Raw genomic sequence first — 140,724 nt, forward strand, 5'->3', positions numbered from 1 at the left:
GTCTCCCAGCGCCATGCCACCGCCGGGCCCCTCCGACAGGCCCGGGATGGGGACCGTCTTGTTTTGTGTCTCAGAGCAGGGGGAGGAGGAAGGCCCTGAGCTGGCTCCCCCCCACTCACAGGACGGCAGGGGCACCGCGGGGTTTTTTTTACTAAAATGGCAAAAAGTAAACAAAAAATACATAACCAAGGACAAAGCGGCGTCCTCCTCTGTGTGCTCTGTACAGCGAGGTCGCCTCGCTTTGTCCCCGTCCGCAGCTTCTGCTTGTGTTTCTTTCCGTGGGTGCGGCCCAGTGCGGCCCCGCCCAGGCTGGCACAGGCCCCGCCCACAGTGTCCGGGGCACCCGGCACCTGCAGCCTGCAGGCTGGGGGCGGGGCCACTGATTGCATGCCTTTGCTGTAACGAGTCCACTTTGCTTTTGGTGTCTCTCCCGCCTCCCGCCCACCCGCCCGCCCCTCCCGTCGCGAATAGATTTTAACGCTTCTGTTACATTGACCCCACCCCACAGGCTGGGATTTCCATACATAAGAAAAAAAATTAAACACCTATAACAGCAAAAGCCACGCGGTACAAGCGGGAGGGGCTTCTCCAGAGGCAGAGGACACCGAAAGCAATACCTCTTTTGTACTTGGGACACACGCAGACGTCACGGACACGGACAAGCCCCACCCAGTGTACCCCCTGTCAAATAACTGTGAGCAACTAGTTCCGGAACAATAAATTCCTTCCGTAAAGACACCGACGCCAGTCTCCATGCAGGCGGGCGGGCAGGGCAGGGATGTGGGGTACGCTGGGACCCGCTCTTACCCCAGTGTGTGACGTGCGCTGCTTTGGGCTCCGCCACGTGTGGATGGCGCCACCTCCTGCCCCCGCGGAAGAGGACAGACCCATGTGCGGATGGTGGGGGGGGACCCCACAGGCTGCCCCCAGCATGAGCCAGGATCACCTGTGGGACTGGGCTGGGTGGGGGAGGAGAGGCCCAGGGAGGGGCACAGGGAAGCACCCCCCGAGTTGGAAAAGAAGCACTGCCCCTGCACTCTGCTGCCACCCGAGACCTCATGGGGTCACCCCCGCACCTGGGCTCTTTCCTGGAAGATGAACCTTTTTTCCAATCCTTTTCTGGGAAGAGGTGGATGGGTCACTGTGGCCCTGGAAGCGATCGGCCAAGGCTGGCAGGGAGCCCCCCAGAGACCACAGGCTGGCCTTTCACGAGGGGGGAAGAATCCCGGCCATGCCCACCACTCCTGCCAGCCAGGGGTGTGAGCACCTCGACCACACACCAGCCAGCTGCCTCTTCTGCTACAACGCCAAGGACAGGCCCAGTCCCAAGAGCCACCAGGCCACCCAAACCCATGTCGTGAGGGCAGCACCTGGGAGCCCACCGCACAGCCTGAGGACAGGAAACAGCAATCATCGACCAGGGGTCCGAGCAGAGACCACAGTGCCCACGGAGTGGTCCTGCTACTCAGCATGCAGTCCCCATACAGGAAGATGGGTGCAGCGTGGCCACCAGGTCTCCAGAGTGCCACCATGCTGGGTGGCTGGCTGTGGTGAGGCGTCCTGTGCATTGTCCCTGGTCCCACCCGCTAGATGCCAGGAGCCATCGCCCACGCCTGCGTGACAATCACATCTGCTCCCAGACAGGGCCACACGTCCTCTGGGGGCAGAATCTGCCCTCGATTCTGCGCCACCTCTGCTGGAGGGCCAGGCGTGCCCTGTGCTTGCCGCTCTGGCTCGGTAGGGGGTTCGGGGGCTCTGCTCGAGGCCCAGGACGTGAAAAGGAGTCTGCGGACACGGACACAGCCGGGCCCTCCCCTTCTGCCCAGCCCTGCAACCTCACCCTGCATTTGGGGGACGTGGGTGCCCAGGAGGCCTCTGGAGAAGCTGAGGGGACCAGGCTCTACTGCACCTGTTGGGCGGCAGAGCGTCCTGTCAACTTTGGCTTAAAAATGGGTGGAAGGAATTTGGTTGCTACAGTTCAGCAAAGGCACAGGGCTGAGGGGCCCTTGGGGTCCCAGGTGGCGGGACACGGAGGAGAAGCTTCCCGACCTGTGGCTCTGCCTCCACCTTACTGGCAGTGCAGCTGGCGCACGCAGACCTCGTCTTCCTCTACGTGGGCCTCTGAACATTTGCAGTCCACAGTGCCAGCGCCGGTGGGCACATGGCTGGACACCCAGCAGCCCTGCCAGCTTTCCGCCTGCCCAGCCCCAACCCCCTCCGCAGAAGCTCTGACACCAAGCGACAGAAACCAAGGCAAGCTAAGCCCCAAGCTGTTGGTACTGATATTTACTAGTATAAAATCAGAAACATGTGAAAACCAACGTGTGAGGACTTACTATGTGCCAGAGCCTACTGAGCCCTTGATGCTGAGCTTTAAGCCAAATGGTCCTCACATGCGTTCTATGACGTAGAAATTAAAACGGGTACGTAACAAAACAAAAGCATACGGTGCGAGGATGAGCTCTCAGGCCGAGGTCCGTTCTCAGTGCCCGCCATCGCCTGGACCAGTGAAGATGGACCGCACGCAGTACGCCCACAAAGGACTCGGGGGAGGTGGTGGAAGAGACAACCTGACACGCGTCCCCCCCTGGGGCGCTGAGTGCTGCTCCCCGCTGGGGCACCGAGTGCCGACAGGTGGCACCTGCAGGAGGCAGCACACAGGGAGGTGTGTAAATGTCTGCCCAGCCTGGACTCCGCTCTGCCAAGGGCCGCCCCTGGATTTTGCCCACGTCCCCAATGGACAGTGGAGGCAGAGGGCCTCGCAGGCTCCTGAGCAGGGAGGTGGAGCGGTTCCCGGTATGGTGAGGCCTCCGGACGTGGAGGGGGCGGCCCCCTCCTACAGGCCAGCTTCAGGGTGGGGCGCCCCAGCAGCCACGCTCCACAGGTCCCACAGGCGTCCCTTGCCATCAGCCCAGGCCACCAGGACCCCTCCTTCCCTGACTCCTCCCCCCTCACACTTGCCCTCTCCTGGACCACCCCACTCCCTACCACCAACCCCTCTCTCAGTGCGGGTCAGCCAGGGGTGCAGTTTCGCCAGGAACAGAGGGTGTCCAGCGACAGGGCAGAGACCCAGTGGTGGACTGCAGGGCAGTGATGTCTGCTGCAGGCAAGGTAGCTGGGGCTGCTGGGTGGGGCTTAGGCAGGGTGCAGGGTCCCCGAGGTTGGGTGTGAGGCCAGGCCAGCAGTGCTGGGCGTGGAAGTCACCGCGGAGACCCTGCTCATGTCCTCACATGGCTCCGCGAGACCATGGCCAATGTTACAGATTCGTGTCCTGTCGCTGCTCTAACAAGTCACCATAAACCTAGTGGTTTCAAACAACACAAATTTATCTTCTGTCCTGGAGGGCAAACACTGGGTCTCAGTGACGCGGCTGCATCCCTCTGGGGAGAACCCACTTCCTGGCTTACCCAGCTTCCAGGGGCGCCTGCAGGCCTTGGCGTCTGGACCCTCCTCTGCTTTCAAAGCCAAGGACGTCCTGGTCACGCTGCCACCTCTCTAGTCCCCTCTTTGGCTTCTCTCTTCCAGTTTGAAGGAATCCAGATCACCTGCCCATGTCAAGCTGAGCTGCCTGGCGATGGTGATTCCATCTGCAACTGCAGCCCGCTTTGCTAGGTGACAGTCACAGGTCCCAGGATGAGGATGTGGACACTGGCGGTAGGGCACCCTTCTGCTACCACAGGCTGCCCCCGAGCAAGTGCCACTCCATCCCACAATGAAACACCTCATCCCGAGGTCCCGAAGTCAATCCCTGGCAGCAGGAAGCCTTGTCCCAGATCGCTTCTGAGCGTGAGTCAGGTGGGGACGAGGCTTTCAGCACAACCCATCCCAGCACAAAACCCCTCTGCACACGTGGACCTCTGAAGGCACAAACACCACCTGCTTCCGAAATACAATGGCAGACGAGGCACGGGACGAACAGGGAGAGAATGGAGGGGGGTGGGCACTGCCTACTTGCTAATCCAGCCGGGCAAACTCCACAGGTGCCCAAGGCCTGGGCCGCATCCCGTGGCTCAGGCCCTGTCCTCTGGGGTCACAGCCCTGCCCCCGAGTCCTCCCTGCTTTTTAGAGACAAGGTAGCAGCTGTCTGCTGCTAAGCTTTCACCAGTCTGCTTGCCGCCTACAAACTTTGGGGGGGGGGGTGTCCAAGCCTTTCAGTTCACCCACCCTGTGCCCTCCAGGCCAGGCCGGAGGGTTGCTGAGGGTCTGACACTCCAGGACCGTGTGGGTGCCCTGCGGGTGGCGTGGGGACTCGCTCCTTAAGGCCAGAGGCCCCTCCTGATCCTGCCACGACAAGCTGGTCTTCGGTGGTGGAGACGACCGAGGTGTCTGTTAGTCCCATGCAGAGAGACTCTGTGTGACGAACCCTCAGCTTGCTCGTCTCCTGAGGCATTAGCCAGGCTGCGCAGACACCCCGACTTTTCTAGGACGCACCTCCTAAGTGTCCTGCACTGCACATGGTCGAGAATTTCCCACATCAACTGTTAGTTCCCTTCTTTGGCCATTCTTCCCTCCAGGTGCCTTTCACCTGGAGTCCACTAAGCAGCCGGAAGAACGTAGGCTGCGCCTTCAACCCTTCCTTGCAAATCTCCTTGGCCAGACACCCAGGCTGCTGCTTTCCACAACTGCAGGACACAACGCCGCCCGCTTCAAGGGCCTTGCATCCGGGGTCCGGTGACGGGTCTTCCTTCCCAACATTCCCTGCACCACCCACACCGCTGCTAACAGACTTGGGGGTGACTGGAATTCAGGAGATAGCCTGTTTCCCGGCTGTGCCGTTTACGGCTGAGCCTGCAGCATCCGTCTAAGGAAATCACGCTTCTCCTCTCCCACCCTTCTTGGAAACTCCCCCAGCCTCTGCCACTAACCCCAAAGCCGCATCTGCACATACAGGTGTTACAGCAGCACCCACGCCTGGAGCCAAAGTGCATTCAGCTCCTGTAACAAGTGACCACAAACGTGGTGGCTTACGACAAAACAGCAAAACACAGGTGTCATCTCACTGTGGAGGTCTCGTGGGCCTAAAGCCAAGGTAGCAGGGCCGGTGCCTTTGGGCCTCTGAGGGAGAAAACGTGTCCTCCCTTTGCCGGCTTCCAGGGGCGCCCACAGTCCTCAACTCATGGCCCCTCCTTCCATCGACCCTGGGCCAGTCCTCACAGCTCCCTCTGCTGGGACACCCTCTGCCGCCTCCCTGGCCCATGGACAAGGACCCTCGTGATGACCTGAGGTCCTCCGGGACAGCCCGGCTGATTACAGCCTTAATTCCTTCTGCAGCTTTAGTTCCGCTTTGCTAAGTCAGGTGACATGTTCACAGGTCCCAGGACACGGACACCTTTGGGGAGGCTGATGCTCTGCCTCCAGACAGGGCTAGGGGAGCCGAGACGGGGGTGGTGGTGGTGGAGGTAGTGGGTGGCAGTGTGGGCACAGCGGGACTCCGCCCTGAGTCTGCTGGTCGCACCGAGCCCTCTGCGCTGAGCCCATGGTGTTGCCGTGCAGGCCGGGAGGGACGCAGAGACACGGCTTCCCGAGGCCACAGGGGGCCAGGGCTCTGGGTCTCATAGCAAAGAGCCGGTGGAGAGCACAGGGCACTGCCCCGCCCTTGGGAGGTGTGCAGGCTGGCCTAGTGGGCAGCACCCCCGTACGGCCAGCACTGGTCCTCATGCTGGTCGCCTGCCCATCCTGGGTGCAGGGCCTGATGGCCGGAGCTGTGCCCATGAGCCCTACGAGCCTGGGGATTACACAGCCCTTTCCCTAGTCAGGACAAAATGACCACGTGTGTCCTGGAAACCTCCCTGCCGACGTCCTGTGGCCCCTCGTGGACATGTCCTCCCCCCCACCAACACACTCTATCTCAGGTTGCATCTAGCAGCGTGAACTGGAAATCTGTGTCCTGCTGGCACCTCCAGCCGGCGGCCAGGCCCAGCTCCCTGCACCCCCTCCTGGGACTTTGCCCAGCCAGGCCCAGGAGGTCCTGCCTCCCCCAAGGAGGTCCTGCCAGCTCCACACCCAGCCCCGTGGTCGAGTCCTGAGACCTCTCATTAGGGTGTCCATGCCTAGAGAGGTGGGGAGACACATAGGAGGGGCCCTCCAGGGGGAGGGGGCTCATGCAGCCTGGTGGCCCAAGGGTCCACAGTGAGGCCCAGGCAGCAGAGGAGAGGAGGGAGGGACAGACGGGGACGGGGTGACCTGAAGGTGGCTCTCAGGCCTGGCAGTGCCCTCCCACCTCTGCTGGCCGCAAAGCTCTTGGCTGCAGGATTTGGAAAGCAGTGGGCTACGCACCAGTAGCCAGGAGCGCACCTGCAGGGAATGGGGTGGTGGAAGCTGAGTCAACGTCTCCCGATCTCACTGTGAGGGGCAGGGCTCATGTGACCGGGGCGAGGTGCGCCCAGTGACCTGGGGGACAGAAAGGGGCTTGGCTGCCCGAGCTCCTGACCCAGTGGGGACAGAGGCACAAGGGCCAGGGAGGTGGCAGTGGGCTCCCAGGAACCTTCACGCAGGACGGGTATTTGTCCAGGGGCTCGCAGCATGAGTACGTTCAGTAGGCGACATGACGGAACCTTCTGGAACAATGCATGTCGAAATCATATTAAAACAATCCTGACGTCCACCTTCACACTGAGTCCGTGGGGTTGGGGCTGTTCAAGCACCTGGAGTTTTAAAGCTGCCCCAGTTGGCACCATGTAGCCGGTGAGGGTCAGGGGTGGGGCGGGGCCCTGTGGGGAGGCAGGAGCCAGACTGTGAAGATGAGGTACCCAGGGTGCACTTGGGCTTTCTGGGGAGCCCCAGGGCTGTGAGGGGGCAGGTCTTGGGCAGGAGGAGAAGAGGACACCATCGCCAGGAGCAGTGAGGAGGCTGCTGTAAAGGTCAGGAGTGGAGGTGGGTGGGGGTGGGCTCTGGTCTCCAGCCAGGAAAACACAAGGCTCCGCTGGCCACAGGGCGTTTCTGGAGCAACTGAGCTCTAGGGCCAGGTGGACGTCACCAGGGCAGGAAATGCAGGACCCCAGGGGGTGATGGCCAGGGAGGGGATGGGGAAAGAGACCAGGGCCCAGGGCCCCCACCACTTTAGGGGTGCAGGGGGGTGAGCATCACAGAAAAGAACAACCAGAGAAGGCTGTCCCCACGTCACCAAGGGTGATGTCAGACAGGGTGGGGGACCTGCCAGGGCCCATCGTCTCTGCCCAAGCTCTAGGGTACAGTTTACGCCACCCACTTGTTCCCCAAGCCCTGCCCTGTCCCCGCTGTATGCAGGAGCTCCCCCCCTCTGGAGCTGTCCCCGGCCAAGGGTGGCCCCTGCAGTGCAAGCCCCGTATTAGGCCAGCTGGGAAGCCCCCCAGCCAACTCCTGCCCACACTCTGGGGTCCCTGCCACCTGCATGGGGAGCACACAGCATAGGTAGAGTGGGCCAGGCCCCGGGGACTCGTGACACAAGGTGTGCCCTCCCGCCCTCAGCTTCCAGCGTGCGGCCCTGCTGTGGACACCGGTCAGCGGGGCGGGCTGTCACTGGTCAGCGGCCAGCACAGGTCCGGGACGGCAGTGAGAAGCCCACACCTTCCAGGCCACAGGGAGCATGCAAGGACCACCAGTGTGAGGCACAGGGAGGGTATAGGCTGTGGTGCGTGGCCCTGGCACCCTCAGCATGGGTCACCAAGACGCTGAGGACACACACAGGCGTGACCTGAGAGAATGCTCTTTATTACGACCGGACAGGGGAGCAGAGCGGGAGCTGCTCTGCCTTCTGCTGACAGCTGCGCCTGTGCACAGGCTGCCAGCCCCGGGAAGCTCAGCTGAGCCCCGCTAGGCCAGGGCTCCCCCCGGGCAGGGGGCAGGGGCCACGGGCTCAGTGGCCCTACAGGGCACCATCGCCCCCCCTGCCCAGCCACCAACAGCCAAGATCCCGGCAAGGCCGGGAAAGGAAGAGGAGACAGGAGGAATCTAAGGTAACCCACCCCTGAAACACAAGCAAACACAGTGGAAACGGAGGTCTGCAACCCAGGTCCTCCCAGGAAGGTGCCCGTCTCTCACACGTGACTTCTCTCCAAACGGCAGAGACCCCAGAGCAGGCAGGGGCGGAGGCCGGCGGAAGGCCAAAGAAAGGAAAACCCCACAGAAGGAAACAGAACAGCGGTCCCGTAAATGTTTGCTGAGCGAACGAAGGAGTCCAAGGTGCTTCTTGACACGCGCACTCGTCCATCCAACAGGAAAACGGCGGGAGCCAGGCAGAGCGCTGCAGGCCGCCGCGTCAGGGCCCACACTCGGCGCGGCTGGCCCAGCCCGGCCCGGGGCAGCATCGCCTCAAGACCTCCCGCGCGAGCGTGCCGGCACGTGTGCGCACACAGGCAGACACACGCAGGCACACGCGCCACCGTCTCCGCACACGTGCACGCCTGTCCGGCCGCGCGGCTCACCTCTCCTTCACGTGGTTCTGTGCCCCCGTGCCCCCCCCGCTGGCCCCGCCCCCGCCGGGGCCCCCACCACTGCACAGCACCTCCGTGAGGTCGTCCATGATGGCGGTCTCTTTGGGGTCCAGCAGGTTGAACTCCCTGGCGAACAGGATGAAGTGGACATAGAGCGTGTTCAAGTGTCCGTGCAGCTCGAGTGCCAGGGTCTCTTTGAAATGGGACGAGTAGATGTGCGCCAGCACGTGGAACAGGTACCTGCAGATCTTCTTCACCAGCGACTCGAATGAGCTGGGGAATTCTCGTCCTGCGGACACGAGGCCGGCGTCAGCTTGCTGTCATGGGCACCAGGCCCGCAAGCTGGCACCTTCTGCAGGACCTCCTGCCCACCCCACCCCATCCTGCAGCCCTCCCTGAGCAGCCCACTGGCACACACGCGAGTGACGTGTCCCCGTGGTCCACCCCCGAGAGCTGCACCTCCCCGTCTGCCCGGAGGGTGGCTGCTGGCCGAGCAGTACTGGCCACTTCTATCCAGGGGCCTGAGACCCCGCCACACGCTGCCAAACCCGGAGTAGGCCGTGGCATGGCGTGTGCTGCTCTGCCAGCTGCTCTAGGGCTCCGTGTCCTGGGCCACAGCAGGTGCACAGGTACCTCCTGCCGGCCAGGCTCCACCTCGTCAGCTGCCCAGAGTCCCCGCCAGGCCCTGTCCAGCCTGCTGGACACAGCAGGTGCTGCCCGGCCCACAGGTCCCAGAGCCTGCGGGCATGCGGGGCTTGACCCAGGCGGGGCTGACCCCTGCCAGAGGGCCTCTGCCTTGCTCTGCAGCCCAGTCCCGGGGTTGCCCACCCCTCCTTGCTGGGAGGAGACCCCGCCGGGAGAGACGTACCATATTTAGTGGGGAACACGTCCTCGTCAGTCACCAGCTTCTGTACGGAGCTCATGACGAAGTCGACGTACTGGGGGGCAGTGCACTTGACCTTCTTCCCCCGCTCGTCATACCAGTAGTACTGTCTGTGGGGACAGAGAAGCTGGTCACCATGTCACTCCCACGTACACAACCTCCCTGGCTCGGCGAGTCTGGGGCCTGCAGCAGTCAGGAGGTGGCACCAGGTGGGCAGCCACCAGTGGTGGAGGTGTGGCAGGTGCCCAGGCTTCTGCTCCCAGAGCCCCCAGGGAAAAGACCGTGGGACCCACGGCTGCGTGTGATGAGCGCTCTGCTTGTACCGATTCCGACCAGTGTGAAGGAGACCTGGTGGGTTCCTTCACTTTCTTCAAGGTTTCTTCTTTTAAAGAAACACGTGTTTTACGCTAACTTAAAAGGCGTCAACAGTATGTTCTTACCACCTGCAACGCAGTTTTCCCATCTCTTGCGAGAGGCACTGCTGGACCCTGTCGGCCAGGCCTCCACCCTGGGTAGTACCCCTGCCTCCATCCAGTACTAGAAGCCAGACTCCCTCTGGGGGCCCAGTGGGGGGTGTGGCTTCTGCCGACAGGAACCTGGCCCCTGGGCCCCCAACCCCGGCCTGCCAACCTGCCCTCGGGCACAGGGCAGCCAGTCCTCAGGTGAGAGTGGGCCAGAGCATTTGGGGACGTGGACACCCTGGGTGGCCTTCTCACTGGTAAGTCCAGCCAGGAAACCAAGCAAGGCTCCTTGTTCCTTGTTCACGTGGACGTGAGGTATCCTCCAGCCCCAACGGCCCTCCGCCCCCAGGAGAACAAACACAAATACCTGCCGGCGCCCCCAGCAGCTGCCACTCTCCCTGGGCTCGCCTCCCCACCCTGTGCTCCAGGCTCCTCCGCAGGTGGCCCTGCTCCTGCTGCAACTCACGGGAGGCCCAGACCAGAGGCCCAGACCCAGAGCCACAGGAGGGGGGTGGGGGAGAAGGGGTGGAGGATGGAGGGCGCAGGGTTAAGGGTGGAGGGGTGAGCGCAGGCGGGTGGAGAGAAGAGGGGGGAGGGCAGGCACCTGTCTGCTCAGCAAAGTGACCTTCACAGGGTGGGACTGCATGTGTGAATGAGGGAGCACCCCCTCTGCAGCCCAGACCCCAACCCATTTGCCTCCTGACCCAGCCAGATGCTACGCAGCCGCCTGTGCACCGGGCTTCACACCGACTCCTCCCTCTTCTCAGGGGTCCCCTCCCCTCCTCATCCATTCACTGACTACTTGGTCTGAGAACCGGCTGACACTAGGAAGCCCCACCCCCTGTCCCAGGCTGGGACTCCAGGCTGATTTCCTGAGCTTATCAAGCAGCCCCCGGGGACAGTCACGAGGACTCATCCACTCCCGCCACCCTGTCAAGCCTGTAGTCAGGACAGCGGGGGTCCCCATTTTTCACGGCCAGCCTGACCCTGGACAAGTGACCTGGGGACAACTGTGCCTGTGCCTCCAATGCCCCAGAAGCCCACCACCCAACGGGAGCCAGGCGCTCTTCTGTGCCCCAGGATCGATTAGTTCACCTGGGCCGCGGGCGGAGCGGAGGGGGGCGTGAGGCTGGGAAAGCAGAGCCCCACACTGGGCTGCCCTCTGGTTAGGACAGGGGCACAGCCCTAATGGCCACTCAGGCACCAGGCCCCGTCCACCTGAGGTGGAAGGCTTGGGGCACAGTGGAAGACAACTGCACCTGTATGCCACCTCGGCATGGCCCACCCTGCGGGGGACTGCCAGGCACCTCCTGGCACCCACAGGGAGCCCAGCACCTGTACCCCACAAGGCCCGGGTATGTGAGCAGGCAAAGGGGCTGGTCAGGACAAAGCCTTTGGCAGCTGCCAAAACTCCCTGCTTGCCCGGGAAGTAAGAGTCCAACTAAACAACCCCACACACCGGGCAGCCCTGCCTGATTGTCCTTCCCCCAACCGGGCACTGGGCAGCGGGCAGTGGGCATCGGCACGGGCATATGAGACCGTGTGGGGAAGTGAAGACAAAGCCCCTTTCAGCGTGGCTCTGAGAGAAGATAAATGTGCCACCCTCCAGGACGGCCCAGGGTGGAGCACCGGCCTCCGGGGGCCAGGCTGAGACCCGTGTCCACAGGGGCACCAGCAGGATGGGCCCAGCACCCCACCCGGGAGGGTCAGACACCTGCGCCACTGCTTCCCACGTGCTCATTGTGGGGTGCACCAGCCACAGGTGCCAGAGTCTCAGAAAAACACGTGCGCCCACAAACTGGGACACACATCTCGGCGACGTGAAGCCTGAGGACAGCTCCTAAGGGACACTGGTCACCCCACTGCTGGAAAGACCAGCACTGCTGTCAACGTCCTCTTGGTTTTCAGGTCACTCTTAGCTCACCCTGTAAAGCTGAGCTGTCTGGCGTGCGTCCCAGGCACTCCAGCCCACATGCACGTCCACCACCAGCACCACCACCCCCACCCCCAGGCACAGCTTGGCTGCCCCGCCCCAGGCCAGGCACAGGCACGTGCGTCCCTCTGAGCCGGGCTCCGTTCTCTGGCTGGTGGCAATGCCGTTCCTCCTCCTTACTGCCCACGTTCCTGCCTAGAAGCTCCCCTTTGTCAGGTGAGCACCTGCTGAGGGACACCTGGCTGTTCCCAGTCTGGGGCAACTGTGCTCAGGCTGTCGTCCTCTCTCCCGGACAGGCTTCTGTGCACACAGACCCTTGTTCTATAAGGTGACTGCTCACCCAAGGGGCAGCCACACCGTTCTCAGAGGGGCCGTCTGTTGGCACCCAAGCCCTGCAGGTCCTGCCAGCACTCAGCCGCCAACAGGCGCTCCCACAGCGGGGTCTCCGTTTCCCCGCCCCCGCCACGGTGTGGACCCTCTCAGCTGCCTGCCCTTCTCCTGTCCTTGGGGGACCTGTCCATCCAAGTCCTGTGCCCTACCCATCATGGGCTGTTTTCCTGCTGTCGGGCGGTGAGAGATCTTTGTAACTCTGGGTGCCGCTCCTTTCTTGGCCGTGTCATTCGGCTGTGGTTTCACTCTTCTCCCTATCTGTCTGGGCCAAGTGCTACATGTCCACGACGTCACATCTACTGACTGTGTCAACGGACTGCGCCTTGTGTCCCGACCCAGAACTCACTCCCCACCTTGTGCTGTCCTGACGAGTCCCTCCTCCCACGTTTTCTTCCACATGTCTGAGTTTCACATTTTGATACAGGACCCGTCTGGAGTTCACGCTGGCAAAGGTGTCAGCTCTGGGTCGAGGTCTGCTTCTTTTGGCACGCAGATGGCCCGTTTTCCCAACAGAAAAAGACTAGTTAAGAGGACTACCCTTTCTCCACTGAGTTTTTATGCGTCTGTCAAAACCAACAAGGTCTGTTCCTGGACTCTGCCCTGTCCCACCGACTAGTGCGTCTTCCTCCACCAATGTCACACCGTCTTGTTACGGCATTTTCACAGGAAGTCTTAGTCTGAAAACTGGGCACCTGGTGTCTTCCAGCTGGGCTTTTCCCAGAGTTGCAGCCCGTCCGTGACCTTGCCCTTCCACATAAGTGTTAGAAGCAGCGCGTCTGACGGGGCATGTGCTCCCAACCCACGCGTGCGGTGCGCCCCGGGCTCGGGCGGGCACAGCCCATGCTGCCTCCTCAGGTATGCACCCAAGTACCTCACGGGTTTCGGGGCTGCTGTAACTGGCACGGTGTTCATCATTTGGGGTTCCGTTTGTACATACGCTAGGATACAGAACCACAGGTTTTGTGTGTGCTGGGGGAGCTCACTAAATTCATTCATTTATTCAATTTTTCGCTAGAACCAACTGAGTTCTCTACGTAGACCACCCTGTTAAATGTGAATGGAGACAGTTCTATTTCTTTTTGTCCAATCTAGATGCCTTTTCGTCCTTTCTCTTGCCTTATTAATAGCATTACCTACCTTAGATGAATTTTGGCATTTTGTACTTAACCAAGGAATTGGTCCCTTTATTCTAAGCTGTTGAATTTATGTACGCAACATTTTTTGTAACATTTCCTTATTACCCTTTTAGTATCTGCTGGGTTTATAGTGGACCGCCCCCCGCCCCCTGCTTCATTCTTTATATTGATAATATGCTCCTCTTTTCTTTTTATCTTTGTCAGTCATGCTAATGGTCTATCAATTTCATTGACATTTTCAGGACTCAGTATTTGCTTTCATCGATTTTCCCTGTTTTCAGAAACCACTCTCAGTGACTTGCTCTCTTATCAGGCCTTTTCTTCTGTTCACTGTGGGTTTATGTGACTTTTTTCTCGTTGTTTAACATGGGAGCTAAGATTACTGATGTGAGATCTTTCTTCTTTTAAAACAAGCATTTAATGCCATAAACTTCACTGCTTTAGCTGCATCCCACAAATTCAAATATGCTGCGTTTTCATTTGTGTTCAGCTGAACACATTTTCTGATTTCCCTTGAGAGTTCCTCTCTGCCCCATGGATGATCTAGAAGTGTGTTCATCTCCAAATGTTTGGAGTTTCCCATTATCCTTCTGTTATGGATTTCTGGGTTAATGTCATTATAGTCAGACAACTGACTTCGCAGGACTCTGATCTCCAGTTTGCTCAGGGCGGTTTTGTGAACCAGCACAGGGTGTGTTGGTCACCTAAAAGAATGGGCATTTTGCTGCTGAGGGTGGAGCACACTGCAAGGGTCAGTTCGATTCGAACTGGTGGTGGTGTTACCTCGGTCTCTACCTTGCAGGCTTTCTCTCCACTAGTTCCGACTGCTTCCAACGGACGAGTGCTGGAACCTTCAGCTATAGTGTGAGTTCTGTTTCCCCTGTTGGTTGGTTCTGTCCATTCGCTTTGTGTAAAAGCTGCTGCTTGCTGTCCACACCCCTTAATGAATTGACCCTTTTGTAAACATGCAGTCGTCTTCTTCAGCCCTCAGTACTGGCTTCGCTCTGAAGCCTACTCTGTCCGGTATTACTGACAGCCACTTCAGTTTTGTTCTGGTTAGTGTTTTGTTGGCATATCTTCTTTCACCCCTTTACTTTTAAGCTACTGATGTCACTGCATTGAAAGTCAGTTTCTTGTCGCCGTTGTATACTTGGCTCACTTAACAATTTAAAAACCCATTCTTATCACCTGTTTTGTCATCGGCATGTTTCCACCACTGACATTGACTGTCACTGTTTTAAGTTCACCGTGACCTGTTTACTGTTTGTTCCCTTTGTTTTTCATCCTTATTTCTTCTTTCCTGCCTTCTTACAGGGAAATAAATCTCCTTTTCACGTACCTATTCTGATTTCGACGGTGTCATTTGCATAGGGTTTTCAGAGACTGCTCGGGGCCAGCACTGCCACGCCCACCACAAAGCAGGCCGCCCCACAGGTCCCCGTGTTCCCGTGCTACCACCATGTGTCTTCCACCTGCACGTACTGAAACCATCTTTGCTCGTTCACCAAACATGCTTTAAAGGGCTTAAGAGGACAGGAATGGCTTCTGTAGTTCCCGTCTCTGCTGCTCTCCTCCGTGCTGATGGCCCACATCTCCTCTGGTGTCACGTCCCTCTGTCTGGAGGGCTCCCTGTTGTGGCTCTCCTGGAGAGGTCTGCTGGCTGGCACTCTTGTGGTTCTCCGTCCAGTGAGCAGCTCCCTGGATGTGGGGCTCTCGGTGACCGCTGTCACCTTCTGGCACTGGAGAGACACTGTGGAGCCCCTTCCCGGCCCTGACATTTCTAATGGGAGCGTCCCCACAGGTGCTGCGTGGGCCCTGCCACTGGTATGTTCTCTTGTTTTCAGCAGTTTGGTTGCAACGTGTCTGTGCAGGGATTCATCAGATTTTTCCTCTCTGGAGTTCTCTCGGCTTCTTGAATCTGTAGGTTTGTCTTTGCCAAACTTGGGAAGTTTGTAGCCATTATTCTTTCAAGTATGTTTTCAGCACGGTCCTTTCTCCTCTCCTTTGGGATTCCAACATTAGCCTTTGGCTTCTGTCCTACAGACACTGGAAGGGGGGGATGGGCCTGGCCCTGGGCCCTACTTCAGGCCTCAGGTGGACGTTCTGGTCCTGGGACAGCGAGTGGCTCTGTGGACTTCGGACAAGCCCCCTTTTCCTCTTAAACTACTGTGTGAGTTTCCAGCCCTTGATCTCATGCGACTCCCAGGGAGGCACCACACGCATGTCCATTCGGCTGAATGCACGAGCAGAAAGCGGGCCCAGGCGACAAGAATGAGCAGAGGCTTTACATGGCCCAGATCCCCGTTACACAGGGCAGATCAGTCCACGTGCAGGGCTGCCCAAAGCAGACCCGATGCCCTTTTGAGGAGCGTCTGCTCAAACACACTGACGCTGAAGGGCACCCGCGAATGCAGCAGCAGGCGAAGCCCGGCTCCCCACCTCCTGCCACGGGCCATCACTGCCACTGTGTCCCCTCTGCAGAGGCCAGTTACATCCCATGTCGATGTCCTCCTGCCCAAGCTCACCTCGAGCTTGCGCCCTGCTCTGTCCCATCCTTCCCTTGGCTGTGTTCCTCTGTGGCTAGCTGGGGACAGACATGACGAACAAATAAGCAATAGAGAGCTGCTGTCATCTGCACTTGATCCTGCATGATGCAGCCCTGAGCTGTGACCCACTGGGGACATGAGAGCAGGGTCCAGAGGGCTGAGGGCCGAAGGGGGCACCTCTGCCATCTGCCTGTGCTGAGGCTTTGGGTGGGCTCCAGCGAGAGCAGAGCTCAGCTTCTCTGCTCTGAGCTGGGTCTGTGCCAGGAAGCCTGGCCAGCAGTCTGCAGGCAGAAGACACTCAGGACAGGCTAGCAGGGGCTAGTGGGTCACACGCTCGTGTCAGTCCTCTGACCACGAACAGGAACCATCAGAAAGAAACTCCTGTGTTGCCCCTCAGCCATCCGGCCTCCTGCCTGCATGTGTCCACTGGCCCTCACTTTTGCTACTTAGGCTGGTGGCAACCTGTGCCACACAGTGGCTCTCCTACCCACAATGCACTCAAGAGCAGCTGCCAAGGTGGCGAGGACCCAGGCCCCTCAGGGACGGCTGATCACTGAGGACGTACGTACATGTGCACCAGCTTCCGGACAAGGGTGACCAGCAGCAGGCCTGTTGGGACCTCAGACCCACACACCCTGCCAACGAGAAGGTGCCTCCACCTGCCACCCCTCGCCACCTTGCCTCTCCGCTGCTAAAGCAGGTTCTCTGAGGACGAGACTTTACTCAGTGGACAACAGCTAAGGCACGGAGGCTCCTGCAGCTTCCCAGGGCTTTGCTGGGATCGGAAACTGACTGATGTGTCCTGTGGAAACGTCCCTGCCCCTAGAACACGGCCTGTTAGCCTCTGGCCAGCTCCTAATGCCCTGTGGGAGCAACACGGCCAGTGCCCCTTCCTTCGCTGGGCTCCGTTCTGTTCCTCTGCCAGGCCCTGGCCCCCATGGGGACCGGGGACACTGCTAAGGAGAGTCCCATGCCGTCGGCCACTATGAGTGGGTATGACACCAGGAGTATGGAGCCCAGCATCAGGGCCATGGCCCCACAGCCCACCCGAGTCCCCAGGGCCGGCCACAGCTAGCCACAACTCACGTGTTGCACACGGCCATGGTCTGGCAGGCGTCTCCCGTGCAGAACTCCGAGATGGTGCTGTACTGCAGGTTGACATGGTGGAAAAATGTCGTAGCTGCAAGAGGAGAGAAGCGTGAACACCACAAGCCTGGACGACTCCAATGCCCAGGGACAGTGCTGTCTTTGGACCCTGGAGCAGCTGGCACACCCCACAGACTGGGGACAAAGGCCCTGGCACGGAGCTCGGGCCCTGGGAGCTGGCCACTGGCTCCCACCACAGAGGTGGGCACACACCCTGACAGTGCTGAGCTGGGCAGAGGGCCGGCACCGTCTCGGCTGGGCCCCCCGCCCCATGTGGTGGGGCAAACATCCCACCCCGACGAGGAGCCAGGGCCCCTTGAACTCACACCCCTGCTCTTACAAACACCGGCTGGGTCAGAAATGCCGCTTGGCCACTGATTAAAGCAGAAGCAGCTGCAGCCCACTGCCCTTCAGAGAAGCAGCAGCAGCCTCCCGTGGCAGCCGCCATTTGTGCAGGCATTCCGTGAACCCTGAGCCCCAGGCCCACCCCTGCCACGGGCCATGGCCTCCCAGCCACGCTGCTATCCCTGTCTCCCTCTGGCACTGGCGTCCCAGCCTCCGGTGCAGTCAGGACCCACACCGAGTCCCGAGTCCACTGCAGGGCCGGCCAGCCCCACTTCAGCCTCCAGCGGATGGCGGTGCTCTGCGGGTCCCCGAGGACCTGGGGGCCCTGCCCTGCCCCGCCCAGCCCTGCCCACGCACTATTGCTGGCCAGCCACTCGTTCAGGTCGATCTCGCGGGGCAGCACCACCAGCTCCTTGAATTCGCAGTCGGTGATCCGGGACTTGGCGTACTCCGGCTCCAGGTACACCTTCTTCTCCTCCGCTGCTGGCTTCTTCCCGTTAGGCTTCGCTTTGGACTTCCTGCCGAGACAAGGAGCACGGGTCATCGCGCAGCAAGCGCAGGCGTGGAGGCCACGGCCGGGCCCCTGGAGACAAGCGGGGCTGGGCCTGCCACCACCAGGGGCCTGTGGCCTGACGCGCAGAGCTGCCCTGCCACTGCGAGGGGGAGGGTGGGGTGCAGAGACACCAGCCAGGGGCCCGACGTCACGGAGCCACACCTGGAACTCGGCCCCCAAGGGCTGGGGAGGTGGTCCCACTAGTCAGTTCCCCACAACGTGTGACAACTCGGCCGTTGGCCTGGGCTTCCAAGGCAGGACCACCAAGCAGGACACGGGACCGGGCATCACTGCCCCTGACCTCTGAACAGAGTCCCACAGGGCGGGCAGGTGGGCATGCGTCCTGTGCACGGGATTCGAAGGCCCCCTACTGGCACCTGCCGTGTGCCGGCACCCCCGAAACTCACCACGCAGGCCTCCTGCCATCACCGGGCTCCAGGCTCACCCGTCCTGCATGCCCGCGCGCCCTCCCAAGCGCACGGTGCAGGTGTCCCGGGACAGGCAGGTGGGAGCCAGACGTGACAGAGACCTGCAGAAATCGCCACCTCTCACTACAAGTTTCTCTTGTTTAGGAAAATAGTTGTTTAATGGTTTTGAAACATCTTTGTTCCCATTTGAACACGGCGAACATGAGGAGCTAAACCCCGGGAGCCAAAGCTCTTTGGTGCTGAGGGGGCCTCATCCCCTGGGGGTGGGGTGCATGGCCCCAGAACCAGCCTCCCGCCGGCGGCCCCAGGACAGAGCTGGGGCCAGGGTGCGTGTGGCCGAGGCAGGCCAACAAGATGGCATGTCCCCCAAGAAGGAAACTGCACACAGCGGCCCAGAGCCAGGCTGGGAACACGGGCCCACGCTGGGTGTGACACAGGTCTGTGTGTCTGTCACACACTGGAGCCCACCTGGCAGAGGCCCCCACGCAGGCACGCACACCGCCTTCCCAGAGGTGGCTACCCCGTGCCCAGGCACGTGCCCGCCTGTCGCTCTCGGGGCCAGCACGGGGCAAGGCCGCCAGCCTCCCACACCTGGGGACGGTCCAGTCCTTTCAGGTTTGCACTTGGCTTCTGGGAGACAGCTGGAGAAGTGGAGGGAAAACTCGTCGCAGTGCAGACTGGCGTCTTGGTTCTTATCTGGATGCTTCCGTTAAAGCACAAGGGCTGTAAACAAACAGCAGGCCAGCACTGCCACAACGTCTTACACCTTCCAGGAAAGGCTGCCTGGGTGACACTCTCGGAGGGATCGTCCAGGAGGGGCCCTTTCCCCTGGATGGAGCGTGACCGAGGGGGCAGTGCCCCAGAGGGACCCTCAGCAGAGTAGCAGCCTTGCAGGGAGGTGTCGTGCTGCCCGCCTGCCTCAGGGGAGTGTCAGACGTGCCCACAAGGAGCTGGTGTAGGTGCCCGGGAGCACAGCAGTGGCACCGCCCCGTGGCCCTGTCCAGTGTGCCGAGGGCCGGGCTGGTGGGCTCACACTCCGAGGTCCTCAGACCACAAAAGGAGGCACAAACCTGCTTACCCCGTGGGACAGGGGACAGGGGACAGGGCCGTCCTCAGGGCTCTCTGTGGCCCCTCCCCCAGCCCTGATGAGGCACACATGAGGGAAAGGGGGTGAAAGGTCCCTGCAGCTCCCTGACCTTGTCCTTTTTTTGTTCTGTTTTGAAAAGTTCCTGGTGGTTTATTTAAGAGAAACAGGAAGGGAAATGCTCCCTGAATGCCTGAGCTTCTCACGCAGATCTTTCCCTTAAAAGGCGAGGTGTGCCGGGCTGCAGTGCTGGGAGGGGCCGTGCCAGGCTGGGCGCGGTGTCCCGGGCAGCGTCCTGGGAGTGGGCAGGGCAGACCCTGACCCCAGGCTCCCGACCCATCTGTGAGCTGTCCGTGGGTACGTGTGGGCTGTGCTGGAGCACAGGCGCGGGCGCCACACAGAGGGGCCCTTCAGGAGGTCCCCGTGGGAAAGGCAGGGCTGCTCACTGGGGACAAGTGTGGACACGAGTTTCTCAGGGCCCTGCGGCCCCTCGGCCCGGGACAGGCTCCCAGCTCTCCCCAGGTTGGGCCACACAGAGGGAGAAGCCCCAGGAGGGGCTCTGCGGACGCCCTTGGGGGCGGGCCATGCCACTCCCTGCCCGCAGCCCTTCTCCTGACCCTGGCTCTCTGCTGCTGAGAGATATGCCACCCTGTCAGAAAGCCACAACAGGCCTGGATGGTCCCCATGCCCTTGGCCCCAGGCAGGAGGCACCAGCCGGAAGGAGGCTCCCTGCACCCCACGCCAGCCTCTGCTCTGACCATGCACAGAGTGTTATCCGCTGGGCACATCCTCAGTGTGACGGGGCCAGGCTGACTCTCCCTCCCCGAGGCGAGTACACACAGGCCCACGGCCACTCCAGGCCAGCCACACTGCCTCGGCCTCCGGGGCTGCAGGGTCCCATGTCACACGGGTGGGATGGGGTGAGGTGGAGGCCCGGGCTGCGAAGCCAGCTGCCGACCCATCTCCCTGCTTTGCCATTTAGAAGCCGTGACAGCTGGGGACTCACGGAACATGCATGAACATCAGCCTGTGGCGACCGTCCCACGAGCCACCATGCACAGCCACCTGTACCCTGGAGCAGGGGCCACGTGAGCAGCCACGGGCAGACCAGCAGGAACTGCCACCATCGTGGGGCATCAACAGGCCCTGTCTACGAGACCCTGTCCAATGTCACGGCACCAAGTCCCCCAGGAAGGCCCCAGCAGTGGCTCGGTGTGACCCAGGCACAGACATGTGATGTGACCCATCTGTGCTGAGTGAGATGATTTCAGCAGGCGTGACCCCTGGGGGACACACTCCCTGGAGGTGTCGTGGGGGCTGCCGTGCTTTCCATCAGCTACAGGCGGAGTCCGGCCCTAGGAGCTCAGCCACGCCGCGGGGGATCCCACGCCTGCCGCACCGAGCGCCTGGGGTGGGCTGGAGCTGAGGGAACACCCTGAGAACCGGTCGCCGACCCGGCCCCTCAGCCCACAGGAACGGGCGGTGCCCAGGCATGGAGACCCCTGTGGGCCACCGCCCGACGGCCTGACTGGCGTGGTCCCTCTCCCAGGAGCAACAAGTAACTTCCAGGTTTTGAAAACAGGATGAAGCCTCAAAGCCTCAGCCACACGGGTGAGGGCTGGGCTGGTCGTCTCCCGGCACAGAGCGGGGCCAGCTGTGCCCAGTGAGGTGGCACTGGACCAGGGAACGGGCGGAGGGTGCACCTCTCTGCCTAGGGTCCCACTCAGCCTGCGACCCCCCCCCCGACCCCCACGGATGCTGGGATCGCTCAGGCCATTGCCAGGAGGGGGAGAGAAAGCCTGGGGTAAGGAAGGGAAGCGTGGAGAGCCTGGACGCCGGCAGGGGTGGTGGCTGCGCGTGGGGACAGGCTCGGGGCGGAGGAGGTGGGGGTCGGGGTGGGCACAGGGCCAAGGAACCTGAGGCCCATGAGCAGTGGACCCCCAGAAGCCGCTCTGTGGAATCGGGAGCTGTTGGCATTTGAGAATGGAGCCCACGGGGAGGACGCCCGGGGCTGACAAGATGGTGCCAGCAGGATGCCACGCCTCACTTGGCTACGTCAGGGGAGGGCCGTGGGGCCCAAGGCCCGAGAAGAGCTGTACAGGCGGGCAGTGTGCGGGCACCTGCTCCCGGCTGGCAGCACCGCCCGGCGTCAGGCTCCACAGGATGTCTCGCTGACAGGGACATGCTATGGGGCCAGCCCTGTCACCCGATGGCCGGGGCACAGACACACAGGGCACGGCTGGCACGGGGGCTCTCAACCGGCTGTGTACATCCTGTCCCCCAAGCTTCTGATGCAGAGGCCTGCGGTGGGGGCTGCAAACGGCCCTTGTGACACTCAAGAGGCTCCCGCCTGGGCCCAAGTGGCCCAGAGCCATTGCAACCCCCCGTCACTGAGCCTCGGGAGCACCAAGGGCTGGGAAGACCCCATGGGACCCTCGTCAAGTCCCATCAAATCCCCATGGGCTGCAGCTGGGTGCTGCGGAGAGGGACACCAGGTCGCTTCTCCTGGCCTCACCGCCAGGCGGTCAGCACCCCAAACAGTGGGTTTTCACAGCTCCCGGGCGGCAGAGGGTGGCAGGTGGACCCACTGCCCGTGTGTGCCCCCGTCGGGGGCTATCGACACTGACCTGTGGCCACTGCACGGCTGCGCGCTCTACTCTCACTTCTCTACCTGTGAACAGGCCACTCTGCGTCTAACACCTGGCCGACGGGTCACCTTCGCCACGAAGTCTTCACAGATCCCCGCGGGAATGGCCTCGGCCTGTCTCCCAGAGCCTGCTGGCATCTCTGCAGCCACACACCACGGCTCAGAGGGTCTCGGCCTGTCTCCCAGAGCCTGCTGGCATCTCTGCAGCCACACACCACGGCTCAGAGGGTCAGTCCCGCGTCGGCGTTTGCGCCCCCTGCCCTCCCCACCGTGCACACGGGCACACACGCCCAGAACACACACGCACGTGGTCCCCTGTACTGTCCACGATGGCCACTGCCCCATCAGAACCGATGCCCTGGAGCGCAGTACCACCGGCCTGCCCACGGTTCCAAATGTCACACGTAACACGACGAAGGTAGAACTTTCGTGAGCCGGTGGGCACACCTCGGGTTTCTACTCCTAAGTCACTGTGAGCCCTCTGTACGTGGCATGCAGGTGACCTGCTGTGGGGAAGAACCTTGTGGAGGGACAGGTGGAAACCAGAGGTGCCCGGAGACAGTCGGAGGCACACACACACAGGGGTCACTCCACAAGGACCAGCCCGACCGGACTAGCCTTCACCTCAGACCCTCACAAGGGTCTGCTCAGAACCGGAAAAGCAATAGATAATTTCTTTTGGAAATCACGACCCACTGAAGCCACAGGCAGACGTAAGATTATGACACTGAAGGAGACCTGGCTGAGTCTACACTGTGACACTGAGAGATGCCGGCAGAGCTCCAGAGACCGTGAGGGCCCTTCCCCCCACTGGTGGCCCCCACAACACAGAAGTGCCCACCTGTGAGGGTGCTGCCTGGCCCCCATGCACACACGCTGTCCTGAATGCCTGGCACAGCTGCGTCCACTCTGGGACGAGCAGGCAAGGGACTGGCTCGCGCTAAGCCCGTGTGGGGGACACTGGAGGCTCTCCGGCGGCAGGTCAGAACAAGACGTGGGCACAGTCGCAACGGGCTTCTCTGGCAGCACCCAGGCAACGGCTGGGCAAGGACAGGCTCCAGCCACCCCGCCTGGGGACAGCAGGCCAGGCACCCTGTCGGTGGTGAAGGGCCTGTCCAGTGGGCAGGACTGCTGTGGTCACCTGCCAGGTGCAAAGGTGCCGGCCGCCCTTTCAGGGACAGGACTCCTTCCCAGAGCAGCAGGACACACAAGACTTAGGGGACATGTCATGCAGACCACGTCCCTGACCAAACCCTGGGCTGGCAGAGGGGCTGCACGCCAGGGCTCTACCTGGGAGGGTGGCAGACGCAGCCACTCCTGCTCAGACTGACCCCAGGAGCAGGGGCTAGGGACAGCCAGACGCCAACCCCGCCCCCTCGTTCACCTGAGCACTTTGCCAACGGCCTGAAGCACCATTTTGCAGCTGAGTCCAGTTTTGGGGGCCTGGCTGAGCAGAGCCCGGTCTGCGGAAAGGCCGGCGTGGTCTCCCAGCATCGTGGGGCAGCGCAGAGGTGGAGAGGGAAAGTGGGAGCCCAGCAGGGACGCTGCTCCCTCCTCCCCCATCGCTGGGCAGCGGGACTGAGCCAGCTGACACCAGCCAATGAGGAGGCAGGGGAAAGGCGGGCTCAGCGGGGACACAAACAGCTGCTGCTTTTACAGGCCGAGGCCGAGGCCGGCCAAGTCTGGTTACAGGAGGGCGTGTCCCAGCCGCCTTTTCAAACTGGCGCCTCTCCGGCGCTGCTGTGGGGAGGGCACAGCCCGAGGGAGGGCCCAGCAGCTCTGCCCATGAGCTCCTGGGCCGACGGCACCCCTGCCTGACCCCAGCCCGGCTGAGACAAGAAAGCGGCAGGCTGCGTCCTGCTGGGCAGTGGGTGCGGGCTGCTGTCACCTGCCGTGTGGACAGGGACGCCTCCACGCGGACGGCCTTGGGGAGATGGGCTCCCAGAGCAGGCGCAGAGCGGGCGCTGGGAGGCAGTGGACCCCGAAGGGCGTGTCCACAGCACCTTCCCGTGCAGGTGCAAGAACTGTGGGCCAAGGCCTTCTTTGGAGCCGGCCTACAAACAGGAGACCAGGAAGTCCTGAAAACCCAAACATCTGACCAGTGACAGTGACAGCTCACAGCCACTGAGAGGGCCCACTTACAGGGCCTGGCCACAGGTCTGCCAAGCCGCACCCCGCCTCAGCCGCACCCCACAAAAAGCCCCCTGACCTTTTCACCAGGTTTACACACTCTGCACAGTGGCAACTCCAAAGCCACTGAGAGGACGAGTCAGCGGGCAGTGAGGAAAGGCGGCCTCTGCCCTGGGGACGCGCCCGAGGCTCTGGCTGCCCACGAGGACCTCTGCCCTCGCAGGACACCGTCCCCTGGCCACCCCAGCGTCGGCATGAACCCCACTGCCTGTCCGGGGCACAGACGCCAGCGGGATAGGCGGCCACACAGCCCCAGGCAGCTGGAATAACTGAGCACTGCAAGGGCGTCTCGGCCCCTCTTGTTCTGCTCCGTGCCCTGGTCCTAGAACCAGCCACTTTGCGAGGAACCCTGGTTCCTTCCACCGGAGGAAATTACACAGCAAGACTAGGCGCTGGGGGCACACGTCGCGGCTGGGCTGGCGGTTTCCGGGCCCTGTCAGCTGGCAGCGCCAGCGGACGGCTGTGCACGACCGACACAGTGAAGCCCCCACCCCGGTGGGCGTCTGCGTCGGGATCGGCCTGATGCCTCCCACTCTAGCCCATCACCCGTGGGTCACTGCGGCCTCCTCCCGGTTTGTCTGTACTGCCCTCCAACAGCGAGACAGCTGGTAGCTTCTCACCGCTTCTGGAAACCAGAGGAGCGAGCTCAGGCAGGGAAGCGATTGCATACTTGTTACAGCGCAGGAACTCAGTCCACTTCAAAGCAAACGAAAAAAAGCTTCTCGTTGAATCCAATGAAAATGGAAGAGAAGAAGAAAGGAACCACCCCAAGGACAATGAAAACACTCCAGAAATAACATACACACAACAGGTGTAAACTGTAACACAGCAAACGAGAAAACCTCAGAGGAAGATTTGAAAAGGGAGGCAAAGGAATGCAAAGTAAGAATCAGAAATGAGAGCTTCTGAAATGAAAGGTGAGCTACTGTGTTTCCCCCAAAATAAGACCGGGTCTTATACTAAAGACCCAAAAGACGCTCCAAAAGACGTATTAGGGCTTATGTTCAGCAGATGTCATCCTGAAAAATATCATGGTAGGGCTTATTTTCCAGTTAGGTCTTATTTTCAGGGAAACATGGTAGAAGAAACACAGAGCCAGCACGGGGGACAGGAAGGGAGTTTCATTCCCACGACTGCGGTGATACAAGCTGATACTGGACTTGACCCCCACCACCAACCACAAATAAGCACACGCCGGCAGGGCCTGGAGGGATGGTGAGCACACCTGCCTGCTGCAGACGCGGGGCAGGAAGGCAAGGCCCGCAGTCTCACTCAGCAGGCGTGGGGACAAGGGGCGCAGCTGGGGCTCGCGGGCACCGGACAGGGCTGGGCTGCTGGGAGGGGGCTCTAGGAATACAGCCGGCCGAGCCCCCTAAGCCTTTGGCCAACCACTCGGCTGAGGGCGTGTGTGGCCCTTCTGCAGGGAGCCGTGAGCTCAAGGGGCGTCCGGAGGCTGGAGGGGCAGGAAACAGCATCCGCACAGCCCAAGCAGAGACCCAGGGCCTCTCCGCAAGGCAGGCCGGGCAGCAAGGCTGACGCAGCCCCACAGGAAGGGGTCCTCTGCTCCGGCCCTAAGAAAGCTTCCCCAAGCCGCACAGGCTTCTACTGAACCAACAGCAAACGATCTGCCTGCTGGAACCACTGCGACACACTCGGGGGGACAAACCCCAGGACCGTCAACCGCTCTGCCTCCACGTACCCAAATCGGAAAATACCGGGTGTGAAGAAACAGAAAACTCTAACCCACAACCAGGGGAAACACACACAGACCCAGGTACAACAAAGACGCTGGAGGTAGCACAGACTTTAAAGAAAGCCAATCAATATATTCAATGATTCAAGGATTTAGAGAAAGAATGAACATAATGAGTGAAAAGATGAGGGCTCCCAAAAAAGACACGGAAAGTCCAAAAGATACAAACAAATTTATTGAACGGAAGACTACACAATATCTGGGATGAACTTCTATGGGACAAACTTATCAGCAAATTAAACACTGCAAAGAAAAGATAGTAATAGAAACATGACAGGAAATTTGTAGAATGCAGCTAACACTGGGCCTGGGAGAAATTTATAACTATAAATGCTTATGTTAGAAGAAAAGACTTAAAACCAATATCTACACAAATAAAGGGCGTAACTACGGGAAAGGAAAAAGTTGTCTTGTTTGGGAAATAATACAGTTGTATATACAGAGAATACTTTATAGAGCTATAAAAACTAAACTTAGCAACATCGCAGAATACGAGGTCGATACACAGAAACTAATTTTATTCCTATATGCTAGCAACAAACAGAACACACAATTTATGAAACTCTTGCTTACAATAGAATTTTTAAAGTTTAGCAATGAATTTAACTAAAAATGACCGAAACCTCTCACTGAAACGTACAAAGCATTGCTGAGAGAAAGACCTAAAGGAATGAAGCAATTCACCATGGTCATAGATTAGAAGACGCAATATTGCCTCTTTTCTCAGTTCGCCACAGATTTAACACTATCCTACCCAAGTCCAAGCAGAATTTTTGGCAGAAATTGACAGGATGGTTCTCACATGTACAAGGAAATGCAAAAGGACTCAGGAAAATTCCATCGTTCTTAAAAAGAAAAGCCAAGTTGGAGGAGTCATCAATTTCCAGACTGAGTTTGGAAGGACAGTATTTAGATACTGTTACTGGCGATAAACACAGAGACATAAGTGGAACAGAGAAAGTTCAGGAGGGATTCACACTGACACTGTAACTGGTTCTGGGGGGAAGGAGAGTCTTCAGAAACAGTGCTGGGGAGGGGGCTTCCCTGAGAAAAGCAGCTCACCCCCTACCTCCCCCTGTAAACAAGAGAAACCAGAGGAATCAGACAGCTCGGCAAATCGCTTCTGAAAGGGACCGCAGGAGATGGTCTTTGTCACGCTCTCTGTCCAGCCCCACTGGGACAGTGCATTTGGCCATCGGTGCCCAGACCCAAGGGCAGAACACACACACCACCCGCTGTGCGCGGTTCTGATGGCGGGAGGAGGCGTCTTCACGGGCAGCCCGATGCCTCACGCACTTGCTCGCACAACTGGACTAGGCTCCAGGCCCAGGGCCACCGGGCTGGAGAGCACAGAGCGCGACAAAGCTGTGTCCGGACGCCCCGTTGTCGCAGACACACAGTGGCCCGGAAGTCCAGCCTGTGCAGCACATGCCGTGCCACGAAGGAGCCGAGGCAGCAGGCTGCAGGAGCCGCTCCCAGCCGCGTGCTGAGGGAGTGGTCTGGGAAGAATCCAGAAGGAACTGCTGAGGGCCTGGGCTCCTGAGAAGGAAGTGCCTGCCGGCTGGCCCTTCCTGAAGGCAGCTCCCTCCTTCTGGGGTAGCAGAGCCTGCAGGAAAGGGGGCGCGTCCCAGGCAGAGGGGTGGGCATTTCCAAAACCACACTGCCGTGGACCTCGGAGCCCCGGAAGCAGGCCAACCCCGACGTCGACGGCTAGAGGCTGGGCATGGCACGCTGCCCAGACAGCTGCCGGGAGCAGGGAACACGTGGACACTCTCCCCGCGTCTCCTGGGGGCAGGCAGAGGCCTGAAGGCGGAGGCGACCCCTGGCCCTGTCCACCACGTCCCCTCGGCTCCCAGACCTGGTACTGGCACAGCGGGGTGGGACGCCCGTTCAGTTGGGGCCCTGGCACGGTGGGTGGGCGTGCATTAGGAGGGAAGCTCTAACCCTGAAGAGAAGCTGGAGAGCTGCAGACCCGTGGAGGCCAGCCTCGGGCAGCCAGACAGCTGTGCAGTCCGTGCTGGCACCCAGGGGAGCCCCCAGGGAGGGGCCAAGCACGGCAGAAGGCCCTGGGTCCTGCTGTCCGAGCTCAGCGGCTCCCCTTCACGCCCAGGACAAGTGAGGAGGAAAAGCGCACGACCCCAGGTAGCGACACAGCGGCTGCCATGCACACACGTGCAAACACAAAAATGGGCGTCCACCTGAGCGAGCAAAGCTGCCAGCAGGGGGCCCACCTCATTTACCCCTTGTCTCCACTCAACACAGGCGTAGGGACCATCCACTTGCACAAGCAGTCCTGTGGCCACACACTGCAGTGTGAGTGTGTGTGTCACTGCCGGGCAGGTGTGCTCCTTTCTTCCTAAGCGCCTTGCCGGCCCGTGGCGGCCCCCACCACAGAGCCCCGCCCGGCGAGGCCCTGCCCCTCCCTGCAGACGCCCTGTCCTCCGGGGTCTGCTCTGCCGTCAGCCGTCACCAGCACGGCCAACGCCCACTGCTGTGCTGGCTGTCCTGCTGCCACACACCTGACCTCCCACCAGCACCCACAACCGTCCTGGGGATGGGGTGGGGACCCGAGTCCTTCCTGACTTTTCCAAGGAATCACTGTCACACTGTCGTCTTCCCTGGGAGCTCCTAACGCGACTTTCAGACATATTGGTGACATGCTCTTTCTCGGCACAACTGTGTCTGCCAGGGACCACCTTCAGCTGAGGTGACAAGTCACCACCGACGCCCTGTCACTACTGCACGCACTTCTCCCTACAGTGAAGCCTACCTGTCACACTGGCTACGAGGAAATCAAGTTTCCAAACACCGAGTTCTGATGCCTGGGAGAGACGAGAGGCAGGCACAGGCTCCTGGCGGGAACAGTGTCCAGTGGACGCTAGAGATGGTTCCATCACTATGTGCCTGGGTCCACAGAGGGTGCACAGACGCAGTTTCGGAGTGTGGGTGCACGGAGCCCAGAGGCACCCCGGTGAGACCGCTGGTCACTGAGGGTCAGGACCCCGGGGACGTGGCCGGTGTCAGAGCCCGTCTCTCCTCGTGCTCCTAGCTTCACCTCCTTCACACCTGCCAGTTCCAGTACAGGACAGACAGGCTCGGGTTCATGCCCAATCAGGCACCCTGCCCCGAGGCCCAGGGCGCCAAGCCCAAACACACACAGAGCCGTGCGTCAAACTGGAAATTTTGCTCGGTAACAGCAGGACCAAAAGCCCAGTCTCGTATGTGAAAAGGCAAGCGGCCCAGAGTGGCGTGTGACATGGTGCGCTGTCACGATGGAGGGTGATTTACGGCACACTTTAAAACACAACTTCTCTCAACCGTAGCTCACACCTGACTGCACTGAACAAGTTGAAACTTGTCACCCATTGTCACTAAGGTTTGACGCGCCGCTGCCCGCACCGCACTTCCCTGCCTTCCCGTGGGATGGCACTCGGCAGCAGCAGTCACTGTATTTTGTGACCACATCAGAAAGGCTCCGTGTCACACATCGCTTCTGGTATATGGCAATTTCTGTCAAATGAAAACATGATGGTGTGTCCTCACCCACCTTATTCGCCGGGTCTGGCACCGTGAGACTCCCAGCTCTTCCCCAAAGTCAAGAGGTAATGTTTTGAATAGATTCAGGACATCGAAGCAGCCACGACAGCACAACTGAAGACACTCAGGAAAGAGGACTTCAGAACTGCTTCAGAAAGTGGCAAGAATGGTGGGATAAGTGTGTTCGCAGCAAAGGGGAGTCTTGTGAGGGGGATTAATGGCAACGTGTCTTTTACTGCGATACCTTTTCTCATTTAAGCATTCACCATGTTGTTTGATCACACCTCCTAAACAACACTCCACAAAGCTGAGGGAGGCAGACACATGCAGGTCACGCACGGAGAAAGCAGGGCTCGCGCCTGGGCACCCAGTGACCCGGCCACAGAGTCCCGCCGCGAGCTGCCGTCCACAAAGGCCCACCGGCCGCGCTCCCGGAGTGGAGTCAGGGGCCGCGAGCAGCCAGGGCCTCCGGGCCTGTGCAGTGGCAGCTCTCTGGTTCCATGCTGTGGGTGGAGGCAGGGACGGCCCGTCGGGAACGCACACACAGGGACGCTGGGAACTGCAATGAATTGTTTAACCAAGTGGGCAAGAACAAGAGGACACTGTCTGGTGTTGCTTTTTCACACTGGATGGGGAAGGAGGTGTTAGTTTCCTCAACTCTTTTTTGTATAACTGACCTACTTCACACAAGTCGCTCTGCCTGTTTTCAGAGAAAAGGGACGGAAGGGTTTGGGGAACTGGAAGGCCCACAGCAGCCATCCTCTCGGGTGCACCGTCCTGGGTGCCCAGACAGCACCTGCCCCCTCCCCACTTCTGGCCCCCAGGGCTCAGCCCAGGGCTCCCCACACTGGGCACCGTCCCCCAACGAGACCATCCCACATGGGACCCCAGCAATTCAAACCGCCAGCGGCAGCCGGCAGGCAGGCACGTCCCTGGAATGTGGAAAACGAACCCTTGCCTTGGGGGAGAGTCATTGTCCCCATTAATGGAAGTGGCTGGGAGTGAGCGGGAGAAGTGCTTCCTCATTGCAGACAGCCGGAAGTGCTGACCTCCTGACCACGTGGGGCCCAGCTCACGAGCTCAGAGAGAGGGGACAGCTAGAGCTGCCACACAAATAAAAGAGGCCTGGGACCAAGGAGAGGGTACTCGGAAGCCCTTGCAGAGTGAGCAGCAAGGAGAGACAGACGGGAGGGAGGGTCTGGCTGTGGCGACTCCAGCTCTGGGCAGGTTTTCTGCCGTGAGAGCCCCTGGCAGAGGGCCTGAAACAGCCTCCGGAGGCCGGAGGTCCCCGTTCCACCTGGTGGGACAGAGGACCCCAGCGCCCCTGCAGGCCAGGTCCACTAAGGCAGGGACGTGTGCTGAGGCTCCGTGTGGGCCGGGTACCCTGGGCGTGTCCTGGGTGGGGTACAAAGAGCCTGTGAGCTTTCCTGAGCCTCCCCCCAGGCCAGCAGCCCTGTGTGCTCCAGGGGGAATGACAGACAGGCACTGACCGCCTGGAACCCCCGACTCCTGGGCCTTGGCACCCCCACCCTGTTCCTACTGGCCTCTGCTGCCCCGGGTGACACCGTGTGGGGGTGATGCCACGCCTGATGGTAACACCATGTTCGGGGTGACACCTGCGTGACTCCACAGAACTGCCCTCCGGCACGCTCCGCTGCCTTCCCAGGGGTTCGCTCACTCGAACCTAAACGTCCCCATTTTATGGAGGAACCTGAGGCACAGATGGAGAGGAAATTCAGACCCCACACAGGTGGCCGGCTCCAGAGTCTCTGCTTCTAATCAACCCCCATCCCCACTGCCCCCAAGGAGGGGACAGGAGCATTTCAAAGGGAAGGAAGCTTGTTCCTAGGCTGGGCCAGGGCTCGGCTGTCCCCAGAGAAGAGCAGGCCCTCGGGGGCCCTATCCCAGCAGTCGTGCAGCTGGCTCAGGGGCACATCAGCTCCAGCTCCCGCGGGCAAGCATCGCCTGCTTCCCTCCCACCCCAGCGGCAGAGGGAGATCAGGAAAGGCGAGAGCCTGAGTCCAGCATGGTGCCAGCGGCCAGCAACACACCTCACGGCAAAGAGAAGACAGGCTCCTATGCGCCACCGGCGGTGACGGCTGTGCCCCGTCCAAGCCTCACCTTGGCACTGGCATCTGAGCGGGGCCAGGTCTGCTGGGGTGAGACCTGCCGGGACTCGGAGAAGCAGAGCGGGGCTCGGGCTTCCTGGCCCTGCACACCTCGCCCTGCACGCCTCGCACACTCACCTGACAGCCCTGTGCCGCGAGGCCGAGGCTGTCAGAACCCTCCCGCGGGGCAGGCAGAAGACCTGCAGGTCAGGCTGGAGGTCCAGTGCCCGCCGAGGCCCAGCCAGCAGAGTGCTACGGAAACGCACGGACACTGGAAAGCAGGGCTGGTCAGGCAGAAAGTCAGTGCACAGGGAGGAGGGAGGCGGGCTGCACCCTGCACTGGGGCCAGGGGCCAAGACTTTCGCACAAGTTCAGAAGCACCACCAAACTGTTCTGTTTCAAGTTCAAGTCAAGCCAAACCCCAAACAATCAAAGCGGCTGTTGGAACCTGCCTAGTCATCCGGCCTGGCCCCCGGCCACCGCTGACCCAAGAGGGCAGAGGCGCCCAGGCACATGGCCGCCACCTCTGACACGTCTTCCCTCCTGCCCCCACCCGGTATCTGCCAGGCACGTGCCCGCCGGCTCAGGCACCGGCCAGGTGGCCCAGTGGTGGAAGGCTGGCCGACCCCTGGGGTCAAGAGCACCCCTCTGTTGAATGCAGCAAAACCCGCACGCTGTCCAGAGATGGGGCCCCAGCACCTGGCCCCCCAAGGCCCAGGCGAGGACAGACGTAGTCACAAACGCAGCACAGGGAGGTCCGGTGCTCATAACTCCCCCGTGAGGCACATGGGCTCAGGGGGAGGACGGGTGACGCTCTGTCTCTCCACCCAGGCAGGCCGTCCAGGCTGCCTACGAAAAGGGCAGTGTGTGTCCTGCCAACCTGTCCCGCCCTCCCTGCTGGTATAAAGTCCTCGGCTGCAAGATTTAGCTCAGGCTCAGTCCACAGGAAGGCGGCTGGGAGCCCACATGGGAGGGAGCAGTGCCTGGCGGGACACAGCGCCCACACCGCCCACGGGGCCTGCGGAGACTCGGGGCCGGGAGACCTCGGCCCCCGTGCCCAGTGCCACCTCCCCATACGGACCTGGCCACCCCCAAGTCCTCTAGCAGACACACTGGGAATCTCTTTTCCCCCAAAAAAACACTGAAATCGAAGTAAGAAAACAGCCTTGCACTAAAAAAAAAAAACGCAAGGGAGAAATAAAGGGCAGAGTGCCACTACGCTGTATGAGGGTAGTGGGGACGTTTCAGGGGAGGGGAGGGGGGACCCCGAGAGGCACAGGCTGAGGAATGCACGGGAGCGGGAGGCCTCCCCACCCCTCGGCCCTTCCCGCTCTGCTCTGCGGACCCATGGCAGGAGTGCTCCCTGGGTCACAGGGCCCCAGACTGTCGCCTCACACATGCCACCATCTGGTCTGGGGGTGTCCCCGTGCCCGGTGCACGTGGACAGGTGTGCACGCACACACACACAAAGCCAGCGCCCCTGGGCTATGGCACCACAAGGGCGGGAGGGTCAGAGGCCACCCGAGAGCCCTGCCCCGAGAGCTTTGCCCACAGCCACCCTGCTGGGTCGGCCTGGCCTCTGGCTTCCTGCTGTGGCATCGGGTCTGGTGGGGCCTGTCCCTGGTTGTTGTGTTGGGGGAAGAGGACACAGCAGGTCACCCACGAGAAAACTGAGGCGGTGGCCGCCCGGCAGTGCTGGGAGAAGGGACTCCGACCCCCCTGCTGGCCAGGGTGAGAGGGCACATTCTCCGCTAATTGGAAATGCTGTTTTCTCCTCTGAAGCAAAAGGGAGGCATGAGATGTGGGAACGCCTGAAAGGGAGAGGAATGCCAAGATGCCAGGCTCATCCTTCAGATTCCTGGAGGGGAGGCCCAGCTGGCAGAGGGCTCGGCGCTCAGGCCCAGAGTGGCCTCGCGACAGGACGCTCGCCAGCCAGGGGTGCGTGTGGGGGGACGGGACGCAGAGGCCCAGGCAGGAGCCTGTCTTCTGACCCCCCACCCTGCTGCTCCTGGACACGAGTCCCGCCAGGCCCCCGATGGCTGCGCTGCTGGCACACGCCCTGGTCCTCGAACGGCTCTTCCTCAAATCCAGGCCTGTTTGCTGTCATTTCATGGCTCAAGGTCCCCCAAGGCCCTGTCGTGCTCTGAAGGCTCTCCAGGGCCTTCGGGGGATCCGTGCCCCTGCCCAGCTCTCAGCCTGGCCTTGGGAGGGGGCACAGCCCCCGCAGAACTCCGCCTTGCTGTGTCCCGGGGCCCCAGAAGCCGGCCCTTCCCTCCTTCCTGCAAGTCTCTACCCAAATATCACCTGAGACTCCCCTGGCACCCCCCTTGCCCTGCTGCATGGACATGAGTTCAGTGGGCGCGGGAAACGGGCCTATCGGCCTCAGGGTCCCCGACAGGGCCCAGCGGTGGGATGCGTTTCTGAACGAGCACAGTCCTGACGCAGGAAGGAGTGTGCGTGCAGGTCAGTAAGGAAAAAGATGACCACTCTGCCCCCCGAGGTAAGCAATAAAGGCAAGAAAACACCACGCACGAGAGAAAAAAACCTACGAGTGGTAGAAGGGGAGATGGTCTCCCCGCCCCAAGAGCAACCCCCTGAAGACAAGACGACCGTTGGCTTCCTTGACGGGAGGGCATGGCCACTGCTGGAGGCTCGGCCACCCTGCCCACCCTGCCCACCCACAGGCCGCCAGCGCAGTGTGCTGGGTCGGAGGTTGTACTGCTAGAGACGGTCACAAACACGGAAACTCCGTGGGCGGTGCTCTCAATGGCTGAGAAGACGGCCTGGAGACGCCCGCCGGCGGCACCTGGCGCGCCAGCTGAGCTGCGCACGGTCCAGACGAGGTCCGCGGTGACAGCTCCCTTCACAGTGAAATACAGGACCAAGGGGAGCGTCCCTCCACTGCTCGGGGCTCTTCCCCAAATGGTCTCCAAGCCAGCGCTGCACGTGTCCTGAGGAGAACGAAAGGCACTGGAGCAGCAACGTGATGCGTCTACACCAAGGTCACCTGATCGCGTGCAACGTGGCCGCCTACAAACGGATGCTGGGAAGCAGCAGCAAATCTGGCCGATTGTGCTGAACTCCCCGAAACAGCACGGACTGACGGGGTGGTGGGGCGTCGCACTGGCAGGGGTGGCCCGGTGGGGGCCACGGAGCTCCCCGTGCCCCACCACATTTCCTGGAGACACTTCCGGAAAGGGGGTCACTTCAGTCTGCGCATGAGCAAGGCTCATATGTGTTCCACCCTCACAGGAACTGCTGGGGCTGCTGTGACGTCCCCGGCGGGGTCCTTTTCTGCCGGCAGCGGTGTGAGGACGGCTTTAGTTTCTGGGTTGGAGTTTGTATCGGGGTTGCTGTTGTTTGGATCCTGGCTCTGGAAGGTCCTGGAGTCCTTCCTCTACGCCTGCTGTCCTGTCATGTCCCGTGGTGCCCCGGGAATGCTCAGTGGGTAGGGCACTTGTGAGAGCTTCAATCTGAACACCCGCCTGAGCCCGACACCCCGCTCCTGCTTCCGGCGCGCTCCAGACTCCCCACGCAGCAGCCTCTGCCCCGAGGCTCTGCCCTCACCCACAGCCGAGTCTACACCGACTTCCCGTTCTGCTCCTGGGGAAAGGCGCCCATTTCACCTCCGGCCCCTCCTCAGGTTTCCAATTTGCTTCCATTTCTCATTCCCCCACGTTCTCTAACTCTCTGGATGTCCCTCCTTTGGAGAACCTACTGTTCTTTTTGGGGTGCTACACAGTCTCACGTCGCTGAGGAAACTGACGACAGCTGTTTCGTTCGCTTGTTCAGAGCTGCGCCCTCCTTTCCGACTGCTTTGCTCTGTCTTTCTCACTGCGGCGTCCCTCAAACACCTGGCGAGCCCCAGCTGCCCCCTCATACTTAGGAGTAGGTACTGAAGGGCTCCCTGGCAGCTGACAAGGAGGATGTGCCCCCCGCCCCAACCCGCACTGTGTCTGCGGGTTTTCCTCTTGGGCTGTTCGACTCCCAGTCTTCGCCTGGGTGTGGGCCGCGGCCCTTGGGTCCCGGGGACTGAGAGTGGGGAGGGGAGCGCAGCGCCGAGGTGCTGGGAGTGGGATGCTGCGTTGCCCCCGGGGCAGACGGGACAGGGGTGTCTAGCGGCTCCTTCAACACACCTGCAGACCCCCAGCGAGCTCCTTCCGAGGCCTTGGAGAGACAGGCTCCCCCTGCCGGCCCAGGCGCACCTTTCCTGAGTCTGCGCCCCACTCGACCAAAGGACTTCCGACCTCCAACCTCCGAAACCTGCCTGCTGCTGCCCCGCCCCACTCTCTGCCCCTGGGGGTTCCCCGCCCCCTGCCATAATTCCCTCAGCTCTCATTTCAGTGGGGCTGGGAGGGAGCAGGAATGGCCAGACGTCCAGAACATGGATTCAAGCAGCGGAACCACGGGCAACCCGAGATGTGGGCTCACGGCCCCCCTTCCCTTTCCTAAGGCCTCACCCACGGCTACCAACCGATGCCCCCCGCCCCCGTGTGAGTGGTGACTGACTGGGGAGACAGCGGAGCTGGGCCCCCGGCAGCCTGGCTGCTGGGCCTGTGTAGGAGCCGGGCTGTCTAGCACGTGTAGGAGCCACGGGCGGCGTCGGGAGCTCTGCTCAGGGGGCCCCCACCCAGCTCCAGTGGGCTCCTGGAGGGCAGCTGCACTGCACTGGGGGTCCGGCTGGCGTCCTGAGCCTCCGCCATGTGCCCCAGCCCTTGCACCACTCCCGGGCCAGCTGCCCAGCACAGCCCCTCCCTGCAGCCCTGGCTCCGCCGTCAAACGCCAACAGTCGGAAAGCCACGGCCTTGACCCAACCCTGAGGGTCAGTGTCCAAGGCCATGGGTGACACCTGAGTCCCAGCCTACCTTCTGTGTCCAGGGATGTGCTCAGAGGCCAAGAACAAAGCACTGGACTCTCCACCCGGAGCCCAGCCACGGCTGCTCACAGCCTTCTCTCTGCACAGGAAGGCTGGAGCACGGGCACAGGCCGCCCAGAAAAGGCCCGTGACGCACACGGCAGCTGTGTGTGTGGGACCCACCAGCACCCCCCAAGCCTGCCCTCAGGTGAAACTCCGCAACCACCTGGAGAAGGCTTGTGTGGCTCAGAGAGGTCCTATCCCCTCTGAGGGGCCACAGCCAAGGGCCCCGGTCCCAGCAGTGACCCAGGTCCCAGGGCGCCGGGGCAGGCCAGGCATTTCCATGTGTGGAATGTGAGACACACACAGGCGTGGGCGGGAACCCCAAGGGCACGCTCTGCACTCACACTGCACACGCACACCTGGGCCGGCCTGGCCCTGCAGCCTTGAGGGGCACTGGGTTTGTCCCTCTTTCCTCCTGCGAGGCCTGGTCTGGACCCGCGTGCTGCACCCTCACACTCCTCCTCGGCCCTCCGGGAACTGTGGCAGGTGTGTCTGCCTGCGAGCCCTGTGGGGCGGTCCTAAGGAGAGTGGCGGCATGGGGCACCAGACACCCCAAGGCCGTCGCGGGAGTGCTCAGTGGACTCGGGGCGGAGGGCAGGCACCAGCCTCCCGGCCTCAGGACCCCGGCCAGCTACCTGACCTCTCGGCCTCGCTTGCCCGTCTGAAATGGGGATGCTGAGCTCCAGTCCAGTGTGTCCAAGGGAGCAGAGGACCGCAGCACTCGTGCGGGGACCCAGCACCAGCTCCTGGACCCCTGCGGCACAGGAAGGTCAGTCAGCTGCTCCAGAGGGAGCAGCAGTGCACTCTGCAGGCCTCGGAGCACACGACAAGCAGACGCCTCCAGAAAGCGCGCCTGTGGGCAGCCACGGGCACGTCAAACCTGCCTGCTGGGCAGTGGTAACAACAGTGCAAACAGAAGGTGCAGAGCACTGGCTGCCTTCACAGCCTCGCCGTGTCTGTGACAGTCCCCCTTCTGTCACCCCTACGGAAGTAAGTGCATCTGCGTGCTGAGTGCAGCTGAAGGAACGAGTAAGAAACACCCCTTGGTCAGCATGGACCACGTGAGTCTGAGCACAGCACCCTGAGCCGGTCACGGGCGGCCCACAGCGGGGACGTCCTGGGGGAGAAGGGAACGCACATGTAACAGCGGCTCTGCCCCACTGACAGAGACACGTGGACGGCAGCAGCAGTCACGTTACACGGTCAAAAGGAGGACCATGAAAACGGGCAGCCGCAGCCAGGGCCGGCCCTTGGCCAGCCAGCAGGCACAGGACAAGGGAAAGTAGTGACAAAATGTATCAAGCAGCAGAGGGCCACCGGGATTCCCCTGGTAAGAAACAAAAAGTGGCCAAGACAGAGGGGGATGGCCCTGCAACGCTGTTTCCAAGCAGCACACGATGAAAGCAACCGAGCCACACGTTCCAGGCTCACCGGGCAGCTCCCCACGTGAAGGAGCCCCGTCCCCACCGGCAGGGGAGAGGCCGGCAGGAGGGTCCAGCAGGATCAGAATAGAGAACCACCCACTTTTGTTTCAAAGAAAGAAACAAAAACAAGAGAGAACATGCATGTCTGGGTCTAGAGGCGCATGTGTCCCCCAAAGGGAAGTACGCGGGGGTGGAGAAGGGGGAGGTGACGCAGGCATCGCTTTACTTTTGTCTCTTTATACAATGACAAGAACTCCATACAAACAACGCTCAGAACCACAGCGTGAGGACGCCCTACCCCACGCCTCTGGTGGCTTCCTCTTCAGTGTGGCCCCCAAGTCCAGCAAGAGAAAATGCAAAGGACGCTGGGAAAAAACAAGGCGCCTGAGGGAGCCTGGCAGGGGCGCGAACCCAACAAGCCACTCTCCGCCCTTTAGAGCCAAGCTTCTGGAAAGCGCTGTCCTCACTCACTGGCTGCATGTCCCGGCCTTGGGCACACCCGCCCCTCTAGCCCACCACCCCACACCACAGCTCTTTGCCAAGGTCGCCTGGTGAGCGCAGGGGCATGTCCAGCAGACCACGCGGGCCTCCCTGGTCAGCACGGGGTCCCGGGCCCTCCCTCCGCGGGGCTCGGGGCCGGCCCACTCAGCGCACACCTCGCATCCCGGCTCCACCAGGAGCCTCACAGCAGCCACGCGCAGTGCCCGAAACCCCAGCAGGACCCCAGGCCGGCATCGGGTCACGCCTCCGTCCCTGCTCACTCACGTCCACGCCGGGCAGCATCTCCCCACGTCCTCCCCACTGCGAAGCCCGTTGCCAATTCCCTCACTTGTTTCTCGAATCCGACCTGGAGGGGGGCTGGTGTGGTGGGGCCAGACTGAACTCAGGCAGCTCGCGACCGCTCCCTGCCCCGGTTCTGTCCCCAGGACACGGTCACGCTGAGCACCTTCGGTGGCGCGCAGGCAGGTGGGGCAGTCGGAGCTCAGCGTGCGGCCACATGATGCCAGCGTGCACCTCGGTCACCCCGAGCTGGCGCTGTGTGCTAACTCGCCCCTCACAGGCGTCTTCGGAAAGCACAGCTGGTCCCACTGAGCCCCGAAGCCCTCCACGTGCACTGAAAACACCCGCCCCCCACACCCTGAGCTCATGGGCTACATCTACTCAGGTCGCCCCTTCTGGCTCACCCTGCACCATGGCCTCCACTTGTCCTTCACCGGGAAGGTCTCATCTGGTACTGGCCAGGCTGTGACGAAGCCCAGGTCCCAAGCTCGCCTTGCAGGAGCCACGTCCATGCCCCCACCTGCGGGAGCCCCGACTCAGCGCCGAGGCCCCAGCGCTGGCGTGCAGACCAGTGGGCTCGGTGGGGAAGAGACGAGCGTGACGGTCTGGCCGCACCTGCAGGCGAGGGCACAGCCGAGGGCCGCACAGCCCAGGGCCCTCGGCTCAGCCACCTGCACTGCAATGAGCAGCGCCAACACTGCGCTCGGCGCTGCTCCGGTGCCAGGCACAGGGCGAGCTCACGCCATGCCATGCCACACAGCCTGATACCTGCCTCCAGGACAGGCATCTCTGAGGACAGGGACAGAGAACTCAGTACAGCGGTACCTTGGTTTTCGAACGTAATCCGTTCCAGAAGACCGTTCGAGTTCTGAAATGTTCGAAAACCGAGGCAACGGTTTCCCCATAGAAAGTAACGCAAAATGGATTAATCCGTTCCAGACCTTGAAAATCAATGCCTGAAACTGCAAATTTAGCATGAATTTTACTATCTAATGATACCATAGATCCATAAAATTTACGGCGTTCGTAAACTGAAACGTTTGTTGACGGAGACGTTCGAAAACCGAGGTCCCACTGTATCTCCCTCCAAGTCAGGACATGCGATAGAGGGAAGAGCCCTGGGGGAAGGGGCAGCCTGACCAGGCGGGGAGGGAGTTTACTGGAAGCGGGAGGTCAGGGACGACCTCTCTGGGGACGGAACATCCATTCTGAGACTGAGCCATGTGGAGGGACAAAGATATGGAGGAAATGGCAAGTGCAAAGGCCCTGGGGCACAAAGGAGCCTGCCCCGCAGACCAGCAGGTGGCCAGAAGACTGCAGCCGGGCAGGCGGGGGCCACGGGGCAGAAGAGAGGTGGCAAGGGCCTGAGAGTCCGGGGACACAGCCTGGCGTGGGGGTCTGGTGCAGAGAAACGTCCTGGGGCGCTGTGGCCCATCTGCTGCTACAGAAGCCGGCTCTGCTCTGCTGTGGGGCACCAGTCAGGAAGCCACGGAGGGGCCCGGAAGCAGGTGCCACAGGCTCACGAGGCTCAGTGTGTGGCCAGAACCCGGCGGACGTGGTGTTTGGGAGGTGGTGCTGACCAGCGCTGGGCTTGAAGGCGGTTCGCAGCTGCAGCTGGCCAGGCGAGGGCAGCGCTCCGAGGAGGCCTGCCGGGCACGTGAGCTGAGGAAGCGAGGGGCTCACTGAAGACCTGCCACACGGGACGGGGGTGCGTGGGGGGACGGGAGGGAGCTCCGGACGCGTGGGCAGCTGTACTCAAGGGAGCAGTTCCGGCCGGGGCTCAGGCTCACAGCGGGAAGACGAGGACCAGCAAAGGTACCCAGGGCACTCTCCGGGCCCGAAATGACACGTGTAGAAATGTCCCCTAGCGATTTGCTCCTGAGTGCCTGGGAGACGCACTGAGCAGCTCTAACTCTGTCGTCTGACAACCCCGAGAACAGCTGCAAGGTCTTCCTGTAGCTCACCGCTGAGACCTGCCACCCCAAGGGGCACGAGGACCCCATCCTGCTGCTCAGCCGTCCTCCATCGGGTTCCCCCACAGCACCCCCAGAGGACAGGCCTCGACCGCGCGGGCTGCACAGGCTGCTTCTCAGCCCGACCTGTGCCTCCACAGCGGGGCCGAGAAAGAGGGGCTGCCGCCGCCACTGCAGGACAGGTCGTGGTCCTGGCACCACGGCCACCCACACTGCAGCTGTTGCTGGGACCGCTCTGACCGCGGGTTGGACGTCTGGGCACCCAGGCCCCAGGGCCCCAGGGCAGGGAGGCTCCGAGCACCAGCCCCGAGTCCTCAGCTTCCAGGCAGTCTCCGGGGAAAGGCTCAGACAGGAGGAGGGATACGAGGCAGGACTTCCCTGTTCTGCAAAGGCCTTTCCTTGCTCATTTAAACTTGATGTTTGTGACAGAGATCACACCTGCACAAGCCATCTGAGGACCTCATTTCCTCAGAGGAAGGAGTCTCGGTTCTGACTCACTGCCATCTCAGCCTTCTGGGTCCCCCAGGAGCAGACGAAGTGAATGGCAGGAAGTACTGGGCCTGCCGAGCCCAGGGACGAGGTTTTATGATGAGGTCTGCAGAGGAGATGGGAGCTGCAACCAGACCTAGGAGGGGGGTCCAGAGAGCAGGGGGACATGGGGGAACCCCATCCCCAGGAAGGGGCAGAGAGAAAGAACTGGGAACCTGGGGACCCAACACGTGCACTCAAGTCGGGCCAAAGGCTGCCCTGGCAGAGTGGAAGCCCCAGTTCTGCCCTCTGCTCTCCAGACAGCAGAACCAGGGATGAGGTGAGAAGCCTAAGTATGGGCGCCCTGAGCACCAGGGACCCCAGCCCTGGGCTGAGGTTGTGCTGGGTTCACGCCCCTACTGACAGCACCAGCTCAGGACCAGGTGGGGGCCAACCAGCTGCATGGCACGGAAGTGGTACCCACTCTGCTTGGCAGGTGCACGGCCCACACACCACGCACACATATGTGCACACAACAAGCACACATCACACACATGCACAATCACGTACACACAGCACACACATGGACACAGCATGTACACGCACCACACGCACCACACATACTGCATGCACACTGCAGGCACACGCACACACCATGTACACACACAGTGCACACACCAGGCACACGCACACCCCACAGCACAGCAAGGGCCCTGTGAGGACGCCCCATCCCCAGGGCAGTTCCCCACCCTCTGTCTGTCTCCTCCTTTAAAGCACAACTTCCCCGTTTGTTAGGAAACATTTCTCAGTTGGTAAACCTGGATTTGCCACATTTTAAGCAGGTCTCCTTGCACGTGATTAATTCAAAATGTAATTTCTATTAGTATTAATAGAACAGTGTTTCCCAATCTGCAAGCTGGGCCCACTAGTGTGAGTTGTAAACCTGGTTGAGTGGGTCAGACCAATCTTTTGTTTTTAAACGAACTAGCGTGGGACAGAAACGATCAGTGCACGGCATAGGCCCCACATCGGTCGGCCTGTCAGTCGGCACACCACACACGTGTGCACGCGCACGCATGCCCGCATGCACACACGATGTACACACCACACCACACGTTCACACACACACAGTGTAAGATACATTTCTCACAATGGGTCACGATCACAAAGTTTTGGAGCTTCTGAGAGACTGTTCTGGAACAAACGCTGTCTCTGCCCCTTCATGTGGGACGGTCCAGGTGGGCACAGGGCCTGGGCAAGCCTGCCCACTGAGGGCTCTGCTGGAGGGTCCTAGCGATGCACCGACGGACAGAGATCATGTTTTGGAAACAACTGAAACATTGTCTCTAGTAGAGAGAATGTTCCAGGTGGACGAGAGCTGTGAGCACTTGGGTCGGCAACAGTCGGGAGACAGACTCGCTGATTCACAGAAATAGAAGCGAGGCCTGAAGCAGAGGCAGCGGCAGCGCTTCCCAAGCACCGCGCACGACGGGTGCTGCACGAATGTGCTACAAGGAGCCGTGAGCTGCCAGCGAGGGCCGCCTTGCAATCCGGCTCCGACAGTGAGTTGGTCACAGCTTTGCTGATGAACAGTCCTTCCAAAACACCCCTTACAGAGCTGACACCCCAACACCCCACAGCCCCAGCCTCTCTGCAGCCCAGGTGCCCCTGGGCCGCCTCCTGCTCCCGCTGCAGCCTGCACCGTCCACCATGGCTGCGTTTCCCACTCTGGAAAGCCTGCGGGTCCAGTGGGTTTCGGTGGTGACGAGTGAAGACACTGACGGAACGTGAAGCTCCAGCACCAGCTCGGGAGCCAGCCCCTTCCTCCCACGTCCCAGTTCCCTCTCCACAGCGCCTCAGGAAGCACGACCCTGCGTTCATTCGGGCGGCCCGGGCTCAGCGTCGGGCCTGGACCTGTCAATCTGTGTGCGGGCTCCTGGACGCAGCCTCCTGCTGTCTGAGCCCGGTCGCAGCTCCTGGACCCTCGGACCGGAGTCCCTGCCCAGGGTGATGCTACGGGACGTCCCCAGCCCACAATCAGAAATCCTGATGCCCCCAACGCAGGGCCCTGCCATCAGGTTAGGGAGCTGTGCCACCAACAGCCGCCCTGAGCCCACAAGGGGGAGAAACCAGACCACGGTCTCTGCGGAGAAAGGAGGACGCTGAGAAATGTGACAGCAGAGGGCGAGGGCCACCGACCCCGGCTCGCCAGCACCGGCCTCATCAGCCTGTCCCGAGAGCCCCTGTGACACAGCAGAGGGACATCCCGGGGTGGACCACTGCGTAACTGATGGACAACTGCCCAGGCTGCTGCGGCCAGTGGCCACCCTGCACAGAGCAGTGCCCGGTGGGCACTCGGAGCCCCCCCACTTGCAGGTGCACCACAGGCAAGCCAGGCCTGTGCGCCGTGAGGAGGCCACGAGCCGCGCAGGCTGGAAGGCCGAGCAGCCCGACTGACTGCGCCCAGGAAGCGGGCTGGGCGCTGCCGGCCTCCCGCCTGCGCGGCCTGGGCTCTCAGACGCCTGTGAGCGGCGCCTATTGGGCCCAGCACCAGGCCAGCCTCTGGGAGAGGACCACACGGTGCGGCTGCCACAGCCGTCGATGGACGAGGGACGGCAAACGGGCTTTCTGAACAGCAGGGGGCCCACCTGGGCGGCGAGGCGGCCACCTGGGAAAGGAGCCCAGACCAGATGGAGCGTGCAGGCCCAGGCCGACCCCGACACGCCCGGTCTGATGTCTGAGGGTGCGGGGCAGGCTGGTGGCCACTGGTCACCACAGTTCCTGTCCAGGTCGGAGCCTGGACAGCGGCCAAGGGACACGCTCTCCAACAGATGCATGGAGGACAGCAGAGGGGCTGCTCCAGCCCCATTTCTGTCTCTTCTGAAGACAACAGCAGACGGACCTCTTCTAGAGCGCGGAACTGAAAAAGCTATTTGAGGCCCCTCACCCAAAACAAAAACCCACATGGAAACTCATTTTACTTAAAAAGAGATCGACAAGGGGCCGGCCCGGTTAGAGCTCCATGCTCCTAACTCCGAGGCTGCCGGTTCAATTCCCACATGGGCCAGTGGGCTCTCAACCACAAGGTTGCCAGTTCAGTTCCTCGAGTCCCACAAGGGATGGTGGGCCCCACCCCCTGCAACTAAGATTGAACACGGCACCTTGAGCTGAGCTGCCGCTGAGCTCCCGGATGGCTCAGCTGGTTGGAGCGCGTTCTCTCAACCACAAGGTTGCCGGTTCAATTCCTCAACTCCCGCAAGGGATGGTGGGCTGCGCCCCCGCAACTAGCAACGGCAACTGGACCTGGAGCTGAGCTGCACCCTCCACAACTAAGATTGAAAGGACAACAGCTTGACTTGGAAAAAAGGCCTGGAAGTACACACTGTTCTCCAATAAAGTCCTGTTCCCCTTCCCCAATAAAATCTTAAAAAAAAAAAAAGATCAACAGAAAAGGGTGGTGAGTGAATGTGATTCAAAGTTATTAAAAGACTACAGAGCAAGAATGAAGAAATAAGACTTAGAAGCACTCTGCACAATGAGAGCATGCCAGAAAGACCTATTCCTGAAGATAAAACGTAACCCACGGTTTGCAAACTGTGTGAGCAGTTAGGAAAAGCAGCCACGGGAGCCGTGTTCATACCCAGAATTAGAGAGCTGGCAGCGAGGGACCGCGTCATGCAATCAGTGAGCAGTGGGACCCGCAGGGGGCGTGCTCAGGTGTCTGCAGACACCTCGTGTGACTGAGAGGCTTCGGAGGGCACAGCAAGGGGCACGGGCCCGCCCTGCATCGCACTACAGGCCATGCTGCGCTGGGTCCCTTCTCCAGAGTCCTGCGAGCGGGTACGGGACAAGCCGAGCGGGAAATGGGGGCGGTGTGGCTGAGAAGCTCAAGTCCAGCCTGTGGGAGACGGCTGTGAGGTGGCTAGCTGGAGGCCAAGCTCAGGCCACACTGCCACGGGAGGCAGCGTGCCTGCGAGTGCCATCTGTCCACTGACAAGGCCAGGAAACAAAGGCCAACCCAGAGCAATGGCACCCCGGTACCTGGGACGCGGCCTCTGAAAACCTTTTCCCACGACAGGAAACCAGAGCTCCAGTCTGGACTTCACTGTCACAGCAGAGAGCAGTGACACTAGCTGTCCGAGGTCACTAGGGTCACTGTCACCAGGATGGGAACCAGCCTGAATAAGCTCCCAGGGGACAAAGTGGGACACAGGTGAGCATCGATGAGAATGACAGCTGAAAAAGGCTCTAAGACCAAGCCTGTTGATCCAGAAGTACTAATGAGACACGGCTTTTAAACTGTCTCGGTCCCCGGGGGAAGACGCCAGGGAGTCAGCTCCCGAGTCCTGAGAGCTGGTCAGGAGCGAAGGCGTCAAGCCCTTACCCTGAGCTCCACGTCCCCGGGGAACAGAAGCTGAGAGGAGGAAGTCCCTCCCAGGAGCCTGTGGCCAGAGCCCTGCCCGCCAGGCGTCCGGACACCGCAAGTGGCCTTCATCAGTGCACCTGTCTACACCTCAGACAGGTGAGGGCTCCCACCCACTCCCGCCCTCCCACGCAATGAGAGCGCAGAGGGGAGAGGAAAGTGAAAGCGTGTGCCCAGCTCAGAGGGAGAGGGGAACACAGGAGGGCTGTACTTCTGAGAGCTCTGCGGGCCAGTCCAGAGGGACAGACAACGAGCTCCCCTCCTGCCCATGGCACGGCCAGAGCCTGGCATCACCTCGCAGTCGCCTCTTGTGGACAGAGAGCAGGCCGTGTGCAAGGACGCCGGGGTCACATCCCATCCATCGGCACTCCCTGGAGTGCAGAAGGAGGGGCCAGCTGCCCGTCATCTGTTCTGAGGGGGCCGAGGGTCTGTGTCCCTCTCCCGAGCGTCCTGACCCCAGGGCAGCGCCCTGTCACTGGCAGGTGGGTGAGCTGGAGGTGGCAAGGCCGCCGTGCCCTGAGCTGCTGCCACGCGTGGGCCCCCTTACAAAGCAGCCGCTCCAGTGCCCTCCACGTCCACAGCGGGCTGGGCTCCGTGCCCCCAGGAGGCAGGCTCCTCAGGCCGGCCTCAGGGCTGGGATCCGCTCACGACCACCACGCCAGGAGCCCCGTGCTTGGTGCCCAGCTCCTCGCCTCACGAGGGGCCTGGCAGACCTGGCCTGCCCGACGCTCCAGACCACAGGCACGTGTGGGAAGTGCCTTCTGGCCTCTCTGGGTGTCCAGCCAGAGGCTGCGCAAAGGCCACAGAGGGGGCTGCGGTGGCCCGAGCGCCGGGTTCTCTGCACCCACTGAGCACACGCCCCTAGGCACCTGTCCCTGGCCAGCCCGAGAGACCCTGGGACACAGAACGTAACCATAACTGCCCTGCCTCCAAAAGGACGGCCAGCAAGTGGGGCCGACAGAAGGGACAGCAGGAGCGGGACAGACGGGAGCAGGAGACGGGGTGGGAACGTGGCGCTCTGGGCAGCCTACGGCCACCCCAGTGGGGGGCGGGAACGCAGACTGACACTGACTGAGACGCTGGCCCCAGGACTGGGGGGACGCTACCACTGGGGACTGGCGAGAGTTCTAGAAATCTGAGGAGACCCCACGGGGCTTAGCGTGGGCCACGATAACAGAGCAGGTCTGTACACGGAGGTGCCCACGAGCCAGGTGTTCTCACCAGGTCGAGGTGGAAAAGGAAGCCCCCAGGAGCAGAGACAGTGTCCAGAAACTATCAACCGACTGGGTGCAGCCTGTGCACTGCACGGATGGCAGCATTTGCAACCTCACCATGGTGAGGGCTGACGGGCGTTTAACACAACCGTGCAGACGGGGCGGACACTGGATGTCCTTTCAGACAATCTGAAGCGACGTACTGCTGAAATCAGCAGAGACAAAAAGCAAGGATCTCCCTGCCTTCCTTCCGTTAACGGGCTGCTTTCCCGATCTCTCAGGAGAAGTCCAGCCTAGGACGCTCACTCCACGGGTGGATTTATCACGGACGACCTGCTGTCCACGCATCTTACTCTGCCTCTGACCCCTGAGCCAGCGCCAAACCCCTCCAATAAATGAACCAATCCCGCCCACGCACCGCAGCCCCATAAAGCCCAGAAGGGCGGTTCCGAGGGCTCCGGTGGGCAGACCGGGAGGCGTGGGGAGGGCGGCGCCCGGAGAGGGCAGGGAAGCTCCAGGCCCCTCCGCACACCTGGCCCCACGCACCTCGGCGTCTCGGCCCATGGCCGTCCTCAGTTACAGCCTCTTCCCATAAACCAGCGACCCAGTGAGGTTCCTGAGTTCTGGGAGCCGCCACAGCAAATGAATCGAACCCAAGGAGGCTCCTGCAACCTCCGATCTACAGCAGTCGGTCCGAAGCCCAGGCGCTGACGTGGACTTGGGGCGGGGGGTGTGGGACTGAGCCCTTTCCCTGCGGGATCGGACGCGGTCGCGGGTGGACCGTGTCAGCACTGAGTTCCGCTGCAGGACAACCCAGCTGGAGTCCGGAGAATTGCTTGATGGTGTGAGGGATGCCCTGACACACACACACCCAGGTCGCACCGGGGGCCAGAACCCAGATGAATCTGTCAAGAACGAGGCAGACTGGAGGCTCCCCAACACTCACAGCACAGGCTCCCCAGCAGCGGACCTCCGTGGGACAAAACGACAAGGACGTCCTTTGGGTAAAGTGGCCAGAGGGAGGTCACGGCTCCTGGAGGACCACAGAGCCAAGAAAGCGCTAAATCCACAGAAACTTTATGTACAGAAAACGTGCAAATTGAAGTAAATACCCGTGAATAAAACAATGACACTGGGGGTTCAAACGGAACTAGAAAGCACCTCCCAACTCCACAGCATAGCACAAAGGGCATGGCGAGAGCCGTCGTGGCCTTCAGACCCCGGGAAGGGAAGGCTCGGGTGCAGGCTTACGGTGACCGCCAAAAGTGCGTGCAGCCTCCAGGGCGGTGGAGGTACGAAGAAGGACTGAAAGCAGCAACAATACATTCCAATGGGGGGGCAGCACTGGGGGGTCCAGGCAGCACGAGCAGGAGAAGGACGCAGCTTAAAGTCAGCCACCACAGGACACACGGACCGTACCAGCCTACGAGGGCACACTGTTTCTGTGGGTTACGTGACAGCAGACACGAGGGACCTGTGGGGTGTGGGCCTCGACCTGCAGTGGCCGCTGGCCCCTCAAGCGGCCACATGGTGGGGCGCTCCTTCCTCTGGCGGGGGGCATGTGCGAGTCTGCCCGATTCCTAGGGGACGGGCTACCAGGGTCTGTCACCTGCCGAAACCTGTGGGGGTCTGGCTGTGCGCCTTCTGTCAGCACACACGCGTACATCCCCGAGTGGCTGTCCCCTTCTCTCGCGAGGGTCGCTTCTGATGAACAGAGCTGCTTAATTTTCACGTCACCAAACTGCCTATCTTTTCCTTTACGATCAGGTTTCCCGGCCTAAGAAAACGTTCTCCACCCAACGGTCAGCAGCAGCACCTTCCATGTCTTCCTACAACCGTGCCGGCCAAGAGAGACGCAGGCGAGTGTAAATGCCAGCCTCGGATGGCACATCAGGTTTTAACAACATATTCTGTTCAACCCCAAATGCCATGCCAACGTGTAATCACCATGAAAACATTAGTAATATTTTACGTTATTTCCTTCAAAATCCAGCGTATTTTACGCATCAGCTCACCTCCAGCACTCAGCAGCCACGCAGACAGCAGGACCCGGGCCAGCGCCGCCCTAGAAAGCCTTGACCTTGGGTCTACAGTCTCCCTGCGCCATCATTCTTTGCTTGGTGGGCTGTGTGGGCCAAGGTTTTCAAAAAACGCATGGAGACCTATTGAGCCAGCACGACTGTACCAAAGACTGGCCAACCGCGCCTTCCCTTTTTCCTTTCCTCCTTTCCCTTTCCTCCTAGGTCCTGTCACAGAACTCACCGCAGCCTCGGTGACTCTGGAAGCCTGACTGGGCTCCATCCATCCGCTCGGCTCCCGTCTGCATCTCCCCCTGTTCTTCTGGGGCTGGGCCCCTGGGAGGCAGGCACTCAGACTCTCTGCTCCAACCCCAGCACCAAGGGCTCTGACTCACTCTCGGGTCTGTCTGCACCCCACAACGGCGGTTCTTGTTACCTTTCGGCCAAAAATCCTTCTTTAGGAACCTTCTATGTCTCACTGGTTACTCAGGAGTGTCTCCTAATTTCTAAACAGAGGGGGTTGATTTCTGGTTTCATTCCACTTTGACCAAGAACACACTCAGGAAGGTTTCAGTTTGCGGCCATCTGCTGAGGTTCGGGTCGCTTCCTGTAACTGTCCAACGAGTGCTGAGATGCTCTGTAGTCTGCCGTACCTTAGGCCAAATGTGTGAATTATGGTTTTCCGCCCTCTCTGCTGGCTGCCGTGTGCCTAGGGTACGGCTGGGCTGAGATGCTGTGAGAAGGAACCCCTCCCCACACCTTCCTGGGCCCCAGGCCAGCTCCACAGCCTCCTAAGGGCGGTCCAGGGACCCCAACAGGAGGGGCAGAGCCAGGATGAGCATTTTTCTTTTTTTCTCCCTAAAAGTCTATACCCTTTTACCAACCTTTCCCTATTTTCCCACCTCCCGGCCCTGCCAACCACTTCTCTACTCTGCTACTAGGCGTGTGACTTTTTTTTTTTAAGAGTCCACAGGTAAATGAGACCAGGCGGTATTTGTCTTTCCCTGTCAGATTTAGTTCACTAGCATAATGCCCTCCAGGTCCATCCATGTTGTCCCAAGTGACAGAGTTTCTTTCTCTTAGGGCTGACTAATCTTCCATTGTGCGTACATACATTTTCTTTGTCATCTGTCAACAAACATTTAGACTCTTACCAGGCCTTGGCTACTGTGCATAAGCTGCAGGGCACGGGGGTGCAGGCGTCTCCTCAGCGATTTCCTGTGGGTACAGACCCCGTGGTGGGACTGCTGGGTCGTCTGGTGGCTCTGGTTGTGGCTTCTTGAGGCAGCTCCGCACGGTTCCCCAAGGCGGCTGCACCGTTTACACTCCCGCCACACTGTACACGGTCACCTTTCCTCCACGGCCTCGTCACACTTGTCATCTCGTCGTTTTGATGACTGCTGTCCTGACAGGTGTGGGGTGGGGTCTCACTTGTGGTTTGGGCCTGTTTCCCTGATGACCAGTGATGACAAGCACCGAGCACCGTTCACGCACCTGTAGGCACTTTGTATGTCTTTGTCTAGTCCAGACCTCCGCCCATTTCAGTTCCTTTTTATTTTAGGTATTAGCCCCTTATCAGGTATGTGGTTTGCAAACATTTTCTCCCATTCCACGGGTTGCCTTTCAAGTCGTCGATGGTTTCCTTTGCTTTGACGAAGCTTTTGAGTTTGATGGAGCCCCACTTGTTTTCTTTTTGCTCTTGTTGCCTGTGCTTCTGGTGTCACATTCCCCAAAATGCCAAGAGCCCTGTCCAGGAGCTGCCCGTCTGTTTTCTTCTAGGAGTTTTGGGGTTTCAGGTTGTATGTTCAAGTCTGCACCCACTTCAAGTTCACTCCCGTGAGTGGTGTCAGACAGTGGTCCAGTTCCTTCTTTTGCACGTGACTGTCCAGTCTCTCCAGCACCATTTATTGAAGAGACGCTCCTTTCCCCACTGTGTATTCTTGGCTCCTCTGTCGTAAATGAATTGACCACTTATGCCGGGGTTTACTTCTGGGCTCTCGATTCTGATCCATTGACCTGTGTGTTAGTTCCTGCCAGTACCATGCTGTTTTGATGACTACAGCTTTGTAGCATAGTTTGTATCAGGATGTGTGATGCCCCCAGCTTTGCTCTTCTCTCTCAGGAGTGCTTTGGGGGTCTCTTGTCGTTCCCGACAAATCTGAGGATTGTATGTTCTAGTTCTGTGAAAAGTGCGATTTTGATAGGACTGCACTGAACCTGTAGGATTCCTGGGGCCGCAGGACCTTCGACATTAACTCTTCTCATCCATGAGCACAGAATCTCTTTCCACTCATCTCTGTCTTCGATTTCTTTCATCAGTACCTTCTAGATTTCAGTGAAGAGATCTTTTCTGGCTCAATTTATTCCGAAGTATTCTGTTCTTTTTGATGCTGTTATAAATGGGTTATTTTCTGCATTTCTCTTTCTGACAGACAGACGGAGCACCTGTGAGACGCCTGGGAAGCTCCGCCCTCACGCTGTTTGTGTCTGGGTGCTGAGTCTGGAGCCCAGACGCTCTCGAGTTCATGATCAGCGAAGCCACACAGGCATCAGCTGGGCAGACGGGAGGCAGCGTGAGCACAGGTCAGGTGTCCTGGCCAACAGGGCACATCAAGTGCTGACCAGGCTGCAGAGCAACAGGCGACCAGGGGTGGGCGTGGGAGGGAGAGGGAAGACTTGGGCTTCATCCCACAGGCATGGGGGTCTGCAGGGCCTTTTGTGCAGGACTAGGACACAGTCAGCTCTCTGGTTTTCTGTGGAAGATCTGAGTCAATGATAAGGACAAATGCCTCAGCCCCAGTCCCAGCCCCGGGTGCCCGCGTCTGGAGAGCTTGGGGACCCAGGAGCCCCGCAAAGCTGGGGCCCTGATGCGCTCATGCAGCCTGTGATGAGCTTCTGAGCCAGGTCCTGCAGCCGGAACCATGGGGTGTGTGAGCAGCCAGGACACGGCCTCCCCGCATGTGCTGCAGGCCCAGCCACACAGGCCAAAGAGCGTAGTCTTCACCCCAGACCCCGACAAACGTCATTTCAGAGGATGGTTTATTTTCATTAAAAATCAGACTTCTGGGAGAGAAATGACAGAGGAAACTGCAGAGCTGCCTGTGAACAGCTCCCAGCAGGAACACCCGGGTCTCAGAGAGCAGGAGTGGCTCCAACTCTCTCCCTTCCACTGTGTTACCAGGAAAAAAGCAGACGAAAGCACCAATGGGATGGGTGGGGCCACCTGCTGGTGCCACGTCCCGATCCTACATCTGAGCCATCAAGCTGAAAACAACACACCAGAGCCGCCTCAAAGCCCGCAGGCCAGGCCCGGTGCTGGCCCGACCCCGGCCCTAGTCTGACCATCTGTCCCTATGGCCTCCTCCCCAGGGGGCAGCAGGCCCGACGGCTGCAGGTGCCAGTTCCCGGAGGCCAACAAATGCCGACGCACAAGCCGTGCGCTGCACCCCCCACCTGGTCAGCACAGGGCCGGGGCCGGGACCCTTGGAGGCATCAGTCACCAAGCCCCTCACCGCACTGCCTGCTCCTATGATGTGGCCGCCACTGCCGGCAAAACAGGGCCAACTGCCCCTGGGAGGCAGACACCAGGGTATGATGGCCTGCAGGAGGGACCACGTCCCCACACACAGGTGGAGACTGAGACTTGGGGCCTGTGGTCACACAGCTGCTGCAGACGGGCCTGCGGCCACTGACCCCCACGTGCACTCCCACCAACGCCAGCTCCTAGCCAGCCCGTCCCTCGGTACTTGCTGTGCTGACCGGAGCAAAGAACGCTGCTCACAAAAGGGGGCAGACGCGAGTGGGTAGACTTGGACAGCAGACCCCCAGCCCAGGGGTCGCCCCAACACCACCCTCAGGGCTCACCCAGCCCATCTGCTTGGAACAGGACAATGAGCACACCTAGCTGCACCTTCCAGAAAAAGCCCGGCTCGGTGTCCCCACGGAGCGCAGTACACCGAGGTCTCCACCTGGGAGGCAAATGCCGCTGCCAACGGCCCTGAGCAGGCAGCGCAGGAGGGAGGAGCCTGCTGGGCGGGGGCGGCCCAGGCCCCAGTGCCCGCGAGGCGGCCTCCTGAGTCCACACTGTGCTCTGTGCATGGACGTCCGCTGTGGGGCCCCACAGGTCCCAGTCCTGCCGCCCGGCCCCACGGCGCAGGCTGGCAATCCAGTGTGTGTGACGGATGTGAGCTCCACAAGGGCTCCGCGTCCGGGCGGCAGGGCTGGGCCCTCACACAGCCACCTCAGGAGATTCAGCCCCAGGGGCCAGAAACCACAAATGCTCCTCTACACGGGGCGGTGCGAAGGAGGCAGTGTGTGAGAAGAACCAGCACGCGACAGGAAGCACAGCTGCCCCCACGCCCGGCCTGGCTCTGCAGGACCCCTCCCAGGGGGGTCACAGCAAAACATGAGGTGGGACTCGCCCACCCGTTGGCCTTGGAGGAAGTACACTGAAGCCAGCGAGGTCACCACAAGATGACACATTTATTTTTACTCAAATTACAAATGCCAGGAACTCACGGCAGAAGTCAGCTGAGCCCAGCTGAGCCGAGCATTTCTTCAGCCAAACAGGTAGGAGGCCTTCCCCGCAGGAACCACAGAATGTGCTAAAAACAAGGGTTTTCATCACAATGCTTTTCTAAGCCCCTGCCCACCGTGGCCACGTCCAGAGAACGGCCTGGGCCTCCACTCCACCAGCGTCGGAGTGAGCGTCAGGCTACATAGTGCATGGCAAACAGCACGCCGAGGCCCAAAGCCCCAGCCGGACACCAGTGCCCTCTGGTCACGGCAGTGGGTGCCCTGTTCCCCAGGGGGTGGCGCAGGCCGGGCAGGGAGGCAGCAGGGGCGGCCTGCGTGCTCACAGCCATGACCCACAAGACGCACTCCCGCGCTCCTGGGGGCTTACGCACAGCAGTGTCCCTGGCACTGGTAAACCCGACTGCGATGATGGCACAGCTGCCACACACCAGGTACCTTCCAGAAACCATATCCCAGCCAAAACCACTCTGCAGTGCAGGGGCTGTGAGCCCCCTTCCCAGATCTGGGTGCCGAGCCTCGGAGAGCAGTCACGACCCCGTGACTGCCTGACTTGCAGATGGCACGCCCCGTGGGCACCCAGGCCTCCCTGCCAGTGCCCCTCTGGGGACCAGTGCCTGCAGGGTGGACGCCCCACAGCGAGCACTCACCGTGGCCGGCGACCACAGGCAGGTTCGGGTGCCCTAGGCCTGTCTTCTCCTGCCCTGGCCACACCAGGTACGCAGAGGCTACCAGTGGGTCTGGGGAGAGGAGACGAAGCCCGCCCGAAAAGGATGCACAGGTGACCATTTCGGCTCAGCGAGCAGGGCACAGGAAGGCAGCCGGCAGAAAACACCCTCTCGTGCAAGGAGCGCCATCCCAGGAAACAGCGCTGCCAGCTCTGCTCTCCCGCTGAGGCAGCGGCCCCCGGCTACACCCCATGTTGGTTACTCAGGAAAGGCACAGTGGCCTCAGGCCCTGTGCACCCGAGGTCCCCCGGCCCCTGGCCATGTTGGTCGTCCAGGACAATGGAGCAATGTCACTGAGTGCGCAGATGCCACCATTGGGGGCAAGAAGTAAACGCACTTCTGGAAAGAGGATACCAGGTCCTCGGGGGACGGTTCCTCACTGCACCCCAGCAGCAATGAGGGGAAGGGGGGTGAACAGACGGAAGCACAGCCTGTGGGTGACCCTCGACCTTTCATTTCTTTTCTGTTCATTCATTGCCTCCAACAGCTAAGAGAACAAAGGCAGTCAGAGTGGGAAGAGGGCGAGTAAGGTGAGTGTCCCGTGGGCACAACAGGCGGCAGAGGCCAGGGCGTGTGAGCCGCTGGTCAGGTAGTTACCAGCGTCGGCTTACTCGGATTGCTCAGAGCCCTAAGCTACTGCCGTGCACTCGGCCTCCAGGAGGACCGGACTTCATCCACGGCTGCCCCAGCTCATCCGGGCATCAGAGGACCCGTGGTCCTTGAGAGGCACTTTGGGAAACACTGCTCTGGACTCTCCATTCGCCCGCAACAGGGGTTCCTGAGCAGGTCCCCGTGTCAGCGTGAACTGAATTCCTTCCCGACCAAAAGGACTAAATGGTCACACAGTTCTGATCGGTGTGGGGGGCGGGGAGGGGAAGGTGGTGATGGTGGGAAAGGGTGGAAGAGAAAACACAGATGACGAACCGATCACTCCTCACCCAACAGGAAGGACAAGGGCAGGCACAGAGCCACCAAACTGAGGTCGTGCGGCTCTATGGGCCCAGACACCCCCCGTCCCCCACTGCGGTCACTGTCCCATGGCTCCCCTCGGTGTCCTGGGGCACACCTGGCCCCTGACCCCTCTGGGCTCCCTGGGCGGGTCCCAGGCACGAGCACACACGAGAGCCGGGCAGCAGCGTGAATGCAAACGCCCGCGGGAAATAGCCAGCCGGGCCCACGGAGACGGCCTCCCCTCGGCCGGTTCCCGCACCGCCCCAGTGTCTGTCTCTTTAAGAAAAGGCTCTACAATCTCCCCGCTCCGGGCCAATACCCTAACAATAGACAGAGCCCAGGCACATGGCTCTGCAGAGGAGGCCTGGCCCTGCACACTGGCAGCCGCCCTGCCTGGCCTGTGCACATGGCAGACTCGTCCATAAAGGCCCAACAGGCAGCTGGCAACGAGGTGTGAGATGAGCTGCGCCAGCCGTCGGCACGCGAGTGGCAGAACCTCTCAGGAGGTGCTCTGGCCGCAGGAAGGCCCTGCAGGCCCCCTATGGAACCCCAGGCCCCTCAGCCTCGCTGAGGAAACGCCCTGCGCCCAGGAGACAGCCTCAGGACCAATGACAGGGAAGTCCCTGGGGTGGTTGCCCCCAGCGCCGCCCGCCCCAGGCAGCTCACTGCAGGTGAAGAGTGCCGGTGCCGCTGGGCCTCCTGCGCTTATCCGCCTCCTACAAGGGACAGGTGAGACCGGGTCCCACGGGAGCAGGGGCTCTGTGTGCTCCCTAATGGCACGCCAGCTGCTGACACAAACGACACGCAGTGGGCGAGCGAATGAATGTCACTGCTGCTACACCGCGAAATCCTTCAGCGTTTCACCTGACATTTCGGAGTCCTTCCAAGGAGGCTCTGGGCATCCAGTCTGCCTCGACCTCCCCACGCCTGCCCCGCACGCTGGCCCGGCACCAACGGCTCCTGTGCTCCTGCCCCTCCCAGGGCCTCAGAGATGACACCGCACTGGCTCAAAAGGACTCAGCCATTAGGAACAAACACGTGCATCTGCTCTGGTGGCTCTGGGTCCGGCCCCCAGGTGGCCCCCAAAACACACGGTTCCCCAGTGTATCCCAGCCCAGAACACAAGGGCTCATCCTGCATGCCAGCAGCATCTAAGAGCAGGAAACAGGTGACAGTGACAATGTGAAGTGACATGCAGACGACAGCCAGACAGTGAGCTGTCAGTGAGGACAGAGAGGGAAGGCGGCTGGGGGCGGGAGAGGAGCACAGAGCACCTGACCCACAGGCGGCCTCGCCACCGCCACCTGCCCCTCCTGCCACCGCCACGCTGGCAACCTGGCAAACACTGTGTGTGGGGGAGGGGAGGACAGGGACAACTGCCCCCGGCTGTTTCCAACAGGGAATTACAAACGGAAATGAGTGCCCCCCCTGACCCCCGGCTAGTGCCAAGCCCCATGTCACCCTGGGAGGGACGAGGGCCCCCTCCACAACTGCCGGGCGCTCAGGCTGCCCACAGAACCCACAGTCACCTGCACGAAAACCCAACTCACTCAGCAGAGGAGGAAACCGAGGCCCGGGGAGGTGACACATGTTGTGTAGTGAAGCTGCGGAGTCGGCCTTCAAACCCTAAGCCACGCGGCGCCTTCTGTGCAGAAAGGTCAGCGCACCTGGGCCACCTCACCTGCCACCTGCTGAGAGGCTGCGTTAACATGGACACAGACTCACGGTGACAGCAGACCCAGTGTCCCCGCCCGTGTCCGTCTGTCTGCAACGCTCCCCTCCCCACCAGGTGAGACCCCTGCACGGAGAGGCAGCGCAGCTGTGGGACTCGTCTGATAACGGGCAGCGGCAGGAGGAACGCTCGGCTTCCGGCAGCTTCCTCTGCGGCTCTGCTGCTGGAGCGAGGCCACGTCGGGAGCCTAGAGCCACGTGTCCCAAGTGTGGTCCAGGGGCCCCAGGGCTCCCCAAGAACCTTTTGGGGGCCTCAAAGAACCCCCTCATAATAACAGGAAGACGTCACTGGTCTTTCGCGCCCATGCGCTCCCCAGTGTACACAGGGCTTTCCAGAAGTTACGTGACCCCCAAATCACAGAGGATGGGCACGAGCACACGTAAGGGTCCCGCTCCTGAGAGCTGCAAACATAATGCCGTCCTTCCCCCTTGTTCTTCCTCTGCAAAATACAGTTTTTAATTTTAAAATATTATGTCAACATATGCTGACTTTATTGTCCTTTTTAAGTGAATTAAAGAATTTTCGTCATTTCTAAAATGGTAAATACCGATAGTCACAACCCATCCAGACCGTGTAGTTTTTCAGAAGGTCACGGGGTCCTGAGGCCAACAAGCTGACGGCCCTGCTCTGGACCGGTGTGAGCCCACGCGGAGAGAGGCTGCGTGGGGGAACTGAGGCTCCAATTCCACCACGAGAGGCCCTGGTCCTCGTCTGGAGCCTGTGAGTTCTGGGGTTGATTTTGCAGCAAAGACACGTCCCCAAGCCCCCACCGGGCAAACTGCAAAGCCGGCGGGGTGGGGCCCAGCGCGCGAGCCGCCAGGGCCGATGTGGGCCCCACACCTGCACCCAGGCCACGCGCCCACGCCGCTGCCCACGCCGCTGCCCGCTGGCCGCCTGGCGAGGCTGGGCGCGCTGCGGGCTGACAGGGCCACTCCAGCAGGCTCCGCACACGGGGTCCAAAGCAGAGCCGGGCAACGGCTACGAGCGCAGGGACACTGGCAGCCTGACATTCCAGAGGCTTCCTAACTTCATTCTGTGTCTTTTTAACATCAAACCCTGTTACTCAGGACACTGCTGCATTATGTTTATTTGAACACACGCGACTCCACGAGGCAATGCTCCTCAGAATGCAGCCCTGCCTGGCCTCTGTCCTCAGAATCCATCCCAACATTTGCACACGCATGTGCGCTCCCACACGGACGCCGTCGTAGCGGAGCCCAGGCGTTCTTTTCCTTAGTGGCCGTCAACACAGTATTTGTGAGGTTCATCTGCTCCTGCTCCCTTCTAGGGTTTGCTCCCCCCTTACCCAGTGACCAGGAGACAATTTAAATGAGCTCCCACTGGTTAAATTTGGGACAATCCAGTCACCGAAAGACTATAATCGATGGTAAAATACCGGATGAATAAAAATTCACGAGTCCTTGGGTGATATGGGGGGACAGTCTTCTTTCTAGAATGCAACAACTAACCACCACCCCCACCCCCCAAGTTCCATCACCTTTCCAGGTCTGAGCTCAAATGACATCTCAAAGAGCCTTCTAGAACCCCGAAATAAAAAATGGCCATCCCGCTCCTGCCTGGCATCCCGCCCACTGCCACATGCCCACCCTTACCCCTTGCCCGCCTTCAGCAGATGGCAGCAGCTCGCTGAGGGCTCAGAACGGTGCCCGGGCAAGTGGGCACCCACATGTCAGAAGTCGGCGCCTCGGCTCACACTCTGTACCCCGCAGCACTTTCACGACAAGCTGCCTCAGCGCACGTGCCCCAGGACCCACTGCAGCAGGCCCTCGAGGCGTGCTGGAGGCCCCGGTGCTGGAGGCCCCGGTGCAGCTCCCCGCCAGCAGCGCCCCGAGCAAGGGCTGCACATAATTAGACCTGACACAGACCAGCCGCACCCGAGCTCATCTCACACCCCTGAGCTCACTGCCAGGCCTGCCCAGGGGTTCAGACATCTGGCTCCCGTGGAGCCACCTGGCACCGGCATCCTTCCCACAGTCTGGGGCAGAGTGGGGGCTGGGCATTCAATGGGTGCAATGCAGGCCAAACAGGGGGGAGGGGGGGCTCCAGGGGGCGCCAGACTCTGGGGGAGCAGTCTGCTGGCCCGGGGCCAGCCCAGTGCGAAAGCTGGAGGGGAGGAGTTTCTCTACCCCAGGGGAAAGACTGCGGGGCACCAGGACCCCGCCTGCTCTCCAGCTCGCTCCCCGACCGGGCAGCCGTGTGCCTCTGTGGGAGCAGTCTGCCTTCACACACACCAAACACTGACCAAAAATCGCCTCCCCCGCGACCCAATATAGCAGCAACTTTCCCAACAAGCAAAAAGGTGAGAGTGGTACCTATACCCCACGTAATGCCTGGGATGTATTCGCAAACACTGCAGGTCGGGACGGCCTGGATACCCCACCCCAGCAATTGTACACCTCAGCTGCACTGGCACAAAGACGAGGAAGCAGGGGGTGACAACACGAATGCAGCACAGCCAAAAGCCATGTGGTTCCATCCACTCAAAACAGTACCCCGGCTCACACGTGGCCATGACGCCCTGCCAACCGCCGCCCCCTCTTCTCTTTAAGCATCATACTTTATCCTGGGGTTTCAAGCCCTCCTACGTCCACGTTCCAGGCCCCGTCCTGCAGAGGCCGGGGCACCAGCGGTGTGCCCCCTCCAGGAGAAGTCCTGTGGGAAGGACACACGGACACCACAAGGACAGAGGCTGAGGGAGCCCTGCCAGGCAGACAGGAGCAGCACGCACCACCTCCTCTTCCCGGCTGGGCCCACACAGCAGGAAGAACAGGACCCAGAAGTCACCGTCGGGGACCACGACCACCTCCCCGAGTCACAGGCCGAACACCAGCACAGAGGGCATCTTGCCGAAGCCACCACACCTAGGTTCAGCGTCGCACGTGCCCTGCAAGCGTGTGCACGACACCAAGGGTGTGGGGTGTGGGCGAGTCTCAGTTTCCAGGGGCGCTGCACGGATGACAGGAAATGCTGGGACAACAGGAACACCGCCACTGGGGTCCCCACCGGGGTGGCCTCCAGTACCCACGTCCCCAAACCAGGCGGGCACAGCAGAGGCCATGGCTTCCTCCCAAAGCGTGCTGTGGAGCTGACAGCCGCCTCGTGCACCAAGGGAACCCCTCCCAAGCCACCACTAGCTCTGGACAAGGTCGGTGGCCAGCCCCCATGTGGGGGGGCTTTTCCAGGATCCTGGAGAAGAGGACTGGGAAGCAGGCACCAGGCGGTGACTCTTGGTGGCGAGAACACCAGGACAAAGGCTAGAAGCGAGAGGAGGCTGACGAGGGCCAAGCACAGCGCTCAGGGGCTGTGGCTCATGTCAAAAGCACAGGCCAGGGCAAGGGGGCCCCCCCCACAGCCCCGCCCACCACAGCCGCACCTCCCCCCTTTCCCCACCCCACACACACCGAAGCCCCCTGTGCACTGCCTGGCAGAGCCTCTCACATCCTGCTTGTCTCCCGCCAGCAGCACAGCTTCAAGGACGCTTGGTGCAAGGGCTCCCAGTAGACACTCCAAGCAGGAGGGCAAACGAGAAAACATGCTGCTGGGTGTCCAGGAGCAGGCGCTGGTGACCAAGGGCTCCCGTCGCCTCTGCTCTCTGTAGGGGTCTGAATGCAACACGGCCCCAGGCAGCACCAGGGCAAACCCAGGCCCACAGGACGGCCTGGGTGGAGCCCCTGTGGCAGTGGCTGCTCCTGGAAGTGTTCCCCAAGCCACCGCTTCCCCGGGGCCACAGGCTGGAGGGCAGATTCTGCGCTCATGCCTCTGTGCCCTGCACACGCCCATGCCTGTTCTCGCCGCAGTCTCGGCCTCCATTCCACCTGGAGAATCCCTGTGCATGCTCCCCGACACCACGCTGAGCTCCGTGCTGCGAGCCGCTGGCTCCACCTCGTTCATCGCAGCGTCCAGCCTCTCCCTCAGCCTGAGAACGCAGAAGCTGTGTCTTCTCATCTTGGAGCTCTGATCGCTGGCACAGGGTGGGGACCACGACAGACAGGGACGGAGGTCGGGCCCTGGAGATCTCCGCAACTGAGGACGTGGCCCCACTCTCTGCCAGAAAAGGCCGGGTCACAGCAGCACTGCTCCCGATCGACAAGCAGCAGGGATCACGCAGACGTCCACGGACAAGCCAAGCACGAGTATGCACGGCTCCATAAATGGAGCAGCACTCAGCAATAAAAAGGACAGACAGTTGACACATGCAGTGACACGATGCACTTTTAAAACGTGACACTAAGTGAACCACTCACAAAAGACCACATGTTGTGATTCCACTTACACGAAATGCCCAGAAGAGGCAAACCTCCCCACACAGAAAGTAAATGAGAGGGTGCCCAGGGCTGGGGGCGGGAATGGGAGTGACTGCTGATGGGCACCCGGGTTCTTTTGGGGATGATGACAATGTTCTCAAATTAAACCCTGGCGATGGTTACACAACGCTGTAATTTCACTAAAAATTACTTAATTGTACACTTAAAGCCAGTAAACTTTGTGGTATGTAAATTATACCTCAATGAGACTGATAAAAAAAGCCTAGAGACTCGGGCGAGTTCAGTCTGGGTCTCCCCATAATCAGATCCGGCTGTCAGCCACCAGCGACACCCTCCCGCGAGGCCAAGTGCCAGGAAAAACAGAGCCATCGACAACCAAGATGGCGCGGCAGGTAAATGCTGTGACCTTCTCTCACAACCACATCAAAGTTCCAGCCAATCTACAAAACCACCATTATTGAGAATCGCCTAAAATCAAGCTGAACTGAAGCCTTTCAACTACGGGCTGGTCGGAAGGTCAGAGACACGGCACGGGCCGGTCCCACACCCACGTGGGACCATAAAGACCGGGTGGGATATTTCGGCTGTGGGGGTCCCCCCACCCCTTAGAGGAGTGAGAGGTCCCAGCCGCAGCCCAGGGTTCCAGTGCCGAGGAGAGAGGTCCCCATAATTCTCAGCTGTGAAAACCAGCAGCGACCGCGGCTGAGGCGACAGGGCCTGCACTCCCAGGCGCTCCTCCTACAGGGGCCCCGTGCGGACTCACCACCAACGGAACCACTCGCTCCGGGCGCCAGCGCTGGGGCAGCGGCTGGAGGGCCAGCAGGGGCAAATGGTGGGGAACTGAGTTGTCTGGCTTCGGATGGGGGCTGGAGAGGCGGCTTTCCCATGGACGGGGGAGCTGGCAGAGGCCACTGTTCCTTTGTCGAGCCCTCCCCCTTCCCACTGTGCGAGCACAGACGGCCGCCATTTCTGAATCTCCGCAGTTCGCTCACCTCGTCCTGGCGATTTGAGACCCCACCCCGCCCAACTTTCAGGCACCCAGGCTGCTTCCAGTGGCTTTTCCGTGCACACCGCCTGCCTCGGCTCAAGATACAGACTTTCCTAGGGTCTCTCAAAGGTCCAGAGAACCCAGACAAGCAGCATCTGGCTTGAGCATGTCCTGCACCTCTGGCTGAGCAGCCCTAAGCCCGACACTAGCGGTAGCCGACCTTGGTTCGCGGCCTGGCCTCTCAAGGCACTTCCAAGCACAGCACGGGCGGCAGATACCTGTGGATTTCTTTCTGGCTCCCGCTAGGTGACCCCAGGTGGGACACGGGCTGTGGCTGAAGTGGACCTACAGCGGATCCCCTCCTAGGTGGTCCTGGGGCTGGTGCCCCCAATAGCCAGCTTCAAAACGAGCTGGAGCATCACCCAGTCGCCTCCTAGAACAACACACCCAAGGGGCGGATTGGGCAGGCACCAGAGCCCTGCTGAGGCAGATCCTGCTCTGTGGGGTCAGCCCCTGCACAACAAGTCCTCCACTGTGGTCAAGGCCAGTCCTCACAACCAGTGAGCCCAAGGGTCAGTCCCTCCCATTGATGTGCAGTTATCAACCAAGGGCTCAACTACAAGAGGAGGGCACACGCAACCCACACAAGGGACACCCCTGGAGCATGTGGCTCAGGTGACCAGAAAGACTGTGCCACTGAGCCCCACAGCACACCTACTACATAAGGCCGCTTTACTAAGACCAGAAGACACAGCAGCCCTACTTACTACATAGAAACCAACACAGGGAGGCAGCCAAAACGAGGAGACAAAGAAACATGCCCCAAATAACAGAACAGAACAAAGCTCCAGGAAAAGGACCAAGCGAAATGGAGACAAGCGATCTCCCAGACACAGAGTTCTAACCACCGGTTAGAAGGCTGCTCAGTGACCTCAGGGAGAACTTCAGTAGGGAAATGGGAAGAATAAAAATGGAGATGGAAACCATGAAAAAGAACCAGTCAGAAATAAAAGATACAATAATGGAAATGAAGAATGTATTACAGGGAATCAACAGATGAGATGGAGCAGAGGATCCAACCAGCGATGTAGAAGATAAGGTAGCAGAAAACACCCAACCAGAACAGGAAAAAGAAAAAAAAATCCAAAAAATTGAGGAGACTTTAAGGGGCCTCTGGGACAATATCAAGCACACCAACTTTCACATTATAGGGGTACCAGAAGGAGAGAGAGAGCAAGGAATTGAAAACCTATTTGAAGAAATAATGACAGAAAACTTCCCTAACCTGGTGAAGGAAATGGACATGCAAGCGCAGGAAGCACAGAGAGTCCCCAACAAGAGGCCCACACCAAGACACATCATAATTAAAATGCCAAAGGTTAAAGACATAGAGAGACTCTCAAAAGCAACAAGAGAAAAGCAGTTAGTTACCTACAAGGGAGCCCCCATAAGACTGTCAGCTGACTTCTCAACAGAAACTTTGCAGGTAGGAAGGGAGTGGCAGGAAATATACCAAGTGATGAAAAGCAACAACCAAGATTGCTCTACCCAGCAAGGCTACCATTTAGAATTGAAGGACAGATAAGGAGCTTCCCAGACAAGAAAAAGCTGAAGGAGTTCATCACCGCCAAACCAGTATTACAAGGACTCTTAGAGTGGCTTCTCTAAGATGGGAGTGGGGCTAAGGATGGGTGAAAGCGGAAGGGATTAAGAACAAATTGGTCGTTTCACACACAGTAGTCACAGGGACGTAGGTTATAGCATAAGGAATATAGTCAACAATATTGTAATAACTAGGCATGGTGCCAGCTAGGTACTAGATCTATCAGGGTGATGGATGGGAAAGGAGTCGGGGGCAGGGTGAAAACCTGAAGGCTTTAAATACAAATTGATAACTGCTGCAGTACGGGGAATACAATCACCAATGCGGTCAAGATCACGTAAGGTGCCAGACGGGCACTGGGCTGATCAGGGGGACCACGTCACAGACGGAGGAGATGCCTGACCACTGCGCTATACACCTGAAGAGAAGTAGAATCACACTGAATGTCAACTATAACTACATATATAGGGACACACAGTCACGGGATGTGGAGCACAACGTAGTCCATGGTATTGTAACAGTTATGTAAGATGTCAGGGGTAGCAGCTTCGGGGTGGGTTATCACTTTATGAGGGGTTTAAAGGTCTAACTAGTATGCTGCTTTATACACCTGAAACTAATAAAAATAGATTAAAAAAAAAAGCCAGGTGGACGGGTGGCTCAGTTGGTTAGAGCGTGAGCTCTGGGCAACGGGGCTGCCAGTTCGATTCCCAGGTGGGCCAGCGAGCTGCGCCCTCCGCAACTAGAATGAAGTCCATGAGCTGCCGCTCAGCTCCGGGGTGGCCAGAGGGCTCAGCTGGTTGGAGCGCGGGCTCTCACCACAAGGTTGCCGGTTCGATTCCACAAGGGATGGTGGGCAGGATGGTGGACTGCGCCCCCTGCAACTAGAAAAACAGCAACTGGACCTGGAGCTGAGCTGCGCCCTCCACAACTAAGACTGAAAGGACAACAACTTGACTTGGAAAAAGTCCTGGAAGTACACACTGTTCCCCAATTTAAAAAAAAAAAGCCATCGCCACCCCTCAAACACCCGTGGACGAAGGTACATGGATGCGGGCACCAGGGTTTCTCCTTCACCACACAGGATTCCTGAAGGCAGAGCGGCACAGGCCAGAAAGCCCGCGGACAGTTGGCAAACACTGTCACCAGGCCAAGAGCTCCACTGGCCCAGCTCTGTGCTGACATTCCATCGCCAACACTGTGGGTCCAGGAAGCTCTGCACCCCACCTCATCTGCTGCTCGGAGAAGGGCAGGAGGGTGCTGCTGTCAAGGCACCATGTGGCCCAAGGAAGGGGACCCCAGGCTGCGGGCCCAGAATGGAGAACGGGCACATCCCTGCAAACCTCACCCACAGCCCCACCCAGGGGCCCATGTGCTCCCACCAGTCAGAGGAGGGAGGAAGAGCGTTTCCTCTTCTGCATTCCCAGAGGCTGGGAAGCTTCTGGATTGCACTCTGTTGGGTAAAATTTAAACTGCACTTTCCTTGTCTGCTCACAATGCCCGTTGCCCCGAGGACAAGACACCAGTCTTCCCCCAACTACAAACCCTGCACAGGAGGCCCTCATGTCGTCGCAGACCTCCTGGGACCTGACCTAGCTCCTGCCGCCTCTCCTTCCTCTGGGGCTGGCTTCTTTCCCACTGGCAAGGCTGCTGCCATGTCATCGGCTGTCCAGAATGGAGAGCCAAGGACTAAAGAGGCTCACGACACAAGCAGTGGTGACCCCCTGTGACGAGGAAATTACTATACACCTACTTCAACGGCCAGCTCAATGCAAGCAGAGAAAACAAACGTGCAATGAAACGCACGGACACAAGCTACACATCGCAAAACTCTTGCCCAAATAAGTGCCAGCAGACTCCAGCAGCAAGTCCCGACATGCTGGCGTTATTTCTGGCTTCCGAGCAGGTTTCCTGCAGGACCTCCCTTTCCTGAAAGCAGCAGGGCGAGCTGACGATAAGGCCGCCACATTACTCAGCAAAGCCCTTTCAGTGACAGGGAGATGGTTTCACTGGCACGTCTGTAAAACATTCTGGCTATGACAGTGACACAGGGGAAGAAGGGACCATTATTTGCCACTGCAGTCCAGTCCATGCTCTGTCACTTGAGATGAAGTGATGCAAAGAAACGCTTTCTTAGAAAAGAACAAACAACACTTAAAACATAAGAAAGAAAGTCATATTCCAAACCACCTGGTTGACACTGAATGGTGTGCATAACTAAAACCAGCAAGAAAGAGTAAAAAACACATTTCCCGATGCCTGCCAGGCTGAAACCCAGGTAAAGGACTAATGGCCTAGTCACACCCCAGCACTGAACACACGAAGGGTCCAGCCCTGCAAGCTCCTTCACTCACCGCGGGCTGGCCCTCCGTGCGGGAGGGCGGGCTCCTGGGGAGTGGGCCAGAGTGGGAGACCAGAGAGGGAGAGTCTGGGGTCTGTGCGGCTGTTGGTCCAGGCCTCAGCCTCTTCCGTTTAAGAGCAGACACTCAGTAAGTGTGTGGGAGGGTAAGAGGGGCACGTGGGCCCGCCCAGCTCACTGTCCTATGACATCACCTTGGGAACAAGCTCTTGAGGAAGATGAGTACTCGACAACCGAAACTGTACCACTCTTTGTAAAGGGCAGGGGTCACAGTTAAAGAATTATGAAAGAATGAAAGAACTCATGACTGATTTACGAGGCCCAATACGCAGCCCACTAAACTTAAAAACATACACAGACAACCAAACTGCATCCTGACCCTTCGGAGAGCTCCAGTGTCCTTCTGGAACCGACCATTGTGTCGCCGCCAGACGGCAACAGCTCCAAGCCGCGGCCCTTCAGAGGCGTCCTCCTCCAGCACCTGGACCAGCGCCCCAGAACGTGCCCCGCCGACCTGACCCTGACCACTGCTTGGTTGCCAAAGAGAACCAGTCCCTTCTAAGCCTAAGTGCGGTGAGTTTCTGGATATTCACAGTGGTGACAGTAGAGGCCATCCAGCACAGACCTCCCTCAGTCTACAACACGGAGTGCTGGTCACTTTCCAGGCACAGAGTACCTGCTCCTGACGGACAGACCAGTACAAGCGGCTGCTCCCTCAGCCACGCAGCCCACAGGTGGGTCCTTCCCACACCAGCCCTGTGAGTTCAAGCCTCCAATCAACAGCTTTCTTCCCTGAAACAGGCTCCCTGCGAAGCCACCTGCCTCCAACACAGGTCCTCCCAATACAGGCAGAAAGCAAGCACCTACCATTGGAAACAAAGCAAACACAGCTGTCTGCCCTCCACTACCGGTGCCGGGCCGTGGGCTACAAAGGCCTCCTACAAACATTTCTCCCTGCTAACAGCAGCCAACACACACACACACACACACACACACACACACACGTGCCAAGCGCTGTGCAAACATTTTTCTCCATCACCTCAGTTTCTCCTCCCACAACCCCTCACTGCAGGTAGCGCAATTTCCATTCTGCAGACGGCTTCTAAACAGCAAGTAGGTCTGGAGAGGTGACGTGATCACCTGAAGTGACACACACAGCTGACAAGCAGCAGGGCTGGGGGGCAGTGCTGCCTCTGCAAGAAGCCAGCCGGGCTGGCCTGACCTGGGACTGGTCCCCGCGTCACCCACACGCCGCGCTGAGCCCTGCACTCTGGCTCCACGCACACACCCACCACAGTGGGCACTTCTCTCTGGCCCCTCAGTGCATCCCTCAAGCTGCTTGTCCCTCGTGGTGTCCCCCTTCCCTGGACTCCCCCCCAACCTGCAGGCAAAGGAGGATCCCATCCACATCCTTGGTTGTCCGACAGCACCCTCCACTGTGCCCTACCTCCTGCAAGGGCCTGACAGACCCTGAAACCAAAGGTACCCAGACCTGTCGCCTCCCTTCCAGGACTTCAGCGTCCAGGCGAGCCCTTCCCGGAGCCCGGGGCCAACAGCGACACAGCCCCACTCCCACCCAAGCCCCTGACGAGCCTGACCGGGGAGGGGGGGCTGCTAAAATCAGAGCTAGGAATAGACGGGGGACCCCGCTACTGGGTGAAAAGGGCCTGCCCTTCTTGTCCCTCAAAAAGGAAAGTTTTGAACAGTCGCTTTGGCCCGAACAACTTTCTGAAGACGCCCTGACGTTTCACCTGGTTTCTCTCGTTCCCGGCGAGCTGAACACAAAGCCCACGGGAGGAAGAGCCCAGCCCGCCGCTCCCGGTGCGGCGCTTCCTTCCTACCCCGCCCTGCGGCCCGCGCCGCGGGGGACGCACCGCGGCGAGCTCGGCGCCTCGCCCCCGCCGCCTCCCGACCCCACCGAGCCCGTCCCGCTCTCCCCCCGACCCAGCGCACGGCGGAGCGAAGCGGGGCCGCTTTGCTTCTCTTCCCTCTGTTTTTAAGACACTGTTCTCTCCCGGGGTTCACGTTACTCCTTCCAGACGCAAGTTCCCCGCAGCGACCCACGAGAGCAGCTCCCCGTGCGACGAGCCCCGACGCCCGACCCTCGGCCGCGCGGTGTGGCCGCGGTGACCTGCGCCGGCTCCCGGGCGCGGCGGCTCCCCGCTCCCGGCCCCCGACCCCCCGCGCCGGGTCCCCGCGCCCCGACCGGCTCCTGGCCCGGCGCCGCGCTCCGGTCCCCGCGGAGACGCCCCTCGCCGGCCCAGCCCGCTCCGCCCGCACCGGATGCCCTTGACCGGTGCTGCCCGCCGCACGCCCCGCGGCGCGTCCCGCGACCCCGGCCCTCCCGCCCGGCCGCCCGACTCACCCCATGAGCCAGTCCATGGCTGCGCGGGGCCCGCCGCGCCCGCTGCCCGACACTCTCGGCCCTCAGCCCGCGGCGGCGGCAGCGGCAGCGGCCGGAAGTAAACACTCACTCGCTCACTCCCACACGCGCGCCGCGGGCGCCGCCGGAAGTGACGCGCGGCGCGCCGCCTGCTGGGAATCGTAGTCCCGGCGGCCCAGCCGGTTCGGTGCCTGCCCTGCCCGACCCTCCCGGAACCGGCTCCGTGCTGTCCCCTCACACCCGGGCAGTGCCCCCACTCCCGCACTGTCCACTCACACCCTGGGACTGACCTCTGCGCCCAGACTGTCCCCTGCCGCCCGGACACCCTGGCCCTGTGCCCCCACGCCCCGGCCGCCCCCTCGCGCCGGAGGGAAGCAGCCCTCCCCAACTCTCCGAGGATCCCCTCCAGCCCTCCCCCCCCCCCCAGGTGCCCTGCGGCCACGTCGCTTTCTCTCCAGCCTCAGAAGTCTCAAGTATCAGGCAGGGCCCTCAGTTGCCATCAACAGGAAGGTCGAAGGTGAAGAGCACCTTATGGACGGATTTTAGGTAGCTCACAGCGCTGCCCGGAGAGTTGGCGAGATGGAGAACTTTCAGACCTTGCGCGGCTCACAGTGGCCTCTTCTGTGATTCTGAGCCCTACTCTCCTGCCGTCCCCCGTAGCAGGGACCAGCAAGTGGGAACTTTCGATCCTAGCCTCCCTGGCTGGCTGCAGAAGGAGGCCAGAGACATGGTATGGTCAATGAGATAAACCTGAAGTCCGCCGCGGAGGCTTCCCTCCCGAATGAAAGGACAAGCCTCCGGAAGAGAAGAGAGCAGCTTGGGCTTCTGCTTCTGCAGGGGCACGCTGCCTGGAGGCACAAGAGCCCTCTTGGGACCATGACCGTGGAAGCCCCTGGCTCAAAACGAGGAACATAAGCCAGAGCGTGGGACTTGATTGCCTCTCACAAAGCTGCAGTGCCAGCCCCAGGCTGCCTTCCTCCAGGGTTCTTGATGTGTGAGAAATGTAGACCCTTCTGCCCGTCCCAGTTGAGCCCCTTCCTACCGGATGTGTGAGCCACAAAACTGGGATGAAGACCATCAGTGCTGCCACTGCCAGTACCCGAAACCAATAACCCAGATGGGAACGCCGCACTGGAGCAGGGGGAGGACTGGCTGGAATGGATTCTGTGCAGCCCCTGCCTCCAGTCCAAAGTTGGCAGCTGCTGCAGACAGCAGACCTACGTCAGTGGCCTGCAGCGGGCTGCACGAGAGGCTGGCGGCTTCTAGGCCGAGAGGTGGGCCGTCACCTAAGGATGGGATTCCTAGGGGGGAAGGGCAGACCCCCGAGCTTGCTGTTTCATACTAACATGCCAGTGTCCCTCCCCTCCCCCACGTCTACACTTCCGAACTTGACCACCAACAATCACCCGAGATAAAAAGTGAGGAGAGACCAAAGAAAGAAGAGAAAACTCCATTTCATACCTTATGTCTCAGAAAGGAAGGACCTACAGACACACAGAGTGTGTTTCTCACCACTGCTGACTTCCTCTCTCTGCCTATGTTCACTTTGTGTTTAGCCAGCCCTCCCAGGTTGCATCTCGGGCCTAGTACACTGATCCAAACCACCTTTCCTGAGGAATCAGTGCTTTGGTGACCCTGCCAGCATCTGGCTGCTATAATCGTCCATTAACTGTCACCATGGACTTGCTAGTCCTCGGAGGCGCTTCAGGCAATCCCCCAGATTCCACCCATCTTCCTCCCTGTCCCCATTGTGTACCAGTAATCCTGTGTCCCCTGCATGGTCGGGTTTGGATCCCACTCTGCCACTTAGTGGCTGAGTGACTTGGACAACTTGCTTCACGACCCTGTGGCTCAGTATTAGTGTAATGAGAATAACGTCGCCAGACGTCTCATAAGAAACTTCACGAGGTCACAGGTGCAGGCTGAAGGTGGGGAAGCAGGGAGGTGTGACTGGGCATATCGGGAGTGTGCCCACCTGTTTGTGCAGCTTCCCTGTGCTCAAGGTCACCGCCCCCCCCCCCCCCCCGTCCTCTTGACATTGGCGTATGGCTACACACACCCCACTTCGTGGTTTCACGTCACTCAGTCTGCAATGGGCAGTTCAGATCAGGTGATCAGGTGACATCCTATGGTCTGTGTACAGTCAGTCTGAGGTGGAGCCCAGTGGCAAGCCAAAACTCGCATCTCAAAACCAGCATTTATTTCCTAAGAAGATCCAGCTTTGCCCAAGCCCGGTGCCCTGCCCCCTCCTTGTTCTATTCGCACCCGCTGGTCTCCCCACAGCATGTCATGGGGCACCAAGGCATCCAATGAGTCCTAAGTGCCAAGGGGTAGAACCGCCTATAGTGCAGCGTCAGCCACGCCCCTTCTCAGTGGGGACACATTCTAAGCCCGGCTATTCTTATGTCTCCTGCTAATTAGATGAGAACAGCACAGTCAGGGAACCCTGGCCACAGGTGATAGTTACCTGCCCTTTGTGCATATCCACTTCCTCCTCCTCCTTCTCCTTTTACCTAGCTTCCCGTGGAGAAGGGGTGGCCGGTGACATGTAGGTGGAAGTTGTTGGGTGGCTCCCAGGAAATCCTGTATGTCCTTCCTCCCCACCCCCAGCCCTGGCCCAGTCTCCCAGTTCCTACCAAGAATAGGAACATGATGGCTAGAGCTCTTGCAGCCATCTTGGCCGTGCTGCTGATGGCATCGCAGGAAGACAGGGAGAATTTCCCGCTGGAACTCTGGAACCTCCAAAGCAGTCCCGAACCTCTGTCCTCTGGACTTCTTTTAGCTGAAAAAAGTCTTAAGTCACTGTTCTTTCCAATTTCTGTTACTTAAAGCTAAAGGCAACTGGCTATTTGATATATCCATCACCATGTATGTCTTCTTCCCAAGGTCAAGGTGCTCGAGGGCTAACAACTTGTCCTTGACTTTGGTGGGAAGGTCTTGCTTGACATTTTCAGACCACTGAACACCCAGAATTTCAGCTGGGTGTGGCGAGTTCCTAAATCTTTGTGGGATGGATCCCTTTGGCAAGTATGTGCGTTATCTTACCGTCCAGAACATCACTGAGTGCTGAGCTCCACAGCACAGCCACGTCCACATGACGTCATCCATTTAACAGAAGGACATGCTGAGATGACCAAAATCTGTGTGGACTAAACCATGGCAGTTTAGGAGCTGACATGACCCCGTGGCAAGGTGGGGGAGTCCACCGATCCTGCCGCAGGACCGCACACTGCTCCCGGCATTCTCGGGCTGTAGGGTGGGCAGGGAGTGCTTGTGTGCCCCACGCCGGACAATAACAGTGCTGACTTGCTCCTGGGAGGACAGCTGCAGCTGGGGTCGTCATGTCTTAAACCTTGTGAAAACCCACTATCGGTCACCGACAGGTCTCTGTCTCCTGCACAAACAAAACGTGCCAGTGAAATTTGAAAGTGACCGAAGCCCCGTCCTCTGTGCCATTCAGGTCTTGGATGGTGGCACTAATTTCTGTGACTTTTCTGGAAGTGACATTCTGCTTGTGGTGTGCTGTTCTGGCAGGGCGGGGAAACTGCAAGGTTTCTCACGTGGCCCGCCCTTCTTTCCATTCATCCGCTCATTTGGCGAATGACTGCCTAGAGCTACTGTGCCAGCAGGGTTCCTGGGCCAGGAAAGGGGGACTTCGCTAGACCAGGGACCCCTTGAAGACAGGACCTGCAGCAATCTCTCTGCAGAAGTTGACCTTCACTGTGGGACGGGTTGCCAGGGTGCCAGGGAAAGGGTGCCAGCATGGCTGAGCAGAGCTGGGGCACAAGCTGAGCCCTATGGGGTCCTCCTTTCTCTTTCACTGCCTCTGGCCTTCCCTTCCCCCAACAGCCAGCGGGGACGTGGTCAGTCAGCCAGTGCAGGGCAGCCCCTTGCCATGCCAGCTGCCCTGCCAGGGGCCTTGGCATGGGGCAGGCCTCGGGACACACATTCCCCTACATTCCAGACGCCAGGGAACAATGGCTCCCTCTCACCTCCTGAGCTGGTTCCTGTGCTTGGGACAGTCCCAAGCAAGGCTGAGAGCGAGTGACAACAGTGCCGAGGCAGTAGACAGGCCATCCTAGGCGAGGCGTCCCCTTCCGTCCCCACTACCCCAGAAGCCTGGGGAAGGTACTGCAGGAAGCCAGTCTCCTGGGGGGCCCCCCGTGCCCCTGCCTTCCCTTCCCCAGGGCATTGGCCCTCCCGAGCCTCAGCAAACCCTGCAGGTGGCCCCTGGCAGGCACACTGGGCCGGCTGCCCTACACAGGCCACAACGTAACCTCACGCTGTGCCTGGCAGTGACACTCAGGCAGGACACCAGGGCTCCTAGGGCGCAGGGACTTGTCCCAGCTCCCTCAGCAAGTGGGCAGGGAGCCAGGGTTCCAGAGCCATCTGATCCCAAGCCCACCGTCTTCCCACTCCGTCCTGCCTCCCAGAGGTGCTCTCCTCCCTGGGTCTTGAGAGCACAGTGGAGGTGGTCACGCATGGAGCAGCCTGCGGAGTAGCCATCCTGTCCGGCAGCGGCAGAGGACTGGGCTGCCTCAAGAGACGGTCAGGCTTCGGCACCTCTCCTCCCGCAGAGAGCGTGAAAGCCCCTCTGGTGTGCTCTCGGCCTCGGCTCTGAGGGGAGGACTCGTGCCCTTGGGGCAGCCAGGGCTCAGGGCCAAGGTTTCACCAGGGACACTAATAATATCACCTGGCATCACTTCTGAGGTTCCAAGGCTACCCACGCACGACCCATGGCTTCCCTCTAGGTGGGGACCTCAGCGGCCCTGTCTACAGGTGTGGCTGAGCCACCTGGCCCAGGTTGCACCCTATGTGAATGGGGACCAACTGCTGCTGCTCCTAGGCTCATCACCACCATGCCCACCTCAGGCCTGGCACTCCCTGGAGCCTGCAGGTGACCGCAACAATGCCTGTGAAAGCTTTGGCCAGCGCAGTCCCAAGGACAGCCAGCGCCTCTGCTCCCAGAAATCGCCTCGTGTATTCACTGAGGGCCGCAGGCACTAAGGAAGACTGGAACCTCTTACGCTGATGACTTCTTGTGTTTTCTTCGCTGTCTGAAGGCTCATTCTTATGCTCAAATTCAGAGACTGAGACAACACCACTCTCCCCACCTAGACACTGGCTGTCACTTCAGGACTTCTGTGTGGAGATTTAACCTTTAGAAAAACTGAATTGAGATTTGGGCGGGAGATTGTATCAGTCTCCTGGGCTGCTGGAGAAAATGGCCATAGACCAGGTGGTTAACATCAACAGAAATGGATCGTCTCGCCGTGGGTGCTGGAGGCCAGAGTGTGGAATCAAGGTGTGGGCAGGTCTTAGGGGAGGATCTTTCCTTGCGTCTTCCCAGCTTCTGGTAACAACACGTGTCCCTTGACTTGTAGACGCATGGCTCCAATCTCGGCCTCCCTCTTCATATGGCGCCCCCTGTGTGGGTTCAGTGTCTTTACCCAAATGGCCCGCTTTTCCTAAGAACACTAGTCAGTGGGCCAGGGCCCACCCTAATGACCTCATCGTGATGACATCTGCAAAGACCCAATTTCCACACAGGGTCACAATCCCAGGTACCGCGGGTCAGGACTTCCACAACACATGATGGGGGGGGGTTACTTAGTCACATGACCAAAGCACACATGACTGGCTTTCCCTAAGACTCAGATGGGACTCCCTGAGTCCCCAAGGAGTTTTGGCTACAGATTTGCCAAGTGTCACTGACCTAAGTGTGACTTGTCATTAACTAAACACGATTTCCAAGAGGATTACTCAAGCTTCTTTCTTAGGAGTTAATCCCTAAGAACTTGGTACTTTCCCCACCAGTCCCCAACTTTTTGGTTTTCCACTCACTTGAATCTCAAGTGGGGATTTTCAGAAGCATTGCCCACCTCGGTCCTCTCCAGGCCTGAACTCCAGGAGATGAAGCTCCCTCTTTCGGACCCTCCTACAGCAAAGAAACAGAGAAGGAAACCCGTACCTACCTACCTTTATGGGCTGAATAGTAGGCAGGTAGGTTTCTCCCACACAGGAGACAGTTTCCATTTCATTGTTGGTTCTGCCATCCAGCCGAGGACGTGAGAAGTGACTTTAGGAAGGGATGTTCCTCCTGGCCTACATGTCCCATCAGCCAAGACAGCCAAAATCAAGACCATCTCCCACTATGGCTGCCTAAGACCATTTTTCAAAAGAAGGTGAACTTGCAGGTGCTCAGGTAACACTTCCCAAGGACAGACCTGGAACCTGAGCTGAGCTGCCAGTCTCGGGCAGGGCGCAAGGTGCAAGGAGGCACTCGCTCTCACAGTCGTTGTGGCGGCTAGGTGCCTCTCTTGCCTCACCCTAGCCGGGCCTTGACCCCAGGACCCCCATTCCAGACCCAAGTCCAGAAAGGGAGAGCCCTGAAAGGTGGGATGAGGCTGGCCTGCAAAGGGTGCCCGAGGAAAGCCTGCACACACCTGGGCCCTGCAGTTCTCACTCCGCCCCCGCCTACCAAGGGTCCATCCAACCTACTATTGGTTTAAGTGTAGAGAACTCCTGCTCATCCCTCAAAGGCTTCTCTCAAATGCCCCTTGCTCAGGGCAGTCTCCCTGCTGCCCCCTTCCTCTGTGTAGTGGCATCTCTTGCACATATCCTGTTACAGGGACCACTGATGTCACTGTGGTGGCATGCCACCTGCCCCTGCCACTCAGTTCCCTTGCACTAGGGCTCTGGGGTGGTGGTGGGGATGGGGGTGGAGCGGTGTGAAGGGTGAGGGCTTGTGTTATGCAGATCCCAAGCACCAGGGGACTCCCATACCTGTGAAGTGAAGCAGTTCACAGAGGCAGGAGCAGGAAGTTAAGGCAGTGGGATCCTGTCCCTGGCCCCCCACCCATTTTACAGAGGAGAAACTGAGGCCTTGGGAAGGGGCACTTGTCCTGGGTGGTGCAGTGAGGAGCTGGCAGAGCCAACTGCTGGTCGGGGGGGGCCGGCTCTGCTCCCGGGAGAGCACCCCACTCCAGTAGCCAAGAACCAGCCAGGCGCCAGATTGGGGTCTTGGGGTGTAGGGTGTGGGAGTGTAGGGGTGTGGGAGAGGCTGCCCTGGTGGGAGCCTTGTGCCCTGGAAAGGGCGCTGTGGAGATGGGCACAGGTGGCCTAGAGGTGTGGGTGGGGTGGGGGGAGTTGGAACAGCAGGGCCCCGGCTTCACCTCCAGGTCTGGCTGTACCCAGCGGTTGCTGGGATGGCTGGGCCTTCGGCTCAGAGACCTCAGTGGGGCCTTACAGGACCACCCTCAGCCCCTCTCCAGTTGGGTGGGGTAAAGTTTCCAGAAACATCTGAGGGGGAAGAAGAGGGGGAGGAAGCTGATGGTGAACACAGAGGCCTCACCCCCTTTCACCCACCCCTTCCAAGGGCTCTCATGGGACCCCTCCCCAACCCTTCCAGCACTACTGGGTGGCCTGCCAGCTGAATGCCTGGCTATGGGCTCCAGCCAGTCAACTGAGAGCATGCAGGCCCCTGAGGTCAGGGGCCACTGCATTCCCAAGGCTCCCTGGATCCCCAGTCTGCTCCACACAGCCCTCTCCAGCTCCAGTCCCCAGGTTGGCTGGGGCAGGGCAGACTGAGGGTCCCTAGGCCATGACCCTTGGCAGGTGGCAGTGGAGGGAGCCGGAGCAGGCCTGGGAGGGGCCAGGAGAAAGCCCTCCTGTCAGCCCTGCCACTGGCAGCTCAGGCTCCCTCCCATCCGCTTTCTCCAGTGGGCGGGGCCACTAGATGGGAGATCCCCAAATGCTAGATCTCCCCCACCAATAAGCAGACCCCCTGGGGGAACTTTGGAAATACAGATTCCTGGGCCTTCTTCCCCTTAGAGTCTGACTCTGTAAGTCTGGGTGGGGCCCAGGGAATCTGCATTTGCAGATGATACTCCCAGGGGGTCCTGTCCTGCACCAGATGGCCCCTAGTGGCATTTCCTGATCAATGTGGAGTCTGCTCTGGTCTGCAAAGACCCCAGACAGCCCAGGAGGCAGGCTCTGCAGGTGGGCAGCCATAAAGCCTGTTTCCAGGACAGGTTGCTGAGGGGTGCCTCAGAGGCCTGAGGGGCTTCCCTTGGTCCTGGGAAGAGTGCCCACCTCCCTCCCTCCCTCGCTGAGACCTGTTATGCGCTGGGCCCTGTCCTGCCCACAAAACACATGTGGAAGTCCTGCTCCCCAGCCCCTCAGAGTGGGACCTTACTTGGCAATAGGGCTGTTGCAGATGAAATTAGTTAAGATGAGGTCATTAAGGTGGGCCCTGAGCCAATATGTCTGTGTTCTTGTAAAAAGGGAGATTGGACACAGATCTCACACAGGGGGACGCCGCGTGAACACAAAGGCAGAGACGTGGGGGCTGTCAGTGCCAGGCCCTGCTGGGCAGCCAGGGGCAGAGAGAGACCCCCAGCAGAAGGGGGCAAGTGTGTATGTCTCCTCAGCCATGGGAGGGGGACTGCTTGAAGTCCTGCACCCAGGAGTGGGAGGAACCCAGTGAGAAGCACCCAGTACACTGGCGAACCAGGGAGGGTGCACCTTCTAGGGGTCCTTCTTGGAAAAGGACCTGGCAAAGGGGGTGGGGGACGGTGGGAGTGACGGTGGGGGCACATGGGTTGAGGCTGAAGGCTGGTGGCCTGGAGGCTGGTGTACCGTCCAGGTGAGAGGTACAGGAGTGGGGGAGGTTAAGAGTCAGAAACAACCGCCAGTACTGCTTCCTGGGGGAGGGGTGAGGTGCGGGCTGGAGGGTGTTCAGGAGGTGCAGGGAAAGAGTTGGAGGTGTTGAGATGAGGGGCCAGGTAGACTGTAGGCGGCATCCAGCAGTTTGGCACTTCCGGTCTGAAGTTCAAGGATGAAATCTGGCTGAGGATACAACTGGGGCAATTGGCTGCATATGAGTGTCCCAGGAGCTATTGGGTAAGGCTGCCGTGCCTGTGGGGAGGGGAAACTCAGCGCAGGTGGAGGTTGTGAGCAGTGGAGGCTGCAGACGGGCCGAGGGGAGGGTCTCAGAAGGATGGATAGGGAACCCGGGAATAGAGACTGCCAAAGACCAGAAACACGCCCCCTACCCCTGGGCCACGCATCCTCCTAGCCTGCAGATTCCGCCAGATGGGTCCCTGTCCCGCTACTGTCCGCCCCTCCCCGGGCAAGAACAGCAGGTGGCGCTGCTGGGCTGCTCTCGGCCCTCGGGGTTCCGGGAGCGCTTGGCGGAGGTGCTGGCGAGCCAAGGTCGCAACCCAAGCGGCGAGAGGAGCCCACACTATGGCTCAGGCCCGCAGGCCGACTCTGGAGGGGCGTTCGCCCCGCCCCCGCCGGGCAGGCGTTTGCCCACCTGGAGCCACGATCCCGGGATTGGGGCAGCGGGGCCACGATGCGCTCTGGCTCCGGCGCCGAGCAGGTGTTCACCGCGCCCTCCCTCAGCTCCCCGCCGCAGCCTACGAGGGCGCGCGCCCCGGCCAGAGCCTGGGGGCAGCGGCGCGGCGCTTTGAGGATGAAGGGCGCCGAGCGGGTGGGGCAGACGGCGGCGGGGAGTGGGCGCGGCCTTCCCGGTGTGAGCTCATCACCACTGGCAGGGCGCACCCACCGCGCCCAGCCTCCCGGCCCTAGGAGCCTGGGGCTGGCCCTGCTGCGCGCGCCGGTTGAGCAAGATCTGGGCTCCCGAGAGGGAGCGACCTGGGGGCCCAAGTGTGATGGAGCCTCTTCCCGGGGCGGCCCAGAGACAGTCTGCTCTCGCCCTGGTCACCGCGCTCTGGGCGCCCCTACACCTGGGCGGACATCCCCGCCCATACGGCGACCCCGCGGGTGCCAGTTGAACCGCCCACTCCCCCGCTGACAGAGCAACCACATGCTCCCCTTCTGGGTCCTTGGCCTGGGGGAGGGAAGGAGCAACCAGCCACCTGCGGGGAGAGGTGATGGCCCCAACGTCCCCTCCCCACCCCGCCCTCCTGCCCCAAATCCTGCCCCTCCTGCAGTTTCCTGTTAGAGTTGACTCAAGGGGAAGAGCCTTATCAGCTGCGCCTGCGCCATCCCCTTCTTCTTTATCAGCCCTAAGGCCTGCCGTCCATCCACCCACCCATGGGGTAGGCTCCCCTCCCCATGGTGCCCACCAGCAGAGATGGGGAGCAGAGAGAGGCTCGCCTGGGTGGGGGAAACTCTGAGAGGGTGGGAACCAGGGCTGAAGTCACTGGGGAGGGAGGGGGCATCTCAGGGAGGAGGCTGGGGTTTCTCTCTTTGACCCCTGAGCTGGCAGCCTGTGGGCAACCCTGCCCCACCGCGGGTGGTCCTGCAGGCCTGTGGTCCCCAGTCTTGGCCTAGGTCCCCAGACTCCGATAAGTGGGCAGCAGGAGAGAGAGAACCTGAGCAGGAGGAGCACAGGCGCCGGGTTGGGGGGGGCAGGACCTCCCCCATCAGCTGTGGCGTGTCACTGGGCAGGTCAGCGACACCTCTGAGTCGGGGAGGTTTCCATTATATGACACAGGGCAAGGTACACAGAGCAAGCCTCCTTCCTGCCAGGCCCGGGCAGGCCCAGCGTCCCTGTGGGGGGTGTGAGGGGTGTTGGAGAGTCTCCAGCACCAGGGGCTTGACTGGTGGGGGGTGTGAGGGGTGTTGGAGAGTCTCCAGCACCAGGGGAGGGGCGGAGGAAGGAGAGGCAGGGAATCTGGGTTCTGCTCTTCCCTGGAGACAGAGGAGGAGGGGCTGCTCTGGGACAGAAGGTGGGGAGCTGTGGCGGGCACAGGTCCCCATTATACCTGTCCCTCACCAACCACTACCACCAGCGCCCCGCCCCCACCACTCCAGCCGAACTGCCAGAGTTCTTGACTTCGCACTGCTTCCCCAAATGTTTCCGGGTGCGAATACCCCGTTGGCTGCGGCGGGTCGGGGCGGGGCGCTCGAGAATGGGGCTTTGTTTTCCTTCTCCGCATCAGGAGCTCGCCCTTTCTCCTCGGGACCTGGCGCCAGGACTCGGGCCCCCTCCCACCAGCTCCCTCCCCCCACCGCTATTTCAAGCTCTCCTTGGCTATTTATGGCTACGTCCGCCAATTGCGTCAGGCCAAGTCTGGCTTTGGCTAGCCCCATGCCAATGGTGCTACCAACCGGTCCGGGCCGTCACCTGCCCTGCTGGTTCCCGGTAGCGACCCAGATGTGTGAGTGCCGGCGGGAGTGCGCCCCGTGCCGGGCAGAGGTGCCGGGGAGAAGCCAGAGGAGCACACGTGCTAGGGTGGGCAGCGCCCCTCCTAATTCATGGCACGGGGGCTGGGATAAAGGGCAGCTTTCCCTTCAGTCCTCTGAACTCCTCGGCTGGGCCACCCTAAGGAAAGGCCATCGCTGCTGTAGTCTCATTCTTGGCGTCTGCACAGAGACTGCACAGCGGACAGAAGCTGCCCCTCTCCCCCTGGCCTCCCCCAGGTTCCGGCCTGGAGTTCCTCATCCAACCCCCTTTCCACATCAGGGAGCCCCTCTCCTCCCTCCTTCCCCTCCCCCTCTCTAGCTCCTCCCCCAAGTTCCCCAGGAGAGGACATTTGAAGGGAACTCCCCCAGGCACCTGCCTGGTGTTGGGAAGGCCTGCCCCTGGCCTTGCGCTGCCCTATGGCCTGTGTCAGGAGTGGGGGGTCAGGGGAAGCACATTGGCCTTTCCCAGCCCTGCCAGGCTCACTCTGGACTCTGGGAACGGGCCCAATATCTCAGCCTCACTTTCTCCTGCCTGACCAAGACCAACTCTGATCCCTCATTCCCCTTGACCCTTCTGCCTTTGTAAAGCCGGCACACATCATCAGGCCTGGCCCTCCTTCATAAAGGACCCTATGTCTGGAGACTGCCCAACCTCAGTGCTGGTGCCCGCCCAGGGACCGCCTTATTGTCTAGATGCTGCTTCCTCCCTAACTAAAAGGGTACGATTCCTCTGGGGGTGGGCCCAGTGAACGTAGCAGCTGGGGGCGATACCTACACTCCCCAGGTGCTCCTGTGGGCAGCTGCACCTGCTCCACCCCTGAGATCTGCTAGGAATCAGCCCATTCACCTGCCTGCCTGGCCGGTGCCCAGCCCCCCCAACACACACCCCACTTTCTGGGGGAATGGTACACTGACTGCCAGTCCCATTCTCCAGACCCTCAGAGGCTCATGGCTTCTCCTCGATGGCCGAGGGCACCTCCCCTTCTCAGGATGGACCACTTTTCTGCAGAGCTGCACCCCGCTTCCCACCAGACCTTGCCTTGGGCAGAGGCGGTCAGCTTCTGCATGACCCCAGTGATGTGCAACCAATCCCACCTCTGCCCTTTCTCCAGGGCCCTGGCTGCAATGCCCATCTCTGCATACGTGCTCTAGCCTCTCCAAATAAAACCTGGCCTTCAGGGGCTGCCTCCACCCTCAGCCTTCCTGAGAACCAGCCCTCATCACTCTCCCCCTAGTCTGAGTCCCCTCAGGTCTGAGCGGCAGAAGCGCCTTGAGAAACCCATCCCCAGAAGCACGGTCTGAGCTGGAAGGGGCCTGAGGGACCTTCCGGGGACTGCTCAGCCAGGCCTAGTGGAGCCTGGGGATGAGAGAACTGAGTCCACCTCCAACTCTGCCCCAACTCTCAGAGGGAACTTGACAAAGTCAGTTTCCCTCCTTGGGCCTCGCAGAGGATGGAACTGGGTCTCTACGGCGGTGTCCAGATCTGAGACTGTAGTTCGCTGTTTATTCATTGATGATTGCCTCCTATAAGCAAGGATCACGCGCCTGTGTCCAGGCCAGCGGGGAGAATGCAGGTCAGCATACAGCTTTCATACAAGGCAGGCAGACTAGCGGTGTAATACTAGCACTGTGTCATACAATGTTACTGTTCCCCCACCTTCTCTCCCTCCCCCTTCCTCCCAATTACCCATCCATCCACGCGCTGTCCACCCGCCCGCCCACCCACCCATGCATCCATCCTCCCGTTTACCCATCTATCCATCCAGCTACACAGTGAACTACGTACCCACCCCCTCCACCCATCTGCCCACACATTCGCTAACTACCCATCTACCCAGCCACTTACCCATCCATCCATCTACCCACTGTCTCTCCCCTCTACCCCCTAGCCACCCATCCCTTCACCCACCCACCTAGCCACTCACCCTCATATCCACGCATCCACCCACCCCTTCAGTGTAAATACCTCACAATTCTTTTTTTATTGTAAGGTGTGGGCCTGACATCAAGCTTTTGGTTGTTGAGGCATCCATTTTAAAAACATCCATCACGAATAAACATATTGCTAATTACACAACTAGATAAAGAACCAGGTCACCCCATCCATGGAGTCCCACTTTTAGAACGCCCTGGGCGACTTAGATAACTGATTGCTTGAAGGACCCTGCTTTTCCCTTCCCACGCCTTCATTCCCACTCTTATGTTTTAAATTTGCCAAGAAGGAGTGAACCCAGGAAACTCTTGGCGCCCACCCTCGACCCCAATAAAGGCAGAGCCCCCGTCTGTGCTGCCGCCTCCACCTGTCTGTGTGGCTCTGGGTGAGTGATGGACCCTCCAGGACCTCAGCTATAGACCTTGTTATTCCAAAGTTCCCTGATGGTTGTTGCTGAGGTGCGTCCTGCAGTCATACATAGTAAGAACCACAAGGGCTGGTCCCACCACAACACTGGCTCTGATCTGGGAAACATCAATGGGGGAGCCCCGGTGAGTACCCCAGGCATTCCTAGCCAATAGCAGCACCATCGATAGGCTGAGACCCCCATAACACAACCCCTTACCCACCCATCCAAAACCCTAACGCGCCTGAAGCTCTTGGCCCCGGGGCTGGGGAGACACGGGTGGAAGGAGGGGTGCCCAGCATGTAGGAGACTCAGTGTCATGGGTACCAGACAGCATGTGGTCAGAGCAGGTGGAGGCCAGCCCACGAGTGTCCAAGTCTTGCCTCACTCCCTGCTTTGCTCAGCCCTTGCAAGTTGACCTCTAGGAGGCTGGTCAGCTTGGTCAACCGCTCCCCCAGCCCCACTGCCTCGTGTCCCAGCTGGTCACCCCACCTCCCACAGCCACAGGTGCTCCTGAGTATTAGGGGGTGGCGAGAGTGCCACCATGCTGCCTGAGACAACCACCAGTTTTTCTCCAGTCCTCCTTTCATTGACTCCAAGGCGCTGCCAGAGTTATAAATAGATGTGCTTGAGCTAAAAATAGCCTTGCTGGAGGGACAGCCCATGCTTGTAGCTTTCTGTCTCTCTGAGGACTCAAGGATGCGGGATTCAAGGAGCCCCCCTTCCTCCCACAGCCCCCCCACGTGTGTATGCTCACAAGCATGCGTGGGCACTCATATACACACATGCACACACAGACCTGGCCGTCACTGGTGGGCTATCTGCCTGTTGGAAAGTGGGAAGGGTCCTAGTGTAAGCAGGCCACACCTCCAAGGTCCCACCCCCCGCTGAGAGGCCTGGCTGACCCTTGAGGCCAAGGGCACCGACTTGTATGGAGCCAGCTTCCTGGACACTGTGGGAGAGAAATTCCTGGGAAACACCTGGAATGGTGCCTGGCACACAGTGGGTGCTCAGCGCACAGGAGTTGTGCTACGGTTAATGGCCAGGCCAGCTGGAGTGACCCGACCCAGAGTCCTCCCTGCAAGCCTGTCCTGTGAGAGCGCTGCACAAACGACTGGAATCTCTCTCTGTCTCTGTTTCTGTCTCTCAGCTGTCTGTCTGCAGCTGCACCATCCAAAGCAGCCCAGGCAGTGAGGGAGGGAGGTCTGCAGACTGACGGGGGCTGCCTTGCAGGACAGGAACCCAGTGCTGGGGACAAAGGGGAAGGAGACAACCGAGGCCTTGTCCTTATACCACATGAACGTATTTAATAGGTAATTTACAAAATATTTGTAAGCTGGTTGCGGACACTCCATATAGCCAGACCCCCATTTTTGATGAAAAGAAGTGTAGTATGTGCCTGTGGGTTCCCACAAACGCACATACATGTATGTGCACACGTGCGCGTGAACACACATGTGCAACACATGCACGAATATGCTCACATACATGTACACACACATGCATGTGCAGACATACATGCAGACACATGCATACATGCACACACATGCATACGCGAGCACACACACGCACACTCATACATACGCACACGGTCTGCAGGGAAGCATCGAACTATTCCCAGTGGTTATTCCTGGGGAGCGGGATGGGTGGGAGTTCAGGGGCAAAACTGAGTCTTTATTTTACATACTTCTATGTTACTTACATTTCACTAGCACCCTACACCTGAAAGGGTATTCCACACCTGGGCGCAGGTGAGGCCCTGTGCTCTGCCCCACCCCCTGCCCTCCTCCAGCACCACTCCCCACCCTGCCTGACTTACCCTCTGCCCTCTGGGTTAGGGGCAGTGGGTTAGGGACAGTCCGGCTTTCCAGGCCCAACACCCAGCCTCCTGGACTCTAGATCAAGGACCACCCCCTCACCCTCCCACCCGCAGCCTGAATAAAGAGGCAGCCAGAGGCGCGGAGAAAACATCCATCTCAGGATTTATTACAACACGTTTTTCCAAATACAAAAGAAGGGGACAGGACAGGAGCAGAAAGTGTGGCCGCGCGCTGGGCGGAGGTCTCTGAGGCAGGGCCACCGGGCGGGCGGCCCAATCTCAGAGCCCTACAGGGGGACCTGCCACGTCTCCACTGGACTTTCCAGCAACTAACAGGAGGGGCTGGGTCCATACTGGGGCCACCCAATGCCAGGGCACTGGGTGGGGCAGGCGGGTGCAGGGCCCATGGGGACTTGGGAAGGACTGAGGCCCTGCCCCTCCAGGCCCAGGACAGTGGGTGGAAATGACCAGAGAGGGCCTCGTGCCTGCCCCCCCAGCATAAAAGGGGGGCCTTCTCCTGAGTGGCAGCTGCTCACTTTGGGGTGATCAGTGCTTCAAGAGCAAGAGCCCCCACACCTCCCCCCCCAGAACAGAGGCTGTGAGAGCTGTGGCAGCCTTGGAGAAAGAGGGAGGGAGGGAAGGACGGGCCATGGGACCAGCCACCAGACTTCTGGGGCCCAACCAGTGGCCCCAGACCACTGTCTCCTGGACAGCATGTGGGGTGGGGATGTGGAGGGGGGGACCAGTGCATCCTCCACACCCAGGGTCACCCAGAAACCCAACGCAATAGACAAACAGGAGGCAAATTTACATAATCAATAATAATAATTAACCAATAATAAATACTTAAACCTCTAATCCATAGATTGCAAATACAACAATGATAGCTTATTTCTTGGGGAACGGGGAGGGGACAGAGGGAACAGGAATAGGACTTCTGCTTAAAGGAGGCATGACAGGAACACAGGGCTATGGGTCCAAAGAACAAGTAGAAACAGCCAGAGGGGCAGCTGGGGGGGGGAGGCACCTCCCCCACCCTGCTTGAGGAATCAGTCCTGCCCGGGGCCATACCTCTGGCCAAGCCCCTGGCCTCTTCCCAAGATGGCCCGTCTTCTCTCCTAGACTCTAGGACATCTGAAGGTCAGAGATGTCTACTCCTCCCTCTAAAAGCCTTGGGTCCCAACCCAAGTGGGGGTGGGGCTGGGAGGAGCTGGGCCTTTTCTCCAGCCCAAACCCCCAGGCTAGCTTTCTTGGGCCAAAAAGCCACCTGGGGATGGGGACTGGCACATCACCTTGAAGGTACTGGGAGACTTGGGAGGGGAGAGCTCCCAGGGAAAGGTGTGTGTGCAGAGGGTTTCTCTCCCCAGGCTCCTGTGGGGGTGGGGACAAACGTGGGCGACGCCAAAATCTGCTCACATCAGGGGTCTTTATCTCCTGGAGCTGGCTCTCCCAAAGCTAAAGATCCCATCCCGGGGAAGCATAAAGGTCTGCCTCCCTCTGCACGGCCCCCTAACCTGCAGGAATATACCTGAATTCCAAGTCTGGCTTGGGGCGTGGGGTGGGTGAGGGAAGAGCCCAGAACAAGACCCTAAATCCATCTGCCCTCTGACCAGTGGAGCCAGCACTGACCAGCCCAGCTCCTCCTGCCAGACACCCTGAGGCCCCACTTCTCTTCCTGGGTTCCCCCCACCTGGCAGGTGATACTCAGGGGCACCTGCAGAGCAGAGACAGAAGCGGCCTCCTCTGAACAGCCTTGCTGAGCCGGTGAAAAGGGCCCCGGGCTCACGCAGGAATGGGGGGCATTGCACGTCCGTCCCTGCCCTGGGGACTCACATCATCTGACTCGGACACTCATGAGCTTCTTCACCAAGTCCTACTCTGTCCTACCCCTCGTCTGAGCACTCTGGTCCCAGCAGGCGCAGGCCTGCAGGGGTGGGCAGTGGGGGGCCCTCCATGGCGCCCTGGAGCTGGCAGGGGGCAGGCAAGGACTCCTAGAGCACAGCTCCTATGGCTTTGGTGCAGAGCCCAAGACAGGAGAAGGAAGAGGGGGAGGACAGGTTGAGGGGGGAGGGCAGGCAGGGAGGTTCTGCGGCTCAGTTTGTGGCAAAGTGTTTTTTTTCCTTTTTTCCCCTTTTTCTTATGTAAAAAGTGCACAAAAGCTCAACAGCCTCTTTGCAATGGTCAGCAGTGTTTCCTGGGGGTGGGGTGGGGCGGGGACCCCAGGCCTGGCACCCCAGCTTGCGACTGAAGGTGGCCTCATATTGCTTAGAAACGAGTCTCAGTTTAAATACCAGACTAAAAATAGAGCTTGGAGGACCGCCCTCACTGTTGCCAAATCATTGCCAGAATGGACAGCTTCAATAAATAAAAAATCGAAATATTTACTTCTCGATAAAAATCGCAGTAAAACCATTTACCTTTCTTTGCATTATATATAATATATATTTATAGTGGGCCCGGCTGCTAGCGGCCCAGCACAGGGCAGCGGAGGGCTCAGGGCGCTAGGTCCCCGCGGAAGGGCCGATCCCGGCCGCCGTCAGGACACCTCGATGACCTCCACGCTGCCCGAGAAGCTGGCCTGCTTGCCCAGGGCGGCCAGCTCCTCACCACGTGCGCGCCCCTCCACCATGCCCTCCTCGAACTCCATCTGGCAGCTTCGACGCTTGAACTGCGTCTCCGGGGTGGGCTCGTCCGGCCAGCTGGTCCGCGCGTCCCGGGACTCGGCCCTCGCCGCCTCCCGTCGCCGCAGGTCGCTGCCGCCTGCGCCCTGCGAGCCTGCCAGGCCGAAGGGCGCAAAGCGCGCGCCCTGTGCGCCCTCGGGGCTGAAGCACCAGAGCCCGTCCGGCGACGGTGTGCCGGGGGAGTCGAGCGGCGGCGTCCAGCCCCCAGGGCCGGCCGGCTGGCCCGGGCCAGGCAGCCCGGGAGCCGACAGGGCCGAGAGGCCATGCCGTGGAGTCTGCCGCGAGGCATCCCCGAAGTTCAGGCCGAGGCCGTGCGCGGGGGAGCGCGCAGGGGAGCCTGCTGGAGGCCGGGGCCGTCGGCGGAGCCGCGGGCGCGTCTCAGGTGCCCCGTCTGGGCTGTCGGGGCTGGACGAGGTCAGGCCTAGCACGCCTGCCGTCGGGCTGTCCAACTTGCAGAGCTTGGGGGCCTCACCGGGAGCGGGGGGCCCGGGGTCCTCAGGCTGCCGGCTCGGGGCATAGGCAGACTTGATGTCCAGCGAGAAGGAGCGCTTGAGGCGGTTGGTGTCCTGGAGGCGGTCGGAGGAGAGATGCAGACCACGCAGGCCCTGCTGCAGCACGCTGGTGGCTGGGGCCGCAGCGGGCGAGGGGGGCTCCCCATTGGTGCTCGGCGCGCCCTCCCTGGCTGCCTTGGCCGCTGCACTCCCGGTGGCAGCGCTCTCTGAGGTAGGTGGAGGCAGCGGCGGCAGTGGGACCCCAGGGCCCGGCAGGGGCTCGGGCGTCCCCGGGTGTGGCGTCCCCTCGCCCTGCAGGGCCGCCAGCAGCTTCAGGCTGCGCTCATACTCCAGCAGCTGGCCCAGGAAGTTGAAGTTGGGCGAAATGGATGGGCGCCGGTCCTTCACGAACCTGGAAGGAAAGGCAGGCAGCTGAATGGCACGGCTCTGACCTCTGGGCCATTGTGTTGCTAGTGGGTGGAGGGAGGGGGGTGTCCCATCACAGGAGGGGGGGTGTCCCACCACAGGGGGGGGTTACCTGTAGGCATCATCTGAGGACATGCCCATGGTCTTCATGATGTAGGCGATGGCGATGGTGGCAGAGCGGGAGATGCCAGCCAGACAGTGGACAATGACTTGGCAGCTGGACAGCTTGGCTTTATCTGGGGGAGGGGGGCCACGGGGACCAGGTGAGCGCTGGGCTTACACAGCCCTGCCCTGCCGCAGGTAGGGGACCCCACTCTGGTGATGCCAGCTACCCCTGCTACTTCTCAGAGAAGAGCCCCTCCCAGTCTGAGCACCTTCCTCCCGCCCCTCCCCCAGAAATGGGGAGCAGGGACGCCCCACCCTCACCGATGAACTCGATGGACTTGTCCAGCCAGGGCAGCAGCTTTTCACAGTAGTTGTCATTGATGGGGATGCGCATGAAGCGGCTCTCGCAGATGAAGTCCGGCTTGGGGCAGGAGTTGCTGGCATTGAGGACGTAGCTTATTCCGTTTTGGGTCATCAGATCCTGGAGGGAGGGATAGCAGGACATGTTGGGGGAGGGGTGCGGCTGGGTAGGGTCTTCGAATCCTGGGACGCTCCCCAGGTGGGAGACTGGCTCCCAGAGGCTCAGAAGTTGTGGGCGGAGCTCGGTCCGGAGCCCCGCCCATTCCCAGCCAGAACGCGAAGGCCTGCGGGGATGGGAGGGACGCTGGCCTCTGCAGGACCCGCCCACAGCCTGCCGTGGGCTCCCAGGAATTTTACGGCTGCCTGGGCGGTGCCTTTACCCTCTTTCCTCATCACCATTTTTAAAACACGGGATTCTTTCAGCGCTGGCCAGGGGCCCAGTGACATCAGCAGTGTGGCATGTGGGCTCCACCGACGAGGGGGCAGGGAGCTGCTTCTCCAACAGGCCCTACCGGGCTCTTCCCCTCCCCCCCTCCTGCGGGGGACCCCTTGGGTCCTCCTGTGCCCCTAATCTGTGCTCATCCATCCCCTTCATCAGCCTTCCCCTCCCTTCCTCCCCCAGACGAGCCCAGGAGCTGCTTCTGAGCTCCCCCCCACCCCCTGCAGCCCCAGCTGTGCACACACCTTGTTCAGGACATCTTTCTGGGAGCCCAGGTAGAGGTGAGGCAGGATGCGGGTCAGGCCCACGCTGGGCACTGGCAGGCAGGGCTGGGACAGGCTCATGGGCAGCAAGGCGGCAGGCTTGCCCTCACAGAGGCTGGGGAAGCAGGAGGAGAAGGTGGCAAAGCCCCCTGCAGCAGGAGGGGTGGAGGACACACGTCAGGCGGGCAGCTGGCTGGCGCAGGACAGCCCAGGGCACTGACCACTGCTGTGTCCCAGCCACACCCAACCTGGCCCCCCAGCCCCATGCGATGCCAGCAGCCGAGCCTCTGGCCTGAGCACCTGGTCTCAACGCTGGGTGCTGGAGGGCCACTCTCACCACAGGGCGCCCTGCCGCCCACACTCCTCCTCAGGCTAATTAGGGGCTGGCCCACTGAGGACGCCGCTGTGATGCCCATAAATGTGGGGCTGAGGGGGCGGGTCAGCACAGCAGGGCAGGGCCATCCCCAGCTGGGTCAGGCTTTAAGCCCACAGCAGGGAGGGTCTTCCTGAGGGTGTGGATGACACAACCCCTCCATACCTGTGGCCGGGGGCCAGGTTGGGCCTTCCCGCCTCTCCCCCTGAGCTGATGCAATACCTCCCTGTCTCCATCTGGCTGGGAGCCCCAGGCCAGGCTTGGATGCCAGGACCAGGAGGCAAGAGCTTCTGAGGGAGCCCTCCCCCTCCCCCGGGCATGACATCACCCACTGGAATTGGCACGGCCTGCAGGGGCATCTGCCCTCCGGTTATGGCTCCATTCCACCAGCAGGAGAAGACAGAGGAGCAGAGGCTGGGCTAAGAGCAGGGCACGCTGGGCACGGGGAGCACCCAGGGCACGCAGCGGGTGTGTGTTCTGCATGTGGCTGGCACGTGCCCTGCCTCCGTCCCCACACAGCACACTTGAGTTCTGGGCCATGGGTCGGCTGAATGACCTCGGTGGGAGTCCCTGGTATACTGCAGACTCAGTGTACCACCACCGGCCGAGCCAGTCACGCCTCTGGCCTGTTCCTCGCCCTGCCTGCCACAGGGCACGGTAGTGAGGCTCACAGAAAGTGACCGTGAAGACACACTGAGAATGGACCTGCCCAAACCTGTCCAGGATGGGTGACCGCTGACTTGGACCAGCAAATGGGCAATGCCCAGTGGCTGCCAGCTCCTGGTAGGATGAAGTGGGCCTCCAAGGTGGCACCGTGGGGCTGACCACACTTCCAGGGACACAAGCCCCATGGCACCTTCCCTGCCCTCAGCTCTGCAGGCTTGTTTCCGGCCTCAGTGGACCAGCCCATCCCAGAGGCACCTGGGCCAGGGCCGCCCCTACCCCACCAGAGGAGGCAGGCCAGTGAGAGCTCTTTCCTGCCCTGGTCCACAGAGGCAGCCGGTGCCAGGGACGTGGCTGATTCCCAAGGACAGAGACCCCTGGTGGCCTCAGCCATCAGCCCTGGCCCAGTTCAGTAGCCAGTTCATGCAACCCCCAACCAGAGTGCCTGCCGTGTGCCCCTCCCTAATGGAGGCTTGACTTTGGGGGGGCCATGGAGATGGGCGACCTCCAGACTGGGGAGTGGAGGCAGCAGCCTTGGAGAAGTGGTTCCTTCCTCAGGAAACTGCTGGATTTACAGGGAGAGGCAGGTGACAGCAGTGACACCACAGCTCCCAGATTCCCACGGTGCTGGGTCGGCGCCTGTTGACCTCACCATCCAGAGCTAGGGACCGTGGATGTTCAGAGTGACCTGGCCATGTGTGGGGGTGGGGGGTTCCCTCTTCCCCAAAGGGAAGTCTGCACAGGTGCGCAGACCTGCCTACCTTTGCTGCAATTCCTAGGTAGGGCCCCTAGGGCCCTCCTGAGCAGAGCCAAGCAGCGTGGAGTGCCCCCTACAAACCCCTTATAGATGTCAGGTCCAGTAAGGAACCCCAGTTCTTTAGTGATTTCAGGGCCACCCCAGGCTCTGGGGGCGGGTAACAAGAGAGGGCCCCATGGGGGTAGATCAGTGGCCGCAGGCCTGGACCCTCTGCAGGACCCAGCACTCCCCGCGCTTGGGAAGGCTCCCCTACCCCCCGGGCATTCCCAAGGGCACCTTTCCTGCAAGGGGAACCCCCCCCCCCCCCGCCCCCTACTAACCTTGCTCCCTCTGCTTGGCGGGTCAGGGAGGGCACAGCGGATGGCCTGTCCCTCACAATGAAATCCGGGAGTCGCACAAAAGCGCGTGCCCCGGACGCGCGCCCACCCCGCCGGCACTCCCGCGGGCCACCGCCCTACCCGCCGCTTCTGCCACTGCGCGCTCCTGCCCAAAGGCCGCCCCCACTGCCCTCCCCAGGCAGGGTTCCCACCCACCCTCAGTGCTGGGGCTGCTCCCCGCCACAGTCTCCGGCCAGGGTCCCAGGGCGACGCGCGCGCGACCCGCCTCGCGTGCGCACCAGTCCAGCAGCCGAGGCATCACCAGCCCGCATTCCGCAGCGACGCGCAGGCGGCCGCAGGCTCTGGGCGAGGGCCGCTGCCACTTAAAGGGCCAGGCTCCCTTTCCCATCCCTGCCCCCCTGCTGGACGTCACAGCTGAGTGGCTGGGTGGGGGTGGGGGCCAGGGGTCACGGCAGACGGTTCTCGGACCCCAGCGCGCCTGACCCCATCGTTCTTTCCTGCTTCTGCCAACCTCCCTCCAGCTGTGCCATCCTCAGCGACCCCTTCCCCCAACAGAGGGCTGGAACTGCAAGTTCTGCTCTCTGCTGAGCCCCCCACTCCCACCCCCGTGCCGGTATCCGGACTTCCCCCTTCTGGGTGGGCAGCACCCCTCTTCCCCACTGAGTCTTGCTTTTCCATTCTCACTAGTTCAGGGGCTTCAGGCGTGGGAGCTGTGGGTAAGGCCAGGAGGCTGTCCCCAAGTCTGGATCCTGATTTGGTGTCACTATCAGCCCTCCTCATGGGGGGTGGGGGGCAATCATGACTTCTTCCTGGCTTGGCACTCAGAGAAATGGGGGCACATACTCTAACCCTGCAGGGTGGAGCATCTAGAGGGGGAAGAGCAAGCCAGGTGAGACACAGCCAGGTCCCAGGTGAGGCCTCCTGGTGCATCCCAGCCTGGGCCCGTCCTGGGGGGAGGGAGGGCGCACTGGGAGACCTTCTCAGACTCCCAGAGGGCCTGGTGGTTCCCACTCCTGCTAGGGTGCATGTGCACCCTGGGGTTCCTGCCGGGCTTGGGAGAGGTCCTATTGTGCCCAGGCCACCTGCAAAAAGCCCAGACTTCTGCCCTCTCTCCCCTCCACTCCCCACCCACTCAGCCCACAAAAGGAACCCAGGGCCGGTAGTCGAACTAGAGGGTCTGCGACTCTGTGGCTTCTGTGTCCACATGGACACAAACCCTACATCCCACCCAGATGAGCTCAGGACCATCAGAGATGGGGCGCGCACACACACGTAGAGGTTGACCACTGGCCTCCCAGAGCCATTCACAGACACAGACACCCTCTGACCACGCAGACCCAGCTCCAGATGTGCAGGCACACGTGCAAAGGGTGGCACACATGCCTGCCCTGTGTACCATGCTGACCTGGCACACTGGGCTCATATGGCACCTCCTCCGAGAAGTCTGCCCTGAGCAGTCCAGATAAAGCAGTCGGCAGATTCTGCCCACGGCCTCTCTCACAGGCTGTGTTGAAGGTCTGTGCTCCCACTAGATGCCAGTGCCAGAGGGCCAGCCTGGTGCCCATGGACCACCCTGCCTGTACCTGTGCATGGTAGCGACTCAGGGCAGGCATGCTGAACGAGCAGAGGCATCCCATTGGCTGTGTGACAGTGAGGCTAGTGGCCTCCACACCCCAGCCGCTGGCCACAGCCCCTGGAATGCAGAGGGCAAGGGTAGCACCCATAAAGGCCCCGGACCCAGGAGGGAAGGGTGCATATCTCTGGACAGGCCAGCTGCACCCACCCCCGGGGCCTGGGCCACCTCTGGGAGGTGTATTCTACAGAGGCACCTCAGCCACTGCCCGGGAGGAAGGGATCAGGGGGAACCAGTGTGGATCCTGTGTGTGTGTGCGCATGTGCATGTGTACGTGTATGTGTGTGTGTGTGTGGCTTCCCAGCCTGCCTGGCCTGGCTGCTGTGGGGAGCAGGAAGCTCCCTGGGGACCTCTGCTAGCCCTGGCAGGGGTCATGATCAAGTAGGCTTTCACCCGGCATCCTGTGCTTGGCCAGAGCATTCAACTGCCCTCCCGGTGCAGAACCACTCTGCTCAGACTGGGGTTCTGAGAGGCGTGCCTTCGCCTTCAGACAGTTGCTGGCTGGGGGGGGGTGAGGGTGGCGGGGGCGTGGGGGGGGAGTCTCAGCAGAGCCACGTCTTGCCTCCTCCACTCCTGCCACAAGTGGTATTTGGGGATTTCCTTCTGTCCACCACTTCACCTGGTAGTGGTGGGGGTAGACCCGTGTTGGAGGGAGTCCTAAAGTGTGGGGGCCCAGGGGAAGGGATAGTGCAACCCTGACAACTCCAGAGCTACTGAGACCCCCGCCCCCAACTACCCCAGCGGATCCTGGGTTCTGGGCTTAGAGAGGATAGAGGTGTATCCAGAATGCTGACTCCCCCATGTCCCTGCCCCCCAGCCGAGCCCATAGCAGGGGAGAGAGGCAGGGAGGACAGAACGTCTTGCCGCCCACAGGGCCCCCCGGAGCTCACCGGTGAGGATGGCCACGCTGTCGAAGCAGCCGTCCAGCTTGCTGAGCAGGATGGAGAGGAAGCTGTCTGTGGCCAGCACGCTGGCATCCCTGGTGCTCTGGTCATACACAACCACAGCCTGTGGCTCCGCAGCCACCACCTGGGGGTCACGAGGGCAAAGTCAGTGCCCCACCGGGCACCTGCTGGACGCCCCAGCCGGCTGAGGAGCAGGGGTTTAGGTGCTTGGCAGGAGGGGCTGCGTCTTGCTGCCTTAAGGGGAGGGCAGGTGCCCGCTACCCACTTCACACCTAGACCGGTGCAAACATCCATGGCCACTCAGGCAGACCCTTGGAGCAGGCAGAGACGGGGACACTCATCCCGAGTGCAGCCACACCCTCACACACACTCACAGGAGTAAAGGGAATGGACACAGGGACATCCACTGCGGGCCAGGCCCACGTGGAGGAGAGGCAGGTGAATATGACGAGGTCCCCAGGAGGCACACACAGGTGACCACAGTGACAAGAGGCCTGGCGCCCAGGATGGCCAAAGTGTCCTTGGGGTCCCTGGGACGCACATTTTGGGGATATGAGGGCAGAGCGCCTTTGGGTCTGGAATTCCTCCCCTCTCAGCCAGTGATGGGGAAACTGAGGGCTGCAGCGAGCCCCCCAATTCAGAAGGCCGCAGCTGGAAGTTGGGGCTCCACCTGCCCTCCCCCTCTCCCAGTGCTGGGCGGGCGGGGACTGGGGGCCAGAACTTCAGCAGCTTTGCTCAGAGAGCGGCTTGTCCAGTCCCCAAGCACACTCAGCCCTTAAGCCAGCTGAGCCGCTGGGCCTGATGATGTCACCGTGTCACCGGCAGGCAATGGGATCGTGCTCTGGCAGGAGTCCTCCTTGCTGGGGGTGATTAATCACTGGATTCCCCTCATTGAGGGCGGGGTGGGGGTGCCCAACAAGCAGCCATCCCTCCTGGGTTCTCTCACATCCAGCTCTGTACAGAGCAGTTCCTGTGACAGAACCACCCACAGCCTCCAGGCAGCTGGGCATGTCACAACGACCCCCCCCGGGGGGTGCCACTGCCCTCCCAGGTCACTGGCCCAGTGGGTCCCTCCCCATCTGGACTTCTAGGGACAGAGACAGCATTGTCCACTGCAGGTGACCCGAGACATTCTTGGGGGGGCCACAGAGCGAATCACGGGTTACTCCAGATGGGACAGAACTGGGTTCTGGGGACATGGACTGCTCAGTGTAAACTCCTCGGTCACCCTCCTGTTCTCTTGAGGCCTCACAGCCATCAGAGTGTGTGCCTGGCTGGGCTGCCATCCAGGTCCACTGCCCTCTGCCACCTGTGCCCCCAGCCCACTCTGTCCGATGCACGGTCACACCTCGCTCATCCATTCAGCGCCCCTCTCTGGGCTCCGTGTGGGCCCCGGGGACAGGGCCGGGTCTTGTGTGGGGGGAGACCCCCATGCAGGGTGAAGTGAGGACCCAGACAGGGTGGGAGGGCTCTGGGAGGGATGAATGGTGTCTGGGTGATGGTGTCGGCGTGGGCCTCCCTGGGGAGGGGTGCTTGTGCAGCCCTAAGAGGGACACCCAGGGAGGAGTGGGTGCTGCCCCACAGCGGCCTGGCCTGAGATGTGGAATGGCTGCAAACATTCTGACCCTGTGGAGCCCAGTTTGGGTTCAAGGGCAGAGGAGGGGAGGCTGGCCAGGCCAAGGGCCCCTGTGCACCTGGCTGAGGAACTCAGCCTTGGCCCGCGGGGGTGATGGGGCCGGGTGGGGAGGCCGGGGCCGGGCGGGCCAGCGTGGTAGGGGAGCCGGTACCTGGCTGCGCACGGCTGGTTGGATGAGCTCCGAGATGGTGACCTTGCCTTGCTGCAGCCGCCGCTTGACCAGCTTGGAGCAGCAGATGTTCACGGAGCTGAGCACGTGCCCGCGGTTGTACTCCACAAAGGAGCGGCTGTCGATGACCAGCGGCCCCCCGTGCCCGCCTCGCAGCAGGCTGGCCAGCTTCTTGGCGTCCATCACCTTCCTGGGCAGCCGGTCCCCTGCCATGGTGGGCAGTGGGCAGTGGGGAGGGGTGTCCCCTGAAGTGAGCAGGGGCTGCTCTGATGGCCTGGTGTGGCCTAGAGTTCAGAGTGACCGGGCATGGCGCCAGACCTGCAGGGAGAGGCAGACAGTGAGCAGCGTTGCAAGTTCCCTGGGGCGGGTACCTGGCCAGCTCCCCAGGTGGGGCCGACCTCAGCGGGGCCGGTGTGTGATCCCGGGACACAGGACAGCTGGGCCCTACCTCTCACGGGGTAAATCAGCACCCCTCTGGCTCTTCTGCCAGCCAAGCCCCTAACATCTCAGGTGAGCACATTGGAGTCTGTGACACATGGAGCTGGAAGAGTGTCAGTGTGCTGGCACGGCCCGCCCAGGCCACAGGGCCAGCCTCTTAGCAGCAGGCAGCAAGGCAAGTGGGGGGCCAGAGGGAAGGGGCTCAGGGCTTGGACTGGGCTGGAGGGCAGGACGAGGCCTGAGGAGCTGCACTCATTCCAGGGCACTGCAGTCCGCCCCTGGCTTCTGTCCTCCCCCCCCCCCGTCCCCCCCCACCCCTGGACTCCATCTCTTCCCAATACCCAGGACCCCTGGCTGCCAAGCCCTCCCTTCCACAGCACACCTCCACCTCCCGTCTCTCTGTAAGCTGATAATCCATACGGGTTAGAGGGGGGGTTGGTGCTTCCTCCACAAGCTGATGGGCTCCCAGAGGCAGAGACCAGGGCAGGGCAGTGCAGGGGGGCTCAGGAGTGGGGGGCTCCTCTGCTGCTCCCATTGTCCCAGCTCTGCAGGCCAGGCTCAGCACCCACCCGCTGCACACCTGCCACACAAAGGGTGTGGGGCCAGTGACCTCCTGCCGGGTGGATCACAGGCTCACAGAATGGGGGTGGTGACAGCCAGGTGCTCCAGGCGCAGTGGAGGCCTGGGGTCTGAGGGCACATTATCTAAGGGCTGGTAGATCCCAGGGTGGGGTGGTGTGGGGCAACCCAAACATGAAGGTTAACATGGGTGACCCATATCAGGGACCCTCAGCAATGCTGGGACCCTTGGCATGGCCTCTAAGGGCCATCAGGCTGAGGAACACACAGTGGGAGGTGGATGGGATGTGGACTGCAGAGTCTGGGACAGAGGCCTCCTCCTGCAGGTTTGGTGCCAAGCCTCTGCCAGTCCCTGCCCTCCTGCCAGGCCCCATCTTTCCTGTCTCCTTCTAGGACTGGCCTTTCTGTAGGCCCACCTAGTCCTCACAGCCCCAGGATAACAAGTTTGCTTTAAAGATGGGGAAAGTGGGGCTCAGGGAAGGGGTGGGACCCACCCAAGGTCACACCAAGGAGACTGGACAGAACCCAAGGCCTGTACCACTGCCATCCTCTCCATTCTTCCCTCCGGCCTGTGCCCACCCAGCTTGGGGGTGAGGGAGGCTGGGAGACAGATGTCCCCCGGGAGCCCACAGAGAGGGCACCTCCTCAGCAAGCCTCCAACCCGCAGACGCAGAGGGCACTGGGGTGAGGCACCCCAAGAACATGTGTCACATTTCAAAGTGAGGACGACATAGGACAACAGTGGCAGCTGCCACCGTTTCTGGACCCTCCAGGTGAGCTCCCAGGCTAGTGGGGTGATGGCGGAGTTCACAGAGAAGTGGGTGCAAGGCAGGTCTGGGCTGTGTCCCCCTGTCATGGCAGCCGTAGGATGACCGTGGAGCTGGCAGCAAGGGAAGTGCTCAGGATGCCCTGGTCAGTGGGTGCGGCCTTGGGATTTCACCAGACACCTGCTCCCCAGGCTCCTCCATTGTGGGGGGTGCAGCTGGAGCTGCTGCCCCCCTGAGGGCCACACCCAGCAAACTCAACAATCAAAGGGCCTGCTGAGGGACCGCTGGTTTGACTCCCCTATGAACCATTTGGGGAGCTTCTGAGCTCTAGCCTGAACGCATCAAGGCTGTGACAGGCCACAGCCACCAGGTCCCCTCCCACAGGTGGCTCCTGCAGGCCTGGGAGGAACCTCCTGCCCTTGGTTATGGGACCAAGAGTCCAGCTCAGAGGCCCAGGACCCTGAGAGACAGAGTGGGGGATGGCAGGGGGCGATCACCTCCCACCTAAAACGACAAAAGCCAAATAGAACCTCAGCACAGGGACCAGTGGAGGGGCAGAGGGACAGAGGAAGGGAGGGAGGGAGGGAGGGAGGGAGGGAGGGAGGGCAGAGGGACAGAGGAAGGGAGGCAGGGAGGGAGGGAGGGAGGGAGGGAGGGCAGAGGGACAGAGGAAGGGAGGCAGGGAGGGAGGGAGGGAGGGCAGAGGGACAGAGGAAGGGAGGCAGGGAGGGAGGGAGGGAGGGCAGAGGGACAGAGGAAGGGAGGCAGGGAGGGAGGGAAGGAGGGAGGGAGGGCAGAGGGACAGAGGAAGGGAGGCAGGGAGGGAGGGAGGGAGGGCAGAGGGACAGAGGAAGGGAGGCAGGGAGGGAGGGAGGGAGGGCAGAGGGACAGAGGAAGGGAGGCAGGGAGGGAGGGAGGGAGGGAGGGAGGGCAGAGGGACAGAGGAAGGGAGGCAGGGAGGGAGGGAGGGAGGGCAGAGGGACAGAGGAAGGGAGGCAGGGAGGGAGGGAGGGAGGGCAGAGGGACAGAGGAAGGGAGGCAGGGAGGGAGGGAGGGAGGGCAGAGGGACAGAGGAAGGGAGGCAGGGAGGGAGGGAGGGAGGGCAGAGGGACAGAGGAAGGGAGGCAGGGAGGGAGGGAGGGAGGGCAGAGGGACAGAGGAAGGGAGGCAGGGAGGGAGGGAGGGAGGGCAGAGGGACAGAGGAAGGGAGGCAGGGAGGGAGGGAGGGAGGGCAGAGGGACAGAGGAAGGGAGGCAGGGAGGGAGGGAGGGAGGGAGGAAAAGAGAGAGACCTGCCCTTGGGTCCTTGAACCTCCTGGAGAGGAGGAGCCCTGGCAGGGAGGTGTCCACCCACAGATGGAAATCGAGGCTGGAGGGGGAAGGGAGCAAGGGCCAGGAGGCGAGGCTGAGACTGGAGAGGAGGGGGGTGGAGGGCAAGCCCCTGCAGGGCCAGGGCAGGGCTGGAGCGGGTGGGCAGCCCAGCTCCGCCAGGTACCTGGTCACTGCCCGCCTCCCAGGGTCCCCCCAGCTTGGCCCTATTAACCACTACAGTACTGCTATTTGCAGCGGAGGGGGACTCATTAGCCAGTTAGCACCTCCGTCATTGCCATGGCAACAGCAGAGGTGCCAGGCAACCGCTGCTCCTGAGGCAGCAGCGGCAGAACAGGCTGGCTCTGCAGAACCACAGGTCCCCCTCCTCACTTGTTTCCACCCCTTCGCCACCCCTGCAGGTGCCCAGTAGCTGGGGCCTGGAGCACCCCCAGCCAGGCCCTGTGAGGCCCAAAGCCTGGCGGGGTTGGGTGGATGGACTCCTCCAGGCCCCTCTCCTCAGCTCGCTGGTCCTAACCCTCCTCACCACCAGCACCACCTGCACGGGTTCCCACACTTCGGAGGCCTTCTCTGAATGGCCGAGGTCTGGCCGGAGGCCCTCCTGTGGGAGACCTCTTGCCCTGAGCTGGCCTTCTGAGAGTGCATCCTCACTCACGGGGCCTCCTTGGACCTGCAGCTCCTGGGGGGCAGACCCCTTACCTCTCCCCTTCCCCAAAATGCTACGGATCAGGACCCAGAGCTGGGCAGAGCTGGGGGGCAGGGTGGAGAAGCTAAGGACAGCCTTGAGCAGATCAGTGGGGCTAGAACAGGCCAGGTGGGCACAGTGGAAATAGATATTGGAGGGTCTTGGCACTCCCCACTTTCATGGACCCACCCCAGACTCAGCCCAGACACCATTCCTGGGAACTGACGGGCAGAGCACCTATCACCTCCTATTCCAGAGCCTGGGTGCAGGTGGCGGGGCGCTGCCCCGGGAGACCAGGTGTGCTGCACGCCCAGTCCACAGGCAGGACCCCTGCCCCCCCTGCTCCTGTGCTGTACGCCTGCTGTGCCTGCTGGGACACAACGCTCTGCACACTGACCCCCACGGACCACTTCATCCCCCCACTGCTGTATGCAGTTACCTGCAAATGTGCACGCACACACATGTGGTCATTAGACATGTGTCCTCACCCTCTGCACGCCAAATCCCCCCAAATCCCAGGGCACCCGAATCCCAGTTGCCAGCTGCACAACCTCACACCATCAGCTCCCAGGGCCTCCACGAGGTACAGTCATGTTCCTGCACGCGCATGACCAGGAACCTCACAACTGAGCATGCTCACCAAGGACCTTCTGCTTGGCATCTAGTGACGGGGAGCTCACTACCTCCAGAGCTGGCTGTCAGGACTGTCAGCTGCACACGGGAGGACGGGGGCTGTGGCCCTTACTCGGAGGAGTGGTGCCTGGCACACACAGGCAGACTCTGGGAACAGCTGGCAGTCAAGGGACCTGAGATGCCGAGATGGCCAGCCCATCGTGACCCAAGGGCGCCTCTGGAGGCAGAAACCGCCACATTAAGAGATCCGGAGAGACTGCTAGGGGGTGACCTCTGGCAGGTAGCGTGCTCCGCCAGGTCAGCTCGCTTACCCTCCTCATCCATCCGCAGCAGGGACCACTGATTGCTCGTACCCTTGTTCCCCCTCTCGGCGACCTGGGGTGAGTGGGACAGGACCCAAGCGGGCCTCCACTCCCTCGGCGGGGCCCATGGTAAGTCCAAACAGAGGCTATGGACTTGGAAGATGATGGGATGGAGGGGTCCTGCCCCCTTGGTTCCCAGGGGTCTGAACTGAGCCTGGGGGCGGGGGAGGGCTTGGCATGTGGGCCCTTGAAAGGGCATGCTCAGGACCCTATAATATGTGGGTCTCCTAGTCTCCCTCATCTGCAGGGCTTGGCCCCATGCTACACATCCAGCCAGCCCAGCCCAGCCCTCTGCTGGTCACTGTCCACCACGTCACACCTTGGGCCAGCCCAGGGCATATGCTGGTCGCTGCCCGGAGCTGTCCAGGCAGAAGCGGCCTCAGCCCATGCAGGCCCGGTCAGAGTCTGATCCACATCTGTCTTGCTGTGGGTTTCGCCCCCTCCTTTCCTTTCCTTGCGAGCTGCACATCTCGGACATGTAACCAGGACGCTCTCTGGCTCCCCCGACCCCCACTACAGCCCATGGCCCCTGGAGCCCTCTGTCCGGTTGAAACTTCTGGCCCTGAGGTGAGCCTCAGCCTGAGAGGAGAGGTGATGCTGGGAGGGGGGCTTCGAGCATCTTTCTGCATCTCTGATCATGGGACACACTGTTCCGGGAGGCAGCCTTGGGCCCGGGAGTCTTCCCAAGGGCTGAGGCAGCAAGAGATATTCCAGCCAGACTTCAGGGTGAACTGCCATCCTTGTCTGGGGCTCATTAACCATCTGAGGACTGAATGCATAGGACACCTGTCCTCCCCAGCAGGGCAGAGGCACTGGATGCTGTATGCATTCCGGGGCTGCCCTGGGAGACCACGGGGAGCGGGGATCCTCAGGCTTCCACTGGGGGGGGAGGGGGCGGGGACCTAGAGCAGGAAGAACACTGCTCCCCTGGGCCTGCAGCACCCCACCCCAAGCGGCACAAGAACATTGCAGATCCTGCCATCTCTCTCCTCTACCCCCCAGCCCCCCACGTCCCCCATCACTGCAGCTCCCAGGCCCCCAACTCCCCCCAGCAGAAGCCAGAGGCAAATTCTCCCGGAAGGGATGAGCTAGCAGGGGCTCGGCGGCCCGTTGGTGCCCCTTCCCCTCCCGGCTAGACTATTACGTACCCACCCTCAGGTGGGTAGATAGGCCGAGGGAGGCTGGCTGCACTCAGACTGGCAGTGCCAGCCCCTCCCCCAGCGCTCCGGCTGCCTCTGCAGCAGGCTGGCGACGGTCTTTATTCCGCAGAGGCCAGCTGAGCGCCCCGAGGTGGGGGTGCCCGTGGTGGCCTGGGCAGACAGGGGAGATGGAGCTGCAGCCCCTCCCCACCGAACACCGAGCGAGCTCTTCCCTGATCCTCCCACAGGCCAAAGGCCCTCCACGCTGATGGCAAGGCCTCCGCATCTCCCACCCGCCCGCGGCACGGACGACCTTCTCCAATTCTGGGCCCCAACGGGGGGCTGTCCGGTGTGGGGGGAGTCTCCTGCTCCAGCAGAGGTCCGGACAGATGGATCTCAAATGGCCCTCCTGAGTCCTTAATTCATGCCCCTCCCCCCACTAAGGTGAGAAGCAATCGCAAGGAGAAAGGCGGCGAAGCGGTGGCGGGGTGCCGGCCGGGCTGGGGTCCGCTGGGCGCTGCGGAAGGCTGGGGAAGGGCTTCCCCGTCCTGTCCGTGGCGTCCCTGCAAGCCCGGGCCGCTCACCTCCAGGCCCCCTCCTCCTGGGCGCCCGCGGGGCGCAGCCCCCGAACGCTCCGCGCGGGTTAACCCCTCCCCACCGGCGATCCCGCTCACCTCGCTCACTCTCGCCTCCGGGGCGCACCAGGGACCCGCGCCGCGCTCAGCGCGCCCACTCGGCTGCGTCGCCCATGGGCCCAGCGGGGGCCCGCGCAGCCGGGGCAGAGGACTGGGGAGCGTGCGGGCCGCGTCGCCGTCGCCGCCGTCGCCGCCGCGGCCGCCGCGGGGAGCGCTTGCTCGGGCCGGGGCGCGCGCACTGCGGGCGGGCACGCGCACTCGCCGCGCGCATCCCACCCCGCAGCTCGGCGGGCGCGGCCGGTGCGGCTCCGGCTGGGGCTGGGCTTGGGCTCCGGCGTCCGGGCGGGGGGCGCGGAGCCGGCTCCGCCGCGGCGCTCCGCCGCGAGTGACAGGCCCCGGGCGGAGGGCGGGGCCGCCGGCGGGGATGAGGTCATGCCCAGAGAAAAAAGCCCCTGACGTCACCTGCAGCCAATCAGCGCGCGCGGCTCGGGGGCAGGTGACGTCAACCGGAGCTCAGCTTTGGGTGCAGATGAGAGGCGGCGGCCGCGGGGGGCGGGGGGCCGGGCTCGCCGCCGCCGCCCTCCGCCCTCTGCCCTCACCCCGCACCCCGGCACCGGCTCTTAAAGGGGCCGCGCGGTGCCTGCAACCCCACCTCCAGGAAGCCTTCCCAGCCCCAGTGCTCTGCCTGGCTTGGGGACCCCCAGCCTTACCGCACACAGACTCGCGGCGGGTCCGGCTGACCCGGTCCCGCGCGAGGGTCCTCTCCCCGCCGGCCGAGCCAGAGCTGGCGCCGCCCCTCCGCCGCTCCCCCCGCAGCCTTTGTTCGTGCGGGGCCTGCAACCAGGAGAGCCTTCGCTAGCCCGGGGCCTGGCCGCGAGCACGCATCGCGAGGCCGGCCCTGCGGAGCGCCCTCCTGCCTCTGCGCTCACCCTCTCCACGACTCCAGGAGGTGGGAACTTGGGTCTCCACTTCATTTGGGAGGAATTGGAAGCTCAGAGGCTCAGTCACACATCTCATGAACTGTCGTCGGGGGGGGGGGGAGGGGGGGCAGTGCAGCGCTGTCACCCCCAGCCTCACCGATGACCTCCAGACCTTGACGTTTCCAGTGAAAAGCCACTGCTAAACAGCTCGCCCCTAAACAGCCCTCCCGGGGCCCACCCCGACCGTGTGTGCTTCCCCCACCCCAATAAAGACTGTTGAGGGTCGCCCCCAGCCGGTCCCTGTGGGAACACAATCAGCCCTCCGCGTGGACGCAGGGAGTCCAGAGCGGGAACAAACATAGCTAATTACACCTTGGGCAAGTGTTGGGCCGGAAACAAACAGGGGCCAGCGACACTTGAGTGGGTGGGCGTCTGGGAGGCCACCCCAGAAGGTGACATGCAAGCAGTGACTGGAGGCTGACGAGGATGGTGGTGCAGGAGGGACCACCCCAGGCAGGAGAGGACCTTGTCCCTGCACCAGGAGGAGGCCAGGGTGCCGGAGCCAGCGAGGTGAAGAGGACATGCAGCCACCCATCTATTGATTTGTCAAATATTTACTGAGCCCTTCTCTGGGCCAGGCCGTGTGCCACACACCGGGACTTAACTCTGAGAAAGGGGACAAAGACCCCTCCCCAGGGAGTTGACAAGCTCACAGAGACTTTGAAGGTAATACTTTTGGGGGAGGTTTGACTAGAGAGCTCAGACATTTCTAAACCCCTCCCCAGGGCTCCCTCCAGCCTAGAAGCTCAGCCATCACAGATCTGACAGGGGCTTTGTTCCCCGGGGAGTGCAGCCCCCTTCCTATGCGGGGAGGCCACTCAGACCCCAGCGGTCTGAGTGGAAATGGGGGAGGGCAGCAGGTGAGTGTTGGGCAGGGCTCCGGAGGGGCTGGCCCCTGTCCCATGCTCAGTTCTCCCACCAGACTGTGGGTTTCAGCCTCAGGGCTCTGCACACAGTAGGTGTTAAGTAAGTGCATGGGTCTGCCTCACCAGCTGGCCGGAGGAGCATCAGGTTGTTGTGTGGTATGGGGTGTGTGTGTGGGTTGCCTGGCTCAGAGACTACTTATGGTGTACAAACATCTTGGGGTGGGGGTGGGCGCTGTCCCAGAGGAAGCCCTGGGAAGGGGAGCTATCTGGGGTTGGGGCTGTGTTCAGGACTTTCCTCCTTCCTGGCCCCAGGGTGGGCCCCAAGGAGGGAGGGCCTGCTGAGAAGAGAGGTGGTGGCTGAGAAGGACCCTGAGCTCGGTGATGCCCAGCGAGAATGCTGGCCAGGTCCTCAGTGGTGTGGGGTGTGGTGGGGCCTTACTGCATTGGCTCACTCCATGTCTGAAAAGTGGGGGAGGCTGGGCCCTGGGAGTGGGCAGGAGGATTCAGGCTGAACCCCGGAGGGAGCTGGTGAGGAAGGACCCAGAACAGCGAGGTTCTCTTCATGGTTAGATAGAAGAGCTGTCTCCTTGAGGAGGGGATGTCCAACCCAGCTTGCTCCCCTTGCCAGACCAGGATGAGCCCATTTGGAAGAGCAAGGCTGGGGTGTCCAACTGGGCTCCTGCAGAAGGGGTGCCTCCAGCTCTTTTTCTGCCCAGCCCAGATGTGCTCAGCGCTTGCATGTGGCCTGGGGGTGCCCTTGGTCCCTAAGAACGGCAGCTGTGCCCTGGGCAGCTCCCAGGTAGGCCGAGGAGGCAGCAATAAAGCGAGGGCTGGCGGTGGTGTCCCGGTGCCCCCTTCTGGAAGCTTTGGGGGTGTGCGTGTGGCATGCAGTTTCTCAGGTTGTGCCTGGCCAGGGGACTGACTATGTTTAGGCCATGAGTATTTCATGACTCTAATGGTCATTTCACCTGCACACGAGCCCTTAAAACCTGTGGTTCTGCAACAATGGGGCAGCCGGTTAGGGAGGCACCCCCTCTGGAGAGGACACCAGCTCTGGCCCTCAGTTCGCAGTTGGTTCTTCAGTTCCCCTCCTGGCTTCAGGCCGCTCCCTCGGCCCCCAGCAGAGCTCGGCCGCCTGGTTTCCTGGTCCGCTCAGGTGGGCCCCGAGCTTCACGCCCCAAGACCGGGTCAGCTCTGCGGGAGGACCAGCATCTCTTCTCTGCACAGGTGTGGAGCGGCAGGGGCGGCCTGGGAAGTGGGCTGCGGTAGTCCGAGAGGTGGGCCGCGCGAGGAAGGAACACCTCGCGGGGGTTACAGTTCCCCGTAGGGGCCTGGCCTTCCGCAGTGGCCGCCGTGCCAGGCGGGGCAAGGTCCAAGCCCAGCTGTCCGCGCGCCCTGGTTTCCTGGAGGAGATCGTGGCTACGCGGGGTCCTCTGGTGGAGCGGGACCCCGCGCGGGGTCAGGGAGGCGCGGAGGCCGCGTCCGGGGTCGGCTCCGGAACAGCTGGATCTCCCCGCTCGCGGGGCCGGCAGCCCCCCGGCCAGACCTGCGCTCCCTGTCGGGCAGTTTGGCAGGTCGGAGCCCAGAGGTCCCGGCGGTGGCGGTCCGTGTGCGCCCTCTGCCGCCCGCCCGCAACCGCGGGGAGGACGCCCAGAGCGGGCGTTTTTTAAAGCATCCTTGCCATGGAACAGAAGAGCGGGTTGGCTTTTTCTTGTTGCTTTGCAATTTTCTGTTTCCACCAGTGACATATAGTTAACATTTATCCATGGTATTCCATGTCCCACTGCCTGACTTTTTTAAAAACTCAAGCCATAGTTAATACAAAGCATATCCCAGGTGAACGAATAGATACAAGTGTATGCATCCATGCCATCACCACCCGTAAGAGGACTTAGCGCATTTCTGTCACCCCAGAGAGTTCCCTCGGGAGCCTTTCCAGCCAACTGTCCCCTCACCTTCTGACCTATCACCATCAGTTAACGTTGCCTATTCTTGAACTTCATAGAAATGGGAACATGCAGTGTGCATTCTTTTGTGTCTGACTTTTTTTTCCCTCAAGGAAATGCTTTTGTGATTCCCACCGCTCGATGATAAATGTCTGTATTTTATGGATGCATGGTGGTATTTGAGCCAACGCTCTATTAGATGCTACATTATTCCCATATTCTGGTTATTAAGAACAGTACCATCAGCTACATCCTTCAATATGCTTTTCATAACGCATTTCAGATGATTTGTTCCTGGTTTATTACAATATTTAAAAACTTACAAATAAACACAGGGAACAACCTAACAAATGCGCTCCCAGACCTCACAATGTCAGCATGTTTTCCGTTTTTGCTTCCAATTAGGAAGACAACAGCTGGAATCCAGGCGCGTTGCCCACCCTCGCCCCACTGTCCAGAGGCAGCATGGCCGGCTTCTTCCTGGTTCTGTCTTTCTCGATCGACCGCATGTCTGGGTCCCACATACAACAGAGACTATTCCCTTGGGTGCTTTTAACTAGTGACAGGTAAGTATTGCAGTGGAACCATTCTCCCTCCCATTGCTTTTTGTCACTTTCCAGTCTGTTTATGTGAGGGCACGTGAGCCTGGTTCCCTCCTTTCAGCTGCTCTGTAGGTTTCCGTTGTATGAACAGACCATGTACCATTCCTGTAGCCAGGGACATCCAGCTTGTTTGCAAATTGTTCTACACACAGCAGTGCTGCGATAAATGCCCTAGCCGATTTCTCCAGCGCCGTGGCTCTTAGCCGCTCCCCGAGCTGCTGAGCCAGACGGTGTTCTAACAAGTCCAGGAGAGGTGCGGCGTGCACATTCAAGTTTTTCTTTTCCATTTTCTGCATCACTTTAAGTTTTACAATTATTATATAGTAAAATTGACTTTTTTGGTGACGTTGTTATTGTGGTAAGATATGCATAACATAAAAGTTATCATTTTCACCATTTTAAGCGCAACGTCCAGTGGCACTTGGCACATTCACACTGTTGTGTGGCCGTTACCACCATCATCTTCAGAACTCTTGCCATCACCCAAACTGACACTCTGTTCCCGTCCCCCCCCCATCCCAGGCACCACCGTCGCTTGCTGTCTCTGTGAATCTGATTATTCTAGGGACCTCATAGAAGTGGAGTCACACAGGAGTTGTCCTGTTGGGACAGGCTCATTTCCCTGAGCATGGTGTCCTCCAGGTGCATCCGTTTCACTGTTTTTAAATGACGGAATAATATCTCATTGTATGGATGGACCACGTTTGTGTACCCATTCTAATGGGCACTAATGGACGCTCGGGCTGCGTCCACCTCTTGGCTGCCGTTAATGACGTTGCTATGAATACTGGTGCACGAGTTTCATTTTGAGACCCTGTTTTCCCTTCTTTTCAGCATGTACCCAGAAGAGAGATTGCTGGGTCATGTGAAAATGTTGCTTAACTTCTGGGGACCCACCGATCTTTTCCACAGCGACGGCGCCATTTTACATTCCCACCCGATTTCTAGACATCCCTGGCACAGCGACCCTTTTGAATTGTAACACGTGTTTTCACACATGGAGATTCATGCACAAGCACTGCAATCAGGCCGCACCAGCTCTGTCACCCCAGGAATCTCCCTGATGCCCTCCTCCTGCCGCCCCTTGGTAATCACTGCCCCTCACCGCAGTTTTTCCTCAGAGGACATCACAGGGCTGAGTTTGAGGCTCCAATCGCCTTTGAGGTTCATCCAAGGCTGCCTGTACTCACAGTTCACTCCTTTCCCTGCTGAGAAGCATCCGATGTTTAAGATGTTTAAACCAGTTTACCCAGTCACTGGCTGAAGGGTATTTGGGATGTTTTCAGTGTTTGGAGACTGAATGAACCACTATAAACAATCCCATGCACATTTCTGTATGCACGCAAGTTTTCATTTCTCTAGGTTCATGTGATAGATTAAGTTTAACTTTACAAGAATCTGCTGGATTGTGCTGAGGTGTTTTTTTTTTTGTTTCTTTGTTTTTAAAGATTTTATTGGGGAAGGGGAACAGGACTTTATTGGGGGAACAGTCTGTACTTTCAGGCCTTTTTCTCCAAGTCAAGTTGTTGTCCTTTCAGTCTTAGTTGTGGAGGGCGCAGCTCAGCTCCAGGTCCAGTTGCCGTTGCTAGTTGCAGGGGGCGCAGCCCACCATCCCTTGCGGGAGTCGAACCAGCAACAAGTCGTTGTTGAGAGCTTGTTGTTGAGAGCTCAGGCTCTAACCAACTGAGCCATCCGGCTGCCCCTCCGGAAGCTCAGTGGCAGCTGGTTGTCTTCAATCTAGTTGTGGAGGGCGCAACTCACTGGCCCATGTGGGAATCGAACCAGCCAACCCTGTTGTTAAGAGCTCGTGCTCTAACCAGCTGAGCCATCTGGCTGCTCCTAGAAGGATTCCCTCTTGAAAACATTGCCTTCTCTTTCCTTTGTGGGAAGGTTTTCAATTACAGCTCAATTTCCTTCATGGCTATAGGGCTATTCACACCTTCTATTTCTTCTCGTGCAAGCTGTGGTACAGTTGTGTTTTTCAAGAAATTTATTTCACCTAAATTTTCAAATTCTTCATGGAAATTTGTTCTCATACCTAGTGATTATGTTTTTATTTCTCATAGGATATGTAGTGATGTGCCCTTTCATTGCTATTATTCACAATTTTTCTTTTTCTTTTTTTACACCACTATTGCTCGTGGCTTGTAAGATTAAGATTTTGTTAATCTTCACAAAGAACAAACACATGACTTTGTTCATTTTCTCTATTTTACATCTGATTTCAATTTCAGTGATTTAGGTTCCTCCTTTGTTATTTCCTTTCTTCTGCTTTATTCAGATTTATTTTGTTTTTCTTTTTCTAGATCTTGAGATAGAAGTGTAGGTAGTTGGTTTTCACCTGTTCTCCTTTTCTAATATGTGTATTTGGAGCTATAGATTTTTCTCTAAACTCTGCTTTAGCGGTATCCATTGGGTTTTAAGGCCACGTTTACATTATAAGGCAGACCGAAATATCTTCTCATTTCCACTGTGATGTCTTAGACTCATGGGTGATTTTGAAGTCCATGACTGTGTTTTCAAACCACTTGGGAATTAAAGACAAGAAAACTTTCTCTTGTTGAGTGCTAGTTTGATTCTGGTCTGTCAGAGGGTAAACTCCATAAGATTTCAGTGAACAGTTGTTAAGGAGGTCAGGCTGGTTAATTCTATTGCTCAGAACTTCCATCTCCTTATTGATTTGTTGGATCTCCTGGTTACAGTAGTTAGATATATTAAAGCAGGAAGATTTATTCAAGTTCCCAATTATATTTGCGGGTTCATATATTTATTCTTTTAGTTTTGTCAGCATTTGCTTTATAGATAGTCAAGCTCTGTCGTTGGGCACACAGGAAGTTAGGATGGTTTTCTCCCTGGTGAATTGGCTCTGGCATCATGATACTCTTATCTTCAGCAACAGTTGTGTCCTAAAATCTACATTGTCTGGTATCGATAAAGCTACACTAGCTTTTTATAAAATTAGTGTTTGCCTGAGATATCTTTTTTTAATATAAATTTTATTGGGGAACATTAGGGAGCAGTGTGTTTCTCTAGAGCTCATCAGCTCTAAGTCGTTGTCCTTCAATCTAGTTGTGGAGGGTGCAGCTCAGCGCCAAGTCCAGTCGCCATTTTCCATCTTAGTTGCTGGGGGCACAGCCCACCATCCCATGCGGGAATTGAACTGGCAACCTTATTGTTGAGAGCTCACGCTCTTAGCAACTGAGCCATCCGGCCGCCCCTCCGGAAGCTCAGCTGTAGCTCGTTGTCCTCAATCTAGTTCGTCCCCTAGCTTCCGTCATCTCCGTTTAAAAGCCAGCTGTCGATTGGTGCAGCCGCTATGGAAGGCAGTGTGGAGGTTGCCGCTATGGAAGGCAGTGTGGAGGTTCCTCAAAAAATTAAGAATAGAATTACCAGGGGCCGGCCCGGTGGCTCAGGCGGCTGGAGCTCCGTGCTTCCAACTCCGAAGGCTGCCGGTTCGATTCCCACATGGGCCAGTAGGCTCTCAACCACAAGGTTGCCAGTTCAACTCCTCGAGTCCACAAGGGATGGTGGGCCCCACCCCCTGCAACTAAGATTGAACACGGCACCTTGAGCTGAGCTGCCGCTGAGCTCCCGGATGGCTCAGTTGGTTGGAGCGCGTCCTCTCAACCACAAGGTTGCCAGTTCGACTCCCGCAAGGGATGGTGGGCTGCGCTCCCTGCAACTAAAAACGGCAACTGGACCTGGAGCTGAGCTGCGCCCTCCACAACTAAGACTGAAAGGACAACAACTTGAAGCTGAACGACACCCTCCACAACTAAGATTGAAAAGACAACAACTTGACTTGGAAAAAAGTACTGGAAATACACACTGTTCCCCAATAAAGTCCTGTTCCCCTTCCCCAATAAAATCTTTAAAAAAAAGAAGAACAGAATTACCATATGACCCATCAATCCCTCTCCTGGGTATCTACCCAAAAAATCTGAAAACATTTACCCGTAGAAATATATGTGCTCCAATGTTCATTGCAGCTTTATTTACGGTGGCCAAGACATGGAAACAACCAAAATGTCCTTGAATAGGTGAATGGATAAAGAAGTTGTGGTATATATACAATGGAATACTATTCTGTCATAAGAAAAGATGAAATAGGACCATTTGCGACAACATGGATGGATCTTGAGATTGTTATGCTGAGCGAAATACATCAGGCAGAAAAAGTCGAGAACCATATGATTTCATTCATATGTGGTATATAAAACTGAAAATAATAAAAGAATAGGACAAACAAATGAAGAAACAAAAACTCATAGACACAGACAATAGTTTAAGGGTTACCAGAGGGTAAGGGGTGGGGGGTCATAGATGAGGGAAAAAGGGATCCAATAGATGGTGATGGAAGGAGAACTGACTCTGGGCGGTGAACACACGATGTGATATGTAGATGATGTAATACAGAATGGTACACCTGAAATCTATGAAACTTTACTATTAATTGTCACCCTAATAAACTTTAATTAAAAAAAAAGAAAAAAAACCCAGCTGTCATATGTATGCCACGTGTTTGGTCTCCTTGATGTCTGCTGGCAGGGGCACCTGGCCCCCTTCCTTGTGCAGGTAGGGCGGGAAGCCAGACACCGCAGTCCAGTTAGAGCCTGGCCGGGGCTTGGCTCGGCACCTGGTGACTCTTTCTTTCAGGTATGGCTTTCATGGCACTTTGGTTAGGAGCCTGGCTGGCCTCTGTCTGCTCAGCTCTGACAGGCTGTGGGAAATCCAGTTTTCCCTCTCAAATATTTGAAGCTTAACTGTTTAGTTTTCAGCTCAGGAAGCTTCAAAATTAGGAAAATGTCTCAAGGGGCGGATACACCTTGAGTCAGAGACAGACACCTTTTCTCTAGAAGGACATAGTACACTAAGTGTCACCACGAGGGGACCAGAGAGTTCCCGTTGCCTGTGGAAGCCTCAGCTCTAGCTGAGAGACCTCCTTCTGAGCCTCAGACATCAGCAAATGCCCCAGCTTTCTGTACCAGTCCTGACCACCAACAGTTCTGCTGGTTTTCCTTTCCTTGTGGGCTAAGCCTGATGACCTGCCTGCACTCAGAATGGTCTAATTCCCCAAAGGAAGACAATACAGCAGTTGGTTCTCACTTCACCCCAGGAAAGCATTCCCTGTCTCTGGATACCTTTCCTCCTCTGGCCCTTATGGCTTCTACAGTTCTCCAATGTCATGTCTGTATATGAGATCGGACAATTAAGTTCACAAACTCATCCTAGAAAAAGTGCTACACACCTCACTGCTGAATATCACTATGGTCACCTTCGAAGGACTCCCCTTGGGAAGCTATGCACCCACATTAGTGCCTAGTCCACCCTTCAAAGCCATTTTGGAACTCTTTTTCTGGAATGGCCATCAGTGCTGTCGTCGTATTACCCTTGATATCCTGAATGTCATCTAAATGCCTTCCTTTCAATATTTCCTTTATCTTCAGGTAAAGAAAGAAGTCATTAGGGGCCAGATGGGGTGAGTAGGGAGGGTGTGCCAATACAGTTATTTGTTTGCTGGCTAAAAACTCCCTCACAGACAGTGCCGTGTGAGCTGGTGCACTGTCGTGATGCAAGAGCCATGAATTGTTGGCAAAATGTTCAGGTCGTCTAACTTTTTCACGCAGCCTTTTCAGCACTTCCAAATAGTAAACTTGGTGAACTGTTTGTCCAGTTGGTACAAATTCTTAATGACTAATCCCTCTGATATGAAAAAAGTTTAACAACAGTGTTGCAACACGTTTGAGAGCTTCATTGTCAGACGTTCGTATAGTCCACTTTTTATTAAAAACCGTGCTAGAATACGCACAACGTGTTTAAGGCTAGTGTCTTTCAGCCTATGGCTTTGCAATTAACTTGGCCTTTGCCACTTGCTGCAGTGGGATCCCTGACCTTCGTAAACAGATCCCACCCCCATCGCAGGCAGGCACGTGGCTCCCTTCCTTTTGTCAGGAAGCGTCACCTCAGACCCGCGTGGGTCAGAGCTCAGGAGTGTGGGTGGGGCCTGTTGTGGCACTGAGGCAGTCAACAGCGGGCGATAGACAAGGTTGATGACACTGCATGGCCACCAAGAGGGTAGGATAGGGTTTATTAGTCACATAATGAAGTTCCGGGTGGCAGGGCAGGTGCCCAAACTGGTCTGGAATGGCTGAGTGAAGGGAGGGGACCGCGCTTTGGTTTCATCGTGCTTAGGAATTGGGTCGGGGTCGAGGGTTTCTGCACAGGCTGGGGCTTCATGGTTTCCATTTCCTCTCTAGCAACAATGGGCTTTCTCATTGGCTCAGCCAGCTGTGGGGTCAAAAGAAGGGGTGAAGCCTGAGAACTGTCAGTGGTCCGACAGCAGAGCTGCAGCCCGGCTCGCTGTTCCACTTTCCCTCTCATGCTTCATTCCATCAGCAATTGGGGCTGCTGTACTCACTCACTGAGGTGCCAGGTCCCAGAGGAAGCACCTGGAGATGATTTCGTCTTGGTCTGGCTGCTCCCAGAAAGACAGTGGAGCGCTGCCTGCCCCAGCTCAGCACTGAGCTAGGGGTGGGTGTCTGCCAGACATACCCACAGGTCATTGTAACAAGTCCCTCTGAGACGGCTGCTTTCCCGCTCACAGAGCATTTCCTACGAGGAAGGCGCTGTCAGCAGCCCGCCTCACAGGTGTGCACACCGCGTGATTTGTTCAAGGCCGCTCAGCCAGTCGGCCATACAGAACACGCACAGGGTGTTTGGCACACGAGGAGCCAACCAGTGTGAGCGGGAAGCTCGGACAGGTGGACTGTTGGCAGGTCCAGGAATTGAGCGTCGTCAAAGGGTTATTCCAACGCCCCTGCCCCCCGCCCCTTGGAGGAAAATAAACAGGTGAATACAGCAACTCAGCGAGGGGTTCTGAGGCGAGCGGCTTTATTAGATGCTCAAGGAACAGAGACCGACGAGGACTGCAGCCTGATCAGAACGTAGGGAAGCCTGTGCCGTGTGGCCCTGATGTCCTCAGTGGGGAAGGTACCAGGTGGGCAGGGCACCGGGATGGGTGGTGCTGCAGGGGGTGGGGGAGGCCTCCAGCTGCTGGGGGATGGGCCACGGGAGTGGGAGTGGGAGTGGTGCTTGGACACAAATGCCCATCCCTTTCTTGTGGGAGATCAAAGAGAAACGTTCACACTTGGCAAGGGGATGGGACATAGGGCTGGGGGGTGGGGCAGGGAGAAGGAAAGTCAGGCTCAGGGGCTGCCGGGAAAGCTCAGCTCAGGTGATGGCTGTATTGGAACCCATGACTCTAGGCCGGATGGCACTGACTTTGGGAAGAGTTCCAGCAAAACCAAAAATCAGATCTTGCACTGGCAGCAAATGGGGGCAGAGCAGCTGGGCTTGCAGCAGCAGGGTTTGCAGCAGCTGGACTGGCAGCAGCAGGGTTTGCAGCAGCTAGACTGACAGCAAATGGGGACACAGCAGCTGGACTGGCAGCAGCCACAGGAACCACAGGAGCCGCAGCCCCCCTGGCAGCCCCCACAGGACCCACAGCCCCCTTTGCAACAGCTGGAGCAGGGACAGGCTGGCACACAGCAGCACACAGGCACACAGCAGCCGGAGCTACAACCCCCATTGCAGCCCCCCTTGCAGCCCCCACAGGAGCCACAGCCCCCCTTGCAGCCCCCACAGGAGCCACAGCCCCCCTTGCAGCCCCCACAGGAGCCACAGCCCCCCTTGCAGCCCCCACAGGACCCACAGCTCCCCTTACAGCCCCCACAGGAGCCACAGCCCCCACACGACCCACAGCCCCCTTTGCAACAGCTGGCGCAGGGACAGGCTGGCACACAGCAGCACACGGGCACACAGCAGCTGGAGCCACAGCCCCCGGAGCAGCCACAGCAACTCATGGTTCTGGTGGGTGAGGGTGGAGCAGGTCAGAGGAGCAGGTAGAGAGGGAGGAGTTCAGGTGTGGTGGCTCCTGGGCCCGGGGCCTTTATAGCCCTGCCCGGTCAGGTGAGACGCTGGGTGCACGCTCACTTCCTGTTTTGGTTCCTGTTTGTGCTGTGTTCAGGACCTCGTTCTCCTTGTTTTCCCAGGGCTGAGGCCCTGGTGTAAGGCCCATGCGCCATTACCTGCTACGGCTGCTCACGGGGACCCAGCTCCCTTGCTGAACCTGAGCTTAGACTTGGGGGAAACCCCCAGCCCGAGGGTTCAGCCCATTCCGATTAATTACAGCGTTTCATCTGATTAAAAAACGGTGTATTTTAGCTGTACAGAGGGTAGAGATAATAACACAGCAAACGAACACGTAAAAACACCCAAGTTACGAAAAAGATCGTACAAATAGATGCAGGCCCTTCGCACATCTTTCCATGTTGTCGCCTCCGCGCTGTAGGTAACTGCTGAGTTTGGGATGTATCACTCCCAGGAGGTGTTTGCAGTCTTAGTAAATCCCTGTGTCCTTTAAACAGCATTGTGCGTGCTCTAAACTTCATGTACTTGGTCACGCACTGGTATGTTTCTCCTGAAAAGTGCTTTTGGAAACAATCGGTGTGGGAGATTTGTCCAGGTGCTCCGCAGGGCTCTAGTTGACCGGTTTCCTTTGATGCTGAAGGTGTGGACATTGATGTATCCATCTACCTGCTGGTCGACATTTTGTTTCCTTTTTGTTGCTATTTCAAAGCCTGCGGGAATTTTCTCTGGGAAGGACCTCCTGCCCATGGGTGGGCAGCTGGCCGTGCCGCCCGTCCCTGAGCGGGCACTGCCCAGTTGTCCCCAGCACTGGAGGAGAGTTCCTGTTTCTTCACGCCACAGCCAGACTCTCGGTGCTTCCTGGCCGTGTATGTCTGTTTCCTTCGCCAGGTTAGGTACGTTTTCAGTCAGTATTTCTTCAAATAGGTTCTCAATCCCTTGCTCCCGGTCTTCTCCTTTTGGTACCCTTATGATGCAAATGCTGTCAGGCTTTGTGTTGTCCCAAAGGTCTCTTAAACTCTCCTCATTTTTTGGGGGAGTCTTTATTCTCCTTGCTGTTTCGATCAGATGTTTTCTGTTACCTTGTCTTCCAAATTGCTGATTCGATCCTGTGCTTCATCTAGTCTGCTGGTGATTTCTTCTTCTAGTGCATTCTTCATTTCTCTTAGTATTCTTCACATCTGACTGGTGCTTTTTTATGGTTTCTATGTCCTTTTTTATGCTTGCTATGTCTTTGTTGGAGTTCTCACTTTGTTCCTTGAGCATCACTTAACAAAATTGGATTAGTTTTATTGATTTCTGAAGTTCTTAGAATTTTCAGGATTCTAATCAGTAACATGCAACTATCTTTTTCCAGTCTATGGCTTTTAACATTTTTTGGTACTTTTTGTTTTTCTGCTGGTGGTTTCTGGTGTACCAGGTTTAAAATTTGGGTGTAGGGAAATGTATTAATCTTGTTCTTTAGAGTTTATTTTTGTTTCTTATTCAGAAAATCCTTCCCTCCCTCAAGTCCTTAGTCATATAGCACCCCCTATATGTTTTTTTTAAGTTTGGAAGTTTAGAGTTAAAAAAATAAATCTACCTGGAATTCAATTGTGTGTATTTTCTGAAGTAGGGATTCCATTTACTTGTTTTTTTTCCCAAGTGAATGACTGACTGCCTGCTATCGCTGGTCCCCCACAACCTGCAGTGTCATCTCTGTCACAGCGACTTCAGGTCCTGCCCAGTTCCCGGTCCCCCACTGTCCATCTCCTCTTCGAAGGCTCGTTTGAACTTCCTGCTACCTGGCCAGCAAAACTGACAGCCCCCATGTGTGGCCACCCACCGGCCTTCGTTCTTCTGTCTTCATCAGAGTCAGCTTTTTCAGGTTCATGCAGTGACCTTGTCAGGGTTTTGTTGTACTTGCTCTGAACTCATAGATTAATCTGAAGGACAATTGACGTGTTTAAGACTTTGAATATTCTGATCCATGAATGTCATGTTTCCCAGTTTACTTAGAAGGTCTTTAAAGATCTTTGAATGTTTTTCCTCCCTAAAGATCTCGCATTTGTCAGTCATTGTCACCTACCTTTTTTTTGGGGGGAGGGGACAAGGGTTGCTCTTGTAAATGGTGTCTTTTAAAGTTACATTTTCTAACTGTTGATTGATTTTGTGTATTGATTCTGTTCTCAGCAACAAGATTCTATTTTTTTAAATTAAAGTTTATTGGGGTGACAACTGTTAGTAAAATTACATAGATTTCAGGTGTACAATTCTGTATTACATCATCTATAAATCCCACTGTGTGTTCACCAGAGAGAGTCAGTTCTCCTTCCATCACCATATATTTGATCCCCTTTACCCTCATCTCCCACCCTCCTCCCCCCTTACCCTCTGGTAACCACTAAACTATTGTCTGTGTCTGAATTTTTGTTTCTCATTTGTTTGTCTTGTTCTTTTGTTGTTTTTGGTTTATATACCACATATCAGTGAAATCATATGGTTCTCTGCTTTTTCTGTCTGACTTATTTCGCTTAGCATTATACTCTCAAGATCCATCCATGTTGTCACAAATATTCCTGTATCATCTTTTCTTACCGCCAAATAGTATTCCATTGTGTATATATACCACAACTTCTTTATCCATTCATCTATCGAAGGACATTTTGGTTGTTTCCATGTCTTAGCCACTGTAAATAAAGCTGCAATGAACATTGGAGCACACTTGTCTTTATGTATAAATGTTTTCAGATTTCTTGGGGAGATAACCAGGAGAGGGATTGCTAGGTCATATGTAATTCTATTTGTAATTTTTTGAGGAACCTCCACACTGCCTTCCATAACAGCTGCACCAGTCTGCGTTCCGACCAACAGTGTATGAGGGTTCCTTTTTCTCCACAGCCTCTCCAACACTAGTTACTATTTGTCTTGTTGATGATAGCCATTCTGACTGGGGTGAGGTGATATCTCACTGTGCTTTATATTTGCATTTCTCTGATGATCAGTGATGTTGAGCATTTTTTCACATGTCTGTTTGCCATTTGTATGTCCTGTTTGGAAAAATGACTCTTCAGGTCCTCTGCCCAGTTTTCAATTGGGTTGTTTGTTTTTTTTTTTGTTGAGTTGCATGACTTGTGTATTTTGGATATGAGCCCCTTATCGGAGGCACTGTTTGCAAAAATCTCCTCCCATTCAGTTGATTGCCCCTTTATTTTGTCAATGGTTTCTTTTGCTGTGCAGAAGTTTTTAAGTTTGATATAGTCCCATTCATTTATTTTAGCTTTTACTTCCATTGCCTTTGGAGTGAAATTCATAAAATGCTCTTTGAACCCAAGGTCCATAAGTTTAGTACCTATGTTTTCTTTTGTGCAGTTTATTGTGTCAGGTCTTATGCTTAAGGCTTTGATCCATTTTGAATTAGTTTTGGTACATGGTGACAGATAGCAGTCCAGTTTCATTCTTTTGCACGTGGCTTTCCAATTCTGCCAGCACCATTTATTGAAGAGGCTTTCTTTTCTCCATTGTATGTTTTTTGCTTCTTTGTCAAAAATTATCTGTCCATGTTTATGTGGTTTTATTTCTGGGTTCTCAATTCTATTCCACTGAGGTCTATGTGTCTGTTTTTCTGCCAGTACCATGCTATTTTGATTATTGTTGCTCTGTAGTACAAGCTAAAGTCAGGGGTGTGATTCCCTCCAGCGTTGTTCTTTTTTCTTAATATTGCTTTGGCTATTCGGGGTCTTTGTGGTTCCAAACAAATCTGATGTTTTTTTGTTCTATTTCTTTAAAAAATGCTATTGGGATTTTGATGGGGATTGCATTAAATCTGTATATTGCTTTGGGTAATATGGCCCAAGAGTCTATTTTTAATTCCAATAATTTACCTGTAGATGCTTCTCGGCTTCCTGTTGACACTCATATTTTTAGAGAATTGTTATTCCTTTTTAATCTTTATTACTTTTATTTCTTTTTACTGTTTACTGTACTGGTCAGGACAATGTTTTATAGCCCAGTGGACAACCTTGTCTGATTCCTGATTTTAAAGGTACTGCTTCTAACATTTTACCATTAGGTGAAATGCTTCTTGTAAACTTTTGGTAGAAAAAAAATGTTTGTTGAGAATTTTTGTCAGATTAAGGGAGGTCCATGTTACTCCTAATTTGCCAATAATTTTTCCTTTGTCTTCAATGAGTGTTGGGCTTTGTTGAATGCCTTTCTGCAGCCATGGAAGTAATCAGATAGGTTTCTCCTGTGGTTACTATGACGGATTGAAAAACGTAAATGTCCTTGCATTCCTGGGCATTATCCCAGCTCGCACAAGCTGTGGTTATTATTGGATTGGCTTTGCGAATATACAGGTTTTACGTCCAGATTAATAATAAGTGCCCAGTGGTTTTCATTTCCTCCAGCCCCCACCCTTTTGGTATCAAGCTGACACTAGCGTCACTCCGTGAGATGGGCATGTGTCCTCACTTCCTATTTACTGGAAACACGGTTGTGTATGTTAGGAATGATTCATTCCTCGGCCACTTGGTGGAACCTGTTTGTGACGTCGGTTAGGTCTAGCAGTATGGGGAGGCGGAAGAAGTTTCACTCATGGGATTTATGGGGCAGTTGCATCCCCAGTCCGTTTTCTGTTTTTTCTTGATGAGACGACGTTTAATCCAAGTTTTCCAAGTTTACTGGCATATGCTTTTTCACAGTAGCCACTCATTTTTAATAACTGCTGGTCGGTAGTTATACGCCACTTCCATTCCTGCTTTGGTTCATCCTGCCCTTTCTCCTTCCTTTTTTTCTCTGATCAGTTTTGTTAGATGTTGATTTTTTTTTTTTTGGCGTTTCAAAGACCAGCTTTTGGTTTCGTTGACCCTCTTCCTTGTATGTTTTAAAATTGGTTGTATTTGTTTTTGAGCTCACTTTTCTGTATTTCCTTCTATTTTATTATTTTTCTCTGTCTTTTTTTTTTTATTTCCTTCCTGTGGATACTTTGCTCATTAATCTCCAGTCTTCCTTTTTCCGACATAAGTATTTAGGGCTAAACTTCATTTTAAAGAAAGGCTTCAGTTAGATAGCTCAAGTATTTGGTACATAGTCTTTTTGTTATTAGTCAATTCTATTTTCTAATTTCTCCTTGATTGTGCCTTTGACCCGTGAGTTATCTAGAAATGGTTAAAACTCTCCAGATGAAAGTTTCATGGCTGCTATGGATGCTGTTTTGGTTGATTTCTAACAGGGACGCACAGAGCTCAGGGCAGAGGGGCTGGCTGCTCATCTTTATTGAGACGCCCCACCCCCACCCCCGGCAGCTGGCGCGTGGGAATGTAAATGGCCCACACGTGTTTAGGAACCTGTGTGGTCGTCAGTTTCCACGAATCCTTCGACCAATCGATGGTGCTGGGAAGGTTTGTGTTCTCACTCACTTTTTGTTTGCTTGACTAGCAGTTGCTGAAAGAAATACATTGAAAGCTCCCACTGAGATCCTGGAGTTTTAAATGTCTTCTTGTAATTCTTCCAGTTTGTACTTTTTCAATAGAATTTGAGGCTCTGTTAACGGGAACACACCGATTTAGAATCGCTTGTCGTCCTGGCTAAGTCCACCGGTAGCCTATTTCTGCCTCCTTCCCTCTGGTCACACCTGCTGCCCTGGGCTGTGCTGTGCGCTGCTAACTGGTTCCCTTGGCGATTTACCGGCTGATGTCTCTTTCCATCCAATTCTTTACATCTTTTTGGTGTGCTTCCATTTTACGGTTGTGTCTTGTGACTAGTGTAGAGCTACTTTAAAAACTCCCGTATTTTGGGGTTTCTGCCCCTTAATTTATGAGCTGGACCCATGTAGATCGGTATGATTTCTAATCTGTTTACATTTGTTCCCACTGCCGATTTTAATGCATCCCTTCCTTCTCTTAGGTGGGTTTTTATGATTCTTCCTTTTTTTTTTGTCTTGACCAATTTAGAAGTTTTATACTAGAGTCCCTGTTTTAGCGACAACCCTATACATTCATACATGTTTTAAACAAAACACTGTCTAAATGAACATCTCCCCCCGACCCCCCATAGTGCCAGGAGCTTAGAATACAGGGCCCTGCCCTTCCTCTTCCAGGTCATGTGATGGTGTTTCGGTATCTTAGCTCCATTTTGTCTCTTTGTCCCATCTTGGTCATTATGGTTTATTTATACAGCACCCAGTGTCTGGGTAAGTTTCCGAGCTAGGGGAGACCTTCTGTGAGCAGAAGCTGCCACATCAGCTCACCCCTCTGCTTTTCGGCTTCCTCCTTGATTTTGACCTTGGGAAATGTCTCTTATGTATTTCGCTGTGAGAATCTAGAAAGCTTAGGCTGGTGGCTGAGTGGAGAGGAGGTTGGAGGAGCAAGGAGTTGGGCGCTGGGCATTGTGGGGCAGGCTCGGGTTCGGGGTCGGGTGACACTGGCCGTTGGTCCATTTCTTACCTGCCCCCTCCAGGTGGTGGGAGGCCGAGCAGGGCAGAGCTACGGCGGGAGCCTGGGGGTTGTCCTAAAGCAGTCCGGAACCCTCACCCCAACAGAAGGTTTGGTGGTGACCAGAGGAGGTTTAGAAGGAGCAGCGACTCAGAGCAGGTTGTGCTGAGAACCAAGCTCCAACACTGGATTCTTCAGAAATGAGGGAAAGTGAAGGAATGTGGAGAACGCGGGCCACTTGTCAGGCCCGGACCAGGGCTTGGTGGCTCAGTGGGTCCCGGTGCTGAAGGCAATTCTGGTCCCGGAGGGGCTGGAAGGTCAGAGGACCTGTATCTGTGGTAATGGCTCATAGAAAACTGAGAGCGTAGAAAGCCTCCTTTCCCAGACAAAGCCTAACAAAAGCTTGTGGCAAACACAACACTCAATGGAGAAACTTCAGAAATACTCTCTTTATGGCTGGCAACAGGACAAGGTGGCCATGTGCAACGTTGGGCGGGGTGGGGAGAGAGAAAAACATTCTGTTTTTGCAGACAGCATGCTAATGTGTATTAGGAACCTCAGTAAGCCAACAGGTAACACAGTAAAATGAACCTTTTCAAGGTTACCATCAATAAAACAAAACTAGAGCATCCCTCTTCACCATAAATAATTAGAAAATCTAGTGGAAAATAAGGTGTTATTTAAAATATCAATAAAACCTTATTATCTAAGAATTAATCTGTAAATTAATCTGTTTTTATGATTCTTTCTTTTTTTTCCTCTATGGGGGAAATGTAAAAATCCTTTTTTTTTTTTTTTAAGAGCTTAAAAAAGAACTGGATGAATGGAGAAATATACCATGTTCTTGGGTAGAAAGGCTTAAATGTAGAAAACGTTAGTTTCCCCATCCTCATCTATTTATTCAGTGATATTCCAGTTGAAATCCCAGAAGGATTTAATTTTGCAGTTTCTCCCATATGATTTAAAATTTATGTGTAAAGTTCATGAATAGCAGACAATTGTGAATAATAAGCAAAGGGGGATCACGGCCATATACCGGGCATAATAAAGTCTTAGCTATTAAGCGTTTGCTACTAGTGCAGGAACGGGTAAATAGAGGAAGGGGAAGAGAAGGAGCCCAGCAGAGACCTGAGTCTTTGGGAACTTGAATATTTAATAAATTGAAGAGGAAAGATCACTCTAGCCAGAAAATGTAAATTAGGTGCCTGCCTCACACCCCCGGAAATCCAGATGGATTATGGTCTAGAAGTCTATGTAAAAGTGAAAGGAAAAGGTGAACTAGCGCAAGGTAGTGTCAGAGGTCATGCTCATTATTTTGGGGGTAAAATAATTCTTCACAATGATCCCAGAGCATAAACGATGGGCAAAGGGATTTAATCATATCAGAATTACAGAATTCTTCTGCTCAGTGGAGGTTACTGCGAAACATTAAAAGATGGTTGGATATTTGGGTGAAGATTTTTGCCATATTCATGGCCACGAAAGGGTTAATGCCCAGGCTGTCCTGGGACCTCCTGCAAATCAACCGGAAAGGAACAGGAGACCCAAAGGAGACCCGTCAGAGAGGAGGATGAGGCCACCATGAGTGGGGACACGGGGATCATCCGTCACCTTTATTTTATTATTATTATTATTTTTAAAGGAGGGTGCAGCTCACAGTGGCCCATGCAGGGACCGAACCGGCAACCTTGGTATTATTAGCACCACGCTCTAGCCAGCTGAGCTAAGACCCCCATCACTTTTAATTTTAATCATTGTAAAGAAAAGTAACAGAAAACTCTTGCTGTTCTGTGGAAGAACCATCCAGCGGTGCTTAGTACTGAGTATACACGTACCTGGTGACGTGGGGACCCCCAGGTCCGTACGCGGGGACTCACTCACACAGATCAAGGAAGAAGGGTATTCACTGTGCTGTTTTGTGAGGCAGCAAAGAGCTCCCAGAGGGTGACGGTGCTCGCAATGTGGGGTACGGATTCAGTGAAACACTCTTTAGCGGCCAGAAAGAATGTGTTCTGCGGCAACACAGATACTAAATCTCGAAAACACCAGATTCCTGAAAACGTGAGACAGAGCTTTCTAACCATCTAACCATCATTCTTTCAGGCAGCTCGGCTTGTGGGCAGGAGCTGTGTCCTCAGAGCTCTTTTGTTTCTTTGTTTCTAACCATTTGGGAAACTGCTCGCTGCCTTCCTGTTACTGGTTTCTAGCTTGTTTCCACGGTGGAGACACAACATGCTCTTATGGCTCCAGTCCTTTGCGATTTGTCAGGGCTTATGGCCAGCTTTTGTTAAGTTCTGTAAACGCTCTCTGTGTGCTTGGAAAGAATGTGAATTCTATTGTTGGTGGTGCAATACTGTATATAAGTTGTTTTGGGTCCATTTGTTAATTCTGAGGTTCAGGTACCCAACATGTGCCCTGATATTTTTTTTGTCTACTTGTGCATATAAATCGCTGAGATAGGAATATTAAAATTTTCCAGTGATTGTCGTTTTGTCCTTTTCATTCTGTAGTTTGCCAAAATTTGCTTTACTTTTAAAAACTACTTCATTATGTATCTATAGATTTTAAATAGTTAGAACTCGTAGTTTATTGAAGTGATACTCTGGTAATTTTTTGGCCTTTATTTCTATGTTGCATAGTATTAATATAGCTTTCTTCACATGTTATGTCTTTTTCCAGCCTTTCAGTTTTAACTTTTCTTTTTTTTTTTTTTTGAGATCTGTGTGATTTTTTTAAGATTTTATTGGGGAAGGGGAACAGGACCTCATTGGGGAACAGTGTGTACTTCCAGGACTTTTTTTCCAAGTCAAGTTGTTGTCCTCTCAATCTTAGCTGTGGAGGGCGCAGCTCAGCTCCAGGTCCAGATGCCGTTACTAGCTACAGGGGGCGGAGCCCACCATTCCCTGCGGGAGTTGAGGAATCCAACCGGCAACCTTGTGGTTGAGAGGATGCGCTCCAACCAACTGAGCCATCCGGGAGCTCAGTGGCAGCTCAGTTCAAGGTGCCATGTTCAATCTTAGTTGCAGGGGGCGCTGCCCACCATCCCTTGCTGGACTCGAGGAACTGAACTGGCAACCTTGTGGTTGAGAGCCCACTGGCCCATGTGGGAATCAAACCGGCAGCCTTTGGAGTCAGGAGCATGGAGCTCCAACAGCCTGAGCCCCCGGGCCGGCCCATAACTTTTCTATTTTTTAACCTTTCTGTGTCCTTATGTTTAAACGTGGCCTTGTGGATTTGCATGTATTTGGATTTTTAAAAATCTAATTTAGGAATCTTTGTATTTAAACTGGCCCATTTGGCCCATTTACTTTTAATGTAATTTCTGACACATTTGGGTTAAATCCACCATCATATCTCATATTTAATATTGCATCATCTGGTCTGTATCTTTTTTCTCTCTTTCCTTACATTCCTTTGGATCTATTAGTGCCTTTTCCTTATTCTCTTTCCTTCCTGTAATCATGTGACTGTCATACACAGCTTCGGTTTTCTTTTTAAAGGACTCATATATGTTGGGTCTTTTGCCTATTTTCAGTATTTATCACTTTCTCTTGAATCCTTTCTGTCTCCTTCTTCCTTTCGTTTTGGCTTTTAAAATTTGTTTTGCTCATATGCTCTTGTGTTCGTTCCCTTTTAGTCTGTACTCCTAAAATGATTTTTCTTCTGTCTCTAATTGTCCCTTGACTGCTGTCACCTCATTTCTCAAATCATCTATTTCTGGCTCATGTTGTTCATTTATGTTCTGTGTACGTTCTTCCTATTGTTTAGCAGCTTGTTTTGGAATAGTGGGCTGCATTTTGGTCTGTTCCAGGGCATGTCATACTGAGCGTGATGACTTACCCAGGGTGTTTGCACCCACTCCCCACTGGAGGCAGGAAGACCCCCCAGTTTCAGTTGCTGAACTCAAAATGGTGCCATGCTTTCCAGTGAGTCCCTATTGGTCCCTTTGAGGTCCCCCGTCCTCAGGTGCGTCAAATGTCACTTTGCTTTCTCTTGCACAGATCTGATACCACGGAGGACTTGTGACTCTTAGAAATCCATACTTTGGGGCTCGTCTGGTTTGGTTATGAAGTTCAACCATGAATTTTGGGTCCTACCTAGTTGCTTTGTCTGTTTTTATGTGCGGATACAGGAATATACAACAACCACGTTTCCACTACTGCTACCATTCTAGAATTCCCCTATTTGAATTTTTGACCAAAATATTTTAAACAATATTTTCTTTCAACATGATTGAACAAACAATGTCTCCTAATAAGGTGAGACCTCTGGCATACTTTCATTCCCTCTCTTCGCCTCCTAAATGTGCTTGAAAAATCTAAAATTCAATTTCTAGATGATTTTGGTTCCCCATCTGCTTTTGTCGTGTCTCTTTTATCTCTTTTGTTATGTTTCTTAAAAATTGCACTCGCTTTCTCTACCCTGTTTCCAACAGTTCCTTGGATTTCTCTGTACGTTTCATTGGAATCCGTTGCTCAGCAGAGTTGCTGGCTTTTGTATTTTTCTCTATTTTTCATTCCATGTTCGTTTGGCTGGAGGACTTCCTCAAATAACTTTTGTCCCCTTCTCCCCAGAAACCGTGTCATTTCTAAAACCTCGCCTAAGTGACCTGCTCCGACAACAGTCCCACGGCGTGTTCATGTGGAATGGTTTCTGTTCCTCACGGATTCTCTCAAACGTGCCACGTGGACCTTGCTTTTCCTGTAGGGACATTGGTTGCTGTGGTCCCGTGAGCAGTGCCACAGCTCTTGACTCTAACTTCCAAAATGCTAACTTTGTATTTGAATCAAAGGGGGGTTGTGGCTCAATGGGAAGAGGAGTCCTGGTGTTTTACTCCTTGGGGTCCCTTCAAGGACCAGCATTCCTGTACTGAGACCTGGGAGGACAGTGGGAGGAGGTCGGCCGTCATCCCTCACTTAGCTGGGTGCTCACGCCAAGCCCCTGCTCAGATGGCTGCCCTTCGGTGCCTCCCATGGCGGCCACCCAGTGCCCACTTCTCCCCGCTGTCCTCTTATCCTGGAGGCAGACAGGGAGATGACATTTGGTGGCCACTGGAAGACAGAAGTCAAAGCATGGGTCTTTGTGACCGTGCCAGGCATTCTGGCATGGCTGTCCCAGCAGAGGAGATGGCTGGCAAAGCACATTTACCAGGAAGTTACTGATTCGTCACCACATAGGAATGAGGGGAGAAGAAAGAATTGTACCAAGTATAGAGTTGTCTTCTTGAGACAGGAGTTTTATTAAAGGGAAATTTAGTTGTTATTTTAAATACATGAACTTGAAGGCAACAGGAAGAAGGAAACTCTTCTGGGGGAGGCAGGTCACGGAAGAAGGATGCGGAGGGTGGGATCCAGGGTCCCCGTGGATGAGAAGTCAGGTTACAAAACAGCCCTCGGTCATCACTCACAAACACGCACCTGGTTTTGTGGGGTCCGACTTTGCCTGTCAGCCTGCCCAGGGGGTGGGCAGAGAATGAACCACTCATGGGTCAGAAGAACTGATCGCAGCAGTCAGCTGTCACCTGCCTCTAAGCAGAGACATGTCCAGGGACCAGGACACAGGCTGCTCCTGAGTGAGGAGGGTAAGAGGGCCAGGGTCTGAGCCATGTAAGGGGACGTGTGCATGAATGACGAGAGGAAGGTCTTGGTGCCTCAGAGAGAACTAGAAGAAGCAGATTCAGGAATTTATGAGAATATGGGTCTCATGAAACACAAGAGACCGAAGGGCTGTGCAAGAGCCTCAGATCTTGCACTGGCAGCAAACAGGGACACAGCAGCTGGAGCAGCAGCAGGGTTTGCAGCAGCTGGACTGGCAGCAAATGGGGATACAGCAGCTGGACTGGCAACAACCACAGGAACCACAGGAGCCACAGCCCCCCTGGCAGCCCCCACATGACCCACAGCCCCCCTTGCAACCCCCACAGGAGCCACAGCCCCCCTTGCAGCCCCCACAGGAGCCACAGCCCCCCTTGCAGCCCCCACAGGAGCCACAGCCCCCCTTGCAGCCCCCACACGTCCCACAGCCCCCCTTGCAGCCCCCACAGGAGCCACAGCCCCCCTTGCAGCCACCACAGGAGCCACAGCCCCCCTTGCAGCCCCCACAGGACCCACAGCCCCCCTTGCAGCCACCACAGGAGCCACAGCCCCCCTTGCAGCCCCCACACGTCCCACAGCCCCCCTTGCAGCCCCCACACGACCCACAGCCCCCACAGGAGCCACAGCCCCCACACGACCCACAGCCCCCTTTACAACAGCTGGCGCAGGGACAGGCTGGCACACAGCAGCACACGGGCACACAGCAGCTGGAGCCACAGCCCCCGGAACAGCCACAGCAACTCATGGTTCTGGTGGGTGAGGGTGGAGCAGGTCAGAGGAGCAGGTAGAGAGGGAGGAGTTCAGGTGTGGTGGCTCCTGGGCCCGGGGCCTTTATAGCCCTGCCCGGTCAGGTGAGACGCTGGGCGCGTGGTCCTTCCTGGTTCCTGCTGATAGGATTTTTACAAGCCCTTTGTTTTCTCTCCCGCTGGCTCAGGTGAGCACTCTTTTTGTTTCCTAAATTTGTCCTCTTCCCCTTTGTTTCAGTCTCTATAATTAGAACCTCGGCTTTCAGACTGCCTGTATTTCTCCAGGAGCCCCAGGGTGCTGGTCACCTGCCCTCTGCTAACCACAGGTGACCTGTGGGTGACAGGGTCCAACTAGGTGCACTCCCGTCGCTGTGTTGTCCTCTTCCTGACAATACTAACCTTGCATATTTAGGTTTTAGAAGTCACCCGTGGTCTTTACTGGAAACAATCAAAATCTAAAGAGAAAACCAATTACCATAATCCTGTCACCTAGAGAACACAGCCAGGCTGGTTTCTGTAAGAATGAGTAAGCACACGTGCATTTACGTTACCTCAGTTTACCCGTGCCCTCGTCAGCTTTCTGGGGATACCCTTTCCTTTGCAACCCAAATAAGGACTATTAGTCCCCATCTTTGTGGTCAGAGGGGACCCCTCCTAGACATGTGTATCTGACTGTGTCACAGTGTCCCCGGTGGCCCTGCGTCCTCCTCGTCCCCCTCCACTCTGCCAGTAGCTGTTCTCCCAGCTGTGGAGTCAGCTTCCTCCTCAGCTTTGCTCTCTGGGGTGGGGTGGGGGGCGCAGAGGCTCCCCATTTACCACCAGCCATGTTGACACCTGCTCCTGTGTAAACGGGATGTTTATGGGCTCAAGGACAGCATGAGGGGAAAGGGGGTGACTTCCTTGGAAAGGGTGGCCCGCCCCATGTGCCACCACAGGTCCCCTCCGAGGGTCTCTCCCTGCGGCTTTGGGCAGCGCCCCCTGCTGGCTGCCTCTCCCCGGCCCAGCCCAGCCGTCCTCGGCTGGGCCTCCTCCCTGTCCCATGAGGATTTGCCTCCTTTTCTTCCACTTTTCGTTGGTCTCTGCTTCTGACTTGGTGCTGACAAGGGATCTTGCAAATTAGCAAATCAGAAACGGGCACCTCTTTAGACAGGAAAGGAAGCAAGGACACAGAGGAATGACCAATGCAATTGACAAGCCTAATGTGAGGTTTGGATGCGGGGGGACATCCTGACAGTCATTTCCAGGCCATTTTCCCCTCTTCTCGAGGATCTTCCAGCATGTTCCTCCCTGTGCTGCCTCATTGCCCCACGGTTCTGGCTTCCAGCTCGGGGCCATTGTCTCCAACACGATTTCTGGGTTGATTCTTGGTGATTTCTAGGTATAAGCAGGTGACCCTGGCTAACTGCAGCTTCTCAGTCCCACGGTAGCACCACGGGCTCTCAGTTTTACACAGCTGGCGCTGTATCTTCCTCCCATCTCCTTAGTGTGGTCCAGTGCTCTGACCCCACCAGAGCTCTCCTCCTTTGGTACGAGACCCTCAGCCTCCTCAGTGACTTGGTTAAATTCGTCCATGGAAGGTGTGTGCTGTCATGTCATTTTGTGAGTCAAGGACTTGTGCAGGTAGAGTCATTTATAGAGCATTTCACCCCCTAAAAGGAAGTCCCCTGCCCTTGGGCTACTTCCCCACCCTGCTCCCACCCAGCCACAGGGAACCACTAGCTTATAATACTTTCTGTCTGTAGAGATTTGCCTAGGCTGGAAATTTCGCATGAATGAAATTATGCACTATGTGTTTTTTTTTGTGACTGGCTTCTTTCATCGAGCGTAATGTGTTGAGGCCCATCCGTGCCGTGGCGTCTGCCACTGTTTCACTCCCCTTTATGATGTATTATTTGTGAATAATGCCCATCGTAAGCATATTTTGTTTTTTGTTTACCCATCATCTGTTGATGGACATTGGCTTGTTTCCACCTGTTGGCGATTGCGAATGGGCTCTGGGGACGTTTGTACACATTTTCTGTGGACACATGTTTTCATTTCTCTGAGGTCAATGCCTCAGAGCAGAATTGCTGGTCACATGATAACACCATGTTTAAATTCTCAACGAGCTGCCAGACTGTTTTCCGCAGCGACTGAACCAATTTCTACCCCCAGCAGCAGTGTTTGGTGGACACATCCTTGTAACACTTGCTATTATCTGACCTTTTTCGTTACAGCCGTCCTCATGGGTGTGAGGTGCTATAGCTCACTCTGTGTTTTCAGGTGCATGTGCCTAATGGCTTGATGACATTGGAACATTTTCATGTTTGCTGCCATTTGTATATCTCCTTTGGAGAAGTTCCTTTCCCCCCCTCTTTTTTCTGCCTCCCTCCCCCGACTCTGGTTCAAACTGTTGTTTCTCAGTCTAATTGTGTAGGACACAGCTTCCTGGCCCACGCTGGTATTAGGAGCCTTGTGCTCTCCTGGCTGAGTCAGTCGGTCACCAGTCATCGGCCGCTCACAGCAGTGGCAGCTCACAGCAGCTCCCGCCAACCTCCCGCTGCTCAGGGCAGCCCAGCTCCAGGGAGAGCTGTTGTTCACAATCTTAGCTGTAGAGGGCGCTGCTCACTGGCCCATGTGGGAATCGAACAGGCGGCCTCAGCATTAGGAGCACGATGTTCCAACCACCTGGGCCACTGGGCCGCCCGAAGAAGTTCCTTTTATTTAAGACCCTTTATTAAGATACTACTAAGATCCTTTGCATGCTTTTTAATTTGTCTTTTTATTTTTGAGTTGTAAGAGTTCTTTATATATTTTGGATACTAGACCCTGATCACATCTGTGATTTATATATATTTTCTCCCATTCTGTAGTCTTTGCACTTTTTTGATAGTTTTCTTTGATGCATAAAATTTTTTAATTCTGATGAAGTCTAAATTATCTATTTTTTTTTAGCATTTAAACAGCTTTTATTACAAAAGAACAATGCATGTTCATTGTAGGAAAATTGGACAAGTTAAAAAGTACTTTTAAAATTATCCTTAAGTCCCACCACCTGGAGATGACACATTGTTTTTTTTTTTTTTTTTAAGGGGAACAGGACTTTATTGGGGAACAGTGTGTACTTCTAGGCCTTTTTTCCAAGTCAAGTTGTTGTCCTTTCAATCTTAGTCATGGAGGGCGCAGCTCAGCTCCAGGTCCAGTTGCCGTTTCTAGTTGCAGGGGGCACAGCCCACCATCCCTGAGGGAGTCGAACTGGCAAACTTGGGGTTGAGAGGATGCGCTCCAACCAACTGAGCCATCCGGGAGGCAGCTCAGCTCAAGGTGCCTGTTCAATCTTAGTTGCAGGGGACAGAGCCCACCATCCCTTGCGGGACTCGAGGAATTGAACTGGCAACCTTGTGGTTGAGAGCCCACTGGCCCATGTGGGAATCGAACCAGCAGCTTTTGGAGTTAGGAGCATGGAGCTCTTACCGCCTGAGCCACCCGGCTGGCCCCCTTTTTTTTTTTTTTAAATTGAGTTTTAAATTATAGTTGACATTGTATCATTCTGTATTAGTTTCAGGTGTACAACATAGCGATCAGACATTTATGTAACTCATGAAGTGATCACCCCAATAAGTCTAGTACCCATCTGACGTCATACATGGTTATTACAACATTACTGACTATATTCCTTATGCTGTACCTTACATCCCCTTGACGGTTTTTATAACTGGCAATTTGCACTTCTTAATTCCTTTCACCTTTCTCACCCAGCCTCTGAACCATTCTTAATAATCTATTACAAGCATCCCCAAGTACTTCACCAGGTGGGGAAAATCCTCATTTCCTCTCTGGTTCATAAAAATCTACTTCCAGACATAAATCTTGTCTAATTTTTCTGCTTCTTTTTTACCTATTATTATTAGTTTCAGGTTTACAACAACAGCACAATGACTAGACATTTACATACCTCACAATGTGATCTCCCCCGCAAGCCTACTACCATCTGACACCGCACACAGCTATTATTATACCATTGACTGTATTCCCTGTACTGTCCTTTACATCCTGTGACCATCTACATTTTTAAAATTATAGTTGACATTCAATATTATTTTATATTAGTTTCAGGTGTACAGTGCAGTGGCCAGGCATTCATATAATTTATGAAGGGATCCCCCTGATAAGACTAGTGCCCCCCTGATACCATACACAGTTTTTACAACATTATTAACTATATTCCCCATACTGTACTTCACATCCGCATGACTACTTTATGACCAGTTTGTACTTCCTTAGTCACCCATCCCCCAACCCTCCTCCCGTCTACACTGTTTCCCCGAAAATAAGACCTAGCCAGACAATCAGCTCTAATATGTCTTTTGAAGCAAAAATTAATATAAGACCTGGTATTATATTATATTATATTATATTATATTATATTATATTATATTATATTATATTATGTTATATTATATTATACTATATTGAGCCAGTCTTATAGTAAAATAAGCTCAGGTCTTATATTATTTTTTGCTCCAAAAGACGCAGGAGAGCTGATTGTCTGGCTAGGTCTTATTTCCGGGGAAACACGGTAGCAACCATCAGTTTGATCTCTGTATCTATGAGTCTATTTCTGTTTTGTTTGTTTGTTTATTCTGTTCTTTAGATTCCACATATAAGTGAGATCATATGGTGTTTGTCTTTCTTGCTCCACCTTAGTTCACTTAGGATAATACCCTCTAAGTCCATCCATGTTGTTGCAGATGGTAAGATTTCATTCTTTTTTATGGTAGAGTAATACTCCATTGTATGAATGTACCACAATTTCTTTATCCAGTCATCTATTGGTAGGCATTTCGGTTGTTTCCATATCTTGGCTATTGTGAATAACACTGCAGTAAACATAGGGGTGCATATATTTTTTCAAATTAGTGTTTTGGATTTCTTTGGATAAATACCCAGAAGTGGAATTGCTGGGTCATGAGGTAGTTCTATTTTTAATATTTTGAGGAACCTCTGTACGGTTTTCCCTAGTGGCTGCACTAACAGTGCACGAGGGATCCCTTTTCTCCACATCTTCGCCAACACTTGTTTGTTGATTTATGGAGGACGCCATTCTGACTGGAGTGAGGTGGTGTCTCATTGTGGTTTTGATTTGCATTTCTCTGATGGCTAGTGATATTGAGCATCCTTTTTTTAAAAAAAAATTTATTGGGGAAAATTGGGGAACAGTGTGTTTCTCCAGGGCCCATCAGCTCCAAGTTGTTGTCCTTTAATCTAGTTGTGGAGGACACAGCTCACTGGCCCATGTGGGAATCGAACTGGCGACCCTGTTGTTCAGAGCTCGCGCTCTAACCAACTGAGCCATCCGGCCGAACTTGAGTGTCTTTTTTAAAAAAGTTTTTGAGTAAACGGTCAGTATGTCCTTTTATGTTTTTAAAGAAGATTTTTATTAAAAATACAGGATGGCCTGGCGGCTCAGGGGGTTGGAATGTGAGCTCCTAATGCTGAGGTCGTCAGTTCGATTCCCACATGGGCCAGTGAGCTGCACCCTCTACAACTAAGATTGTGAACAATGGCTCGACCTGGAGCTGGGCTGCTGTGAGCTAGCGTGTGCTGCTGTGAGCGGCCGGTGGCCAGTGTGAGTGGCCGGCAGCCAGTGTGAGTGGCTGGCAGCTGGCGAGAGCTGCTATGGGCGGCTGACCAATGACCGGTGACCGACTGCCTCAGCTGGGTGGAGCACAAGACTCATAACACCAGCGTGGGCCAGGGAGCTGTGTCCTACACAACTAGACTGAGAACAACGGCTTGAATTGGAGTTGGGGGGAGGGGAAAACATACAGCTAACACACCATGTTATGGTAGTTTCAGGTGTACACACACCATAGGCATTCAACAACTACACACCTAAAAGAGTGATCACCATGACGAGTCCAGCAACCTTCTGACACCGTCCCACGCTGGCACAATATTACTGACTGTGTTCCCCATGCTACATCACAGCCCCAGGACATTTTGTTTTGTACCTGGAAGTTTGGACCTCTTATTCCTCTTTGCTTTTCCCTCCTTTTTGGATTTTTCAATTACAGTTGACATTCAGTATTATTAATTTGAGGTGTACAGCATAGTGGCTAGACATTTATATAACTTAAGAAGTGATCCCTGTGACTAGTCTAGTCCCCACCTGGCACTATACATAGTTATTACCACATTATTGACTATATTACCTATGCTTTACTTTACATCCCCATAACTATTTTGTAACTACCAATTTGTACTTTTTAATCCCTTCACCTTTTTCACCCTGACCCTCAACCCCCTCCCATCTATCACCCTGATAAATCTAGTATCCATCCGACACCATACATAATTATTACAATATTATTGACTGTATTCCTTATGCTGTACCCTACATCCCCATGACTACTGTGTAACAACCAATATGTACTTCTTAATCCTTTCCCCTTCTTTTACCCACACTCAAAACCCTCATCTGGCCACCATCAAAATGTTCTCTGTATCTATGAGTTTGTTTCTGTTTTGTTTGTTTATTTTGTTCTTAGATTCCACACATAAATGAAATCACATTGCATCTGTCTTTCTCTGTTTGACATACTCCACTCTGCACAACACCCTCCAGGTCCATCCATACTGCCCAGATGGCAAGAACCCATTCCCTTCCATGGTCAAGCAATATTCCACTGTACATATGTGCCACCTCCTTTTTATCCATTCTTCTATGGACGGACACCCAGGCTGCCTCCACATCTTGGCCATTGTAAACAATGCTGCAACGAACATGTGGATGCACATGACCCTTGAAGTAGCGTTTGGGTTTCTTCGGATAAATACCCAGAAGTGGGATTATTGGGTCCTTCTTTGTCTCTTGCTATATCCTTTGTTTTAAAGTCTATTTTGTCTGGTATAAACATTGCTACCCCAGCTTTTTTGTTTTTACCAGCTTTTATTTTTCCATTTTCATTTTCATTAAATAACTTTTCCCCTCTTTTTACTTTTCTGTCTGCTTTCTGTTGGACAATTAAGTTTGTGAACTCATCTCAGAAAAAGTGCTACATACCTCATTGCTGAATATCACTACCACCACCTTCAAAGGACTCCCCTTGGGAAGCTATGCCCTGATGCCAGCACCTAGTCCACCGTTCAAAGTAGTTTTGGAACTCTTTTTCTGGAATGGCCATCAGCGCTGTCATCGTGTTACCCTTGATGTCCTGAATGTCATCAAAATGTCTTCCTCTCAATATTTCCTTTATCTTCGGGTAAACAGTCATTGGGGGCCAGATCAGGTGAGTAGGGAGGGTGTTCCAATACAGTTATTTGCTTACTGACTAAAAACTCCCTCACAGACAGTGCTGTGTGAGCTGGTGCATTGTTGTGATGCAAGAGCCATGAATTGTTGGCGAAAAGTTCAGGTCGTCTAACTTTTTCATGCACCCTGTTCAGCACTTCCAAATAGTGAACTTGTTGGTACAAATTCATGATGAATAATCCCTTTGGGGGCGGCCGGATGGCTCAGCTGGTTAGAGCGCGAGCTCTCAACAAGGTTGCCGGTTCAATTCCCGCATGGGATGGTGGGCTGTGCCCCCTGAAACTAAGATTGAAAAAGGTGACTGGACTTGGAGCTGAGCTGCGCCCTCCACAACTAGATTGAAGGATAATGACTTGGAGCTGATGGGCCCTGGAGAAACACACTGTTTCCCAGTATTCCCCAATAAAATTTAAAAAAATACACTAATATCTACCTATAAAAAAGTAATCCTTCTGATATCAATAAAGGTTAGCAAAGTCTTTGCAACAAATTCACGAACTTAATTGTCATATCTTATATGGGTGTCTTTTAATCTAAAGTGAGTCTCTTATAGGCAGCATATGTAAGGGTTTTGTTTTCTTATCCGTTCAGCCACCTTATGGTTTTGAGTGGAGCATTTAATCCATTTACGTTGAAAGTAATTGTTGATAGATATGTAGCTATTGCCATTTTATTATTCATATTTTTGATGTTTTTCTTTTTATGTCTTAAAGAAGTCCCTCTAACATTCTTTGTAATACTGGTTTGGTAGTGATGAACTTCTTTAGCTTTTTCTTGTCTGGGAAGCTCTTTATCTGTCCTTTGATTCTAAATGATAGCCTTGCTGGGTAGAGATCCTTGCTTTTCATCACTTTGAATATTTCCTGCAAATCCTTTCCTGCCTGCAGAGTTTCTGTGGAGAAATCAGCTGACAATCTTATGGGGGCTCCCTTATAAGGTACTAGTTGGCTTTCTCTTGCTGCTTTTAGGATTCTCTTTGTCTTTAATCTTTGCCATTTTAATTATGATGTGTCTTGGTGTGGGCCTGTTTGGGTTCATCTTGTTTGGGACTCTCTGCACTTCCTGGACTTGTATGTCTATTTCCTTCACCAGGTTAGGGAAGTTTTCAGTCATTATTTCTTCAAATAGGTTCTCAATCCCTTGCTCCCTGTCTTCTCCTTCTGGTACCCTTATGATGCAAATGCTGTCAGGTTTGGTGTTGTCCCAAAGGTCTCTTAAACTCTCCTCATTTTTGGGGGGAGTCTTTATTCTCCTTGCTGTTTCGATCAGATGTTTTCTGTTACCTTGTCTTCCAAATTGCTGATTCGATCCTGTGCTTCATCTAGTCTGCTGGGGATTCCTTCTTCTAGTGCATTCCTCGTTTCTCTTAGTATTCTTCACATCTGACTGGTGCTTTTTTATGGTTTCTATGTCCTTTTTATGCTTCCTATCTCTCTGTTGGAGTCTCACTAACTTCCTTGAGCATCCTTATAACCATTGTTCTGAACTCTGTCTCTGGTAGGTTGCTTGCCTCCATTTAGTTTAGTTCTCTTTCTGGAGTTTTCTCCTGTTCTTCCACTTGGGATGTATTTTTGTTTCCTCATTTGGCTGCCTCTTTGTGTTTGTTTCTATGTATTAGGTAGATCTGTTATGTCTCCCAGTCTTTGCTAGGTGGCTGTAATGTGGGGCGGCCTGAGGGGTCTCTGGTCCCACTCTCCACATAAGAAATGCAGGATATGCTGCGGCCAAAAAGGAACACCCATGGAGCCATAGATAGGGGAGTCACACCACTATATTCTCGCTGGCAGCTGGGTTGGAGACACAGGAAGCAGGAGCCACACAACCAGTTATCCGCAACCTGCCATCTGCTTTTCTGTCAACCAACCAACCTCACTTGCTAACTGCAATCCACCGTGATAACTGTAATCCACGCTTGCTAGCTCAGCCACCATCTCCTTGCTAGCCCCCATTTGCTGCTAGCATAGCCACGGCAGTTACATTAGTGGCCAATGGCTCACTGGTTACAGCTGACGGCCAACTAGCCACAGCTGATGGCCATGCAATCACAGTTGATGGCCATTTACTACCTGAGCCAGCACCTTTCCACGTGAGGGCGAGAGCCTGGAAACTGCATTCCTGGCTCTGTCCCCACAGTGGCCTTATGTAGTAGGTGCCCTGTGGGGGCCAGTGACACAGTCTCCATGGTCACCTTCTCCAGGTGCTCCAGGAGTGTTTCTTGTGGAGGTTTTGTGTGCTCTCCTGTTATATCTGAGCCTTGATTGCTATTGACACATCAGTGGGTGGGAATGACCCTCAAGATGACTGGCTGTGGGGTTTGGCCACGTCCACAGCTTATGGGGTGTGGTGCGGGGGGCTTACCCCACTGAGTGGGATTCGCCCCAGGGGGTTATGGTGCCTGTTGAGACCACCCTTTGTGTGTGCCATTTGTGGGGCTAATTGGGCAGTACTCTGCTGTGATCTGAAGCCAATCTCCAAGTATGTTTGTTTTGGGGCCTTTTGGGAGGGGCTCTGGTGCAGGCCCAGGTTACCCACTGCCTGTGACTGGCTGGGGAATACCTGGTAGGAGCTACAAAGCAATTCGTGGTTATTCACTACCCGTGCTAAATCTGTACGCACATGGGAGAGGCCACACTGTGAACCAAGGACGTCTGTCACCAGTACCTGCAAAAAGCCAGGACACCCCAAGGCCTGCTGCTACCTGCTGGCTGCCTTAAGGTTCAGCCACCAATAAAGCCTCGTGTGGTAAGCAAGTTGGGTGACACAGGGTCTCAGGGAGTCACTAGAGTGGAAAGAGTGTGGTCACCAGGCTAATGTAGACTCTGGTTTGGTGCCAGTGCTGAGCCTGGAGCTACTCAGCAAAAGCCTCAGAGCACACCGAGGTCAGTCACCGCCTGCCTCGGGCTGGTGGACTCTGATAGTTTTCAGAGAAAGAGTGCAATGTGGGTGGGCTGGCTGCTCAGGAGAAAGTGCCTCCAGCATTGGGGGAGTTGGAAGGGGCAGAGACCAGTTAGTCAGCAGGGCGGAGCCCCGGAGCTCATCAGACCAATCAGATTCAGATTTAGCTGTAAGCGTAGGGGGCGGGCTCAACGCAGGAAAGATGGCGCTGCCTGCTGGCTGCCTGGGCAGAGGGCTCCTAACAGGGACAATGCCAACTGTCCTCTTGCCCTCTTGCCTTGAAGCCCCACACCTCCGTCTGCTCCCTGTATGCCTCCGACGCCCCCTGAGTCACCGTCCCGCCGCGGGAGCTCAAGGTGAGTGCCTGCGAGCGAGTGGGTCTGTGTGCGTTTCTTTTAAGGGGACGGCTGTGTTCCCCACAGCCTGCTGTCCCACCCGGATGGTTGGATGGTCAGCATCCCCACTGTTTTTCATAGCCAGATATTGTGGGATCTCCTCTTCCTGGCACCAGTACTCTGGGCTGGGGAGTCTGGTGTGTGGGGCTTCTCGGGGGGAAGCTCTGCAGCTGAGATATCTCTCCTGGTTTTCATCCACCACACACAGGTGTAGGGCCCATTCTGCATCTCCACCCCTCCGACCAGTCTTGACGTGGCTTCTTTATATCCTTAGCTATATAGGACTTCTGTTCGGCTAGACCTCAGATGGTTCTCCAGGTTGACTGTTCTATAATTTAGTTGTAATTTTAATGTGTTCACGGGAGGAGGCAGGCAGAGTGTTTATCTACTCCGCCCTCTTGGATCACCTGAGCATCTTTTCATGTCTATTGGCCATCTGTATGTCCTTTTTGGAGAAATGTCTCTTCAGGTCCTCTGCCCATTTTTAAATTGGATTTTTTTGTGTGTGTGTGTTGGATTGTATGGGTTTTTTTTTTAAAATAAATTTTGGATATTAACCCCTTATCAGATATATGATTGGCAAGTATCTTTTCCCATTCAGTAGGATGTCTTTTCATTTTGTTGGTGATTTCCTTTGCTATGAAAAAAACTTTTTAATTTGATGTAATCCCATTTGTTTATTTTTTCTTTTGCTTTCCTTGCCCAAGAAGCTATATTAGTAAAAATATTACTAAGGATAATGGTTGAGAGTTTACTGCCTATATTTTCTTCTAGGAGTTTTATGGTTTTGGGTCTTACTTGTGAGTCTTTAATTCATTTTGAGTTTATTCTTGTATATGGCATAAAAAGGTGGTCCAGCTTCACTTTTTTGCATGTGTGTCCAGTATCCCCAGCATCATTTATTGAATAGACTGTCTTTACCCCAACGTAAATTCTTGCCTCCTTTGTCATTGATTAAATGACCATATAGGCATGGATTTATTTTATTTCTAGGTTTCCTATTTTGTTCCATTGATCTATGTGTCTTCTTTTAATGCTAATACCATGCTGTTTTGATTACTATGACCTTGTAGTATATTTTCATGTCAGGTAGCATGATACCTCCAGTTTTGTTCTTCTTTCTTAGGATTACCATGGCTATTCAGGGTCTTTTATGGTTCCATATAAATTTTAGGATTATTTGTTCTAGTTCTTTGAAAATATCACTGGTATTTTGGTAGGGATTGCATTGAATCTATATATTGCTTTGGGTAGTATGGACATTTTAACTATATTAATTCTTCCTATCCATGAGCATAGTATATGTTTCCATTTATTTGTATCTTCTTTAATTTTTCTCTTCAATGTCTTATAATTTTCTGAGTACAGGTCTTTACTTCTTTGGTTAAATTTATTCCTAAGTATTTTTTTGATGCAATTTTAAATGGGATTGTTTTCTAAATTTCTCTTTCTGTAATTTGTTATTGGTGTATAAAAATGCAACTGATTTCTGAAAATTAATTTTGTATCCTGCTACTTTACTGAATTCGTTTATCAGTTCTAATATTTTTTTGGTGGAATCTTTAGAGTTTTCTCTATATAGTATCATGTCATCTACAAATAATGATGGTTTTACTTTTTCCTTTCCAATTTGGATGCCTTTTCTTTCTTTCTCTTTTCTGATTGCTGTGGCAAGGACTTCCAGTACTCTGTTGAATAAAGTGGTAAAAGTGGAAATCCTTGTCCTCTTGTTCATGACCTTAAGGAGAACACATTTAGCTTTTACCTCTTGAGTATGATGTTAGCTGTGGGTTTGTTATGTATGGCCTTTATTATGTTGAGGTATGTTCCCTCTATTCCAACTTTGTTGAATTAAAAGTTTTCTTTTAATCATAAATGATATTGTATTTCGTCAAATACTTTTTCTGCATCTATTGATATGATCCTATGATTTTTATCTTTAGTTTTGTTTGTGTGTTGAATCATGTTAATTGATTTGTGGATATTGAACTCTTGCATCCCAGGAATAAATCCCATGTGATCATGTTGTATGATTGTTTTAATGTATTCGGTTTGCTAATAATTTGTTGAGAATTTTTGCATCTATGTTGATTAGGGGTATCAGCCTATAGTTTTGTTTTTTTTGTAATGTGTTTGTCTGGTTTTAGAATCAGGCTAATGGTGGCCTTGTAAAATGAGCATAGGAGCCTTCCCTCCTCTTGGATTTTTTTGGAATAGTTTGAGGAGAATAGGTGTTAATTCTTTTTTGAATGTTTTATGAAATTCACCAGTGAAGTCATTCAGTTCAGGACTTCTGTGTTTTGGGAGCTTGTGGATTACTGATTGAATTTCATTGGTAGTAATCGGTGTGTTCAGATTTTCTGTTTCTTCTTGATTTGGTCTTGGAAGATTGTATGCTTCTAGGAATCTATCCATTTCTTCTAGATTGTCCAATTTGTTGGTGTGTGTTTGCTTGTTGTATTTTCTTAATTTTTTTTTTTTAATTTTGTATTTCTGTGGTGTCCATTGTAACTTCTCTTTCATTTCTGATTTAATTTGGGTCCTCTCTCATTTTTTTCTTGGTGAGTTTGGTTAAGAGATTGTCAATTTTGTTTATCTTTCAAAAAAAGAAAAAAGAAAAAACTCAGTTTCATTGATCTTTCATATTATTTTTTAAATTTGTATTATTTATTTCATTTATCTCTGCCCTGATCTTTATTATTTCCTTCCTTGTACTCACTTTGGGTTTTGTTTGATGTTCTTTTTTCAGTTCCCGTAGGTGTAAAGATAGACTGTTGATTTGAGATTTTTCTTGATTCTTTAAGTAGGCCTGCATTGCTATGAGTTTCCCTCTTAGGACTGCTTTTGCTGTGTGCCATATAATTTGGGTCATTGTGTTTTCATTTTCATTTGTCTCAAGGTATCTTTTGATTTCTTCCTTGATCTTATTGTTAACCCGCTCATTATTTAGTAGTCATGTTATTTATCCTTCATGTGTTTGTGTGTTTTTCAGTTTTTTTCTTGTAATTGATTTCTAGTTTCATACCACTGTGGTCAGAGACAACACTTGACATAATTTCAGTCTTAAATTTATTGAGGCTTGTTTGTGGCCTAACATATGGTCTATCTTGGAAAATGTTACATGTGCACTTGAAAAGAATATATTCTGCTGCTTTGGGGTGAGATGCTCTAAAAATATCAATTAAATCTATCTGGTCTAGTTTGTCATTTAAGGCTGCTGTTTCTATGTTTATTTTATGTCTGGAAGATCTGTCCATTGGTGTCAGTGTGGTGTTAAAGTCCCCTACTATGATTGTGTTACTATTGATCTCTGCCTTTATGTTGGTCAATATTTTTTATATATTTGTATATTTTTGTATATTTTATATATTTAGGTGCTCCTATGTTGGGTGCATAAATATTGAATAGAGTGATGTCTTCTTGTTGGGTTGATCCCTTTATTATTATGTAATGTTCTTTGTCTTTTATTATAGTCTTCATTTTAAAGTCTATTTTGTCAGATATAAGTATTGCTACTCCACCTTTTTGTTAATTTCCATTTGTGTGAAATATCTTTTTCCATCCCTTTACTTTCAGTCTATGTGTGTCTTTCAATTTGAGGTGGGTCTCTTATAGA

General features: G+C 56.9%; 2 protein-coding genes across 4 annotated transcripts; both read right to left on the reverse strand.

Annotated features, from left to right (window-relative positions):
• Nucleotides 1–7,668: 7,668 nt before the first annotated feature.
• MOB2 (MOB kinase activator 2) lies at nt 7,669–68,444 on the reverse strand. Of its 3 annotated transcripts, none has more exons than XM_033121094.1 (5): nt 68,315–68,444; nt 17,609–17,769; nt 16,847–16,940; nt 9,280–9,404; nt 7,669–8,700 (listed from the first exon to the last, which is right to left on the reverse strand). In XM_033121094.1, the coding sequence occupies exons 1-5, from the start codon at nt 68,329–68,331 to the stop codon at nt 8,399–8,401; spliced, it is 699 nt and encodes a 232-aa protein (XP_032976985.1). In that variant the 5' UTR covers nt 68,332–68,444; the 3' UTR covers nt 7,669–8,398. The 3 variants fall into 3 exon arrangements, with proteins under 3 accessions (XP_032976985.1, XP_032976986.1, XP_032976984.1); XM_033121095.1 differs by lacking the exon at nt 68,315–68,444 and adding an exon at nt 31,565–31,593; XM_033121093.1 differs by lacking the exon at nt 68,315–68,444 and adding an exon at nt 23,348–23,498.
• Nucleotides 68,445–83,791: 15,347 nt separating this feature from the next.
• Nucleotides 83,792–101,641, reverse strand: DUSP8 (dual specificity phosphatase 8). The gene is made up of 7 exons (XM_033120530.1): nt 101,491–101,641; nt 94,869–95,204; nt 93,067–93,205; nt 88,395–88,561; nt 87,672–87,831; nt 87,358–87,481; nt 83,792–87,231 (listed from the first exon to the last, which is right to left on the reverse strand). The coding sequence occupies exons 2-7, from the start codon at nt 95,097–95,099 to the stop codon at nt 86,184–86,186; spliced, it is 1,869 nt and encodes a 622-aa protein (XP_032976421.1). The 5' UTR covers nt 95,100–95,204; nt 101,491–101,641; the 3' UTR covers nt 83,792–86,183.
• Between the last annotated feature and the right edge of the window lie 39,083 nt (nt 101,642–140,724).

This window comes from Rhinolophus ferrumequinum, chromosome 11 (assembly GCF_004115265.2).
Source record: "Rhinolophus ferrumequinum isolate MPI-CBG mRhiFer1 chromosome 11, mRhiFer1_v1.p, whole genome shotgun sequence".
NCBI classification, from domain to species: domain Eukaryota; kingdom Metazoa; phylum Chordata; class Mammalia; order Chiroptera; family Rhinolophidae; genus Rhinolophus; species Rhinolophus ferrumequinum.

What these genes read in the sequence shown, in the direction of transcription:
- MOB2 (XM_033121093.1), bottom strand. Translation starts at nt 23,457, where the DNA reads ATGCTGGGAGACCACGCCGGCCTTTCCGCAGACCGGGCTCTGCTCAGC. An exon ending in GCCGTTGGCAAAGTGCTCAG is followed by an intron (nt 17,770 to 23,347) that starts GTGAACGAGGGG and finishes TTGTCTCGGCAG; the next exon opens with GAAGTCCAAAGCGAAGCCTA. An exon ending in CGTGTTCCCCACTAAATATG is followed by an intron (nt 8,701 to 9,279) that starts GTACGTCTCTCC and finishes TCGTGTCCGCAG; the next exon opens with GACGAGAATTCCCCAGCTCA.
- DUSP8 (XM_033120530.1), bottom strand. Translation starts at nt 95,099, where the DNA reads ATGGCAGGGGACCGGCTGCCCAGGAAGGTGATGGACGCCAAGAAGCTG. An exon ending in CAAGTCCATCGAGTTCATCG is followed by an intron (nt 87,482 to 87,671) that starts GTGAGGGTGGGG and finishes CCCCTCCCCCAG; the next exon opens with ATAAAGCCAAGCTGTCCAGC. An exon ending in TCCTCAGATGATGCCTACAG is followed by an intron (nt 87,232 to 87,357) that starts GTAACCCCCCCC and finishes CTTTCCTTCCAG; the next exon opens with GTTCGTGAAGGACCGGCGCC.